This window comes from Schistocerca serialis, chromosome 5 (genome assembly GCF_023864345.2).
Source record: "Schistocerca serialis cubense isolate TAMUIC-IGC-003099 chromosome 5, iqSchSeri2.2, whole genome shotgun sequence".
NCBI classification, from domain to species: Eukaryota; Metazoa; Arthropoda; class Insecta; order Orthoptera; family Acrididae; genus Schistocerca; species Schistocerca serialis.
The window spans coordinates 316184687-316328865 of NC_064642.1; the positions used below are offsets into that span (position 1 = coordinate 316184687).

Genomic DNA, 144179 nt, shown 5'->3' on the forward strand with positions numbered 1-144179 from the left:
AACTCTGTTTTGTCTCTATTCACTTTGAGCCCTACCTTCTGTGCATAATTGTCCATTTTCTGGTACATTTCTTTCAACTCGTGCTTTGATTCACTTAGTACTACTATGTCATCTGCATACGCGAGACAATTGAAGTCACCGTCCATCTCTACTCCAGCCCATTCCTGTTGCCTACACTCTTTTATTACTTTTTATAAGATGACATTGAACAGAACACATGAGAGAGCATCCCCTTGTCTGAGACCTGTCTCAGTCTCGAATGTTTCTGATGTGGCTCCTTGGAAACATACTGCTACCTTTGACCCTTCCATACAAGCTCTCACCATTCTCACTAGCTTCTCAGGGATTCTGAAGTCACGCTTCGGGTGCTGTCATATGCAGATTGAAAATCGACAAACAGGTTGTAGATATCTTTATCATATTCCCAGTGTTTTTCAAACATGAAAATGTGATCTATTGTCGATCGGTTTGGTCGAAAGCCAGCTTGGTACTCCTGTATGTTGTTCTCTATGAATGGTTGCAATTTTCTGAGGATAATGATGGACAGCACTTTATACATTACATTCAACGATTCCTCTGTAGTTACCACATTCCATTTTGCTTGCCTTCTTGTATATTGGGCATATTATAGCCATTTTCCATTCTTCTGACAGTGTATCATTCTCCCATATCAACTGGATCAGTTTATATATCTCTAAGTGTAAGCTCTCGACTCCCTCCTTGATTAATTCTGATGTTATTCTGTCCTCCCCTGGGGCTTTGTTGTTTCTGAGTCCTTTGATTGTGATCTTCACGTCTTCTTCACTAACTTCGCATTCTTCTTCATTTTTCCTTTTGTGCGTAGTGTTTGCAGGTAATATCTCATCTTGGTCTGTGCAATTCAACAGTTCTGAGAAGTATTCTTTCCATCTTTTTAAATTCTTTCCTTGTCATTTATTAAGTTGCCATTCTTATCTCTTATGAAAAAAGTTGGGCTCCGAAATCCACATTTCTGATTTTTTATGTATTGGAAGAATTGCCTTGAGTTCTTGTTTTGGCTCTCTGCCTCAACTTGTTCTAGCAAACTGGTTAGATTATTCTCTTCTCTGCTCTTAGGATTCACTTTGTCTCCCTTCTGATGTTGATAAAATGTTCCCTTTTCTGCTCATTCTCCCTCATATGAACTTACCTACCATATTCCTCCATTGCATTCTCTCTTGTTTACTCTCCACTATCAAACTGATGAGTCCTTGTGTCTTAATGTGTGTGCTATCAACAAATCCCACATTTTATTCAAGTTGTGCCATAAATTTCATTTTCCCAGTTACTGGATCTATCCATCCAGTCTTCAGCAATTTTCTGCAACACATTTTTGTCCCTTCTTGCCTGAACAGCTTATTGTCCTTATTTCACTACTGTGCAAAGCTATGTTAAATGGAATAAATGGCAAAATTATAGAAACAAGTAAATAAATAAAGCCAATAGAGTGGCAAAAGTAAGTTAGAATCCTATATATTCCGTTTGAAACATACAAGATGTGATGCCCTTACTTCAGGTAATGAAAATTGTGCGGATTTTCTCATTTAAGTTAAAGAAATAACATTGTAGCTAAGATTGTGTTATTAACTAATAAGCTTTGGCAGATTCCCAATTAAATAAGCTACTGTGAAAGCAGAACCAATAACCAAGTCCCACTTCCCACTTATGCCTTTAAGTCCTTCACTCGTGCAAAGCTTAAGTCTTTCATCAGTTGAAAAAATTTACAGCACTTGAAAGTAGCTATCATCCATTCAATTTTAAGCTATTTAATTGTTTTGGTTAGCAAAGCTCCTGATGCTCATCTGACGCACACTGTCCACCAATGGTGCTGCCGAATTTCCATACTAAATTCTTTATGTTCACAACTTCTTACAAATTTTTGTTACCACTGTACATATTGGAATGTGTGTCTCATCACACTGGTCACTTTCTGACCTTACAAAACATTATCACATATGTATTACAATAAATATTAGTGGACATGTGACATGGTGCTGTCATGCACAGCTGTGAAAAATAAGATATATGAGTAAATATGTTATGTACGTAATAGCTGTGTATGAAATCAAAGCCTATTAATACATTTAGGAGAAGAGTATTGGACATTACATGCTGACTTTGTACTATGTGTAAATGTGGAGAACTCTTAGTCCAGCTTAATTTTGTCAATTTTAATCAACACATCAATATTCTGGATCCATCTAATTTAGTAAGTCTGTCAGTATGTGTTCACTCTACGTTTCAGCTACTGTTCGATGTATTGTTTATGATTTTAGCAGTTTTGATTTACCAGTAGGATAATTTAAAGTGTTTTTTGTAATCGTTGCATATAGAAATCTTAACAATTAGAAACTACAGTTTGCTTATTGTTGGAAAAGTGCTGCATAGGACTTGGTATTGAAATTCACAATTTAGTATTATCATTTATTGTAAAGGTACATCAGAATTAAGTTCAGCATTTTTCTATGCAATATTTGGTCAATTGCCCTTTGCAGGCATTGTTATCATCCTTTCTCGATATTCCACATCATTAACTTCTGAATGCATGCTAGTGTCTGTCTTGTTCTCGGTGTCCTGTACCAGCCACACTCGGAAAATTTCATTCTGACACCACAACAATGTCAGTGATCCAAGCCAGGGTCCATCCAGGCTTGTCAATTCAGTGTCTTCCTTATTGATATCCCTTTCATTCCACCTTGTACCAGATAACACTGTCCCTAGGAGTGAAACACAATTTTACCAAAATTCATCGACATCACAAAATATTTCATGTGTCTGAGGCTTGTGGAAGAAAAACATCCACAATGACAAACTTTCCCAACTTCTAAATACATAAAATGTTGGTAATCTTTATCTCACTATTATAGGACTGCTTATATTTTAAGGACCACTTGTACCCAACTATCATTAATATATTCATATGCTGCCATATGTCCATATACGTAGCATTAAAAAAAAAAAATTGCTTGAGCAATAAAGTCATAAGGGTAATTGGTAAACATACTTTTATTTGAGGCATTTTAGCAACATTTTTGGAACAAACTGCTTCTGAGAATTAACTGAACATTTATAAATGACCTTTAAAAAACATGTATGTGTTTACAGTTTTCATGCTGCACAGTAACAAGGAAATATTTCAGGTTCACAAAAAACAAACTAATATGGGTCAATGGAGAGAATTATATCACATAAATAAAATAACTTCACTGAGTGCATGCCCAGTGATAATGTTCCCAGAATTACAATGGTATTCACAATTGAAACTCCCCTTTACTTGCCTTCTATTATTCCGGTACTAATTGCATGGTTCAAAATGTTTAAACTTTTAGTGCCTAGGTTTTTATCTAATGCATTATTTTTTTAAATTTGCTTTTGCCTACCAACCTTTTTACCCGTGTTTAAGAAATAAAATGGGTGAGCCCCCCCCCCCCCCCCCCCCCCTTGCATGTGTGTCATTCAGACACCACGAAGTTGTGCTAGCAGGACCTCATTGCGCCGGCACTCTATGGTAAGTTGCCGCACTGCTGCTACATAACGTCTTTGCTGATCTACAAGCCCTAGTAGTGTCTGGCTGAGTCGATCCCTTCGCTGCCGTTCTTCTGCACGCCGTCGCTCGACCTGCGAAGCAAATACTGAACAAACACCATTTCCATTTCTCTTGTCTTAACATTGTTACGTGTCACAAAAGGCAATTATGTGGGACACTTTTATTTTAGATGAGAGTGTGATTATATGTTCATACGAGAAACAATGACTTGTCTAAAGTTAATACCAATTTGGAATCCAGTTGTAGACTTTGAAACAATAGGCACTATTTTAATGGCAGCTTAAAGTACAGTTCAGGATAACTAGAAAAAAATCTGCAGTTGCAATTCACAATTCCTTTTTGCTAAATTTGCTACTTAAAATTGTGAATAGTCTAATCAACATACCTAATTACATCATCTTACTTTGCATGACACAAATAATTTTATGCGCATGCTGAAATGTATCTAGAGTTTGAGAGCTATTGTAACTTCTTTCTTCCTTGGCCAGATACGCACAATGATTGTGTGTGACTGCAAGACACAGTCTATTTTTACATCATCAGACTTGCCCATTATATGCTTGCGGTTTTGCTGTGCTGTGCTGTGCTCAGTAGCTGAGTCAGTGGGGTAAGGAATAGGGAGCAGTTCTTGGACACAGTTTTGCTTGGGGAGCTGACAGCTGACCAGAACCTGGGCATTTCAGTTGCTTTCGAATGACCTACATTCATTACGCAAACAAACAGACAACGTGTTAACACGTTCTGAAAGAGCTAAAGAATTAAGAAGCATTTTGCTTACGAGTACTGTACTCCCTATGTGCACAAAATGGAAACGAGGCATTTAGGAAGATGAGAATGTATCTGTTTCAGCCCAGATGATGAAATCTATAGACAAGGGAATTATGGTGATTTTTACAGCTGCCAGGTAAAGATGGTACGGGATTTCGAAACATCAACAGGGAAGAGACGTGTGGAATATTGCCCACAGCAGAGTATCTTAGAATTTCATTCTGTACGTCGTCGTTGGTTTACAAAACTAATTGCAGGAGTGAAGAGGTTTTGAGGACGTGGGTCAAAGTGACAAAAGAGAGCTACTGGTCACACAAGGGAAAATGCTTCAGTGCTAACATACATGTTTACATGTTTGGATGACAATGGTCACATGCCAGCATGCATGAACATAAACATTGGCATGGAGCTCCTGACAGGAAGCACTGGGACAGCTGACAGAAGAGCACAGTACAGGTGACAGCCTTTGTGAATTTGCTGAAGCTCTTTGGTCATCATCTGACAGGTGATGTAGCTGTCTTTCCTGCTACTCATCAGGAAATCATCATTATTGACCACCAAATTTGGTGCCTTCATGCCTATGCATTTTCTACTTAGACTAGCATAACTTATAGGCCTCAGTCACAGCACAATTGTCACATCCAAAGATGTCTGTCAGTTGCACTGCTGAAATATTGCAGAAATTTCACAATGACGTCCAATGTCTCACCTGAGAACTATTTCTAAAACTAGTCCACTGGGAAAGCCTCAGACAACACATCAATTAATCTGTTGAAGAATGCCTTACTAAGTACTACAAGAGAATCCAGATGCAGTGTATGGTGGACTCATATGAGATCTTGCTGTAGTACAACGTACTTGTTCACAGAACCTTCACAGTACAGACATTTCTTGAGGAGTTCCAGATTGAATTATTTTGTTTCCCACTTATGCTTAAAAGTGAATCATATTTTGCACCTCCAAGCCTATGTAATCTTCCCGAAAACACTTCCATGGAGGCAATTCATGGAACCTAAACTAAGCACTTTGGAAAGATGCATTAACTGGAAGCCCATACTTCCAGAAGATTTGAAGGCAAGTTGTGAGAAAAGAACGAGTCTGCATTGCTTTCTTAAAAAACTGAGCAATCTCATAAATTTTGTAGCATTTTTCTTTGTGGCAGGCAGCTTTGGTTGATTTTGTGACTACTATAACTCACGAACATTTTTATATAGAGGCCCAGATTGTTCATCAATTTAGAACTGAACATGTTATATTGTCAGCAGTCAGTACAGCAGAATCTTTTGAAGCTTCTTTAATCAAAAATGGAAATCATTACCATTGACATCACTCTTGCTCTGCTTCCCATTGTGAATTTAAGGCTACAGAGGAGGAAAGTTACAATGCAATGTGTTGTCTACATTTAGGTAATTATAAATGGAAAATGCACTTGGGCAATGAAAAGAGAGAGAGTTTAGACATGACTTTGTTGAAAAAAAGCATCTCATGTTACACCTGTTATGACAGGAGGTGGTAATATATCTAACAAATACTTGTTACAAATGTAAACCCTACTTTGTCTAAATTTCAATGTTCTGTCGTATGTGATTCATCTTCTGGATTATTACAGTTGCAGTCCTAATCCACCTTTTGGAAACTAAATACTGCATCTCTCCAAAACCAAGACACGGGTTTTTCTCAAAATTTCACGCGCCCAGTAGGGGGTCGTCTTGTATTTGCAGAATACAATGTGGAGACTTTCATTTCTTTACTGAACATAACCTCGAGGTTCCAGTAATCTGTAACTCTACTCTCTGTCATGCCTACCACTTTAACCCTCAGCGTAAGCAAGCACTTTAAGCATTGTTGTATGATAGCAGGAAGTGTTCTTTGTGGCAATTTTTTTATCAGTTGTTGTTTGACTTTGGAGATCCCACTTCTAAATTGTGTGATGTGGAACAGTGTGGTTCAACATTAAACTTTTGAACAGGATGCAGACATACTATGACACAAATTTCAAAATCATGTTTATTTGGCATGCAGAAGCAACAAATAATTGTGCAACTTCGCTGAAGTGTGGAGTCACAGGAGTCAATGTCTGGTGGTGAAAGGACAAAGAATGCCTGAAAAAGCTTTAAGTCACCCATAGAGTGGATTTTTCAAAAATGTTGCAATGGAAATGGTGGCATTTATGCGCAAGAAACATAAAGAAGGAATGGCAGTTTCCTATGATACCAAACAAAATAAAAGTACATAAACTGTCACAGCAACACAGTGTCCAATTTAAAGCCAGCTCTGGGAAGTGTACAAAGATAGCGTGATGCAATGGACTTGTGCTGCAATGTCAAACATCCCTTACTCAGAGAATCGTATGCAGAGAAGCTGGTATCAGCGACACATTATAAGACTGAGACAGGAATGTGCTGATCTCTTAGGGCAAATTGGAAATACTGACGAGACTCCTGTTTGCTTGAACTGTACAACAATTGAAGAGAAAGGTGCCAAAGTGTATTGCTTTGCACTATTGGCAATTGCGAATCACTGTGATGTTCTTTGTGGTTGCTGATGGAACAAAGATGCAACCCTACATCATCCTCAATTGTAAAACTATGCTGAAGGAAAAGCTGCCAACTCTGTTGCAACAGGACGGGATGGGTGCCAAATTAGTTATAGATTGGCTCTCCACAGCCTGGAGTAGGAGGCCAGGTGCTCTTTTAAAGAATCATAGAATGCTAATCGTGATGTTTTCAAGTGGCATCTGACACCAGCAGTGAAGGCATGAATCGTGGTCTTAAATACAGATCGTTTTGTCATTCCAGGAGACAGGACTTTGCAACTACAGGTGCGTCATGTGGTGATGAATAAGCCATTTATTTAAAGGCCACCTGACAAAGCTGGATAGCAATTGAATTGTAGAGAGGATTCAGACTGCTTGGACATACATATCCAGTGCATCATTGTGGATGGCTTTAAAAAGTGCTGTGTAACAAACGAATTAGATGGGAGTGAAGACAATCTACTATAGGATGCACGATAACCATGACAATGGCAGTGACACTGCAGATTCTGTTGACCATTCCAGTGAAGAGGAGAAGTGGCATCTGTATCTGACTAAAGCATGTCTATACCTGACTATTGCCTGTGTACCGGTACTTTTACTGTCTCCTCCATTTATCTGCAATAAGGTAACCATTTATAAGTTTTCAAAATAAACATAATATGTTTATAGATGTTTTTCTATAATCCCTTGTTGAACAGTGGGGAGTTATCTCGCATTTGGAGCTGTCTTGGATGCAGAGGTATATGATATATTGTAAATAAAGGACAATCCTATATGTTCAAAAGAAACTAAAACTGGGATGTGAACCCTGTGGATAAATATTAATCATTCAGTAGCGAACATTTAATGTTCTACAAGCACTTGATGATATACACACAGTGCATGAGGAAATTCTGTAACAGTTACATTACACACAGTAAAAGGTACACAATGCTGTGATCTAAAATAATTTTACGGAAACAGTTTAATGAAAAAGAAGAAATTAGCCAGATTCCAAGTAGTTGCACACAACTGATTCCATGGCTAAAAGAAGCCCATTTTCTTAAGCTAGTCATCTGATAAAAATGACAATTTAATAACAGAATCATGTGACCCACCTTTGCTTTATTCTGCTTAATTCCTTCAACAATTGCATCAAATTGCTTCATGAACTGTTCTTTACCAGCAGGGGATGACATGGCCCTACAAATAAGTTTGTTCAATCAATACACTTTGTTTCTTATGCCTTTGCTATAATGTTGATTGCAACATATTTTAAAATCCCAAGAAATACACAAGGAACAAGTTATTTTTCCTTACAGATAAATTAGCAAAGTCTGTAATAAGCTTTAGATATTTACTTTTGTGTGTACAATGTGTTACTTACTCTGTGTAATTGTCAAGTATTGAATTTAGCAGTGTTAGTTCCTTGCTTGTATATAGTTTAGTGTCATCAAACGTGTTGTAGAGAGTGTAGAACTGCTTTGTCTCTTTATGTTTTGCTGCAACTGGAACATATAATAAACAAATGGCACTTAAATAACACATTTTGTAATGGAGACATTAAAATTACACAGCAAAACATTTCAGGTCTTATAAGGAAGTATTTCCATTTTCTGCAGTGTATTACAGATCAACTACTTCATGATAAAGCACATAAAAACACTGCTTGCACATATACCAACAATGCTAACACCTTCACAATCTCATATGCATTATAATGTCGACTGAACTCTCATCAAAGTAATCAATATAATAAATGAAGCATGTGGTCATAGAAAAACTTATGTGAACCAGGCATCCACTACACAAAAAATACCACAAGTGAAGTTAATGTTGGAAGTAAACATTGCATTCGAATCTAAGTCACCACATAAAATGACTCAAAATTTACCTTAAATTTTTCTCTTCAATCCAATACATAGAAAATGTCTCAATTAAACCACCTGCACAAACAACTCAGTTTTTGTTTTGTGTGGCAATGGAAAGTTCTTCGTGGAATATATATAATGGAAGGTGTAAAGGTGCTCAGAGAAGACTGAAGTCTTGTTTATGTGGCACAAGCATGCACAGCATTCACTAATCAAAAGATACTATTGATGTTACCATTCCACATTAATTTGACTTAATGTGCAACTTGTGATTTAACAAAGAAATTAGAAACCTACTTTCCGGTTATGAACAATTTTTGGTTTAAGACGGAGATTTAGGAACCAGGATTTAAATTATAAGACATTTCCAAGGGCAGATGTGGACTCTGACCACAATCTATTGGTTATGAAATGTAGATTAAAACTGAAGAAACTGCAAAAAGGTGGGAATTTAAGGAGATGGGACCTGGATAAACTGACTAAACCAGAGGTTGTACAGAGTTTCAGGTAGAGCATAAGGGAGCAATTGACAGGAATGGGGGAAAGAAATACAGTAGAAGAAGAATGGGTAGCTCTGAGGGATGAAGTAGTGAAGGCAGCAGAGGATCAAGTAGGTAAAAAGATGAGGGTTAGTAGAAGTCCTAGGGTAACAGAAGAAATATTGAATGTAAATGATGAAAGGAGAAAGTATAAAAATGCAGTAAATGAAGCAGGCAAAAAGGAATACAAACATCTCAAAAATGAGATTGACAGGAAGTGCAAAATGGCTAAGCAGGGATGTCTAGAGGACAAATGTAAGGATGTAGAGGCTTATCTCACTAAGGGTAAGATAGATACTGCCTACAGGAAAATTAAAGAGACCTTTGGAGAAAAGAGAGCCACTTGTATGAATATCAAGAGCTCATATGGAAACCCAGTTCTAAGCAAAGAAAGGAAAGCAGATAGGTGAAAGAGGTATATAGAGGGTCTATACAAGGGCGATGTACTTGAGGACAATATTATGGAAATGGAAGAGGATGTAGATGAAGATCAAATGGGAGATACGATACTGCGTGAAGAGTTTGACAGAGCACTGAAAGATCTAAGTCGAAACAAGGCCCCGGGAGTGGACAACATTCCATTAGAACTACTGACGGCTTTGGGAAAGCCAGTCCTGACAAAACTCTATCATCTGGTGAGGAAGATGTATGAGACAGGCGAAATACCCTCAGACTTCAAGAAGAATATAATAATTCCAATCCCAAAGAAAGCAGGTGTTGACAGATGTGAAAATTACTGAACTATCAGCTTAATAAGTCACAGCTGCAAAATACTAATGCGAATTCTTTACTGACGAATGGAAAAACTGGTAGAAGCCAACCTCGGCGAAGATCAGTTTGGATTCCGCAGAAATGTTGGAACACGTGAGCCAATACTGACCCTACGACTTATCTTAGAAAATAGATTCAGGAAAGGCAAACCTACATTTCTAGCATTTGTAGACTTAGAGAAAGCTTTTGACAATGTTGACTGGAATACTCTCTTTCAAATTCTAAAGGTGGTAGGGGTAAAATACAGGGAGCGAAAGGCTATTTACAATTTGTACAGAAACCAGATGGCAGTTATAAGAGTCGAGGTGTAACATTCCCTGGCCGCACACACACTATTAATAAACTAAAATTTAATTGTACTATATACGCTGCTATGAAGCAATTTGTATATACTGTAATTATTTAACAAAAAATATTATTTAATTTTGTGTAAAGGACATTCGTTATTATTGTAATATTTTCTGTAGTAATATTCTCGATGTATTTATGATTGTAATATTTCTATACTCATAATGTAATTACGAAATGTGTCAATATCTGCGATAAGAAAAATGTAAAATACAGCCGCAGATTGCAAAGAGACAATAATGGTTGAGAGTCGTATAAATAGGAATACATAGTGTGCATTCTTTGTCGTCTTCCTCGAGAGCTGAGAGAGAGGGGAACCTGTGACGTAGCATTTTATAAATGGGTAGACTTATTTTGTCTGTATCTAGAGTTAGCCGCCATTAGAGGAGAAATTACAAACTAATGTAAGTTGAATTATTGTTGTGGTCTAAATACATTATAATTTATCAAAAGTGTGTATTACTAATGTAAATTAGCTTGCCCATGTCATCTATAATATTTCTTTAAGGAATTTTCAGCATTTTTAGCAATTATCGCTATCGCTGGTGTTGCTGGGCTGTGCCGCGTCCGAAAGATTTGCAGCGGTGGCACATTTAAAAAATTGTTCCGCTAAGAAAAATTAACCAAACCCGTAAATCGGGAGCAGATAAAAATTAGCAGTGAATCAAGAAAATGTTTTTCTTTTACAGCGATCCCGAGACTGACGGAATTTATTACTAGTTTCACATTTGTGCATTCATAGGCAGATAGTTAACATTCAAATTTAACAACTTGTTGGTTCTTTCAAATAACTTAAACGTATAGTGAAGTGTGTTTTATCAATGATAATTAAACGTCGGCTTGGCAATATTTAACCATTTTCTGCTAATAGAGACAGTCTTGTGTTCCATAGTTAACGCCGGGAAAGAATTCAGTAAATATATATAAAAAAAAAAGCACTGCATTTAGAAAATGTGTGCCAAGGTCGAATTATGTAAAAGATTTAATTCTCAACTAAATATTCTTAATCAGTTAATATGAATTTATCAGCATGAGAGGGTTGACTAAATCCACGTAATTTTAAATGTACTTAATTCTGCCTAAATGAAATTTTATTACCACACGTAAATAAGGGGTTCTACAATGAAGTTCGTACGTACTGAATGAAAGAAAGAGCAAATAACAAAAACAATTTAAAAAAGGTAACATTTGAAAACAAAATCATTTCATTAACTATTTATTTTTTAATTTAATTTCATTAAAGAGGGGCATGAAAGGGAAGCAGCGGTTGGGAAGGGAGTGAGACAGGGTTGTAGCCTGTCCCCGATGTTATTCAATCTGTATATTGAGCAAGCAGTAAAGGAAACAAAACAAAATTTCGGAGTAGGTATTAAAGTCCATGGAGAAGAAATAAAAACGTCGAGGTTCGCCGATGACATAGTAATTCTGTCAGACAGCAAAGGACTAGGAAGAGTTGTTGAACGGAATGGACAGTGTCTTGAAAGGAGGGTATAAGATGAACATCAACAAAAGCAAAACGAGGATAATGGAATGTAGTTGAATTAAGACGGGTGATGCTGAGGGAATTAGATTAGGAAATGAGACAGTTTAAGTAGTAAAGGAGTTTGGCTATTTGGGGAGCAAAATAACTGATGATGGTCGAAGTAGAGACGATATAAAATGTAGACTGGCAATGGAAAGGAAAGCGTTTCTGAAGAACAGAAATTTGTGAACATCGAGTATAGATTTAAGCGTCAGGAAGTCGTTTCTGAAAGTATTTGTATGGAGTGTAGCCATGTATGGAACTGAAACATGGACGATAAATAGTTTGGACAAGAAGAGAATAGAAGCTTTCAAAATGTGGTGCTACAGAAGAATGCTGAAGATTAGATGGGTAGATCACATAACTAATGAGGAGGTATTGAATAGAATTGGGGAGAAGAGGAGTTTGTGGCACAACTTGACAAGAAGAAGGGACCGGTTGGTAGGACATGTTCTGAGGCATCATGGGATCACAAATTTAGCATTGGAGGGCAGTGTGGAGGGTTAAAATCGTAGAGAGAGACCAAGAGATGAATACACTAAGCAGATTCAGAAGGATGTAGGTTGCAGTAAGTACTGGGAGATGAAGAAGCTTGCACAGGATCGAGTAGCATGGAGAGCTGCATCAAACTAGTCTCAGGACTGAAGACAACAACAACAACAACAAACTAGTTTAGGGCATGAGCCAATCTTCAGATGGTAGTGTTGCCTTCAAATGTAAAACTTGCAAAGAAGTAAATGCTACTGTGTGACGATGGGCTCAAGCTCGAAACTAGTATGGCACAATAAAATAATTTAAAAAAAAACTTGTGGCTGGTTACAATATTTCCTACAGCGTGATTCATGCCAATTACATGAAAGTATGCACATAAAAAACAAATTACATTTAAACTTTGAGGATAAGTATAAAAACTGTTCATTTGTCAATGAACTTGCAGTCCTATATATGAAAGTAGTATCTGTTCCCGAAAGAACAGATACCATTGATGACCGTGCAGCTTCTCTAGAATGAAATGATAATCAAATCGACCCCCTAGCTGCAAACAAGCCCTCAATGGCTCAGATGGATAGAGCATCTGCCATGTAAGCAGGAAGTCCCAGGTTCGAGTCCCAGTTGGGACACACATTTTCAACTGTCCCCAATGATGTATAGCAACACCTATTTGCACCCAGGGTGTTGATTTAATTATCATTTCAACTTGCAGCCTGCACAACATGTGCCAATAAGGCAGAACACTTGCAGATAGCAATACTGATGATAAAAAATTTAAAAGTGGTCTAGCAGATTTAGTACATCACTAACAAAACAGAAGAAACTGGTAAATTTCTAGGCAAGAGTACTACATGCTCAAATGGAAGACTGAAGAGACTCTTAGTTTTAAGTTACAGAATTGTATCACTGTGAGTATAACAGAATTGTATCACTGTGAGTATATAGAGCACACAGATGTACTAATGTTGTGCTGTAGGGAAAATTCAAAATAATGTTCACCATGAAAAAATACAATAAGTAGATGAACTCGCAGTGGAATGGACAGCATTAAGAATAATGCCACGCAAGACTGGCCTACAGCACTGCACCACCTACAGCATGAAGTATTCGTCGTGGCATCAGCTGTTATACGACAATGGTTGTTTATGCAAGAGGAAATTCACATGTCCCCATGTGTGCTCGTTCAACAAAGTTTTACACATAGTCCACAAAAGTCTACTTTGTGTGTCAACTGAGAGTTAGCCATTCCTCTTATGCCTATCTAGTGGTATTTTTTTTTTTTTTTTTTTTTTTTTTTTTTTGGCAATGTTTACTTTACCCCAAATACACAGGTTTCAGTCGCTACAAGCCCTTCACGATGGTAATTAGTCACAATGTGTACAACCTTGTGAATTCATTCTGGGTGTGGAGATGGAAGATAAATTCCTTTCATGTTTAATGTTCAGAGATGAGGCAATGGTCCACTTAAGCGCAAATGTGAACCATCAAAGTGAAGAATATTGGGGACAAAGTAGCCACATAACGTAAGTGAACATGAGAGAGACCCCCTCCCCCCCATCAGCTTCATGTGTTTTGCACCATTTCCTGGGAAGAGATTTATGGCCCACTCCTTCCTCTGGACACCAGACACATACTTACAGATGTTGGATACCTTGCTTAACCCACATGCTGAAAATTTCATGTTTCAATAGGACCAAGTACTGCCACACAGCCATCTGCAGGTAAGAGCATTTCTTAACAATGAACTGCCACAATGATGGGTTGCTCATAAGGAGCATAAAGATGTCACACTGCACCATTGGCCTCCAAGGTCGCCTGATCTCACTGTATGTGATGTTTCTGTGGAGGTTTGCGAAGCACTCCTACATGCCTTCTTTCTGTTTCTAGATGAACTGTAACACTGCATAGCAACAGCAGTAACTGCAATACTTTATCAGACATACTCCCAAATGTATGGGATGAGTCGGAATATCAGCTGGATGTTTGCTGTGCATCTAGATGAGGGCACATTGAACGTTTGTGAAAGGTAAATGAAAAGTATGATTGAAAATGTAATTGTGAGAAGCATCCCATGAGTGTATACACACACAACCCTACTAAAATCAGATGCCTCTTCTGAAAGAAAATGCTTTGTAGCCTGATTCAAAAGTCAAAATTTACCCAAAGTTTCTGTCATTCATGCAGAAGATACAAGTCTTATGAAATCGAATGAATCTTTTTGAAATGCCCTGTATTTGCTGTATGACAATTTAAAAACATCTAAGAGTTTATCTTTAACAATTATGGGCACAAAGAGACACTATTATTATTATTATTATTATTATTATTATTATTCCGGTGGGATGACCTAATGATTACTTATAGTACAATAACAACAATATTTTCAAACCTCTGAAATGTCTTCTGAATTTGGACTTAAAAATGAAAACAATAGGAAGTGTCAATACGCTAAATCAAAACAACTCCAAGAAGAATGTAACGTTTAAAAAGAAACTGTTGTTGGAAGAACAGATTCAGCACAGTAAGAGATGCCAATATGACTTAGAATTTAAAAGCAAAGATATGAACATTAAGATTGCAAATGAAAGTAAACAGTCAAACACAATAGGAGAGAGCAAACAGTTGGAAAGAGTATTTGAGGTCAGCTACAAATAGGATAAACCACCTGCTAACATGACAGATTAAGAAATGAGTGTTGCTTTGTTGGGGATAGGGAATACAGAATTAGCATTTGGCAGAACTGTGAAAGGCTTATGATAATACAAGGCAGTAAGAACAGATAAAATTTCTTTCAAATGTCCATAATCTTTAGGTGGCGTGTGGCATCAATAGATTATTCAGATTAAAGTGTAGAATCAACAAGACTTAAGATATACTACTGGACTTTCCAAGGAACATAGCTACAGCAGATAAATGTGACAACTATCGTACTATCAGCTTCCCATGGCACTTACACACTTACAATCGAGGGAGCATCAGACAAGTTTGGCAAAAGAACAAATTGACTAACAGCTTTTCCAAGTACAAGTAACAGTACACCAAATTAATGAAAGCCAACTGTTACATGTATTCAGCAGATGTAGTTATACTCATTACTGAAAGTGCTTTGTGATTTAAGAACAACAACTTGTGTACATGTGAATATGTTTTTTCTTGTTTATTTAAGTACAACTGAGGCAAGATTAAGGGCGCCACTGCACTGGGATGCCATGGCAGGTCTTCTGGCAGAGATGCCAGACAGAAGCAAGGGACATAAGGGGGCCTCCCGCACTTGGGATTTACCTAAACTTGGCAGCTCTGCTGGCAGGGCAGCTGCTGCGAGGTTCTGCTGGCAGGTATGCCAGACTGGCGGTGCTGCCAGTGAAGTATATGGTGACCCATGGCCGCTCCTACACCAGGTCACCAGCAGAGCTGCCAAGCGCTGCCTGCCACTCACATGTACCTAGTTTCACCTGCTCACGTGAGCGCTGTGGATAGTTTTGACACCAAATCTTTTATCTGTGAGATTCAGATGAGATCAGCAACTTGAGACACCCAATCTCAGAACTTTTCAAAATTTGAGCTGGAAAACAAAGTGTTGGAACTACGAGGGTCATAAATGAAGTTCAGTTCGAAGAATAAGCCTCTCCACATTACAATAAGGTTCAAACAACTTACAATAATGCACTTTCTGTACTCTGGATGGATGGAGATAATGGAAATTATCAATCCTCCTTTTCCTCACAGCCTATTCCTGATGCTGCACTATAACCACAAGAGCTTTACACCACAGACAAAAAACGTTTACTATCCGGGCTATGCGAGTTTTCCTCAAAACCTACTCCCAGACTGAAATAGCATAGCTACACCTGCAGAAGCAAGTTATGCTAACAGACCAAATACAGACATGCAAGAATTATTTTAAGAAAAAAGATATTTAAACAAAGAAGACAAGTTCCTGACATCTTGTCTAAAACATTTGTAAATTTACTTTCAGTTTACAATAACATACTTTTCAAATAAAAATTGAAAAGCTCTTCTGTGTAAATTTTATAGTTGCAACTAACACTGCGACTATCACTGCAGACAACAAACAATTAGCTACCGAGTACACAGGTCACAAAAATCTTTTCCTCTAGTGAGATTGCTTTCCTTAAAACAGTGATCTTTTTGTCAATCTCGGGAGCTCTCCACTGCCTCATCAAATGAACAGAATGACATTCTCAGAACAGTGGAAAATTTAGTGCTGTAGTTTCTTAAATCATTATAAGGTGTATCAAATAACTTGTTAATATCAGATCAGCAATGAAGGGATTTGCTCAGAACTACGTTTTCTACATTCCCTATTTCAAACTTGCACATAAAGCTTGCAGCTCTTCTACTGAGCGAAGACTGAAGGCATTCCTCTGGCGCCTCTGCTAGTGTCTTGTGCTGCCAGACCTGAACGCTGCCAGCAGAGTGGCCAGCAGACCTGCTGTGGTGTCCCAGTACAGCAGGGCCGTAATTCATGAATTTAGTAGTACAAATGTTTGTTGACAGTGAGGGTACATATGTGAAGCAAACACTAGAAACTGTGATAGTAAAAATAAGAAATAACAGATTTTTAAACATGATTCCTGCAAAGTATTTGAAATTGCATTACAGATATTGGAATAGTTTAAATGTTACCATAGGCAAGGAGATAACGAAATCTGATTGCAGACCTTGGTTATATAGTTCCAGGAAACGTCGTTGGTATTGTGCCAACTCAGCACGGCCTGGCACTTCATCCAACTGTCTCTGCAATGCTGCTATGGATCGGTTTCTCTTTGCCAATAAAAGTCGCAGTTTCTGCACACGCTCACGTTCCTCTTCAAGTTTCTGTGCCACTTTTTCACTATCCTCATCAGGAGAGGTGCTTTCCTGAGCTTCTCTTAAAAAACAAGAAATTGAAACTGTCACGAAGAAAATATTCTAGTCTACAGACTAAGAACTGCAATTAATTTTACTTTCTGTATAATCTAACTGCCAATGAATACCATAACGGATAATAGAGGCAAATCAACAACTGTCACTACGAAAATATTCTAGTCTACAGACTAAGAACTGCAATTAATTTTACTTTCTGTATAATCTAACTGCCAATGAATACCATAACGGATAATAGAGGCAAATCAACATATTCTCTGGATATTTGTGCTGTCATTACAAACTTTCTATATTTGTGATAAAAATAAATATTTGGCTTTTTCCACTGGAATTAAACTAAATCTGTTACTGAATGAAGTTCTGTGCTCAATAGATTACAGTATCTTAATGATTCTGTATAATTTTGGCAAGCAATATGATGAATCTTCATGAAGTCACAATAAAATGAGTCACTATAAGAAACTGTGAATAAGTTACGCAATTGTCATAGGACAGAGTAAACAATAGAAACTTAGCTGCTGAATTTGTACATTTAAATCAGAACAGTGACTACGCACAATCAAAATGTACATTATGACACATAAATTCATACTCAAGATGCTACAAGCCCAGATAATTCAGTTTAGGAAGGTAAGCGCACGTGCACACACACACACACACACACACACACACACACACACACACACACACACACGCCAGTGGGATCGCAAATAGAAATACGAAACTGCTTCCATGTACAAACAAAAATCAAACGAATATGAATATCAATTAGTTTGGCCAAGTTTCAAATTTGTATATTCCGTTTTTGAACAGTCTCCTCTGAATTTTAAGCATTTTGTCCAATGTATGTACCATTCCTGGAAGGGATACTGGAACCTATCTTCTCATACTGCCTGCAACATCACCAAGGCCTTTTTCAAAATAGCTTCTGATGATTCAGAATGCTTGCTTTCAAGCAAAAGGAAAAGAAAATGGCCACATATTAAGTGCATTTTCTGTCTAATCACTTTGTTGCATCAAAATCAATGCACAGCTGTCTTTAAACTGTTTATGAATCTTTACATCCAGTAACTGTAATATCTTTACGATTCATAGTCCGTTTGTGAGAATTACAGATATCATATACCTAGACCTTAATGATATTGTTGTCAAGCTCTGTAGACTACACTACTACAAATGTAAAACTAGAGCAATTGTTCTGTAGAATCTCACAATCTCTTCACCAGTTACAAGTCCTAGTTCTGCCTTAAAAAACTTTTGCATGAAAAATGACAACTGCTTTTCACAAATTTCCTCCTCATTTCTTATAGCTCTGGTTTACAAGAGATGTTTGGTTACTTACATCAACTCTGTTTGAAGAATCTGGCTTCTTGATCTGTTTGGTAATGGAGGTGTTTATAGACTCTTATTTTTTTCTGCAGAAGCCAAAATAAAATATTTTTGTATTACAATTATAAAATAATTACGGTCACGAAATGTTGTAAGCTGGAGCTGTCCACATGCTCACTGTACACATTAATAAGGAAATTATTATTTTTTCTTTTATCTTGCGTAACTTTCATAAATGAAATTTTGAACACTTTCAAAACGAATTTTTACAAACTGGTCTGAAGCAGTTTTGAATCCTACTTCTTCCTAACAGCAAAGGTATAGTTGGTTTTCCTGAATGCGAACACATATGAAAATTATTTATCTTATATTTGTACTATATTTTAAATTAATTTTAATGACATGACAACCAAAAGTGTTGTACTTTGGCTTCTATAAAATAAAATATAACATGTCACCTGGCCATGCTGAATGATAACTAGCATCAAATTAGCCAGTATTTAAGCCTTGAGACTCAAAATTGTAGAACTGCTGACACACAATTTTTTAAAATGAAAAAAAAAAAAAGCTTCACCTCTGTTTGCCCTTGTCCTTAAAACAGTTGGGTCCCTCTCATCCTGGATTCTAAGGGAACTGCCCTTCCCTTCTAACCTCGTCCAATCCACCCCTCTTTTCTCCCTGATGAAGCAACTAATATCTTCAAATGCCAGAAACAGTTTTTTCACTTCTAAATATGTATTTTGGCAGTACTGAAATTTCGCCTCCTGAACACTACAAATTCATATTTTCAGCATAATCTCCATTCAATGTGATGGCCTTACGCCACCTTACTGGAGGATCTGTATGACTGTGCGGTATCACTCTAATGGTTGATGTCAGAGCCAACATCTTGATGCATCAATAACCGCCCATTATCCACGTATTGCTTCCCACAGAGTGCATCCTTCATTGGGCTTAACGGATGGAAGGTGCAATATCTGAGCTGTAGGGTGGATGAGAAAGAACAGTCTAATGACGCTTTGTGATCTGCTCTTGGGTGTGCAGACTTGTATGAGGTCCTGTGTTGTCATGGAGAAGAAGTTTGTTTGCATCACCTGACATAAGAGTGTCTGTATGTTTGTGGGCAGCTGGCACACGGGAGATCGGACACTTCTGCGCGACTTTATTGCAATGAGGACAGACACCTTGCTCAACAACTCACCATGCTTTTGTTCATTGTCAGGTCTTGTAGTTATATAGCACTGCCACCTATCAGATCATCATGAAACTTTAGGGGTTGAAGGGGGAATAATCCATGATGTCCCACAATTATTCCACATTTTTTTCCAACCGTAACTGTCTGGGAAAATATGCGTGGCATTACTTATTGGATGGTCCTCATAATAAATGCCTACTTCAGTTTGCCAGTAATTGATTGAGAGCTGAGCAATGTATTTATTATTATCAGGGAAGAAAGAGATTCATATGAAATGTTATTAAACATGGTTCAAAAGTTTTTGAGTTTGCAGCAGAGTTGTCATTTTATATACATAAAATATTTTAACAGCTTATCTAGTTGTCTACATCAGGTGTCAAGCACAGATATAACTGTTCATCATTTTGACACCAACCAAACTATGAATGGTGCAAGCTGTGCACCACCCAAGTGAATGTTTTCCACAGCCGTTAAACAACACAATAGCCAACAGAAATTGAAAAGCAACAAAAAATAGGTAATCTGAAGGCTACAAGACAATATTCTTTGTCCAGAGCAATAGGAATTATCTATGAGCAAAGAGCGAGCGCAGAGGTTTTCTGACACAGTTTAAGCAAACTAAGTGCCAGATTCCACATTTAACTTAAGCTGAAGCCACTGTTGCCTTTGATTACATTGTCTGCAACTAATTTTGGTTGTCTCCTTTACTGCTCTGACCCAGACATTCATCATCTGTACCACAATGATGGTATCTTCATGTTTAATTTTATATTTACAGGAGAAACAATCTTAGTTGACAGCTGATTCAGTAGGCTGCTTGAATTGAGTGTAAAACTTGTGTTCTTTATATCTTTGTTCAACAGTTTTTATAGTTTATCCAGAATCTGACATTCCACATATGCACACAATATTGAACACACCTGGTTTTACATTTACGTGTGATCCACACCTAAAAAGGCAAAACTGAGGGGTTGGGGTTGGGTTGTTTGGGGAAGGAGACCAGACAGTGAGGTCATCGATCTCATCGGGTTAGGGAAGGACGGGGAAGGACGTCGGCCGTGCCCTTTGAAAGGAACCATCCTGGCATTTGCCTGCAGCGATTTAGGGAAATCACAGAAAACCTAAACAGGATGGCTGGATGCGGGATTGAACCGTCCTCCCGAATGTGAGTCCAGTGTCTAACCACTGTGCCACCTCGCTCGGTACAAAATTGAGGAAATACAGAATCAAGGAACACACTAAAACCCCCAAAACACAAGTAAAAACATACATAATTGGCGGATATGTTTAAAAATTGTAATCCTCACCAATACATTATACAAAATCTGTAGAAGTGAAGGAAATGAAATGTACAATGCAATGTTTATATAATAATGAGTGGCAAAAATTGCAGATATTTAACAGCAAGTGAAAACTCACCATAAAATTGAAATTGATATCTGTGTACAAGGTAATCAAGCTACTTTCCAACATGCTATGACTGCAAATTATACATCAAAACATATGTTTTTGGGACATCTTTCCTTTGTGTTAACCTAGAAAAAGCAAAAACTGTTGAACATGGTGAATTAAACCAAAAACTGTGAAGTATGGTGAAAAGGCATTGGAATCTAAAATCTAATGTGTGTGTGTGTGTGTGTGTGTGTGTGTGTGTGTGTGTTTTCCTTCTGTAGCCAATGGCAGTTTAAATGGGTAGAGTAGACTTCAAGCTGTGTACACACTAAGCTTGAAAGGTGTTTTTGTAACATGTTTCTGGCTACTTGATGTGGACACCATTTGGAAACATCTTTTGAAGCACGAAAACATGTATCCCTATCAGTGTCAGTACAGATCAAAAGAAGCAATGTTTCAGGCGCCTCACTGCCGCATGGCATTAGTGTATGTTTATATGTCACATTGTGTCGTCTGTTGTATGCAGTTGTTATATGTTTATGTTTCCTCTTGTTATAGTAAGTTTTTCCAGAAAAAAAAGAAACTCTGTGAATAAAGCAGCAGACTGTTGAGTTGTTTTTGTTGTACCAGGCTGATGGCTGCTTGTGGAATATATGAGGCAAGCAGTAGAAGAACAGCAATAAAGCAAGACGCTCTGCAGAAAACTGCTGCTACATTTGGTAGAATACTAACAAAGACTGTGTAGAAAAGAAAATGAGGTCATATGTCACAATTCATTTCAAAATGTGAAATAAATATTGAAGACTCTGGAATGAATCTCCTGTTGACAAAAAACTAACACTAACTGCAGGTCTGGTTGTAAATGCTTTCCTGAATTTTTTTTTTTAAGAAACGGTGATATCATGTTTGCCAGAAATTCAAAATTGTTAGATGATATCCAAGTGAAATTATGCAAACTATAGCTGTCTTCCATATTCAGTTCCCATATGTAGCAAGTTTTTCCCACCTGTTGTTCTATAGTATGTTTTCACTCGCCAAAGACGATGACTGTAAGCACCAACAAATTGATTTCATACGACAACTAATCCAATTTTATTGACCATTACCAACTACTACATGAACTCTACATAAAACTAATATCATAGTTTTAAAATCAATTATGAAATTCTTTAATAAATGCATCATTATTCTCTACAACTACAAAACATTGAGAGATACTATGGCCTTCAGGTCACACGTCACAATAAATTAATAAAAAAAAGAATGAACATCAACAATGTCTTTCATTTTGTTTGTGTGACCCTTCGAGTACTAATAATGCAGCAGCACATATTACAGTTTCCTTGTCTCTAGACATGACATAATACAGCAGGCAGTACAAAAACAATACAACAAATAGTGTTGCTGACAATGTGAATACACTGAGAAATGTTTGCTGATATTGTGGACAGAAACAGACACAAGAAACAAAGTTCAAAACAGATTTAGGAAACATTTCCAACAGATCCAGGTTTCCAATGGCAGTGTGCAGCTTCACACTACTTTCCACAGTGGTGACATTACTAGTGGGCTTTCAACTGTCAACTTTTGCGAGCGCTTGTGAACAACCACTGTGTGAACTGTGTGAATTTCAATTGTTTATTTCCTTCATAGAGTGTGACATATGCATGTAGTATGCTGTTTATAAGCAACAGTGCATTGGAAGTATATCACAAATACATCACACTTATCATTAAATGTCAATTAATAAAGCATCAATGATGTAAGGCTTGAAGAGATTTTATGATAACTAATGCACAAAACAAAATTCAGAAGAATAAGCTCTAGCAAAATGGATAACATTATGATTAGCTGAGTTCAAGGTTATAGATTTGCAACTCATAGTTTGCGAAAATTTTTCTTCAACTTAGCATTATCATCAAGTTCTTGAACTTTGTTATGATTGTAATACAATATGTTATGCATTATTTGATGTTATTAAACATTTCTGTCTTGTTAGAGGATGAAATAAATATATATTTGCCTGTTTATTTCCTAATGTGTGGTGATATCAGAGTGCGTGGTTAGGCAGAAACCTAAGAGGACAGCTTACATTCCTCTGAGTAATATGAGCAGCAATAAAATTACTAGTGTCTCTTGTTACAAATACTTCACTGTTTACTTCCAAATATGTGGTGATTTCTGAGTGTGTGGTTAGGCAGGAACCTACGAGGACAGATTCAGTTGCTGCAAGTGAAATGATGAGCAATAACATTCACATTCTTCCTTGTCACAAATATTTCCCATGTTGTAAAACCACATATATATTTCTCTAAATAGTTCTTGCTGCAACCGAGATTCTCCCGTCACTAAGAGAGCCATAAATATCAACTTGGTGCTATAGCAAAAAATCGATAGCCGCTTCCTACAAAAAGTAGTGTGAAACGTATTCGACCCATCACTGTGCGGTGTAGTTAAACATTGCAAGCTGTCTTGGCAACACCGATTACGCATTACGTCAGCATTTCCTATCTCACATCTCCATTCTCTGCAAAGGCCTAAAACATTCTCTTAACTCTTATGCCACCACCCATGGTGTGAACCGTCTGCCCTTCGCACCACTTATAACTTGTTCAGTCACATCAAATGTCAACAGGAAGAAAATGAAACGAAGTCAAGCAAGATGTCAAATAGGAGTGTAGAATCGAGTAAACCCTTCTAGAAAGAAACATAAAATGGGGGATTTTTTAGCTCAGATCTTATGGGTTTTTCACAGGGGCTACAAATTTATGGTGCAGAATCATGAAAAACATAAAATCAGAGAACTTAAAATCAAAGTTCCACTGTATTACCTTTTACACAACACAGTAAGTAGACCTATTAGTTTCAGCAGGCGGATCAATATACATAAACTTTCATCAAGAAAGTCTGAACAATCATGGTATTAAACATATTTCTGTACTAGTCTATGCATCAAATCAGCAACAGAAGTTACCCCTCCCCTAGCAGCTGTTTATTTTACATTGCAGGAGCAAGGTAGCATTGCATACAACTATAAAAATTGGGCGTTTAAGAAATTTCAAGCACATTGCTGGCTTTGGCACCTGAACAATGTAAGGATAGCATTGGTCACATTGATAACATTACCTGATGGCCAGGTACCCTTAGAAGATACTGCCATTTTGTTCAGAGCTCTGTTGTAATTATTTTTGTAATTTTAAAAAGAGAAATCGGATCTCCAGGCAGGGACTACTCAAGAGGACGTTGTTATCAGGAGAAAAAAAACTGGCGTTCTTCGGATCGGAGCGTAGAATGTCAGATCCCTTAATCGGGCAGGTAGGTTAGAAAATTTAAAAAGGGAAATGTATAGGTTAAAGTTAGATATAGTGGAAATTAGTGAAGTTCGGTGGCAGGAGGAACAAGACTTCTGGTCAGGTGAATACAGGGTTATAAATACAAAATCAAATAGGGGTAATGCAGGATTAGGTTTAATAATGAATAAAAAAATAGGTGTACGGGTAAGTTACTACAAACAGCATAGTGAACGCATTATTGTGGCCAAGACAGACACAACGCCCACATCTACTACAGTAGTACAAGTTTATATGCCAACTAGCTCTGCAGATGACAAAGAAATTGATGAAATGTATGATGAGATAAAAGAAATTATTCAGATAGTGAAGGGAGATGAAAATTTAATAGTCATGGGTGACTGGAAGTCGTCAGTAGGAAAAGGGAGAGAAGGAAACATAGTAGGTGAATATGGATTGGGGCTAAGAAATGAAAGAGGAAGCCGCCTGGTAGAATTTTGCACAGAGCATAACTTAATCATAGCTAACACTTGGTTTAAGAATCATGAAAGAAGGTTGTATACATGGAAGAACCCTGGAGATACTAAAAGGTATCAGATTGATTATATAATGGTAAGACAGAGATTTAGGAACCAAGTTTTAAATTGTAAGACATTACCAGGGGCAGATGTGGACTCTGACCACAATCTATTGGTTATGAAACGTAGATTAAAACTGAAGAAACTGCAAAAAGGTGGGAATTTAAGGAGATGGGACCTGAATAAACCGAAATAAACAGAGATTGTACAGAGTTTCAGGGAGAGCATAAGGGAACAGTTGACAGGAATGGGGGGAAGAAATACAGTAGAAGAAGAATGGGTAGCTTTGAGGGATGAAATAGTGAAGGCAGCAGAGGATCAAATAAGTAAAAAGACGAGGGCTAGTAGAAACCCTTGGGTAACAGAAGAAATATCGAATTTAATTGATGAAAGGAGAAAATATAAAAATGCCGTAAATGAAGCAGGCAAAAAGGAATACAAACGTCTCAAAAATGAGATTGACAGGAAGTGCAAAATGGCTAAGCAGGGATGTCTAGAGGACAAATGTAAGGATGTAGAGGCTTCTCTCACTAGGGGTAAGATAGATACTGCCTACAGGAAAATTAAAGAGACCTTTGGAGAAAGGAGAACCACTTACATGAATCTCCAGAGCTTTGATGGAAACCCAGTTCTAAGCAAAGAAAGGAAAGCAGAAAGGTGGAAGGAGTATATAGAGGGCCTATACAAGGGCATTGTACTTGAGGACAATATTATGTAAATGGAAGAGGATGTAGATGAAGATGAAATGGGAGATATGATATTGCATGAAGAGTTTGACAGAGCACTGAAAGACCTGAGTCGAAACAAGGCCCCCGGAGTAGACAACATTCCATTAGAACTACTGACAACCTTGGGAGAGCCAGTCCTGACAAAACTCTACCATCTGGTGAGCAAGATGTATGAGACAGACGAAATACTATCAGACTTCAAGAAGAATATAATAATCCCAATCCCAAAGAAAGCAGGTGTTGACAGATGTGAAAATTACCGAACTATCCGTTTAATAAGTCACAGCTGCAAAATACTAACGCGAATTCTTTACAGACGAATGGAAAAACTGATAGAAGCCGACCTCGGGGAAGATCAGTTTGGATTCCGTAGAAATGTTGGAACACGTGAGGCAATACTGACCCTACGACTTATTTTAGAAGAAAGATTAAGAAAAGACAAACCTAGTTTTCTAGCATTTGTAGACTTAGAGAAAGCTTTTGACAATGTTGATTGGAATACTCTCTTTCAAATTCTGAAGGTGGCAGGGGTAAAATACAGAGAGCAAAAGGCTATTTACAATTTGTACAGAAAGCAGATGGCAGTTATAAGAGTCAAGGGGTATGAAAGGGAAGCTGTGGTTGGGAAGGGAGTGAGACAGGGTTGTAGCCTGTCCCCGATGTTATTCAATCTGTATATTGAGCAAGCAGTGAAGGAAACAAAAGAAAAATTCGGAGTAGGTATTAAAATCCACAGAGGAGAAATAACAACGTAGAGGTTCGCCGATGACATTGTAATTCTGTCAGAGACAGCAAAGGACCTGGAAGAGCAGTTGAACGGAATGGACAGTGTCTTGAAAGGAGGGTATAAGATTAACATCCACAAAAGCAAAACGAGGATAATGGAATGTAGTCTAATTAAGTCGGGTGATGCTGACGGAATTAGCTTAGGAAATGAGACGCTTAAAGTAGTAAAGGGGTTTGGCTATTTGGGGAGCAAAATAACTGATGATGGTCGAAGTAGAGAGGATATAAAATGTAGACTGGCAATGGAAAGGAAAGCGTTTCTGAAGAAGAAAAAATTGTTAACATCGAGTATAGATTTAAGTGTCAGGAAGTCGTTTCTGAAAGTATTTGTATGTAGTGTAGCCATGTATGGAAGTGAAACGTGGATGATAAATAGCTTAGACAAGAAGAGAATAGAAGCTTTCAAAATGTGGTGCTACAGAAGAATGCTGAAGATTAGATGTATTGATCACAAAACTAAGGAGGAGGTTCTGAATAGAATTGGTGAGAAGAGGAGTTTGTGGCACAACTTGACTAGAAGAAGGGATCGGTTAGTAGGACATGTTCTGAGACATCGAGGGATCACCAATTTAGTATTGGAGGGCAGCGTGGAGGGCAAAAACCATAGAGGGAGACCAAGAGATGAATACACTAAGCAGATTCAGAAGGATGTAGTCTGCAGTAGGTACTGGGAGATGAAGAAGCTTGCACAGGATAGAGTAGCGTGGAGAGCTGCATCAAACCAGTCTAAGGACTGAAGACCACAAAACAACAACAACAACAACAACAACAAAAAGAGAAATAATATAAACACTTTAAAAATGTCCAGTCTGTATGTTGCACCTCGTAGTGAATGGTTGTCTGTGAAAAAGACTAAATACTGTGACTGTGTTATGACAAACTTCAGTCAGTTGTGATGTTTGGTTATTTTAATTACTTTGAAGTTTCGAAATAAATATTTTGTTGGGGGAGTATTACAATTTAATTATGCTGACAAATTTTATTTTATACACCGTGACCCTGTGTTACTGGAAGCTTTAAAAATGTTTAATGAAGAGAAATATTTCATATAATTATCAAAAGTGAAGGAAGCAGAGATAATACTGTTTATTAATTTGTCATTATACGAACATGCTGGATTTATGCAAGAATTAATGTTTTCAAAATATTAAAACTTTTGTTAACTGAAATACATGAAAGTCCTGAAAATTACACAAACAGTTTAAGAGCTATGTAGTACAAGAGTATTTCACGTCAAGTTGACATTATCGCATATGAATAACATAACCTCTGGCAAATACTATTCTGAAGAGGTTATTTTACGTTATCGAAAATGCAAAAAATGATCTGGATACAAACTATAAATACATTCCCAAAAAAAGCTTGCATCCCAAGTGAAAATGACATCCAACATCTCAATAAACATACATACAGACGAATTACTTCATTTGTGGGGTGCCAGCCAACTGTCACTTAAATTAAGGATACCAGTTCAAAGGTTGTGTGACAGATTTACAAGACTAAAGACTACAACTAAAATAGATTTGTTGCAGACTTGTGCAAAATGTCTGATACTCATTTATGACAATACTTTTGGAGAACAACGAACTCTTATATAGGAATCATCATGCACTTCAGAAGCTGATGCTGTTTGAAGCTAGTTTCACCCTTAGCAAAGACCAGAAGGCTGTAGATAGTGCCATCAGATTTATGTGGTTTGTCTTGACTTCTGGGTAATAACTGATGCACACAAATTTTGTTTACTGAATAGCTATGTGATTTCTTACAGAATACTAGACCAGTACTCCAAACTGAATAACTATGTGCTTACAGACAATGCCTAATAGGTCATTCTAAATGGGGACAAGATGTTAAAAGTGAAAGTGAGTTCTAGTATCTTGAATGTGTTTAGTTAAGACTGTTAATACTCATGATCTATGTTAATAGATTGCTAGATTATGTATCTGGGACTGCTGGTAGATGGGTCAGCTATTCACAGATATGTGCCTTTTTCTTTCCCTCCCTCTGAAAGACACCATTGTCTTTTCAAAACTACTCAGTTACAATATTAGGTTGATTACGTGATGAATTACTATGGTGTGACAAAAATGATTTAGCTCATACATCACATCAAAGTTCCTCAGATATCACCTGTGAATTATTTTGAAAGTAAGTAATTATGCTTCCTAAATGATTAATGGAAAATCTCATATAAAGATGTGAAATAAATACTAACAAAGAGATAGAGGGGCTGGCCAGTACTTAGCTCAGTACAACCGATAGATACACAAAAAACAGAACCAAAAATTTACGTTCCTAGCTTTCGGAACAAATGTTCCTTCATCAGGGAGGAGAGAGGGGAAAGAAAGGGAAGAAGGGAAAGTAGCTTCAGTTACTCACAACCCAGGTTATGAAGCAACAGGGAAAGGAAAACAGGGAGGGTAGCAAGGATGGAGGCATGGTTGTCAGAGGGAAGCCAAAGATATTCTACTTAAAGTACTGTGCCAGCTTCAAACCAAATAGGATGCATACAGAAGTAAAGAGGTATATAGAATAAAGATAAACACAACTATGTATGATGAAAAGATGCGTGAATGGCTAAAGAGGAAAGGGAAAGAGGAGAAGACTGAAGAGTAAATGGGAGTGAGGTGGTTTAACGTAGGTTCAGTCCAGGGGGATGGCAGGATGAAAGGATGTGTTGGAGTGCAAGTTCCCATCTCCGCAGTTCAGAGGGACTGGTGTTGGGTGGAAGAAGCCAAATGGCACATACAGTGTAGCAGGTTCCTAGGTCCCTAGAATTATGCTGGAGGGCATGTTCCGCAACTGGGTATTGGACATCTCCTAGGCGGACAGTTCGCCTGTGTCCGTTCATGCGCTCAGCCAGTTTAGTTGTTGTCATACCGATGTAAAAGGCTGTGGAGTGCAGGCATGTCAGTTGATAAATGACATGTGTAGTTTCACATGTGGCCCTGCCTTGAATTGTATATGTTTTACCAGTAGCGGGGCTGGAGTAGGTGGTTGTGGGGGGATGCATGGGGCAGGTTTTGCAGCGGTGTCGGTTACAGGGGCAGGAACCGCTGGGTAGAGAAGGTAGTCTGGGAATATTGTAGGGTTTAACAAGGACGTTACGGAGGTTAGGGGGGCGACGAAAGGCAACTCTAGGTGATGTGGGGAGAATTTTGTCAAGGATGATCTCATTTCAGGGGTTGACTTGAGAAAGTCATATCCCTGGCGGAGTAACTTGTTGATGTTTTCGAGGCCAGGATAATATTGGGTGACAAGGGAGATGCTTCTGTGTGGTCTGGGGATAGGAACATTGTTGTTGGACGGGGAGGAATGTATTGCTCGGGAGAGCTGTTTGTGGACAAGGTCTGCAGGATAGTTGCGGGAGAGGAAAGCACTTGTTAGGTTATTGGTGTAATTGTTGAGGGATTCGTCACTAGAGCAGATACATTTGCCACGAGTACCTAGGCTGTAGGGAAGGGAGCGTTTGATGTGGAATGGATGGCAGCTATCAAAGTGAAGGTACTGTTGTTTGTTTGTGGGTTTGATATGGACAGAGGTGTGGATGTGAGCTTCAACAAGATGAAGGTCAACATCCAGGAAGGTGGCTTGGGTTTTGGAGAAGGACCAGGTGAAATTCAGATTCGAAAAGGAGTTGAGGTTATGGAGGAAATTAAGGAGTGTTTCTTCACCATGAGTCCAGACCACAAAGATGTCATCTATAAACCTATACCAGGCCAGGGGAAGCAGCTGTTGGGTCTTCAGGAAAGCCTCCCCCATGCGGCCCATGAAGAGGTTGGCATAGGACATTTGTTCCGAAAGCTAGGAACGTAAATTTTTGGTTCTGTTTTTTGTGTATCTATCAGCTGTACTGAGCTGAGGTAAGTACTGGCCAGCCCCTCTATCTCTTTGTTAGTATTTGTTTCACATAATTATGCTTTCTGTATTACAGTCTACTGTAAGATGTGTAAACTTTGCTTGAAAAGTCAAATGAGCAGATTTGAACATAATTTAAGTAGTCCTCTTTCTTTCTCTTGACTTGAGGAAGGAACAGATGAAGAAAATTATATTTCACAATTTTTCTCTAATGTTTACTATTTTAAATGTGAGAGTAAAATGTCACACCAAAATGAATTAATTTAATTACCAAATAGTATGTTTCACTATTGTTGTACTCATTAACAACAGTTTTTCGTTTTACCATTGTTATTTTACATAAATTGTTTATATGATATGTGAAACTGCTGAAGGTAAGCTAAAATTGCAATTTATTTTGTCTTGTATCACATTTACAGAACCTATGTCTATCTCGAAAACATGAATGGGTTCCTTCCATTGATTAACAAAATAAATTAATATTTACAGTGTCCATTTTCATTTATAATCTACCTGACTTTCCACTGCAATATTGTTAAAAGGAGAGATAGCTACTCACTGTAAAGATGACACGCTGAGATGCAGACAGCCACATCGAAAACACTGTTATATGTAAATTTTTTCAGAAAAGAAAAATGTTTACGGTGAATAGCAATCTATCCTTTTCATAATATTGTTGTTACTCCAACCTGGAATTCCCTATGTTTGACTTTCCACTGCTTCAAGAATGATATTCATTGCAGCTTAATTAGCTCTGATGTGCATTATTTTTGTGCAATACTTTCAGGTCACAGCAGTTATGTCCTGTAACTTTTATACCTCGTTTCGCAAGGAAAAAAAGGTCAACAGCTTTCTTAAAATAAGCATCTTCTCTACATGGCCAATAACAACAGTAACAAACAACAAATAATTAATGTTTAAATTATGATCCCGAAACTGTGTCCTATACATTACATTGTATCAGCATTTCCATTTCCAAAATTAGAAATGAACCAAGTATACACAAAAAAAGCCCAGGTAACTATAAATAATGTATTACATTTGTCTACTTAGCAGAAAATAGCAGCACTGGTGCAATAGCTTACCTAACCATTTGTTGTAAGCGAGTGAGCTCAGATTTACACTGTTCACGGAACTGCTGTTCTTGCTGTTTTAAAGTTTCATTTATAACCACAAGGGCTTGCAGCTTTTTCAATATACTGTAAAAGCAAAATCAACTTCTTATCCATGATATAGTTTGAAATAAGAGACTAATCTAATTGCAGAAAATTTACTTTCAGTGCCATCAGTCTGTCAGCAAAATGATAATCATAGACACATGTCTGCATCTGATGAGTACTGTGTTTTGTACATTTTGTAGTGTCTGACAAAGGAACTACTAAATGACATACCACATTGCTACAATAAGGGCTGTCCACGTAACAAATATAACTGTGAGAAACAGAATTACAGGGTGATTTTTTCCATCATGTACAAACTCTAAGGATTAATCGATGAGAGGATATGGAACAAAAAAGGTCTAATGAACTTATGTCCGGAAATGCATTGTTTCCATGCTAGAGAGCATTTATTCAATCACACTTTGTTACAGAGAGTGCGGTCTAATACGTGCTGTACCATGCACCCACAATTACAGTATGCATAGTTTCCTTCTAGAGGGTGGTACTGTTTCTCATATGTCATGACCTAGCATCCTCTCCTGCCATAGTAATTGGTAACGTTGTGCCTGATTCACTTCTCTTGCTGACTCACCTTGTAGTGGATGTGATACAGCATTGTACACAATGGTTCCATATTCGAACTGAGAGCTTGCCGATATGGTTTTTACTTGTAGAAAGGCAAATAGCAATGGGCATTAAATATTTGCAACAGTGTTTCGCCATTTGTCTGAGACAGGGTCATTTCAGGAAGCAGAAAATCATGAAGGACATACCCCAAATGTTTGGATACCAGACTCGGAGAAAAAAGTGATTAACACTGTAGAACGCGACTGCCATGTCAGTACCAAGCAATTGCCCCCCATTACAGGGTAAGCCAGACGACCACATTGCACATTCTATGAGAATTGTTACTAAAATTATCACTTACAGTTTGAGCAGAGCTTACTAGTGACAGACTTTCCACCTCAAGGGCAGTTTTGTCACTGGTTTCTTCATTAGGTAACCATGATTCTAGGATTTGTGTAATCCATCCTATTCACAGATGAGACCAATTTTACATGGAGCCGTGTCTTCAACTTCCATAACAGTCATCTGTAGGATAGTATGCAGAACCCCCATGGTATGGTGACAGCGGATCATCGGCATCGGTGCCATCCCAACGTGAGAGTCGGGATAATTGGTGACCATATTTTGGGACCAGTCCTCCTTCCATGCCACCTGACAGGCCAAAACTATCAGTGTTTCTTGCAGGTGACTTTGCCTCCCCTACTGGAAGAAGTGCCATTGTTGAATCTGAGGGTTATGTGGCTGCTAGATGACGGTGCTACAGCCCTCTTTGCTGTTAATGTCCAGACACATCTCACTTGTGTTTTCCACTTGCATGGCCTGCTTGTTTACTGGATCTCAGCCCATGCGATTTCTGGTTATGGGGCCATCTCAAAAGTATTGTGTATGAAAAGCTCATTCCAGATGTGGAGACACTGAAGCAGTGTATTCATGCTGCCTTTGACACTGTTCCAATGCAGCCTGGCCTATGTGAACATGAGAGACAGAACATGCTATGGCATGCACACGCATACATTGAGCCACACACAAATAGTTTTCAAGACATAGAGAAACTGTGGCTGCATCGTACAGTGAGTATTAGGCTGGAGTCTCTGTAACAATGTATGACTGAATAAATGGTCTCTAACATGGAAACCATGCATTTCCGGACATAAGTTCATTAGATATTTTTTGTTCCGTATCCTCTCATCGACCAATCCCTAGAGTTTGTACACAGTTGGAAAAAATCACCCTATATAACACAAACAATAAATTACAAAATGTTAGTACTCAACCAAAAAACATGACTGACAGATAAGCTCGTGCTTTCTGAAATGTCTGTTTCCTTCTATATGAAATGATTGGGGAGTAAATGCTGGGATGAGGAAAGAGGATTTGTGGGTAGTGTAGAAATCATCTCAACAGAAATCTAGCATAAGTAGAAAGTAGAAAGAGAATGAGATGAATAATGGTAGTGGTGCTGGTGAGGCGCAAAAAAAAAAAAAAATAAAATAAAAAAAAAAATATATATATATATATATATATATATATATATATATATATATATATATATATATATACTAATTGTATATAAAAGGTGTACAACTTTGCTTCTGCCAATTTTTCCCCAACATTTGAGGCTTTAATGAAACAAATTGGTTAACAAGTATCATCCAAAGTATCGCTGGCCACTACTTTCTCCCATCTTTCGGGCAGTGTATGAATACCGGGTCGAAAAAATTCTTTTGAAGCTATCCACGAATTGATCCAATTAGTGACTTCTTCATGAGATCGGAAGTGTTGGTCAGCCAGGCCATGCGCCATTGATCTAAACAGGTGATAGTCAGAGGGAGCAATGTCTGGAGAATAAGGCGGGTGGGGTGCATTTTGACCTCTTTTGCAACGTGGGGTCGAGCCTTGTCATGCTGCGAAATCACTTAATTGTGCCTCTCACTATATTGTGGCTGTTTGTCTTTTAATGCTCTGCTCAAATGCATTAATTGCATTTGACAATGAGCACCTGTGATTGTTTCACTTGGTTTTAACACCTCATAGTACACGACGCTGAGCTGGTCCCACCAAATGCAGAGCATGATCTTGGAGCTGTGAATATTTGGTTTGGCTGTCGATGTGGAAGCATGGCTGGGATATCCCCATGATTTTTTGCATTTAGGATTATCGTAATGAACCCATTTTTCGTCCCCAGTCACAATGCGATGCAGAAATCCCTTCCATTTTTGCCTCTGAAGCAACTGTTCACAAACACACAAACGCCGTTCAATGTCTCTTGGTTCCAGCTCACACAGGACCCCAGTTCCTTCTTTCTGAATCATGCCCATAGGCTTGAGACATTTTGAAATGGCTTGCTGTGTCACTCACACTAATTGTGCCAATTCTTCTTGAGTTTGACGCGAGTCATCACTCAGTAATGTCTCCAATTCTGCATCTTTGAAAACATTCTCTCTTCCACCACTATGCCAGTCTATGATGTTAAAATCACCGTTCTTGAAGCGTTGAAACCACTCACGACATGTTATTTCACTAATAGCGTCTTTACCATACATACTTGAGAGCATTCAATGAGACTCAGCCGCTATTTTCTTCATATTGAAACAAAACAGTAACACCTCCTGCAAATGACAAGAATTAGGCTCGTAAACTGACAGTTTCAATCAAGAACATCTTCATGATGCAGGCACAAATCAACTAATGTTTGAATGAAGTTATGTTGACTGAGGTCCAAGCTAACTGCCCGACATCTGCGATCCGTTTCTTTTGACCACTACTTACCACTGTCGCCACATATCGACAAACGGCGGACGCAAAGTTGCACACGTTGTATATGATTATAACTAGTAAGGTTAGAATCTTTATATATTTAACATTAATTATGATGGAAATTGTAAGAGCAGTGGTAGCAGCAAGAAGAAAGGAAAAAATAATAATATTGGTAAAACAATTATTATTTTGTCACAAGCTGGAGCTGTTCTATGCTTGTTATACACTTTAATTAATAAGTAACTTGTTAATATAATGTTTCTTTTCTCTTTTGTAACAGTCATAAGTGAAATTTTGAACACTTTTGAAACAAAGTTTTATGAACTTGCTTGCTTCTTTCTAATAGCAGAGTTGTAATTGGTTTTCCTGAATTTGGCCACATACAAAAATTATTTATTTTAATTCTGTGGGCCTACTATAATTTACATTCAGTACTACAAAAGATGGCAAATAAATAAAATTAATCTGGTAACCAAACTGGTGCAATACAGTGTCCCGAGAAATATATTGTGGACCATGTCATATAATAATTATTTGATAATAATATCTTACTTATGTAGTAGTCTAAAAAACTGCAAATTTTGCCACTAAAATTTCAGTTCATTCAATTGCCATAGGATATTAGAAATTCATACTGGAGCAGTTGACATAAAGGATTATATTGGATTCTCCTATCAACCACTGTACTCACCTCTGAACACAAGAAAAATGTTAGAGAAAGCCTCACTTCACTAGTACATAAGTCCCAATCAAACTGTAATCATGTAACGAGACTTTCAACATCCAACAAACAAAAGAGATAATGACAGTTTTGTCAATGATGGGTGTAACAAGACATCCTGTGAAACATTCCTACACACCTTCTCTGTAAACTACATAGAATACGTGGTTCAGAACCACACTAATGATAGAAAACCATTAGATTTAATGGCAACAAACACAACTGATCTCTTTGAGGGTGTCCACATTGAAACTGGTATCAGCGACTAAGGAGCAGTAATAGCAACAACAATTACCAAAGTACAATGGGCAACTGAAACAAGTAGAAAATATTTATATGTTCAGTAAGCTAGATAAAGAAGCATCAATGTCATGTCTCAGTGAGGAATTTGAAATCTTTAGCTCAGGACAGTAGCATGTAGAGGAACTATGGCTCAAGTTTTGAAGAATACTTCACCTTGCAATGGATAGACATATATGCAGAACAACAGTTTGTGACATGATGGGCCTTCCATGGTATACAGGGTGTTACAAAAAGGTATGGCCAAACCTTCATCAAACATTCCTCACACACAAAGAAAGAAAATATGTTATGTGGACATGTGTCCAGAAACGCTTACTTTCCATGTTAGAGCTCATTTTATTACTTCTCTTCAAATCACATTAATCATGGAATGGAAGCACACAGCAACAGAACGTACCAGCGTGACTTCAAACACTTTGTTACAGGAAATGTTCAAAATGTCCTCCGATAGCGAGGATACGTGCATCCACCCTCCGTCGCATGGAATCCCTGATGCGCTGATGCAGCCCTGGAGAATGACGTATTGTATCACAGCCGTCCACAATACGAGCACGAAGAGTCTCTACAGTACATTTGGTACCGGGGTTGCGTAGACAAGAGCTTTCAAATGCCCCCATAAATGAAAGTCAAGAGGGTTGAGGTCAGGAGAGCGTGGAGGCCACGGAATTGGTCCACCTCTACCAATCCATCTGTCACCGAATCTGTTGTTGAGAAGTGTACAAACATTTCGACTGAAATGTGCAGGAGCTCCATCATGCATGAACCACTTGTTGTGTCGTACTTGTAAAGGTAGCACAGGTAGAATATCCCGTATGAAATCATGATAACGTGCTCCATTGAACGTAGGTGGAAGAACATGGGGCCCAATCGAGACATCACCAACAATGCCTGCCCAAATGTTCACAGAAAATCTGTGTTGATGACGTGATTGCACAATTGCGTGCGGATTCTCGTCAGCCCACACATGTTGATTGTGAAAATTTACAATTTGATCACGTTGGAATGAAGCCTCATCCGTAAAGAGAACATTTGCACTGAAATGAGGATTGACACATTGTTGGATGAACCATTCGCAGAAGTGTACCCGTGGAGGCGAATCAGCTGCTGATAATGCCTGCACACGCTGTACATGGGACGGAAACAACTGGTTCTCCCGTAGCACTCTCCACACAGTGACGTGGTCAACGTTACCTTGTACAGCAGCAACTTCTCTGACGCTGACATTAGGGTTATCATCAACTGCACTAAGAATTGCCTCGTCCATTGCAGGTGTCCTCGTCGTTCTAGGTCTTCCCCAGTCACGAGTCATAGGCTGGAATGTTCCGTGCTCCCCAAGACGCCGATCAACTGCTTCAAACTTCTTCCTGTCGGGACACCTTCGTTCTGGAAATCTGTCTCGATACAAACGTACTGCGCCACGGCTATTGCCCCGTGCTAATCCATACATCAAATGGGCATCTGCCAACTCCGCATTTGTAAACATTGCACTGACTGCAAAACCACTTTCGTGATGAACACTAACCTGTTGATGCTACGTACTGATGTGCTTGATGTTAGTACTGTAGAGCAATGAGTCGCATGTCAACAGAAGCACCGAAGTCAACATTACCTTCCTTCAATTGGGCCAACTGGTGGTCAATCGAGGAAGTACAGTACATATTGACGAAACTAAAATGAGCTCTAACATGGAAATTAAGCGTTTCCGGACACATGTCCACATAACATCTTTTCTTTATTTGTGTGTCAGGAACGTTTCCTGAAAGTTTGGCCGTGCCTTTTTGTAACACCCTGTACAGTTACTGCAAAGAAACTTCTAAGGAAACAGGGATTACTGCATAACAGATGTAAGACAAAATAGAGGACTACAAAGAGGGAGCTGTTGAATGAAATGTGTTCGGCTGTCAACAGAGCAATGTGTGAAGCCTTCAATGACTACTGCAGCAGAATATTGCAGAAAGATCTTTCACAAAACCCAAAGAAATTCTGGTCATACATAAAGACTGTTAGTAGCACCAAAGTTAGTGTCCAGTGACTCAAGATGACACAGGAACTGAAATTGAGAGTATCAAAGAAAATGCAGAAATATGGTTAACTCTGTTTTCAAATCTTCAAAATCAGGAGTACTGCCCCAATTTAATTCCTGTATTATTGAAAAGAATGAGTGATACAGAATTAATAGGGTGTAGCTTGACACAGTACCTTTGATTAAAAGTGATATCAAATGGAATGAGCATGTCCAACCGGTAGTAGGGAAGACCGACGCTCAACTTTGTTCTGTTGGGAGAATTCTGGGTAAGTGCAGCTCATCCATAAAGGAGATGGCTTACAGAATGCTAGTGTGACACGTTCTTAAGTACTATTTAAGTATTTGGGATCCCCATCAGGTCAGACTGAAGGAAGACCTCCAAGTATAAAACTTCCTGGCAGATTAAAACTGTGTGCCGGACCGAGACTCGAACTCAGGACCTTTGCCTTTCGCAGGCAAGTGCTCTACCACTGAGCTACCCAAGCACGACTCATGCCCCGTCCTCACAGCTTTACTTCTGTCAGTACCTCGTCTCCTACCTTCCAAACTTTACAGAAGCTCTTCTGTAAACTTTGGAAGGTAGGAGACAAGGTACTGGCAGAAGTAAAGCTGTGAGGACGGGGCGTGAGTCATGCTTGGGTAGCTCAGTTGGTAGAGCACTTGCCTGCGAAAGGCAAAGGTCCTGAGTTCGAGTCTCGGTCCGGCACACAGTTTTAATCTGCCAGGAAGTTTCATATCAGCACCACACTCCGCTGCAGAGTGAAAATCTCATTCTGGAAACCTCCAAGTAATTCAGAGGTATGTTGGTAGATTTGTTACCCATAGATTTGATCAGTGTATAAGTATTATGGTGGTCCTTTCTGAACTCAAATGGGGATCCCTGGAGGGAAGGCAATGCTCTTTCTGCAAGGCACTATTGTGCAGACTTAGAGAATCAGCACTTGAGGCAAAATGCAGAACCATTCTACTGCCACCAACACGCATTTCATGTAACAGATATGAAGATAAGATGCGAGAAATTAGGGCTCGTACGAAGGTTTTCAAACAGTTGTTTCTCCTCGCTCTATTTGTGAGTGGAACAACAAAGGACATGACCAGTGATGGTACAAAGTACACTCTGTAATGCACCATACAGTGGTTTGTGGAATATGTAGGTAGATGTAGATATTAGTGTCAGTGGCGTTGAAGAGCAGCTGAAATTATTAAAATTTAACAAAGATCCAGGGCACTACAGAATTCCTATCAGATTCTACATTGAATTTGCAACTGAGTTAGCTCCTCTTAACTATAATCTACCATATATTCCTTGAAAAAACTTGTACCCAATATTTGGAAGAAAGCACAGGATACATCCGTCTATGAGGAGGGTAGCAGAATCGATCCACAAACCTACTGCCCAGTATCGCTGACATCCATTTGTTGTAGAATCTTCGAATATATTCTGAGCTCAAACAGAATGAAGTATCTCCAAGAGAATGACCTCCTTGCCAACCAGCACAGATTTTAAAAACATAGATCACATGAAACCCAACTTACAGTTTTCTCATGAGACATACTGAAAGCCACTGAGCAAAGCAATAACATAGATGCAGTACTCCTTGATTTCTGTAAAGCATCGTTGCTTATTATCGAAAGTACAATTTTATGGGGTATCAAGTGAAATTTGTGACTGGATTGAGAATTTTTGGGTAGGGGCAACACTGCAAGTCATCCTGGAGAGAGAGTAACCAACAGCTATAGAATTAGCTTCACATGTGCTCCGGGGAAGAGTATTGGGACCCTTGCTGTCCATGTTTATGTTAATGAACTAGCGGACAATATTAAAAGTAACCTAAGACTTTCTGCAGATGATACAGTTATATGTAACTAAGTACTCTCTAAAACAACCTGCAAAAATATTCACTTAGATTTTGATAAGATTTCAAATATTGGCAACTTGCTTCAAATATTCAAAAATTTAAAGTTATTCTGTTAATAAAACAATAACATGTAGTATCTTTTGACTATAATATCAGTGAGTTACAGTTGGAATCAGTCAACTCGTACAAATACCTGGGCGGAAAAATTTGAAGGGATAAGAAATGGAATGATTACATAGTCTCAGTCATAAGAAAAACAGGTAGTACACTACAGTTCATTGGTAGAATACTAGAGAAATGCAATCAGTCTACAAAATGACACATTCAAGAATAATGCTCAATGTGTGGAACCCATACCAAACAGGACTAACACGGGATACTGAACAGATACCAAGGTCAGCACGAGTGGTCACCGGTTTGTTCAACCTATGGCAGAGCGTCACGAAGATGCTTAAAGAGGTGAACTGACAGACGCTTGAAGATAGACATGAACTATCCTGTGAAAATTTACTTACAAAATTTCTAGAACCATGTTTAAATGATGAATTTAGGAATATATTTCAACCTCCTATATATCACTCTCCCAGGGATTGTAAGGACAAGGTTAGTCTAATTACAGCAGCAATCATTCTCACTATGATCCATATGTGAATGGAATGGGAGAAAGCTCTAATAACTGGTACAGTGGGACATATCCTCTGCCATGCACTTTACAGTGGTACAGATGTAAATGTAGATGTTGAAGAAACTTCGAGAATGTCCCCTCATCATGAATTTTCCAATATGATAATAGCTGTCACCATGGAGCTTGTGTAGTCAACAATTATCCAAACAAAAGAGTGGCCAGTCATATTTCAGAACCTTAACATTCTGATGCATGTATGAAATGATCTTGACTGACAGCTGGCTGGCTTCATAAAATATTATGAGGCTGTGAGAGTTGCAAAGTGTTTCCTGATACAAAAGACAAACTTACTGACTGACATGGTTTATGTACATATTACCAGCATGTGGCATTACTATTACATTTTCACTGCTGTTCAGATTGAACAAACATTGTTTAATGGCATTAATGCAGCTCATTCCCTACTCTCTGGATTGACATATCTTTTTACAAAATATGCCTTTATTTTATTGTTTTTATTGACGAATTGTATGTGTGCATTGGCTCCATTTAGCTACAAGTCAACCATCTGCGCCATTTTTTTTGCGTTGTTTACTCTGATTTTGATTGGTCTTCAATTTACAGTAAGCAGTGTACTTTGGTTCTTTCCACACACACAGTTAAGAAAACTAATGACAACATAACAGCATCTGGTACAGTTATAGAGGAGGAAGGGGAGAACCAAATACACTGAAACATTTAGTAAATGGGTTCAACATAGTCAGTGACACTTACACTTGGTTCTCCTCTGTTTCTAATTTCTCCTTGTCTGCAAGTGCTGTCTCAACTTCTTCTTTGGACTCTTTCAGCTGCTGCAGATGTTGTACAGCTTTGTTCATAGCCTCTTGTGCTTTCTCTTGTTCAGCAGTCAATTGCATCACTTTTTCCTGCAGTGCTGCTTTCTGGCGATTTACAGCCACCAAGGTTCTTCCACTTGGTACTGGTGGTATTGCTCCAGAAACCTAAGGTAAAAACAGGGACGGCAATTTTAACAACTACAAACTGTAATAACAGAGGCAGTATCAATTATGAAACAAAAATCAACATGTCACATACAAGGCAGGAACAATGTGTAGCAGTTCCAATTTTGTTTTAAAGTAATGCAATGTTAAATCTTCTCTCTAACAAAATACTTGCATTAATAATTTTATCAGTGACTGAATATCTCTTCTTAGACAGCACAGGATGAGCTGTATGTTCCAACATTTGTACACTGTCAACAGACTGTCGACAAATTGTGAACTTAAGGGGGAAAAAAAATGATTAGATTTTAACACCCTACTGACAAGATCATTAGTGACTGAACACGTGCACAGAATTCTGAACAATTCAGGCAAGACTTTTTCGCATTGTGCACTAGTACAAACCATTTCTGTGTGTTTCCCATGACTGATGTACTATTTTGGTATGTAGAAAACGAATTCAAACAGGGAAATAATGTGTTTCTATTCATTTCATTTAATATATTGTCTTCTTCTACATGCGAGAAATGTGTTTTAAAAGTTTGTTTGAGCCTTTTTGTTGTGCTCTGTGTGGTAGTTGCATTACAATCAACTATGGACAGCAAGACCTAATCGGTTCACCAACAAGTACAAGGTTTTAACAAATCTTTATTTGATTATACTTTTACTTAGGAGGTACTTTTCCTTCCACAATACATATTTAGCAGTATTATGCATTGCATACCTCTCGTTCTGCTTGCAGTTCAGCATATCGTTCAGCTGCCTGGGCAATTTCTTGGGCTTGCAGGCTGACTATACTACCAACAACTCCAGCAGTTACACGGCTCTGTCAATTATAAAAATAAAAGAACATATTAAATACCTTTGAAAACTACTTAAATACCCTGAGTTATGAAATAATGACACAAGGAATTCATACCATTCAAACAACAGTGTAGAAAGCAGTTTTGCAGACACACATTTCTGGGCATGAAATGGAAGTTACTAATGAGAGAGATGCTTAAAGAGTACAATCTTGTTCTTTTATGCACCATGGTTAAAAGTCATATTTCAATGTTTTATACAGAAGGCCAAAACTAAACTGAGCTACTAACTGCACATCGTTTTTCGTTGCGGCGAGATCTATTTACGAATTTTCAGTCACCAACTTTCTCTTCTGAATGCGAAAATATTTTGTTGAGCCCAAGCTACATAGGTACGAATGATTATCAAAATAAAATAAGAGAAATCAGAGCTTGAACAGAAAGGTTTAGGTGTTCGTTTTTCCCGTGCGCTGTTCGGGAGTGGAATGGTAGAGAGATAGTATGATTGTGGTTTGATGAACCCTCTGCCAAGCACTTAAATGTGAATTGCAGAGTAGTCATGTAGATGTAGATTCATAGCAGCTGATAAAGCATCCTGTGGGATACCTTATGTATAGTTTTCCTTTCCCTTATTCCGGTACTACTTCTGAGTTTTACTTACAACAAGTTCCTTTTCTTTCATACAAAATCCTTCGAACTATGTATTTCAGTCTTTCATGTTCACCACACCTACCTTCCATATCTGGTCATCCATAATCTCAATGTAGTTGTTATAGCTGTTAGCATGTCAATCAATAATATATCGTAGTGAGAGGTCACACCTACAACCCCCCCCCCCCCCCCCCCTGCCCTCTTTCCCACCCCTCTGCCCTCCCACACTCCCAAAATTCCATCATCCACCTACCAAGACCTTTTGATTCTAGTGACAGACTGGTTTAATATTACCTTAGCCTATGTAGACCTTGTGTGTAGGTGTGTAGCATACACCTTGCAGCTTGCAGATTCATACAACATACACTGACCAAGTAAACCAGACAGTCAAACAACTGTGCAAGGAGTACTAGTGCCATAGTTTTGTTTATAGTAAATGTAAGAGGATAGATGCAAAGGATTACAGCCCAACATTTATACAGCCTCTCTGTTGCAAGATCTTTGAGTACATTCAAAGCTCAGACATAATGACACTAAATGAAGAAAGATACCATCTTCAAACAGTGTGCACAACAAGTCACTGCCCACATGAAAATGTTACAGAGATGTTTAGAGAACTCCAATGGTAATTGTAATATAAATGTGGCAATGTTTACATGAAACCCTGCTCGGTGCTTTAATGGATAGGTACACTGTGATAACAGAACTAATGCTCCTGTCATATGCCTCTTGTAGGGACCAGCAAAATAAGACAAAGAGATTAGGATGAGTATATAAAGACACACTGACAGTCAATTTCTCTCACTCATATGAATCCAGTCGGCCAGTGAATGGCTAATATTGGCATGAAGCACCTTCCACCAAGCATTGTTTAATGGTTTGTGGACTATAATTTTGGATGTCACAACACATACAAACTGTATAACATAGCGTCACTGAAGTAGAAGCTGTTAATTATGAGACATACAATTTCTTACCCAAGCAACAGTTTACTGGGGCTGTGTTCTAAACTCACAGTGCTGACATTTCAATAAATTAAAATAATGGACTCCCATTGAGCAATGCCTCAGAATCTTCCATACAGCTTCTCAAAGCCAACATTTGGGTGAAGCGGGACTTGCTGCTGATAGTGGAATAAATGTGAGCAGAGTTTTAACTAGACCTGGCAAGCAGTTTTTAACTCCCACAAAACTGTAATTTGGCAGGCCTTCAGTACACCTTGTTACCTAATAATGACAGCACAGTACATTAAAGAAATACAATAAGATTTCTACAATTGTAACTGGCTGTGCAACTGAGAATCATTTGTGCCTAAAATCATCTCTTTCTCATTTACGTCAAATGTATGTATGATTCCAAGCCACTGTACACCAATACAACTGGCCCCTTCTTCTGCTGACCATTTTCTTTTCCCGTTTCCCTTTCATTACAGGGCCAAGACACATTCCTTGTCCTCTGATCAGCTACATTTCAACTGTGCTGTTTGAACTTTCCCGATGAAATAATTGCTTCATTGATTCATGGGCATTGTATTGCATAATGTTGTGGAAGCTGCACAATATTTCAACAAGACAGCTGCTCATCAACTTCAGGTGCTTACTGATGTGTTGCTGCAGTGGCTCACCGATATATATGCTGGCTCACTAGAAAATTGCAGGCGCCAAAGAGTGGGGCTATAAGGCCATCATAGATGACATCTCCCATAGTAGCTAACCTTTTTATGGAAGACTTTGAGGTAAAAGCACTTCAGTCAGAAGTGTTGAAACCTAAATGTTTCTGGAGTTATGTGGACAACACCTTTGTAGTATGGCCACATTGGGCAGAAACACTTCCTGCATTTCTGGAACACCTTAACTCTCGCCATCTGTGCATTTGCTTCACCACAGAAGTGGAGAAAAATGGAGATCACCCATTCTTAGATGTCTTGATCTGCAAAAAAGAAGATGGTTCCTTGGGTCACAGGGTCTGCCATCACTCATTCCAGTGCAGTGACTTATTATGAACAGGCGTTCATAGGACTAGAGTTATCTCAGATGCAGGGAGCTTATCAGTCGAATGTGGTCATCTTCACTCTGTGTTTGTGCGAAACAGGTATTCTGATAAATGGATTTGAAATGCATTTCAATCTGCAAGCACTAAACTTCACAAACATCCTGAAGACATGGAGAAATCCACAAGAATGGTTTTTGTACCCCATGTCGGTGGTGTGTCCTTTAAGACCAGCAGGTCGTTCAAGAAGCATCACACAAAATGCGTCTTCCATGCTCCAGCATGAGTTCAAATGATGCTGGGTTCTATTAAAAGACAACCTATGTCTAAGAAGGCCAGGGATATATAAAATCCTGTGCCAGTGCAGAAAATCATAGACTGGCCAGACGTGTTGCATTGTTAAGGACAGATGTGCTGAACACAGACGTCACACCATACTGAGTAAGCCAGAAAAGTCTGCTGTTGCTGAACACTGTCTTGACATGGGACATAGCATGAACTACAGAGACACAAAGATCCTTTTGTCTGCTTCCACATACTGGGACTCCATCATTAAAGAAGGAGTTGAGGTACACATAAGTAAAGACCTGATTAACAGAGACAGAGGATTTCAGCTCAGCAAGGCATGGGAACCAGTATTGGCATTACTAAGGCATCATCAACCCCAGGCAAATGAATCCCCAGTCCCCACACTGAAACTGGTCACCAACACACTGTCCGCATGAGCACTGGGCTGTGATTTGCGGTCGCACTTTTCCCATGTCATGCATGCGGAGACTGTGATCTGTTTCTCCAACTCTATGATTCATCGACAATGACATTATAGCCCCATGCTTTAGTGCCTGCACTTTTCTAGCAAGGCAGTGTATATATTGGTGAGTCACGTGAAGATGAAGAGCAGCTATTTCATTGAAAGATTGTGCAGCTTCCACAACATTATCTGACCAACACCTGAACCAACCAAACATTTAAAATAATAAGCATTTATATGAATTACATGAATGCTTGGTGTCTGTTCTTTTGGACATGTCCAAAGGAACAGGTACCAAGCAGCATCCACAGCTGTGATACATTATATGTAAATAGAAGGTGGAGGGGGGGGGGGGGGGGGGTCGAGAGAAGAGAGAAAGGAAAGGGATTACTTATATCAACAGCATCAGGACATTAAACGGAATCAATGGCAACGAGTAAAAATGTGTGCCAAACTGGCATTCGATCACAGGATCTCCTGCTTACTAAACAGGTGCATTATCGATTGTGCCACCTGGGAAACAGTGTTTATCACAACTATGCAGACTACCTTGACACACCTCTCAGCCGACCCACATTCCCACCTAGTGCCACTTATCTGCAGTCCCTGCCCATTTCCTCCATACCCGCTACTCTGAGGTTCCCGCAGGATGTCAAGACGTGCTTGTGCATCTGCACTGAAGAAGGTCGATCCACTGCCTGTCTAGGTGAAACAATTATACGAATGCGTGATGTTTGTTCTTTTGGACATATCCGATAGAAAAGATACCACGCATTCATATAATTGTTTCTCCTCGATGGGCAGTGCATCAACCTTCTTCAGTGTGGATGCACAAGTACGTCCGACCTCCTGCGGGAATCTCAGAGTAGTGACCATGGGGAAAATAATTGTGTGTGTGTGTGTGTGTGTGTGTGTGTGTGTGTGTGTGTGTGTGTGTGTGGATCTGATGGGCGCCCAACAGCGAGGTCATCAGTGCCCTTACACTTATGAAAACAAACGAATGTGGAGATGAATGAAAAGTGTTTGTACACCCATGCGCTTGAAATGACCACACAGTCACTCTGCATCACATGCGCTAAAACCAATTATGAGAGAAGAGAGCTAATCAAGGAATTAAAGCACAGAGAAAACAAAACACAGTAGAACTAAAAGAAAATCACAGGGAATGTGATTGGCTGACCACTTACAAAAAACTAGGGTGAGTCAGCCACCCTTTGACACATTAAGAACAGCTCCCTAAAATCTTTCAAAAATGTTGGACAATTCACAAAACTTTAAAACCCTAACCAAACTGTTTGATCATTACATAAAATAGACGGCAGATCCGTTAGCAAATCCTCTACAGTCTGCTGGTCAGCAAATAAAATGCAGTCCAATAAAATGTAGTGTACTGTGATCTGCACCCCACAAGCACCACACATTGGAGGGTCCTCTTGCCGGAGTAAGAATCCATGTGTCATAGGGCTGTGGCCTTTGTGAAGATGAGTAAGAATCATCTCGCCAACATGGCTGGAAGGAAGTACTCCACGGCTGAGTTGTGGGCTTTATGACATGGAGCTTTTTATAGGTGACTGTCAGCCACTCGTGTTTCCATCTACACAGTCTTTGCATGTGACGAGATAGCACACCAAAATACCAGAGGACCATGACACGCCTCCTTGGTCGCTCGATCCACCCTTTCATTCCCTGCAATTCCAATGTGCCCACGTACCCAGCAGAAAGACACCTCCTTCCTCAGTCCTTGTAGTTGTAGGAGGGCATCCTGGATATACTGGATTACTGTACCTGCTGGATACAAATGTTGGAGAGAGTAAAGGGCACTCAGACAATCTGAGCAAATGAGAAATCTAACAGCCAGGAGAATGTCTCATCTGCTCCAGTGCTCGCAACATCGCATATAATTCTGTGATGAAGACGGTAAATTCTGGAGGCAATCTGACCTTGACAACACAATCCGAGAAAACGACAGAGCAACCAACAGAGTCCCCCTGATTAGACCCATCCACAAAAACAGAGATCAGAAAATATCAAATAAAATAAAATAAAAACATTAAAAACGGAAGCAGCAGTGCTATCTCTCCTGTACCACACCAAATCTAAAATCACTCTGGGCCTCTCCAGTAACCAGGGCAGCAGGCAGTTAAAACCCTGGATTTGGGGTCGTACTGGCTTCACACCAGGTGACTCCATCGCATGTGACACGCGGATCCCAAATGCCATTGTGGCTCATGGACGGTTGGAAAACAGAGGTTCCAGAGGTGGACGAGCAACAGTATGGTGTGCGAGTGAAGTTTTAACTGCAACGAACTTACACACCTGACGCACCAGGTGACTCCATCGCATGTGACACGCGGATCCCAAATGCCATTGTGGCTCATGGACGGTTGGAAAACAGAGGTTCCAGAGGTGGACGAGCAACAGTATGGTGTGCAAGTGAAGTTTTAACTGCAACGAACTTACACACCTGACGCACCATGAGAAGCTGGTGCTGGACGGTAAGTGGCAGTTCCCCCGCCTCGACATAGATGTTAGGTACGGAGCTGATCCGATAAGCACCCATAGCCAGCCGAATCCCCTCATGACGGACAGTGTCAATGATCCGCAAGAAAGAGGGCCTCACTGACCCATACACCGTACAACCATAGTCCAGCTGCAAATGCACAAAAGCCTGATAAAACTGAAGCAGATGCGCCCTATCCACTCCCCAAGACCTATGGCTAAAGCACTTGACGATGTTCAGTGCCTTCAGGGTTCTGGCTTTCAGGTCTCTCATGAGAGTCAAAAATGAGGCCCAGAAATTGCACTGCACCTCTAAAATGTAGGATGGTGTTTCCCATATTCAAGGCAAGCAAATTAAAAAGATGACGAGAATGATTAAAATGAACACACACAAACACACTTATCTGAAGAAAACTGGAATCCCATCTTTGCAGCCCACTCCTCTAACCTCCATGCTTGAAGTTGCAACTGATGGCTCACTGTTGCAACACTGGAGGAGGAACATAAAACAGATAAACCATCTGCAAATAAGGAGCACTGTACACGACTCCTTACCGTAGATGTGATACTGTTGATGGCTATGGCAAAGAGGGTTCACTTAAAACTCTGTGCTGTGGAACACCATTCTCCTGCTCAAATTGATCAGACAGCGCGTCACCAACTTGGGTCCTAAAAAACCACTGAGACAGGAAAGACCTTATGAAGATAGGGAGGTGGCCACAAAAGCCCCACTGATGCAGCTGTGCGAGAATACAGTCTCTCCAAGTAGTACAAGTAGTATCGTATGCTTTACTTATATTGAAGAATATGCTGATACGGTGATGCTTATGGAGGAAAGCCTGCTGAATATCTGCCTCAAGGAGGGTCAGTTGTCGACAGTGGACCGAAACCTTCGGAATCCACACTGAGAGCGGCTATGGAGTTGCCTGGTCTTTAACAATCACACCAGATGACGGTTAACCATTTGCTCCAGGTTTTTTCCTACACAGCTCGTTAAGGCAACACTCCGATAACCACTGGGACATGTGCAATCCTTTCCTGGTTTGAGGAGAGGGATCAGAATTGCCTCCCTCCACGAGTTGGGGAAGTTTCCTGTCTGCCAAATTAGATTAAAACATTTCAGGAGGATTTCCTTTGATGCCACCGGAAAATGTCGAAGCAGGCAGTACCGGACTTCGTTGTGACCGCGTGCGGTGCCACGAATCTCGGTCAGTGCCAATTTGAGCTCCCACATGGAGAAAGGGGAGTTGTAGGCCTCAGAACTGGTGGAACTGGAGTTGAACTTTTCCCTCTCTACAGTCGCATGATAGGGATAACACGCTGGATTCTGGCTTGCATTGGCAGTAGTTTGTGCACAATGTTTGGCCAGCATCTGAGCAATGTCTCTGGGTGTTGTTTGGAGGCACCCCTGTTTCAGCACTGTTGCTATCAGTAAACAGCTGCGTTTACCAGAAATTCTCCAGATGGTTCCTCATACTTTTATAGAAGTAGTGGAACGATTGATGGAGTCCAGAAACACTTGAAACAACATTTTCTTACTCTTCCTAATGATGTGTCAGGCACTGGCACTCGCAACTCGAAAGACCCTAAGGTTGTCTGCTGACAGTCGGCATTTCAAATGTCAAAGAGCTGCACGCCTTTCCCGGGTCAGAGAATGGCACTCATCTGTCCACCAAGGTACTGGCCGCCTCCTAAGATGACCTGAGGACTGTGAGTTGGAGAAGTCAGCGGCACAATGGATCACTCGTGTAATGTGGTCCACCAATCCTTGGACTATGTCCCACTGTTCGAGCACAACCAGCTGGCTGAAACGCGTCCACTTATCCCTGCTGACCATCCATCTTGGGGGCTTAACTTCAGGTGGTGAGCCACTTAGTAGGCAGATTGGGAAGTGGTCACTGGAATGAAGGTTGTCAATGACCTCCCACTGAACAGAGTCTGCGAGGGTGGGAGAACAGAAAGAGAGGTCGATGGCTGAGAATGATCCAGTAGCAGTACAGATATGTGTGTGAGTACCCATGATAAGGATGCACAGCTCGTGAGTTGTCCTGAGGCCCCTCCAAAACCCGACCCCGAGGGCAAGTATTGGTTGGTTGGTTTGGGGAAGGAGACCAGACAGCGTGGTCATCGGTCTCATCGGATTAGGGAAGGATGGGGAAGGAAGTCAGCCGTGCCCTTTCAGAGGAACCATCCCGGCATTTGCCTGGACTGATTTAGGGAAATCACGGAAAACCTAAATCAGGATGGCCGGACGCGGGATTGAACCATCGTCCTCCCGAATGCGAGTCCAGTGTCTAACCACTGCACCACCTCACTCGTTGGCAAGTATTGGTTAAGCCCCACAGGACATAATAGGGCGCTGAAGTCTCCCAGGAGGAGGAATGGTTGTGGGATTTGTGTGATAAGATCCCCGAGAGTCTCAGAGTCTAGTGCATCTTGCGGAGGTAAATACAGTGAGCAAACAGCGATCCTTCGACAAACATGAATTTGAACTGCAACTGCTTGCAAGTCAGTAGCCAAGGGGAAGGCAGAGGAGTTGTGCACATTAGTGACAAACACTGTGACACCTCCCTTGGCCCCTTCCCTTGACAGGTCATCCTTGCAGTATAGTGTATATCCCTGTAGCACAGGGACATCTGTATCTTTAAAATGAGTTTCTTGTAAACAAAAGCACAAGAGACATGCCTGTGCTAGGAGTTTCAGTTCCTCCACATGGGTCCTGAACCCATTCATGTTCCACTGTAGTATGGAAGCCACGTTATCAGTGAAGTTTTAATTTACCCCCATCTTTGCACTGGGGAGGTGAAACACTTGAAGAGCAAGGGGGGTGGAGGAGCTGCCTGGATTCAAGGCATGTAACTCCATGATATCCTCCTCATCAGTCAGAGAGGGAAGAATGATGTCTGATGGCACTTGGGACAGCTTTTGACCTGAACTTCATAAGCCTTTCCCTGCACCCTGTCCCTTCGAGGATGAGGGAGAAATAGCACACTGAGAGACACTCTGCCTTTCTTGTACCTTCTGGATGCTCCCTGCGGAACTGTTGTTGATCTTTCCTGGTGCAGCTGCCTGGATTTTTTATAGGGGTTTACCCTGTCCTCACGATCTGGGCGGTCAAGCCAAGATCCCCATTCCCTGAGACACATGTTCCACCGACGTTCCACACAGCCCAGAGCTTACAATGACAGAGGATTGGCGGCGCTTACCAGTCCCCAGCTCAGGAACCCCGGGGTCGCCAAGCCCGTACCCCACAAATCAATGCTGAGCCCCATTGAGGAAATAAACAGGGACAGTGGCTAGGTGGCACTCAGTGGGAATGTGGATCGGTTGAGAGGCATGCCGAGATAGTCTGTGCATTTGCAATAAACACTGTGTCCCAGGTGGCGCAGTGGTTAACTCACCTGCTTATTAAGCAGGATATCCTGATGTTTGAATCCCGTTAGGCACAAATTCTCACTCATCACCGTTGATTCCAAATAATATCGTGATGCAGCTGAAATTGGTAAGCCCTTTTTTTTCTTTCTTTCCTTTCTCCCCCTTCACCTTCAATTTACATATAATAAGCATTTAATCATAGATGGGCTACTTACAGATACATCACAAGTGTATAAGCAAGATGGTTGGTTAGTTGGTTGGGTGGGTCTGTTGGCTGGTTGGTTGAGGGGGTTAAGGAAATTAACAGCAAGGTCATAAGTCACTCAAGCCAGGGGCAGTTCATCTGAAATTAATGACGTCTGCAAAGTACTTGTTCTGATGATGAAAGTATACAGGAACAGCAAGACTGAGGCAATGAAGCCAATATTGAAGCTAAAGCTGAAACAGAATTTAGGGAGAATTGTAGAATGGATTGGGATGGCAAGTACATCAGAGCAGATGAGGAGTCTCCCAGGACTCATCCAATGGCGAGAAATGCCCCACCCCATATCCAACCACAGTTGAAGACCCTGAGTAGATGTAACCTATGAGTAACATTGTTGGATCATCTGATTACGAATTGAATCAGGGCCTGGGCCATATCATGAGATGAGGCGAGAGCCTGAAGCAGTTTCCAGTCAATGAAAGGTTCGTTATATGATACGGCTGGGCAAGGCTGAAGCACAGGGGGGTGGCTCTAACTTGTCATTCCTGCAGTACAGAGGTAGCCAGATAAGAAGAGGATGCCAACGCTGTCGTAACATGGGTCGCAAGGTATTCAGCAAAAACCAATTCATCAGTACAAAGATCACCCTGAAGGCCAAGATCCGGAACGTTGTTGATCAGTGGTGGCCCAGAAGGCTACAGAGTTTGGTCCACACCTGCGACAAAGAGGTGTACATTCCTAGAGAGGAGATTTAGTGCTCTCAGCATTCCTTCTTGCTGTTTTAATTAGACACCTGTAGACAGATGAATAGCAGTTCCAGCAGTGTGGATGATTGTGTCAGAGACTTCTTGCACAACCTTGTCCATGCAATCTGACAGAGAGGGGACAAAGGTAACAGCAGAGGCATACAACTGCCAGGTGGCTCTTTGAAGCACCTCACACGGTACTTGGTTCATCTAGCGGTGGCAAGAAAGCAACTGGATCACCAGAAAGTGGCCAGTATCACAAAGATTGTTACGCAGTGACCAATGCAATGAAGCCACAGACTGGGGTAAGAGATTGTTAGCTGCAAAGATTTCATGTTCAGCACTGAACTGGGTAGGAGTATTATTATTGAGGAGAGACAGATCATGGTCAGTAATAAGCTTGTCAAGCAGACGTCCCTATCAGACGAAGTGCCACTCCCCCCACAGGGGGTGGTGCACACTGAAATCCCCAAATAGGAGGAAAAGGGGTGGGGGGACTTGTTGGATTGAGGTGATCAACTCAAGGTAAGTCAGTGGCCTGCGTGTATGAATGAATGTAAACATTGCAAATGGTGATTGCGAGGTTTTTGCCCTCACACCGCTATTGCTTCCAATGTGGCACCAAGGGGAATCCCTCACTGACATCAGTGTAGACGAATGTACAGACCCCTCCAGATGTCCTCTAAGGGCTCTGACAGAATGCATGATAACCATAGTGTGTTGGAGAAATCGCATCGGTGTCATTTATTTCTTGTAAAGTATCGCAAATTGCAGAAGAGGAGGAAATAAGGTTGTGTACTTCTGGCAGGTGACGATAATATCCATTACAATTCCACAGAATGATCATGTCACGGATGTCCAGGCTAGGTGTGAAGGGGTTCCGAGAGCTGGTGATGTCCCAAGATTACTGCCTGTCACTCATAGGGGTGGAACCACATCAAAGGGCACCGGTTCACAATCAGACGGCGTGGCGGTATCTGGTGTGTCAGGGGTTACTAGAGTAGGCTCATTCCGATTCTCCTCCTCCTCCTCCTATTCCTCCATAGCCTTTGGTGTCCATGATTCCTGCAAGGGCCTACATGCAGTTAGCTCAGTGACAGATGAAGAGCACACCTATCTCTCCAGGGTCAGTTCAAGAACATTTTTCCACACAAGTGACATATTGGTGCCCCCCCCCCCCCTTTTTTTCCACCCTCCCTCATACATTAGTTGCCATTCCATGGGTTCTTTGCCAGGCCTTTAAAAATAAGTCCTTATCTAGTAAATTTGTAAACTAATTATGACACACACTGCATACAAATTTTGCTCTTGGAGAACCCCTTGTGGCCCTCTCAGCTTGGTGCTCCAAGTGCCTGCTTGCATCCCTTGGGTCTTAAATTGGCCCAGTAGCTCCCATAAATTCAAAGCTGATGTAAAACTTGGTAGGGGTCATAAATTCCAAAGCTGCTGTTGGTGAGTGCAAGTGAAAAGAAGCATGTAAGTGACAATAAGACAGGTGAATGCCTACATGAAGAAAAGTGGCAGGCCATTTTCAGAGAAGCTTTGAAAATTTCAGGACAGAGGAAAAGTTGATACGTGGCAGAAAATTTGGTGCTTCAGGCCTATCAGGAGTCCAGACAACAATGATGTCTTCTACTAAATTTTAATTATACTAATGCCCCTTGGAATGCAAGAAAGACACCATTCATCACCCTCTGAAAAGTTTCCAAAGGAGAACAACAATTCTGATTCTCTTGCCCTCTCAGGGGGCTCATGCCCCTTCTTGAGAATTTGTGTAGTGAACATAGGTCCCCAAGCTACTGCAGAACTAACTTTCTTTTCTGTGCTGCAATCTCTCATCTCTGACTGCCTTTCCTTCTCTTGCTGTCTTTCTAATGGTAGCAACCTCTGATGTCAACTCTACTATTTTTTTAGGTTCTGCTTGCCTTTCTTGGAATATTCTTTCAATCATTACCTTTTGGCTGAAGTAATTTGTGGCTCCCTTATGGACCTGGCCTTCAGTTTTCAAATTTTTCTGTAGTGTGGACCAACTGGGGGAAACACCTTAAATAACACCTAATGCATGCAGTTTTCAAGATCCTCTCACACAGTACCTGCACAATACTTGCACTTCCATGCCAGCATGGTAGCTTCATTGTGTACACTTTCAGCTGAGCCCCTTGACAACACAGGATTGCACTGCTGATGCCTGAGTCACTAGTCCCCACAAGTGCCAAGGAGTAGATGCCCATCTTTCTTGGGCATCAGTATTCTCAGCAATGTCCATCATGCCAGATGGCCTTTGCTGTGGCTGGGTGGTGTCCATGGGGAGAGCCCTTAATCAGAATAGGTGGCATGTTTTGCACATGAAACATGTTAAATTACATCAAAACAATGGCCATCTCATCAGATGGTAGCTTTCCCTACTGTGGCAACCTCATGGGAAACGGCATAAGCCAGACGTCTAGGAGCGAAACAAATTGCTCAGTATTTAGTACATACTCAAGCTGATGGGAATACTTTTACTGCAACGAATACATTATTTTTTGTTGAACATTTCGAAGATAAATTTGGAGAAGTTGGGTCACTGGGAAAAATGTGCACTGGATTACTATTGATCAAAGTCTCCTCTGCTGCACAATCTACACCTGGGTGAGAAGCCAGTGACCATTGCCTTACACAAGACTGTCGTCGTGTGTGTGTGTGTGTGTGTGTGTGTGTGTGTGTGTGTGAGAGAGAGAGAGAGAGAGAGAGAGAGAGAGAGAGAGAGAGAGAGAGAGAGAGAGAGTTGGCCGAAAGCTTTGTTTGACAGTCTTCTTGTTGTGCCTATCTACAACTCATGATCTCCACTATATGGCGAGTAGCACCTTTTCATAATATTGTCATTTCAAACTCAGACATAAATAAAAATGCCCTGAATGCCATTAATAATTGCAACAAACCAGTTGTGTCTTCCCAGCATAAAATATTTTACTATTAATTCCTGAGCAACAATGCTGCTTTCTTCCTCACAAGATAAGTTCTATTTCTGACAGCTTTATCTTAAATGTCAAGTTAATTTGCAGTAGAGTTGTAATTCTGTTCAACAGACATGCTACTTGATCATTTACTTCAGTCACTTTTCGCTTAACATTTCAAAATAATTTGTTTGTTTCCTGAGATGAAGCAGTGATTCGCACAACCTAACATAACACAACAGAAACTTCCAATTCACAAAATGTAAGACACTGTGTATTAATTCAAACTAGTTTCTCATTCTCAGAGTAGAAACATTTGATTAAAAAAACAGTTGCAAGACCTACTGCAGCTTATTACGTTCCATATTCATGCATGAAGAGATAAGAAACTTCAATATTAGAAACTGATTCTTTAAAATGATTTACTGCTTCAAATAGTACAGTTACAAAGCAACATCACTCTAAACTGTGTATTATACAGTTGTTATATATTACAGTAAGAAATGTGCTGCTCTGAGAATTCTCTACAAGGGGGATAAAAATCAGTGACAAAAGAAAAGCTACTACCACAAGTAAGCAGACCATCTACAATATAGAAAATCCACATGCATCATCTTTTGCCTTTTAAGAAATAAAACTGAAGAAGGAAAGTATACTTTCTTTCAGCTTAGTGATACAATAAAATTACTGCACTATGACAATTTTTAGACAAAAGTGCAGAAACCCCAAGACGAGGGTTAAGTAACAGTTATGCTACACACAGAAACAGATAAAGATAATTTCTTAAGTAATTAAGAAATATGTGGATATTATCTGTGCTTACCTCTTGTTCTCCCATAGATGACAGGTTGTTCATTAATTTCTGGATTTTTTGCTGTCACACCATGCAAAAAGATCAAAAATATCTACAGTGATTGTTAGCAATTAATCACACAGAAGATAAATCACAACTATACAATGTACACTGACAATCATGCCTAACACATATGTTACCTCCTCAAGTTTTCGAGTTTCTTGAACATCAACAGTACGTTCCTGACTGCTGTCATCAGCACTGATACCCTGAAAGAGAAAGATTTTGAAATAGGCATGGAAATACAACATTCCATTTTCTGACAAAAAATTACAAGAGTGGATTAAAGACACCATAAATATGTCCAATATAAACAACACTACTAATAACACTGCTATATATTATTAATCTAATGATACATTTTGCAAAAAATAACTGAATAATTACAACAGCAGCAAATGCCATCATTTCATCTACAAATGCTGTCAAAGTAATGAATACAAATAATGAATTAATGATTTTCGAAAAGTATCAGAACACTTTAATGGTTTTTTTAGGGGATGGGGTGGGGGTGGGGGTGGGGAGTGATATCTTTCTTCATGAATGATTTTGGATACAGTTTAACTTAAATTACAAGAAAGTGTATTTGTAAGAGGGTTGTCCAGAAAGTAATGCACCAGATTTTTTTCTTCAACAATTCTTTACTGAGCATAATGAGAATTTCACACACACGGAAGAATGGTGTTTTATCCACACGCCCCATTTTTCCACGTAATGTCCATCCCTTTCTATGGCCTTCCTCCAGTGTGGAACAAGAGCATGTATGCCCTGTCGGTACCAATCACTGTCCTGGTGGCAGAGGCAGTGCTTCACTGTGTGAATCAGCTCCTCATCATCGTCAAAATGTCTTCCACGAATGCCCTCCTTTAATGGCCCAAACAAGTGGAAGTCCGATGGGGCTAGGACATGGCTGTCAGGTGTAACAGTCTTCCCGACTGCTGCAAATCGTGGAGCTCTGCCGAACCGCCTTCTGATGACCTCACCTTCCATTCCCAGCAATTAACTGTACTTCTGTCAAGAGCAGATACTCAATAGACTTTGCACAAACATTTGTGAATATCCTCCACAGTTTCTTTCTACACAATGAGAAATTCAATGATGGCATGTTGCTTGTAACATACATCACCTACAGACACCATTTTAAAACTGTCCTGCAGCTACGCTATCTGTTGAAAGCGATGGAAACTCGGCGCGCTCACTAAGGAGACTTCAAATAATACATATGTAACGTTTTGCATTCATAGCGTTGTTTTCAGCTGAGAAAAAAATGTGGTGTGTTGCTTTTTGGGCAACCCTCGTATTTAATACTGATCTTTGACTTGAAACATTTTGCAAACAAATAAAAATATATCCTTACATGCCATATCCACTTGAAATTATCTTGAAGGAGAATTTTCCTTTGCTTATCTGGTTTCTCATGTCTACGCAATACTCAGAGTGCAACATAATGTTTCAAAATGTTGCTCCCTAAGTACTGATCAGAAACAACAAGTTTATCAAAGGAAAGGAGATGTTTATGACAGACTGTTGATACAAGCTTGACATTGGAGAAACAAATATGTCCACTTAGTTGTATCACAAGCAAATGAAATTGTGTGGCTTCATTGCAAAACACTGACCATGGATTTTACATTTAACATGAGTGCTGTCAGTTTATTTTTTTAGCACTGTAACAAAAGAAATTCCAGTTATGAGGCTGTGAGCATTATGTATGCGAAATAAATAACTTCTGTCTGAATCACTGAAGAACCTTTTATTCCATCTGGCATGTTTTGGCTATTCGGTACATAGAATTCTCTAAACAAACTTGAAAGTTAGTGAATAGGCAACATTGGTATCTGGTTTGGGGGAATAGTACATCCCATCAGATACACCATGGTGGAGTAGATCACTAAATACAGCAGCACAAACCAACACCACATAATTTATGACCAAATACCATACAAAAAATACAAATGAACTACTCCAGACGAGTCTTACTGCTTCTCATATCCCAAAAGCAAGCTTAGCAGCAAAACTAAATCATTCAGTGTCACAAAAATATGAACTTGGCAGCTGGTTACAGAGGAAATATATGCTGACTTAATAACTCTCAGGTTTTACGGTTATTTCTTGGACTGATTCTCAGTTTGTTTGGGGTAATTTGCATGAGGCAGTAGTTTCATCATGCTCGGTATCCAAAGTCCCAGCTGACAGTAGCAATTGTATGATTTGAGACACAATTATATGGGAAATTTGTTTGTTACAGTAATTTTTTTACACTAGTGGCATCCTTCTATCAAGATAGTATTTAACGATATGGTGCTCTTGGGTCCCACAGTTTTTGTAGCCCTTCTTTAGCATCACTTGTGAAATGCTTTAAGGGTGCCCCAGAAAAGCACAGTAAGAAGCATGTGACAAAGTAGGTTTGCACAATATATATTCAGCTTTATGTGCCCTATTTTTTTCCATAGCTGTTATAAAAGAACAGACTAGTAGTTACTTCAAAATAGAAATGAAAATGAGTAATTGAGAAATATATGCTACTGTCCCCCTACTTCAACCAATGTGCTTGGAAGCAACTCTCAGTTTCCGAGTTCCAGGTCATGTGTATTCTACAGCATCAATTTTACTAACCAAAATGTTTCAAGACTTCACATGTATTTAAATATATCTTTGTTTTCTTTTGCAGTGCATTAATTTCCTGAAGCCAGCAACACTGTATCTCTCTCTAACATCCTTGTTAACAGGGGCCATAAAATGCCAGTATATTTAAAGTACACAAAAGTGGCTAAAGATGATGAAAAATTAAGTATCAGTAGCTGTTCTGTATTCATACCACAAGGAATATGAACAAGGAAACTTAAATTGTTGAAAGCAGCACAGATTCAATGACAATCATTGAGGCCTCGCAACATGAAAATAACAAAATGCCAACTAATCTTCTGATCCTCTGCCAAAGCAACTTACAATTTGGACTGAGAATGACAGTATCACATCAAGGTCAGGTTCAATATAAAAATCAGTTGACAGACCCTACATGTAACATCAGCACAGGAATGAAAAGTGTTGAAAAATCACTCTGTTTGTGTTTGATTTTTTCACGTAGGTGATCCAGATGATCCTTGCACAAACAGTCCACACACACGTGTGTGGATTCTCGTCTTATTGAGTTACCCCAAATTCATCAGTTAGGAATGCCTGCAGGAGTGTGCATTTGTGTGTGTGTGTGTGTGTGTGTGTGTGTGTGTGTGTGTGTGTGTGTGTGTTTTTGTGTTTTTGAATGTATGAACATTTACTCAAGAAAGAGCTAGAGTTCAAAATCTAATGTGAATATGCTCCAAACATCAGTCCAACTTAGGCAAGTGGTTGCCTTTCACTTATTTTACATATTATTTCATATTGTTAAATATTCTTCAATGGACTAAAAGCAGTGATGCTGTAAATATGACTTTAAAGATTTTGCTTTCATGTTTTCCAAAAGTTCATTATAAAGTTTGACTTCCATGAGCAAAGAACCATTTTCATACAGGGATGTGTTGATTTGGGTCAAATGCAAATTTTTGTTTTATCTCATACAGTGATCACAAATTTCACAGGAGTAGTAGTTCAATGCAGTAACAGGAAAGTGGTTAAAGTTAGTGATCACACAGTATGTATATGATGCTTGTAATTCCTTGTTTACAAAGACAGGGCATAACACTCACTGATTCTGTTCCAACAGGTACATCAAACATCTTTATGCTATGACCATATTCCAATAAAGTACTGTAAACAGATGTTTCCTCATCTTCAGGTGGTGGCCCCTTTCTCCGGAACCTTCGTTGTGGGTGGTAGAGTTCCTGGAAGAAACAATATAAAGAAATTTTTAAAAAATCTGAACTGTATGTGGTATAAACATGATCTAATTTAAAGGAGCAACTTATAAAACTAAAAACAAAGGTTTTGATACAGCAAACCTTCACACTCAGAATATTTTGGGTAATACTGGCTCGCTGCTTTAAAGTGGTTTCCTCTTCTGCTCCACCATACTGTTTATCAAATTGACTGACCGCATATGAACGCAAGAAATCTCCAATCTCAGCTCTTGTTTCCATTGATTTTTTCACTAGCCACTAAGGAAAGAAAAACAGATGTTCAGTCTGAGTCTAGAGTGTTTCCTAACAATTTATTTTTGTAGCTGACAGTAGTGAAGTTACCTGAATAACAGGAAATACGTGGATAAAATCCAATCCTTGAATTTGGTGAGGCTCAATCTGGTGAGGACATTTCATCTCTGGTAGCACCGCAACAATTTTTTCTGTCAGTGCACTGTAATGTGATAATTTGGCAAATCTGATGATTGATTGTACTGATACTTTTGTTAGAACTCTTACACTACTTCAGACCCCAAATCTTCAGAAACATTCCAATCAGCACCTTCAACACTAGCCTGTCTATCCTCTCTGCCCATCCTCCCTTTTCTTGGCAAAGTTTGAGTATTCCTTTCTGTCATTAATCATTACCTAGCATCCTTGAGATTAAGTGTACTAATAGCATTAGCTTTCCATGTAATTTTAACTCTGATTTTGGTTCTCTTACAAGAGTTTCTAGAAATTTTATTCCCTTTCAAAGGCACCATCCCTAAGACTGTGGACCCAAAGTAAACACAAAATCAACAGAGCTTAGGAAAAAAAACATGACTAAAACTTATAATATTAACAATACCAGAGAAGGAAAGTTGCTACTCACCATATAGCGGAGATGCTGAGTCGCGATAGGCACAACAAAAAGATTCACACAATTAAAGCTTTCGGCCATTAAGGCCTTTGTCAACAGTAGACACATATACAAATCCCATCCCATTCCAATAATCCAGCAGGATCTCCAGTCACTACTCGAATCCTTACGCCCATCCCAGAACCTCTCCCCAGAGTCCATCTCTATGCTTACCCCAGACCACTCCCCGCACTCCCACCTTCTACATGCTTCCTAAAGTCCATAAACACAACCACCCAGGATGCCCCATTGTGGCCAGTTACTGTGCCCCCACTGAGAGAATCTCTGCTCTCGTAGACCAACACCAACCTATTACCCGGAACCTATCCTCCTATGTAAAATATACCAACCATTTCCTCGACTGACTCTCCACAGATCCTGTCCCTTTACCACACGGTGCCCTACTTGTCACTATTGATGCCACTTCCCTGTACACTAACATTCCTAATGCCCATGGCCTTACTGCTATCGAACACTACCTTTCCAGGTGCCCTATGGATTCCAAACCAACAACCTCCTTCCTAGTCTCCATGACCAACTATATCCTCACCCACAATTACTTCTCCTTAAAAAGGAAGGCATTACCTACAAACAAATCTGCAGTATGGCTATGGGCACCCGTATGGCACCATCTTATGCTAACCTATTCACGGGCCATCTAGAGGAATCCTTCCTAAAAACCCAGAATCCTAAACCCCTCATCTGGTTCAGATTCACTGATGACATCTTTGCTTTCTGGATTGAAGGCGAGGACACCTTATTCACATTCCTCCAGAGCCTCAACAACTTCTCCCCCATTTGCTTCACCTGGTCCTATTCAACCCAACAAGCCACCTTCCTAGATGTTGACCTTCACCTCAGAGATGGCTACATCAGTACCTCCGTCCATATCAAACCTACTAACCACCAGCAATACCTTCACTTCGACAGCTGCCACCCATTCCATACCAAGGAGTCCCTTCCGTACAGCCTAGCCACCCGAGGTCGTCGCATCTGCAGTGACGAGCAGTCCCTCCAAAATATACCAAGGGTCTCACTGAAGCCTTCACTGACTATAATTATCCTCCCATCCTTGTACAAAAACAAATCTCCCATGCCTTATCTTCCCAGTCTCCCACCACCTCCCAAAGTCCCACAGTCCACAGTCCAGCCACAAAGAAGCATTCCCCTCGTAACTCAGTACCATCCGGGACTGGAGCAACTGAATTACATTCTCTGCCAGGGTTTCGATTACCTCTCATCATACCCTGAAATGAGAAATGTCCTGCCCACTATCCTTCCCACCCCTCCTACCGTGGTATTCCACTGTCCACCGAACCTACACAATATACTCGTCCATCCTTACACGACCACTGCTCATACCCCTATAATAGACCTAGATGCAAGACCTGTCCCATACATCCTCCTACCACCACCTACTCCAGTCCAGTCACTAACATCTCCAAACTCATCAAAGGCAGGGCTACCTGTGAAACCAGTCATGTGATTTACAAGCTAAGCTGCAACCACTGAGCTGCATTCTATGTAGGCATGACAACCAACAAGCTGTCTGTCCACATGAATGGCCATTGACAAACTGTGGCCAAAAACAAGTGGACTACCCTGTTGCTGAATGTGCTGCCAAACATGATATCCCTCATCTCAATGACTGCTTCACAGCTTGTGCCATATGGATCCTTCCCACCAACACCAGCTTTTCAGAATTGCGCAGGTGGGAACTTTCCCTGCAATACATCCTACGTTCCCGTAGCCCTTCTGGCCTCAACCTTCGTTAGTCACTGTCCTCACCCATCCAGCCTCCTCCCTGTTCCCATTCCAGCACTACACAGCCATCATTTCACCACCACACTCAGTCTTTTAATTTATTTTTATTTTTATTTCTCTCCTTTCCGCTACTTACCCCCTCCCCCCTCCACACCTTCTCTCCTGCCCTCCGTCTAAACTGCAACACTTCACTGTCCGCCACTCCCACCATACTATCCCTCTCCCTCCCTGCCACAGCCTCCTCCTTACTCCCACCCAGTCACCACTCCCATCATGCACTGGTGCTGCTGTTCGCAGTGTGGTTTCAGCTCTCTGAGACTGCAGATGTGTGTGCAAGTTGCGTTTACGTGTGTGTGTGTGTGTGTGTGTGTGTGTGTGTGTGTGTGTGTGTGTGTGTGTGTGTGTCTACTGCAGACAAAGGCCTTAATGGCCGAAAGCTTTAATTGTTTGAATCTTTTCGTTGTGCCTATCATGACTCAGCATCTCCGCTACATGGTGAGTAGTAATTTTCCTTCTCTGGTGGTGTTACATTCCATCCTGGTTTTTCCATTGTTTGACTTAATATATTAAAATAGAGAAAGATGAACATTTCACAGCAGAATCTGACAATATCAATTAATCTAAAAAACAATGTCAGTACAGGACAGAAAGGCAAAGAAAATGAAAGGAGAGATAAGTGAAGCTAAAAGGAGCAGGACGAGGATAACAGAATCAGATGGAGGAAATTGAGGTTTGAGACTAGCAATTGTTTACTCCAAGGAGCTGCGGAACCTCCTGCATATATACTACTGGCCATTAAAACTGCTACACCAACAAGCTGATACAGACCCAGATCACAAATTAGTATCGATGAAGAGTAGACTGAAGTTTGAGAGAATCGTACAGAAGAATCAGTGTGAGCAGAAGTGGGATAGTAAAGAACTGAGGAATGATGAGATGTGCTTGAAGTTCGTGGTGTGGATGCTACAATAAGGAATACTACAGAAGGAAGTTCAGCTGTAGAGGTGTGGATATCTCGGAAAAGAGCCTTCAAAGATGTTGCAAAGGCAAACATATGTACTAGGAAGGTAATTGTGAGGAAATCTTGGGTTACATATGAAATATTTCAACCGTTCGAGGAAAGAAGGAAGTACAAAAATGTTCAGAAAAGAAACAGGAATGCAGCAACATAAATCACTCAGGAATTAAATAAATAGTAGGTGCAGGGAAGCCAAAGTGAAATGGCTACAGGAAAAATGTGAACCAATCTACACTACTGGCCATTAAAATTGTTACACCAAGAAGAAATGCAGATGATAAATGGGTATTCATTGGACAAATATATTATACTAGAACTGACACGTGATTACATTTTCACGCTATTTGGGTGCATAGATAGTGAGAAATCAGTACCCAGAACAACCACCTCTGGCCGTAATAACGGCCTTGATATGCCTGGGCATTGAGTCAAACAGAGCTTGGATGGCGTGTACAGGTACAGCTGCCCACGCAGCTTCAGCACGATACCACAGTTCATCAAGAGTAGTGACTGGTGTATTGAGACAAGCCAGTTGCTCGGCCACCATTGACCAGACGTTTTCAATTGGTGAGAGATCTGGAGAATGTGCTGGCCAGGGCAGCAATCGAACATTTTCTGTATCCAGAAAGGCCCATAGCCCATAGAGGACCTGTAACATGCGGTTGTGCATTACCCTGCCGAAATGTAGGGTTTTGCAGGGATCGAATGAAGGGTAGAGCCACAGGTCGTAACACATCTGAAATGTAACGTCCACTGTTCAAAGCGCCGTCAATGCGAAAAAGAGATGACCGAGACGTGTAACCAATGGCACCGCATACCATCATGCCAGGTGGTACGCCAGTATGGCGATGACGAATACACGCTTCCAATGTGTGTTCACTGTGATGTCTCCAAGCACGGATGTGACTATCATGATGCTGTAAACAGAACCTGGATTCATCCGAAAAATGACGTTTTGCGATTTGTGCACCCAGGTTCACCGTCGAGTACACCATCGGAGGCGCTCCTGTCTGTGATGCAGCGTCAAGGGTAACTGCAGCCGCGGTCTCCGAGCTGATAGTCCATGCTGCTGCAAATGTCGTCGAACTGTTCGTGCAGATGGTTGTTGTCTTGCAAACGTCCCCATCTGTTGACTGAGGGATCAAGACGTGGCTGCACAATCCGTTACAGCCACACAGATAAGATGCCTGTCATCTCGACTGCTAGTGATACGAGGCCGTTGGGATCCAGCACAGCGTTCCATATTACCCTCCTGAACCCACTGATTCCATATTCTGCCAACAGTCATTGGATCTCGACCAACACAAGCAGCAATGTCACGATATGATAAACCGCAATCGCGATAGGCTACAATTCGACCTTTGTCAAAGTTGGAAACCCCCTTACACGAGGCATCACAACAACGTTTCACCAGGCAATGCCGGTCAACTGCTGTTTGTGTATGAGAAATCGGTTGGAAACTTTCCTCATGTCAGCACGTTGTAGGTGTCGCCACCGGCGCCAATCTTGTGTGAATGCGCATCTTCTTCCTGTTGGTTAAATTTTGCGTCTGTAGCACGTCATCTTCGTGGTGTAGCAATTTTAATGGCCAGTAGTGTACTTCATACCTGTAATCTCTGGGCCTCAACTTTCACTAGTTCCATCTGGGTAGCAACCCAATCTCTTCCTCTCACCCTCAGCTGAGTAGTCATTTTCCATCCTATTCCCCCGACTGCAAGACTTATCTATCTCCCCCTCTATTCCTCCGCCCTTCCCTCCCTCTCCCTTTCTCTACCTCTCCAAAATTATTACCAGAATTAATACAATTTTGCCTTTGCTGCTGAAATCCAACTGTCTCTCCTTTTTCTGCCTTCCAATACTTCTCTACTGTCTCTGTACCCCCCCCCCCCCCCCCCCCATGTACTCACCCACCCTCCCAACCATATCTCTCTCTCTCTCTCTCTCTCTCTCTCTCTCTCTCTCTCTCACACACACACACACACACACACACACTCGCTTCAGTTTAATTTCGTAGGCATCTTCACGTAATTATAATTGGATGGTTGTATAATTATCAACTTACATTTTCTGCCCTATTGTAAAACTGTCTTGAAAAAGCAAGTCAACGTCAACATCAAAATTACATGTCTCAATACACCATGTCATCCCTCCTACAACCTGCAATAATGAAGATTACATATCATTAATAAGTAATTTCACCTTGTCAGTCACAAACAAAATCCTGATATACAGAATTTGCAAAAACAGACCTTATCAAATGGCGAAAGTCCTTTAATTCGAGCTCGGAAATACCCAGCTGCTACAAGAAGATCAATTATTTCCTGAAATTTCAATTTTTGCTCTTCATCATCCCGTACTTCAACCTGTAAAAAATTAAAACATAAGTTTTGAAAGTTCAGCTTCGTTCTCAATACTGCAAGGTAATTATGACAGCTTGATCATAAATCAGAGAGATTCTTATAATATATTAGGTTTGCCATTTTTATGAAGCAGTAACAAAGGAAATGGTTTTCATTTGGAATAATAAGTACAAAACATTACATGTTTGCAGAATATTTCTGCAGTTATTCTCACAATCGGATGTTTTTCTCTTTTTTTTCCTGTTATATACATATTGTACAAATAAGGATCGCACAATATCATGCCAGAGATTAGCAAAAGTGGCTGTTGGAACACTCCCCTTGCAACAACTGCATGACTCCCCTCAATTTTGTAGATTTCAGTCATCAGAGAATGGAAAACTCATGTGGTGCCCACGTGTTTCAAACAAAACTCATCAAACTTTGCCATCGAATGATGCTGTCTGACATATGTATGAGAAGATCGTGTACAGTGCTTTAATAGGTGCTAACTTGAAAGAAACATTTTAGTCAAAATACACCAATGGCACAATGCAGTACAGCGAAAAGCACACAAAGGCTTCTTTCAATCGATATAATATTTATGTGGAACCACATCTCAAAAAGAAAAAAAAATGTATAAAAATACTGCAGTGAAATAGTAGCCATGGTTCCATTCTTGAGCATTGTGATGTATGGAAACCCACTCGACTATGACCTAGACATCTCTGACATCAGTATTCATTGTCGATGAGCAAATATGACACTACAGTACACTATTGGCAAGTGTGGCTGCCAGGGGGAGATACCGTGGCTGTGCATACTTTGCATGACGGCTGCCCAGGCACTTCCCAGCACCACCTGAAACATATACAATCGCCACCCAATGATCACCCTCAATCTTATCTCGCTCATCGTGCTATTTACTAAGTTAGCTAGAACTGTATAGTACCTATCTTGTAACATGACTATACCATACATTGTTTCCACTGTGAACTATCGTCCTGCAAGATCATTAAATACACTGGTTCTGGAGGTGCCGTCTCATCTTTTACGCAGTGAGTTACAACATAAATGATGATGTTCTTGGGCATTTTTCATGTTCATTACATAATCGTGGACCCTGCACAACAAGCTACCTTACCAGTTGTGTCGATGGAATTCATGTTACAGCAGTTTCTTCAACACCAGTTAGAGGGTCAGAAAAGTCAGGAAGCCTTGTTCTCCATGTTGCTCTCCTGGCTTTGTGCTATGACATGGTGGGAGAGTGGGATGTGCATGACTAGCACCTCCGGAGCATTTTGCCGCATTCCAGGTAAAGGATCCAGCAGCTGAAAAATCATTTTTCCTGTCACTGATCTCACCCAGTACGTACCAGCTTTTGTGCAAAAGTCCTCTCTCTTGGAAACAACACAATCTGTTCTCTACTAACTGCATATTTTTATTGACACTGACATGTCATTGCATCCTGTGTGGAATATTTTATCAGTGCCATAAACAGCCTAATCAGTCATACAATTCTGGCAGCTGAAATGCAGGGACTCAATAGGGAAGGCCATTCTGTGACTCCAGTACATAATGAATCGTATGCAGAGAAGATAATTAGGGATGTAAGTACATAATGAATCGTATGCAGAGAAGATAATTAGGGATGTAATTAATCAGACAGCTCCAGATAAGGAGGTGCATCAGAAACTCTACAATCTTAGGGTCCTACTTTGAAAGATAATTTAAAATTGATCCAATCTTTCAAAGTTTTCCTGGGCACAGGCCATTGATTAGAATTCTGAGATGTGAGGATGACTGTCACATCAGACCCTGGAAAGGGATCCAACTTTGCCAACACAGCAAATGCAGCGACAGTAGAGCACAAACAGCGCAGCACTCCATCTCAAAACCAACGTAAAAAGTCTTGGTCCCCTGACCGCTGTCATATCCATTGTACCTAAACACGTGCCAAAGAAGACTTTCCCAACAGGTGGGCACAGTATCAGACATGCTGGAAGGAAGGACATCTCATGTCTGCCTGCCAAACTCTGGAGTGCCTCTGCATCCCTGTTAAACACTTAAATGTATCTCCAGCTGGGAGCACCTCCCTCTCAATCCACAACTCTACATCTACATCATATTCTGTAAGGTACCTAATAGTGTGTGTGGCAGAGATTTCATAAGATGTAGGTGGGACCAAGTAATATTGCCTGACTCTTCCCAGAACGTGCTCTCGTGGAATATCGAACAGCAAACCTCTCAATGACTCACAATGCCTCTCTTATAATTCCTGCCATTGGGGTTTCTTGAACATCTCTCTAATGTACTCAAGCTAACTAAATGATCTGCGACAAAGCACGCTGTTCTTCATTGTATTTTCTCTACTCTTCTATCAGTCCTGACTGGTAAGGATTCCAGGTACAAGAACAGTACTCAAGCATCGGTTGATCAAGTGCCTTTTATGCCACTTTGTACATGGATGAGTTACACTTCCTTAAGATTCTTCCTCGGAATCTCAGTCTGGCATATGCTTTTCCTGCTGTTTTCTTTATGTAGTCATTCCATTTAAGGTACTCGTAGATATTTTACCACATATACTGTTTCCAGCAATTTGACATCGACAGTGGAGTTGTGCAGCAGTGGATTTCTCTGTATATTTATGCGCAATATGTTACATTATTTATGGTAAGGGTCAACTGCTAGAAACTGTACCATTCATCAGTCCTCTGCAGGTCATTCTGCAAAGCAATATTGTCATTTGGCATTGCTACTTTCTTACAAATAACCACGCCATCTGCAAACATATCTCAAATAGTTTCTGGTGCCTTCTACTAGATCATTTCCAGGCAATGTAAACAATAATGGTATTATCACACTTCCTTGGAGTACTCCAGAAATTACACTTACATCTGTCAATTTTGTTCTGTTAAGAGCATTGTGTTGGGTTTTACCTGCAAGGAAGTCTTGAATCCGGTCTGACAATTGGTAAGCCAGCAGTACGGATGGAGTCAAATGCTTTTGGGGCATCATCAACATGGGTACCTTTGTCTACAGTACTATGGATCTCATGGAGGAACAGAGCGAGCTGAGATTCGCAAGATCTCTGTTTACAGAATCCAAGCTGATTTTTGTGGAAGAGTTTTTCATCTCCAAAAATGTCATAAGTCTTGAGCATAAAACATGTTCCATAATTCTACAACCGATTGACATCAACATAGGGCTATAATTATGTGCATCTATCCATGACCCTTCTTGAAAACAGAAGTGACCTGCGCTTTTTTCCAGTGCTAGTTAGCTTTTGTAGCTCCAGCAGTTTATGATAAACTGCTGATGGAAGAGGAGCAAGTTCTTTTGTATAGTCTGTGTAGAATTGTACAGACGTCTCATCTGGTCCTGACACCTTTCCACTACTAAGTGATTCCGTTGCTTTTCTATTCCGCGATCGATTATCTCAATATCTACCATTTTTGCATTTGTACGATGATTCACATGAGAGGGGAAATAATTTTAGAAGAGTGAACTCAGTATTTTAGCCTTCTCTCTGCTTCTTCCATTTTGGTGCCAGCAGGGTCACTGAAGGAATGAATAGAGAATTTCGGCAGATAATTGATTTTGTGTAAAACCAAAATCTCTTGGGGTTTAACTCAGCAGCGTTGTGAAAATTTTACTTTCAGAGTCACCAAAAGGCTCTTTTATTGCATCCCTTGAGCCTGTTTTCACTTTGTACAGCCTTTTATTTTTGGCAGGTAGGTTTTAACTTATCTTGAATCCTGATGAAGCAGTTTCCTAACACAATTATTAAATGACAAAGGGTCTTTCCCATCCCTTAAGATGCTCAGAACATATTTGTCTAAAGCATATTGAATGATGCTTTTGAATTTTTTCCATTTTTGCTCCATATCTTCATCCTCAACACTGAATATGTGATACTGATTGCTTAGATACACAACAATTTGTTCGCTCTCACCTTTATTAAGCAAAAATATTTTCCTACCTTTCTTAACAATCCTTGTAAAACCCATGTTCATAGTTGCTTTGCTACCACTGCCTTATGATCTTCCTCTACATTAATTGATTAAAGAAGTTCAGATGTGTTTGTTGGCAGGAGATCGAAGATGTTACCTAAGCCTGACTTTAGTGGCATATAACAAACAACACAACCTCAGAGCCGAATAACTTGCGTGCGACTAGGTAAGGCACTTTTTCCATTACCCGAATTTCTTGGGCAGCCCACTCATCAAGATACATGGGGCAATCCTGAGAAGTGGCAGCATGGCTGCCATTTCAGTTGATACAGCGGGGAGAAGGGCGCGGTTAATCACCCTTTTGTGTATCCCAATCACACATTACACATTTGGCTGTGTGTCGACAAGAGGTTCTAGTGTGGTTGAAATGATGACACTGGTAGCAGCGCATCAAGTTTGGAATGTACAGCCAGACTGTGATAATTTCATAGCCTGCCTTGATTTTGGATGGAAGCACGACTCTATCAAAGATGAGAAAAAAAGTGCGGGTGGGCACTAAGGAGGAATCTACCTTTTTCATCACCCGATGGATGGCAATGACAACCTGATCAGAGACATCAGATTGGATTTTGGCCTCGATTAGACTGTCGAGCAACCTAGTGTAAATAACACCACAGGAAGAATTCTAAGTTCTACGGGCCTCAACACGAACATCGTAGCTGTGGAGAAGCAAGGAGGCAAGCAATTCTTGTGCTTGAGTATCAGAAGTAGTCTCCAAAAGCAAAGTGCCATTCCATAAACGAAAGTAGGATTTCACAGGGCCAGCAATTCCATCAACACCTTTCTGAATAATAAATAGATTTACTGTGGTGAAGGACTGACGGTCTTCAGTACGTAAGACCACAAAGAACCGCGGTGCAGCAGGAAGGGTCTTTGAATCGTTAGCCTCACTGCAAGGAAATCCCCCATGATTGCCAGCGTCTTCGATGGTGCGCTCCTTTCACAAGGGGTGCACCCACCTTAGGTGATTGTTCACACCTCAGGTCACACCTCCTGAACACCTGAAAGAGGGACCAATCAGCAATTTGGGAAGGTTGAAACTCAGGCAATCACCTTTCCCTGGGCCTGGCCTGTGCCACGTGGTACGTGCGAACCCTACCTGTCGACCCGGGGCTGGGAATTACGCATTGTAAAGTCACCTGTTACATGTCAGACACATGGGCCAGCCTTCAGGAGCACACAGGAAGGAGGAAGAAAGAGAGGAACCTCAAAAGCCAAAGCGGAGGAACGAGAGGAGAAGGGAAAAAAAGAAAGGAAAAGGGAGCAAAAAACAGTGGTGAGACTTTTCTAACGTCAGTAACTGACAATGCACAACTTTCCCAACAACACCCAGTATGTTCCCCAAGGGAGGGGAAAAGAATAGCAACTGGACAGATATGCAGTATGGAAAGGAAAAGATGCTGCAAAGGCTGGGGCCCTGTGGTAGCCAAGTACGAACCTGACAAAGAGTGCCAAGGCCCCTGGGAGGATGTGGAGACTTTGAGGTTACTGTCAATACCCAGTTGGAGATTGATGCATATCCCATTCTGATGGCAGACAAGATTTTCCCTGTACTCATGAAAGGCCAGTATTTTTCAAAGGGCGCTCTTTCTGAAGCTTACTTAAAACTACTACTGAATGAGGAATCACAGAAAGTCCTTGTGGTCAACACACCACAAAAATTATATCATTTCAAATCCTTAGTTTTCAGGGTGGCCAGACCCCAGCAATATTTTGAAGGTACCTCAGGCAACTACTGCTGCATGTTCTGGGCTGCACAAATTACCTATATGACACTGTGCTGATGGGGGCCACAGCATAAGTATGCTTAGGAAACCTGAAGCAGCTGTTGTACACCTCCACTCTATAAGCCTCGAATTCAACCTTAAAAATCTCTCTCTCTCTCTCTCTCTCTCTCTCTCTCAACCATCAAGGGAATACCTAGGACATATCATCTCTAGCGATAGTATTAGGCCCACACATAAGCTGGTGAAGCAATCACTGCACTTCTTTGAGCCACAGATTTAAAAAAGTTCCATTCCTTCTTCGGAAAAGTAATGTGTTACGGACAATTTATCCCAGATGTAGCATAGATTCTGCACACGCTCAACAATCTGTGAAAGAAGGGTGCGCGTTTTGCTTGGTCACAGGCATGTGAACGGGCATTCAAGACCCTGAAGCACACACTTCTACTGGCACCATGTCTCTCCAAATTTCAACCAGGCGAACAACTAGAAGTGCCGATGAATGCCTCTGAATGGAACGTGGGGGCCATCCTGGAACATAGACACTCATGCTCATAAATTAAGGATAATGCTGATACACGGTGAAAGAACACTCTGGTGGGCGGTTTGCGGGTTTAAATCATCTCGGGGTATGACCATGCGGTGCATTTGACCTGCTGTCGTCACACGGTGGCGCTGGCAGCAGTCCACATGTGCAGAGGTGTTTTTGGTGCGTGTCAGAGTACGGTGTAGTGAGTAAGTGTCCAGACATTTCCAGACATGCTAATGGTGACTGCATGTTGAAAATGGCTCAAAGAACATATATTGGTGATGTTATGAGGGGTAGAATATTAGGGCCACTGGAGGCTGGTCAAACACAGTAGGTCGTAGCATGGGCCCTCCGTGTGCCACAAAGTGTGATTCAAGATTATGGCAACAATTCCAGCAGGCAGGAAACGTGTCCAGGCGCTACAGTACGGGATGTCCACAGTGTACAACACCACAAGAAGACCGATATCTCACCATCAGTGCCCGCAGACGGCCATGGAGTACTGCAGGTAGCCTTGCTCGGGACCTTACCACAGCCACTGGAACAGTTGTCTCCAGACTCACAGTCTACAGATGACTGAACAGACATGGTTTATTTGCCCGGAGACCTGCAAGGTGCATTCCACTGACCCCTGGTTGCAGGAGAGCCCATAAAGCCTGGTGTCAAGAACACAGGACATGGTCATTGGAACAGTGGTCCCAGGTTATGTTCACGGACGTGTCCAGGTACAGTCTGAACAGTGATTCTTGCCGGGTTTTCATCTGGCATGAACCAGGAACCAGATACCAACCCCTTAATGTCCTTGAAAGGGACCTGTATGGAGGTCATGGTTTGATCGTGTGGGGTGGGATTGGAGGAGTACCTTGAAAAAGCTGCCATCGTGGAGGAGTACCTTGAAACAGAAGATATAAGGTGAGGGGAGTGGCCTGCCTGTTCTCCAGACCTAAACCCCATCGAGCACGTCTGGGATGCTCTCAGTCAATGTATCGCTGCACATCTGCAAACCCCTACGACACTTCAGGAGCTCCGACAGGCACTGGTGCAAGAATTGGAGGCTATACCCCAGCAGCTGCTCGACCAGTTGATCCTGAGTATGCCAACCCGTTGTGCGGCCTGTGTACATCTGCATGGTGATCATATCCCAAATTGACGTCAGGGTAAATGTGCAGGAAATAGTGGCGTTTTGTAGCACATGTGTTTCGGGATGGTTTTCTCAACTTATCACCAATATCGTGGACTTACAGATTTGTGTCGTGTGTGTTCCCTATGTGCCTATGCTACTAGTGCCAGTTTTGAGTAATGCCATATTGTGTGGCACCACATTCTGCAATTATCCTTAATTTATGAGCATGAATGTAGATGTGGACGGTTCTGAACATCAGATCCCATTTGCATCAAAGACACTAAGTGCTGTGCAGAAGAGAGATTCACAAATAAAAATAGATGCTCTCACAATCTTCTTTGCGCTGAAGAAATTTCATGTATTCCTATAGTGAACAAAGTTTCATCTCATTACAGATCATAAGCCAATGATCTCCCTCTTCCATACTGCAGCAAAGCTACCTGAGAGGACTACCAACTACTCCAGTGCTAGGCACTCTTTCTCAGCAGATACAATTACAACATTCCCTTCTGCAATATCACTCAATGTGCCAACATGGACTCCCTGTCCTGTCTCCTGATGGGCTCTTATCCAGAGTTCAACCAAAACAAGATCTTGTGCTTCCGGTTGGACAAAAAGGCTCAACTGGTGGTGGATATTATTCCCTTCAGGGTGGACCATGTGGTCACGGTCATGGTCAAGAATATCATCTTACAGGAGGTTCGGTGGTAAATACAACATGTCTGGCTAAACTTCATACCCGGTTAGGACTCACCTACTAACTACAGATCACCAGCTTCCTCAAGATAGTCAAGCCGGAACCTTTCCACCTGACAACCTTATGGCTCTTGCACCAATGTCACTGGCATATCTCGTAAACTAAACTGATCACCTGGCACCATTTGCACTGGTCGGGCATGGACAGGCAGGTGAAATATCTTATACACAACTGTCACCAGTGTGAACAACACCAAGATGCTCCCCACCAAACATTCTCACCGTGGTCAATGTCCTCACGCCTGAGGGAGTGGGTTCACATTGACTTCATGGGTCCCTTCCTGGGACCACCTGGCTGATTGTCCTTGATGTGTACTCCAACTTTCTGAAGGTGGTCAACTGGTGGACCATAAGTGCAGAGGCTATGGTCATGGCATTCAGCAGAATTTTCACCTCTAACGCTTGTGTTGAACAATGGACCATAGTTTCGGTTCCAGATTTTTGATGAGTGCACAATCAAATGGTGAGGCTGAAAGACTGATACAAACTTTTAATACACAGATGAAGAAAGATGTGGCTGACGTTCCTCCATCTGAAACTATTTTGAGTTCCTAACAGTTCACACCAACAATGGGGGAAGAGTCCGGGGCAACTTCACTATGGTCATTGTCAGGCCCACATGCTCCTATATCTCAAACTGCCAGCGCCTCCTGGACCATCAGCAACACTGTCTTCATGCTTCTGGTTGAGCAGCCATGTATGAGCACAGGGCTCCTGACATCAAGGCAAGTGGAATCCAGCAGCACTGGGGATGCTGCATGTTCACTCCGGCCACAGGGGACCGGATGGTGACACATCCTCAAAATCAGCTCCACCTGTGTCAGGGGACCCAACCACTGCCACTGCTGCTGCCTCCAGGCCCTCTAGCAGACACACATTACAGCAATGCTAACTTTCATTTGTCTTCTGCCGGACCCTCTGCTATCTCCCCTCATACTCCCACTCTGTTCCTGCTCTCTGGTTCTCTGTTCAATTCACCAATCCCAGCCACAACCTCACCTCCCTCTGTTTATAGTCCACTCAAGGTGGACCAGATGTCAGAAGAAGATTAAACTGTGGTACCGGCCTTGCCCCACAATTGCAGCTCTCCTCTGTGCCAGGTCCTAATGTGAACATGGAGTCCAGCTTTGGAGTCACCAAGATTCTAGCAGTGCTACCAGCCAGGGAACTTCTGGCTGTATGCTTGTATCCACTCCAACTGAGAGCTGGTAAAACTGGAGGGGTCGTCCGATACTTTCAAAGACATTGACCTGGTTCAGAGCACTGCCCGGGTGATCAGCCGGGCACGGGTCAATTTGCTGAGATGTAGCTTGTTGCTTTCCCAAGGAAGAAGGGATGTGGTAACCCCCTGGGATACGATCGAGACATCAGACACTGTTGCACAACTGGCACCATACGGCATTACAGTTATTCTGTGTTCACTATTGCGAACCGTGGCTTCCATGGGGAGACACTTTGGCCAAGTGAACATGCAAGATGGTTGTGCAGACACCTCCCAGTGCCACCTAAGACCCACCGTCTGCATACGAAATCACAGCACAGCAACCATCCTCAGTCTGCTCTCACTCATCGTGCTAGTTACTACGCTAGCAAGAACTGTACTGTACCTGTCTTGCCATGTGCATAATCCATACACTGTATCCATTGTGAATTATTGTCCTGTTACATCATTAAATGTACTTAATCTGGAAGTGTCGTCTCATACTTTTTTACGTTGTGAGTTATATCACCATGTTTAATGTATTTTAGTGCAAATTACTTGATCTACTGGAGCAAAATACACTATTACTGCTTCTCCGTCAAATTACAGTACTATTTTGATTACACGAACATTTAAGCATTCATTAGTTATGCATATTAGTTTAAGCTCTATACAATACAGGAAATACAGGTCACCAGCTCCCTGAAATTAAAATCGATAAACATGCCAGCACAGTGAAATACACCCAGAAGCTGTTCTGTCACATATTGATAGATCACTGGAAATAAAGAGACAGAAAGAGAGCGTAGAAACATGTTATTGCGTGCACTAGTCTTGGCCAAAAGAAGGAACATGGCAGATGACAGTTCATGTAATTGGTATTTCTTAACTGTCCTTCCAAAGAACTAGAGCAGCTGAAAATTCAGTATTCATCAGTAATTTCCAGGAATGCCAGCTTCCTTGGATGTTTTCTTTCAGGAATTTATTATCTTTCAAATTTGCAACATTGCATACACATTTTCCCAGTCTCCCTTAGTACAAAGGGCGTTCAAAAAGTTTTACAGAATCATCTCTAATTTTTTTTATTTTTTGCAGGAGGAGAATGAAATTTTTTGTGAACATACTTGGAACATTTAGCTACAAGTTGGTCTATAGAAGTATTTTCTTTTATTTACAGGCAAGCCATAATGGACAGTGAAGTAGATGTCAGGTTGCAACAACAGTCGGTGATGGAGTTCCTCTTAAAGACCAGCAATGACTCTGCCACATCGATTCACAGGAAGTTGCTCCCTGTTTATGGGGAGGGCACAGTGGATCACAGCAGTATCCAGCGGTGGTTGCAGAGGTTTAAAGAAGGTGATTTCCCTCTATTGGACAAACCATGATGCGCTAGACCATCAATGGCAGTGAGTGATGTGAATAAGGAGACCACTGATTAAATCATCCAAAATGGCAGACGTGTGACAACACAACAGCTTGCTGAAATGACTCATTTGTCACTGGGTAGTGTGGTATCACTGCTACGGTCACTAGGGGACAGAAAAATCTGTGCATATTGGGTGCCTAGATTATTGACAAGAGAAATGAAAACGATGAGGAAGAATGCGTGCAAGAGTCTCATGAAGACCTTTACTGAAGAGTGGAAACAGTGTTTCGACGGAGTCATTACCCAGGATGAAACATGGTTGTTTTTTTCTGAACCTGAAAGCAAAACCCTATCCATGGAGTGGTGTCATTTGTAATCCCCTGGGAAGAAGAAACCAAGACTTTCACGAACAGCAGGCCAAAAGGTGATGGCCTCCTTCTTTGGGGATCAGTGTGGTGTTATTTTCAATGACTTTTTGGAACCTTACTCCAAAATTAACCAGGACCATTGCTGTTTGTATTTAGATAAGCTGTGACGTGCCTCAAGACCCACAGACCACAGCTTCAGGGTCAGCTCATCAGACTACACCATGACAATGCCAAACCCCTTACAGCCCTTATGATGCAGCAGAAAATCAGGAAAATGGGTTGGAAAATTGTTCCTCATCCTCTATACAGTCCGGACTTGGCTCCGTCTTATTTTTACCTCTTTGGTCATCTGAAGGCCCACCTGTGCAGTAAAACATTTGATAGCAAGAAAGACCTTATTTCCTGTGTCAAGCGATGGTGTAAAAGTCAATCCCCAGAATTTTACCAAAGTGCATTTACATCATGTGTCGCAGCTGATGGATGCTACATTGAGCAGGCTCAATGTATAGCTAAATGTTCCACATATGTTCAAAAAATATTTCATTCTCGTCCTACAAAAAATAAAAACATTAGATACGACTGTACAAAACTTTTTGAATGCCCTTTGTAACATTTTCAATGGCTTCCTCATATAAATTCTGCACGTATTCAATTCAGAATGTGCATTATTTGGACATTTCCTTTCATTAGCACCCATATATTTTCTATTTGGTTGTTTTGACAATGGTAAAGAGATCATCACCTCACACCATTGTGGCCTGGTTCTGCTGCTATGCTGTCAAATTCAAGCTACTGTAAGGTCCAATACACACAGAAGTGGCACAGTGTGGGCATATGGCAGTGATGTGGTGGAGACAAGATACTGCTCTAAGCCACCTCCATCTTAACAAATGAAGTAAGGTGGTAAACCTTTCGCAGCCACACCACCACTGTGTCCGTGGCATCATTTCCTTAACATGGAGGCGGCTGGAAACAATGACACTTCCCCGCCAGATGTCTGTGGCACACCACTGTGTGTATAGCACATAAAGATGCTTTTGGCACCTAAGTACTTCTTCCATTTTCTCCACTTTAAAGTAGAAGCCCAATTTGTGCCTGCTCAGCAGCCACATTCGTACCAGTGAAAGTAAGAGAGACTACTGAAATAATTAAGCAGGCCAACAGCTACCAAATGTCATCAAGACATTAAAGAACGCATTTCAAATATACTGGTATCCAAAATTAAAGCATCAAACCACTATTTGCCTGTCATATGTCTACTTCATGATGTAATCATACTAACTGTTTACAAACATGTCCGCACAATTGTGTTCTGCACAGAAGGTGGCATTCTGGTCAGTGACTAACCACACCAACAATGATGTCAGGGCACCTATCAAGTGTGTAGTGCCTGCCGGGTAGTCCAAACCCACAATCTTTGTGTACACAGTCATAGATGGTGCTGTATGTGTACACAGGCATAGATGGTGCTGTATCAGACAGTGAAGATGCCTACCAGACACTCTGCAGTGGAGGGACACAGGAAGAATAGAAGCAGGGCAGTCACAAACTGATGTGGCCCGAAGGCTTAACATGAATTGTTCTGTTGTTTTTGGGATGTGGCAACAGTTCATACAGACCAGAACTGTATTCTGAAGAAAAGAGCAGGGCCGACCACGTGTGACAAGAGAAAGAGAGAACCGTTATTTCACAGTAAGGGGACGTTGGCACTTCTTTAGTATTGCAAGGCATCTGGCATCTGACCTCCCAGCATCCACTGGACTTCTTGTATTGAGTAAAACGGCGTATAGAAGGCTTCTGTGGAATGGCCTTTGTTGTTGGAGACCTGCTGTATGTGTACCTCTGATCCATTTTCACAGAAGGGAATGTCTAGAGTGGAACTGTCAACATGCCACCTGGCCAGTCAAACAGTTCTTTCCACAGATGAGTCCCGATTTGATCTGTAGTGAGAGTCTCGACTGATTCACATATGGAGGGAATGTGGAACACGTTTTCAAACCCAAACATTGTGGAAAGAGACTGATACTGAGAAGGGCCCCTAATAGTGTGAGCAGGGCTTATGTTGACCATTCGAACACTTCTTCATGATAACATATGTTTTTGAGTGGGGTCCGCCTTTAGCAAAACACTATTTTGTTTTTGTCCCAGACATGTATCACTGCAATTGCAGTATCATCAGTGGGTTTTCTTATTGTTATGGCTACTTACCACATGGTGTCATTTTCCAGCTGTATTAAATTTTTATAGTGTCTTTTTTTTCACCTACAAGGTTTTCATTTTTTCGTCATCTTCTTCATTGCCAAGTTCAGTGTTTTGAGTTGTCACTGTCACTGTCTATCAGTATCTATAGTGTTTTGCTAAAGGTGGACCCCACTCAAACACATATGTTATTGTTAAAGCAAACACAGACAAAAGAGCCCCAACATCAAGATGACTTCTTCATGAACTTCTACAGTTGGATCGGCCAGGTTTAACTGCTGTCAGGTATCGTGATGAAATCTTGGGACCTTGTGTGGGGTTGTTGTGAGGTGCCATGGGCCCAGACTTTGTACTGACAGATGATAATGTTAGACTTCAAAGAGCATGGGTGGTTGATATTTTCTTAGAAACGGAAGAATTTGCACACATGGCGTGGCATGCTTGCTCATGATTTGAATCCCATAGAGCAAATCTGGGATGCAGTAGGGACACACCAACAACTCTCCAAGACTTGCGAGCGTCTCTGCAGGAAGAATGGGTGTTATTGCCTCAACATGAGATTGATGACATCATTTACAGCATGCAGCATCACTGTCATGCCTGTATTGGTGCCAGAGGTGGTCACACCCGGTACTGAACACATTAACCAGTTTTCAGAATGTGTGTCTAAATCTGTTAATTTAGAAAAAATTGAGAACATTTTTGTCTATCATTATGCATGTTGCAGTTGAATATGTTCTGTACTCCTTAAATTGCTTTTACTTTACTATCACCTGTTTATATTGTTTTGTGGCAAAATAAATGCAACTTTGCAAAATTTCTGTTTGCTGCTTTAATTTTGGACACCAGTGTAGGTAGCATGCTCCAGCTGGACATATTTCATTAACTGAGCATTCCATCAAAACAAGTTAACATTTTTGAGCTCTTCTAATGGCATATTATATGAGCCAGTGGCATATCTATTTGCAGGTTTTTTAAGTGTCCTCTCTCTTTAATATCAACTGTGTTCACACAGCAATATTTTTCATCACTTTCTTCCTCATCTGCTACACCTGAGCCCTGTTACCTTTTTCAATAAAAAAAAGAGGGTATTTCGGAATCAAATATGTTATTTAAAGTGACAGAATCATAATTTAATCAGTTCAAATGTTCTGTCACTTTATACATTAAACTTTGTGACACTGTCACCAAGAAGCAAACATGTAATTGAAGTGCACTTCATACCACAATACACAAAAGATTATGAGTACATACCTGTACCTGATATCTGACTTACAGTTTATAGTAATTTTAAGGTGTGCAGATCATACAACTCATACCAGGACTGCTGACACATAGTCTACCACGGAACTATCATTTTACTGATTTTCTTTAATGTTTCATCCCTACACAATAGGAATGAACCAGGAGATAGATGATGTGATGATGATGATTTAAGGGTGCTCTATGAAGTAGTTACCAGTTTACACGCTGAATTTGAATGTATGGATGAAATTTCACTTTCCTGCAGCCAGTCTGAAACTTCCTGATAGATTAAAACTATAAGCTGGACTGTGACTCAATGCTGGAACCATTAATTTTCTCAGTCAATTGCCTGAGAGATAAAACAGCACTATTGTTGTTGTGGTCCCAGAGTGGCATCTATCTTTCCCACAGTCATACATGCTGCTACAGATTTGCATTTCTCTTATAGTCATTTCTGCTTTGTCACTTTGTACTTTCAGACAATCTAATTTTTTTTTATGTCTGTATTCCCATTTGCATGCATCATTTCCTACATTTTTGCATCTTTTCCTTCTGTCAATTAGATTCAATATATTGTGTGTTATCCAAGGATTCCTAGTGGACTTTGCCTATTTGACCATCTGCTGCCTGCACTATTTCATCTCACAAAGCTACCCATTTGTCATCTATTCTCCTCCTTAGCACTATTTCAGTCAACTGTTGCCTAATGCTTTCTTTGATTGTCTCAACAACCTCTGACTCTTTCAGTTTATCAAGGTCCCATCTCCTTAATTTCCTACATTTCCGCTATTTCTTCAGTTTTAAACCACTGTCCCCATCTGCCACTGGAAATGTTTTGCAGTTCAAAATCTCTGTCTTACTATCAGAACCACAACACTGATTCTCTGCTCCAGAATATGTATACCCTGTGTGGCAAAGATCTATCCATGCCAAGACTGTGGGCACTGCCTTGAACAAAGCTTGCAGGTTGGTCACTGGATGCTTAAAACCCACACCTGTTAAAAAGTTATTGCAATTCCAAGTATTTTTCAAAACGTCACTGCTGATCAAGAACAACTGACGGCTGAGGTTGTTGAAGCTCAACCACTATTTGGCCAACAACACACTCAGCATGGGCTGAAATCAAGCATAAGTTTCCTCTAGACATCAAGGTCTTTGGAAGTACCTCCAGATAAGGCAAGGCTTGATTGTGGAGCTCCAAACATCATGAGTGGATGGAACCGTGTGAACATCTTCAATCTGGTTACAATGAGGACTGGGGTGTTTGGAGGTCCCTTAAGCAAATAAGAACTAGTGTTGGCAGGGCTAAGTCATCTTTTAAGTCATGGAGCTTCATATCTGGGGATGGGAACTGCAAATGTGGCCAAGAACAAACAGCCATCCATTGTGCCTCTGTTCATTTTCAATCTCAGAAAAAGATTTACAACTTGCAAATGACAATGCCCTAGGTGTGGTTCAGGTTTGAAGAAATGTTATCTGAATGCTGATTTGGTCAACTGTTTTGTCTTGTTAATTTATTTTTTATAATCCATGTACATATAACTATGATTTTATGGGAACAATTATACATTTAATTGTATATATTTAGCACAATTCTGACATGAGGAAAAAAAAATTATGTAATCTATCTGAAACTTTCCATTGTCTCTAGGTCTTCTTCGCACACACAGCATTCTTTCATGATCCTTAAATAAATTGTTAGCAAGTATTAAATTATGTTCTGTGCATAATTCTAACAGGCAGCTTCCTCTTTTACTCCTTTCCCCTAGGCCATGTTCTACTATTTTTCTCAGATTGCAGTACCCATCACAATTTCCTTCCCCTTCAGCTATCTGAATAATGTCTTTTACCTCATGAATATTTTCTTTCAACCTCTTTATCATCTACTGAGCTAGCTGATATATAAACTGGTACTACTGTCGTGGATGCTGACTTTGTACATATGGTGGCTATGATAATGTGGTCAATATGCTGTTCATAACCAATTTGTTGCACCTATAATTTCTATGCATATCAAAATTTTGTCTCAGTATTGTATTAACACAAAAATCCACCCTCCATGAACCATGGATCATACCATTAGTGTGGTGGCTTGTGTGCCTCTGCAATACAGATAGCTGTACTGAAGGTGCAGCCACAACAAATGTGTTTCTGTTGAAACTGTGAACAGCTGAAAGCAAGGGGCAACTCCAGCCATAATTTTTCCCAAGTATATTCAGCTCTGCTATATGGCAACCTCTTGGATAAAATATTCCAGGGGTAAAACAGTCCCTCATTTTAATCTTCAGGTGGGGACTACTCAGGAGAATGTCGTCATAAGAAGAAAAAAAATTGGTGTTCTAGGATTGGAGTGTGAAGATCACTTAACCAGACACATATATTAGAATATTTAAAAAGGGACACTGATACGTTGAAGTTAGATATAGTGGGGATTAGTGAACTTCAGTGGCAGGAGGAACAGGACTTCTGGTCAGACGAATACAGGGTTATAAACACAAAATCAAATAGGGACACTGCAGGATTAGGTTTAATAATGAATAAGAAAATAGGAATGTAGTTAAGCTACTATGAACAGCAGAAGAGATTGAAGAAATGTATGATGAGACAAAAGAAAGTATTCAGACAATTGAGGGAGACAAAAATTTATTTGTGATGGGGGATCAGAATTCGATAAGGAAAAGTTAAGAGAAGGAAAAACTGTAAGATAACGTGGGCTGGGGGGAAAGAATTGAAAGAGGAAGCTGCCTGCTAGAATTTTGCATGGAGCGTAATTCAACCATCACTAACACTTGGTTTAAGAATCATGAAAGAAGGTTCTACATGTGAAAGAGACCTGGAGACACCAGAAGGATTCAGACTGATTATGTAATGGTAAGACAGAGATTTCAGAAGCAGATTATAAAGCAGATTTGAATTAAGAGCAAACTATGCTACAGAAAACTTAGACAGCATTCGGGAAGACAATGTTCAGTTTCTTCAACATCATGTTCCCCATGTAATGTCATAACCTGCCAAATCAATCTCAATCAATCATCTTCACTATTTGAAATAAAATAGGCCTTTAAGGCAGGCCAGCAGTATTTAGGCCTGTGAACTGTAGTAAGTAGCAAGAACCACCCTGAATAAATATGTCATAATATTTCCTTAAAATCTATCTCCACAAACTGAGAAAAATCTCTCTCTGACTGAACACTTGATGCAGAGGAACCAAATTCAACATAGATTTTGAGAAATAATGTCTCTACATCATAATGAAATGTTTAAGACCATATTTTACAGTATTATTTATGACATGTCAGTTGCAATTAGCTATCAAAATGGATGGATATTTGTTTTTTAATAACACAAAAACCAAAATATTTTTGCCATAGTTCACTGGAGGTTTGCCAGCACCGTATGCAGATAATTGAGACTTTTAATTATCTGCAATAAAGACCTGTCAATTCATTATCTTACATCTGCCACTTACAATGAACAAGGCATTTTCATGTCCAGATTTGGTTGTTTGTGGTTTTGTTGTTTGCTGCTAGAGTTCAAACACCACCCAAAAGATGGGTTACTGTAGTATTGAATCTAATGAAAGTAATGACTGCGAAAAATAAGAGCTGCAAAGCATGTCTCACCATGAGAAGATGCTGCCTCGTTGATAGTGGTGGTTTGCCAGGCTCGGTGCACAGGCTGGATATTGAGTTGGTTCTGTAGGCACTGCATGCCAGCCTAATTTCCTCTCTAGATTAGATTAGATTAAGTTTTCGTTCCATAGACCCAAAAAATGAGACTATTCTCGTGGGTGTGGAACATGTGGGAAGCATATATCTTTTGATACACCATATGCAGTGCAACATATTCTAATAGATGCAGGAAAAACTGCAGGAGTCAAGCCATGTCACCTCTCCAGACACATTTGTAATCCTTAATGATGTTCAGTATTTTTTTTTTTTTTTTGCATGAAATTTTCAACTCTGAGATGTGGCAATGCAACCAACTTTTCATCAAAACATAAACCCAATATTTACCAGACTTGTTAAAAATTTTTATGTGGTATTATTCATGCAGAATTCTGGAAGTAGCTCTGTCAATGATTAAAACCTGCACAATGTTTTTTTTTCTTATCCATTGTTCCAATCTCAATACCAACAACTGAAATTGCATAAGGAGTATTTTACTGGTCTCTTCACTTTTGAAGTTAGGCCCTAATGGAATTAGGAATGTTGGGTAGCGATCTGAAAGTGAAGTTAAATTTAGATAAAGATTAATGTTGTGTCGTTTCAACAGCTTCACCATTGAAAATTTCTTAAACAGAAGCACGTAATTCGAATCAAATGTGTTTCATAAATCACAAAGTCCATATTGATATGAATGTTGAATGTAATCTAATTAGAAACAACATAGGCTATGGGAATGTAGTGCTGTGACATGGTACCAGATTTCCACATTATGTCCCCCCGTCAGTAAATAAGTTCACCACCGGTAAATTAATTTAATACATAACAAACTGTGCAAAGTTCTCTTTTACCTCAACTTCATTTCCATCTGCATCAATTCTCGTTGACAGTTTATTTCCTGTTTTTGGCTTAGAAGTAAATACATTTGCGGCGACAGACATCTTCATATAACATTAACAATTAAATAATTCCTAACAATCAACGTTGCGAAATTGATAACACAAATACAAGCTAAATTTCAAATCTTGTAATTTGAAATGTTTTGACAATTAGCTTTGTCGGCTACGCTGTGCACACCGCGTCTTATTGACATTAATAATCGATGTTCATATCGCTGCAATATATCGATGTACAGTCAATCGGTGTAACATTTTTCCTCTTCTTGAAAATACTAGGAACAAAATAAATTACACAGCACAATAGACACATTTGGTTCTCGACACTTTTAACCCCCGTAAAATTACGGGCCCAGTTAGACCGTCAAGCAGTCTGCCGTCTGTAGTCTGTACTTTTCCCGGGAGTGCTATCTCCGTCGTTTATCTTTGTTCATGTGTGTGTTCTTCCAAAGCTGACAACACATTAAGGCCCGTCCACACGCAACGATCTGTCTGCGCAAATGTCTGCGCACATCACATCTGCGCAGACAGATCGTTGCGTGTGAACAGAAGATTTGCACCAACATGAGGTGTGTGCAAACCTGGAAGTTGGAGTTTGAGGTTTGAGCGAAACCTCTCAAATCTGTGGGTTCAAACCACATCTGCGCAGACAAGTTGGAGCGTGTGGACAGGTGATCGCCGCAAATCTGGCGTGAAACAGCTGTTTGCTCAGTCTAGTGTTTGTATTTGTGCGCACAGGGCATTAAAATGGCTGATACTCGTCAGTGTTCTCGAGAGTTTGTGAGTTCATTGAAATATATAGAAACCACCAATGTTTCTGGAAGATTAAAGTAAAGAATATAGTGACAGAGACAAAAAGACAGCAGCATACAATGCTCTAATTGAAAAATTGCGGGTATTATTTCACTCAACTCTTGTTTCGATATTGCAGTTGAAAATTCCAAGTCCTTGTAGCTCCTTCCTGTTGCTAGGAATCTTAATGTTACCGCCAGCCGTTCATATGGAGAAATTGCCCTTCTCTATACAAGTATTTGGTCTCATAATATGAGGGGTTACAAGCTTTAAGAGATAATTTTAAGTTTCGACATCCATCCGCAAATAATTTCGCCAGTCGTTAGGTTCGCCCTGCAACTCTCGCAGTAAATTTACGTGAGAAAACTGCTTTCGCTTTAGCAGCCAATGTCTACACCATTTTGACCGCTTTCTCTGTTTCTTGCGGTTGGTCTGGATGTTTTTTGCAGCACAAGTTGCGAACACAAACCACAAGAGAACTTCCTCCATTTCTATATTTCAAAATAACTGAATTAAATTTTTGACGTTTACGGTGAGCGTAGTTGCTAGCCACTGATATTTCTTTTCTATACCGACAGATGGCGGGCGAGTAGTAGATTGGGGTTTGTGTTGTGTGCACACTCCACATTTGCAGCGATCTTTTGCATGTACAGACATTTGCGCCGATGTCTGCGCAGACAGATCGTTGCGTGCGGACCGGGCTTTAGGCTAGCCCCACATTTACGCTTTTTCAGCTGTCACAAAATCTCAGGAACTGTTCGTGGAGTGTAAATCTAAATCGTATTGGTTGATTACGAAATTTAAACTTGTTTTAACAATTTTTAACTTATTGCTATTATTATCGCAATTAAATTTATTTATTTATTTTATTAATTACTTCTAAGCCAAAAACAGGAAATAAACTGTCAACGAGAATTGATGCAGATGGAAACGAAGTTGAGGTAAAAGAGAATTTTGCACAGTTTGTTTCGTATTAAATTAATTTACCGGTGTTAAACTTATTTAATGACTGGGGGGGCATAATGTGGAAATCTGGTACTGTGTCACAGCACTGCATTCCCATATATTGTTTCTAATTAGATAATTAAATAACATTTTACGACTATGGATTCTGAGCGCTTGGAAAAATGAAAATGTATACTAATTTTGCGCTATTCGAGTAAAATTTTGATTTTAATACTAGTGCAAAGTTACACCCATTAACTTTAGACCAGCCTGGAAAACAATAATTTTCTTATGACTAGTGCTCTGGTAAGTTTAGATCTTGCCGGAAGGAAATAAGGTGTTAATAAGAAATAGAAACAAACAGTGCTATTCCAGTATTGCAGGTTTACTTTGAAATCGACTTGCCATTGTTCAACTCAAATCATTGTCGTAGGTGCTTTTTCACGAGGCCCACGAGACAGACAGGCCGCGGCGCGTAACTCACGAAGGTGGTGTGAACTCGGTCGCACGCTCACTTCAGCAGACAAAATGCGTTACTAAATCTCTTAAATAGCAGCTGCGCATGTATGTACTATCGAGAATTGCATCTTCTACTGGAATTTTCTATTATGAAGTCTTACTGTTCAACAGTACTACAACAAAATTTAAGATCAATACTCGATGTAAACGGTAGAACGGCTTGTTAGTCTCTTCTGGTTAACAGTCCTCTTTTCATATAAGAAGAGGTGCCTTATGCAACTGATAATCATTTTGGCATGCTTTTAATTTTATTATACCCCAGTACAGCTGTATCAAATTGTAAGTAGGCTTATGGGCTTCCGATCATTGTAGCACTAAAAACAGATAGACTCTATAAAGCGGATTCTAGCAGAAGATGCAGTTCTCGTTTGTACGTACACATCCAGTTACGCAGCGCCAGCTTTAGGGTGGGGCGACTCGGGCGGTCGCCCAGGGTGCCGGGGCCCAAGGGGCGCCACGTACTAAACGCATGTAAAAAAAAAATTACAATTTACAATCACCCATTTCGCGAAACTAAAATATTATTCAGTCTCATTCAACATACGTCGCTAATCTCACGAATGCGCGATGAATTCGGGGTAGCAGAAGAGAAATCATGCTGAATGCATTCTTCGTATTGTCTGCAACCATCCATGTTTGACGCGGGCTAGCACGGGCTCTACCAAACCGCCTCTCTTATTTGTTTCAAGAACTGCAACAAGGCAGAGCCCATGCAGCCGCACCATCTCTCGTTTACAACAGCAACTACCGGTCGCTCCAAATAAAAGAAAATACAGACTGTGAAATATACATTACATTATGATTTAATTAATACGAATGTATTTATATCGAATATTTGTGACTTAATGACTCATGTACATTAATTAATAGATCATGCAATGCGTGCACTGCATTCATAGAGAATTCTCCCCTAACTTAATGAAATAATACAGCGCCACACAATGTTTGTTAGACTGCATATGTTGGCAGCGCTACGATTTGCACCCGCATGTCAGTAATTGTCAGTAAGAGTCGGAGGCAGCGGTCATGTTTTCGTAGCTGAATAAATGTGAGTGAAACGAGTGTCGTGACTGTGTCAACATTTTAATTTTTTGGTAGGTGCGAAAAACATTTTTATCTTTCAGTTCAGTTTTTCTTCTAGTTACGTCTACTGATAGGTGAATTTCTTTATTTGTTATAGATCGAATATTGTGGTCGCGAAATAGAGCAGTGTCCAAGCAATAATTTGTCAAATTATTAAATCATGCCAGAAGAGAAGGAAACGATTAAAAAGAAGCTTTCTGGTTCAGAAAATCGGAAAAGAAAAGCTGAAAAAGAAAAAGTTCTTGAAGAAACTAAAAAGCACATGAATATTTATAAGTACCTTAAAGGAAATTCTAAGGCAAATACTTCAGATATTGAATCAAAAGTCCATGTATCAGCAAATATTTCTTCAGACTGTGAACAATTATACACAAAAAATATACAATCACCTATTGAAGGTGATCAAATTGACCAGCGCAGTACATCTTTGCATGAATCCTCTGATATTTCTCCAAGTCAAAATCAACACATGACATCTGTGGTCGATGAAACTATCAACGTTCTTGCAATAAAAGAATACAATGTTTCTGATGTAGGTACGTGGCCAAAAGTTCTTAATGCTAGAGATATAGATCGCATTATAATATGTGGACCCTCACAAGTATGTCTAAATAACTTTCCAAAAGATGAAAATGGGCGTCATTTCTCTTCAACTCATTACTCAAGAAAACTATCAAACGAAGAAACTATCAGACGACGGTGGCTAGTTTATTCTGTATCAAACGACAGTGTCTTTTGCTTTTGTTGTCGACTGTTTGATTTAAAGTCAACTACTAATTTGACTACCACTGTGGGTTTCAGAAATTGGAAACATTTAAGTGAAGCTCTGAAACTGCATGAAAATAGTCCTAACCACCAAAAAGCATTTACTCAATGGACTGAAGCTGAAATCAGGTTTAAAGCTGGATTAACTATTGACAAAGAAGAACAAAAGCTAATTTCTAAAGAAAGTTTACGATGGAGCAATGTGCTTCAAAGATTGATGCACATTACTTTGTATTTGGCTGAAAATAATATGGCATTCAGAGGGTTATCAGATAAATTATTTACCCCAAATAATGGAAAATTCTTAGGTCTTGTACAGTTATTGGCAAAATTTGATCCAATCATGGAAGAGCACGTCAGACTGGCATTGAATGGTGATTTGGCTGACCATTATTGCGGCAAAAATATACAAAATGAATTAATAGAACTCATGGCATCACACGTTATGTCTACAATCGTATCCCGCATAAAGGGTTCAAAGTATTATGCAATCATAGCTGACTGTACTCCAGATATAAGCCACAAAGAACAACTTTCGATAACTTTAAGATGCGCCGACATAACAGAGGATGGCGTAAGTGTAAAAGAACATTTCATCTCATTTCTGCAAATAGATGATACAACCGCTGAAGGCCTGACAGAAAGCATTTTAAAAACATTGAGTGATCTTGACCTTAACATTAATGACTGCAGAGGACAGGGCTACGATAACAGCGCGAACATGAAGGGGAAAAATAAAGGCGTCCAGAACAGAATTAAGAAGTTAAATCCACTAGCTTTTTTTGTGCCATATAGATGCCATAGTTATAATTTGGTATTGTGTGATGCGGCAAAATCATCAGTAAAATCCGTGACACTGTTCGGAATGTTACAAAAAATGTTTAATCTATTTGCTGGATCGTTAAATAGATGGAAAATTTTGACCGACCATTTGAAGATATACACCCTGAAAAATGTAAGTGACACACGCTGGGAAGCTCGAATTGATAGCGTCAAAGCGGTTTGTTATCAATTATGCGAAATGCATGATGCTTTGGTTTCCTTGGCCGATGCTACTGAACAAAGCGATGCTGCGGTGTCACACGAAGCGACAACACTAGGAGGACAATTAAAAGACTTCAGCTTCATTGTTTCCCTCGTGACATGGTATGATGTTCTGTTTCAAATTAACGTTGTGAGTAAAGCAAGTCAGTCACCCACAATCAACTTTGTCGAGTTTATAGGAATCCTTGACAAATGTTGCTCTTATTTGGAAACATATAGACAAACAGGTTTCGAACAAGATATTGTAACAGCAACTGAACTGGCTTCGGATCTTGATACGCAGCCATTATTTAAACCACAAATGCGATTAAGACGTATTAAACGCAGGCCGGGTGAAGAGGCTGTTGATGATCAAATAACTGACCCAAAAAAGAAGTTTAAAGTAGAGTTTTTCAATGCACTGTTGGACACCGTGCACGTATCCATGAAAGAAAGATTTGAACAGATGCAAGAATTTTCTGCGACGTGGAGTTTCTTGTTTGACTTTAAAAAAAATCAAAATAAAGAAGAACTAATACAATGCTGCTCTAAATTACAAGAAAAGTTAACTGTCAACATGAAGTCAGATATTGATGGAAATTTGCTGTGCAACGAAATTTTAGGCCTGCAACACTATCTCGAAGACAGCCAGGCAACGCCTATTGAAGCCTTAAACTTCATAAAAAAGCATAATCTTCAAGAGTTGTATCCCAACATCTGGATAACGTTACGTATTTTTCTAACAATACCAGTGACTGTCGCAAGCGGCGAACGCAGTTTTTCCAAACTGAAGTTGATAAAAACGTACTTGCGGTCTACAATGTCTCAAACAAGACTAACCAGTTTGGCCTCACTGTCCATTGAAAATGGAGCTGCAGAAAACCTGGACTTTGCTAATCTGTTCAGAGACTTTGCCGACAGAAAAGCGAGAAAAGTAAAATTTTGGTCGTTTATAATTGTTTTTCATTAGGCGTAATATGTTTTGTGTTCAGATGACTGACAGAAAATATAGGTTTATGGCTTACAGTTATATTAAATTCAATAAAAATATGGTACCCAATTCAAAATTAGTGTTTTTTCGTTATACATATTACCTCCTATATATAAAAATCAATTGTTGTGTGTTAGTCTCACCAAAACAAAGAAATGGCTTGACCAATTTGAATAATTTTTGTTTTGTTTTGTTCGCTTTAGTACAGGGGTGCTTCAGAAAAGAAAAGAAATATTTGGGATATATGAGCCTGTTTCAACCACATTTTACGCATCTTTTCTTTGTTTGGAACACGCAAAAACAATTTTCTGGAGTTGTTGTAGATGTACAGTGCAGTACTGCGCAATATTTTTAGACAATTTCCCAAAACGTGAATGCCCAAACAATATATCACTGCTATACTGACCGTTACGGCAGCGACAGCAGCATGCTGGACTGACGTCACAGGCTACACAAAACTCACATGGAGCGTCTTAGCGGGCTTTCAGATTATTTGGATTTCATTTCCATTTAAAATAATAAAATACTCAAATTTACGATGGAAAAAAACAAGTTATGATCATAAGATGACGCCATTAACCACTTAAGACGATTTCTAGAAAACAGTCAAATACCGTGTTGCAAAGCACTGCCAGGTTCACTATTTATACAATAAAGGGCGCCAACTGGACGACTTGCCCGGGGCACCTGGATGGCTAAGGCCGGCCCTGCAGTTACGAGTGGTTTGCTGCTGAACGAGCGCAGGCCTACCTTCGTGACGTGCGCGCCGCAGCCTGTCTTTCTCGTAGGCCTCGCTTTTTCCACAGCCAATGCAATAATGACCAATTACAAGACTAAGACCTTGTAAGGCAGAGGGAAAGGCAACTGAAATACTAACTACCAGGTAATAATCTGTTACTTTTGGTACAAAATAATGAAAATAGCCATTTGAAACAAAAGTAGAACCGTTAGTGGAACAAAGATACCCTACCTGGTATAAAGTTACCCTTATTGTCAGTGTCGTCGTAACTGCCGCCTGCTTCACGTCTGCTGTGCAGCGAGCTACCTTAATTTAAGTATTAACTGTATTTTTCTTACTTGTCACTTCTTCTTCCGTGTGTTTTTGCTTTTAGGAAGCTTTAACTGTCGAGTGCTAGTAATATTGTTCCATAGATTTCGCGTTTGTTTTGAATACAGTCAGAGAGAGTCCCTTTAGTCAGCCACAGTGCCAGTAGTGCAAGTGTTTGTTTTGAATACAGTCCAGAGACAGGTAGTGCTATTTTCATTGTTTTCTGCAAGAAGTGGCTAGCAATCACAGTTTAGTCAACAATCAGCCGACTTTAGTGAATTAGCAGTCTAGTTAAAAGTTGATTAACTCCCTACAGTAAACTGATTCCTTAGGATGGATAGGATGTGTGACTGCTGTGTACAGACGCAGGAGGAGCTGGCCACTGGTCGCGAACAGTTGAGCGTGTTGATGGCCGCGGTCAGCCGTCTTCAGGCTGCTGCCTCGGAGTGTAGCGGCAGTGGGGAGTGTGGTGCGTCGCATGGTGTTACACGCTTCACCCACTGTCCCTGCTGTCGAGACATCTTCGCGGGTATCGGGCGCGGTTGGACCACCCTCTCCCCAAGGGGAGTGGCGGGTTCAGCGGCGCACGAGGCGGAGGGTAAATGTGGAGGCTGTCCATGTGGTATCGCCCGCTCTGCCTGTGAGTGGACATGTGGCTGCTCCTTCAGCAAGGTCCAAGCAGGCACGTGGGGGGAGGGGTTATTAATTATTGGGAGCTCCAATGTTAGGCGGGTGATGGAGACCCTTAGGGAAATAGCGGAAAGGTCGGGGAAGAAGGCCAGTGTTCACTCTGTCTGCTTGCCGGGGGGTCTCATCCGAGATGTGGAGGAGGCCCTACCGGCAAATTGTTGCTCATTTCGGCACCAATGACTCCTGCCGTCTGGGTTCAGAGGTCATCCTCAGTTCGTACAGGCGGTTGGCGGAATTGATGAAGGCGGAAAGCCTCGCTCGCAGGGTGGAATCAGAGCTAACTATTTGTAGTATCGATCCCAGAACCGATCGCTGTCCTCTGGTTTGGAGGCGAGTGGAAGGCTTAAACCAGAGGCTCAGACGATTCTGCGGAGATCTGGGGTGCAAATTTCTCGACCTCCGCTATCGGGTGGAGAAATGTAGGGTCCCCCTGAATAGGTCAGGCGTGCACTATACGCCGGAAGCGACTACAAGGGTAGCGGAGTACGTGTGGAGTGCACATGGGGGTTTTTTAGGTTAGAGAATTCCCTCCCTAGGCCCAACAAGACGCCTCCTGAGACGCGGCAAGGTAGGAGTAGGCAAAATGCAACAGGAAATAACAATATTAATGTGCTAATAGTAAACTGCAGGAGCGTCTATAGTAAGGTCCCAGAACTGCTCTCATTAATAAACGGTCACAACGCCCATATAGTACTAGGGACAGAAAGTTGGCTGAAATCAGAAGTAAACAGTAATGAAATCCTAAACTCAGATTGGAATGTATACCGCAGACAGGCTGGACAGCGAAGGGGGAGGCGTGTTTATAGCGATAAGAAGTGCAATAGTATCGAAGGAAATTGACGGAGATCCGAAATGTGAAATGATTTGGGTGAAGGTCACGGTTAAAACAGGCTGAGACATGGTAATTGGATGTCTCTATAGGCCCCGGCTCAGCAGCTGTTGTGGCTGAGCACCTGGAGGATAATTTGGAAAATATTTCGAGTAGATTGCCCCACCATATTATAGTTCTGGGTGGAGGTTTTAATTTGCCGGATATAGACTGGGAGACTCAAATGTTCATAACGGGTGGCAGGGACAAAGAATCCAGTGAAATTTTTAAGTGCTTTATCTGAAAAGTACCTTGAGCAGTTGAACAGAGAACCGACTCGTGGCGATAACATATTAGACCTTCTGGTGACAAACAGACCCGAACTATTTGAAACAGTTAACGCAGAACAGGGAATCAGCGATCATAAAGCGGTTACGGCATCGATGATTTCAGCCATAAATAGAAAAATTAAAAAAGGTAGGAAGATTTTTCTGTTTAGCAAAAGTGACAAAAAGCAGACTACAGGACACCTGATGGCTCAACACAAAAGTTTTGTCTCAAGTACAGATAGTGTTGAGGATCAGTGGACAAAGTTCAAAACCATCGTACAATATGTGTTAGATGAGTATGTGCCAAGCAAGATCATAAGAGATGGAAAAGAGCCACCGTGGTACAACAACCGAGTTAGAAAACTGCTGCGGAAGCAAAGGGAACTTCACAGCAAACATAAACATAGCCAAAGCCTTGCAGACAAACAAAAATTACGCGAAGCGAAATGTAGTGTGAGGAGGGCTATGCGAGAGGCGTTCAATGAATTCGAAAGTAAAGTTCTATGTGCTGACTTGGCAGAAAATCCTAAGAAATTTTGGTCCTATGTCAAAACAATAGGTGGATCAAAACAAAATGTCCAGACACTCTGTGACCAAAATGGTACTGAAACAGAGGATGACAGCCTAAAGGCCGAAATATTAAATGTCTTTTTCCAAAGCTGTTTCACAGAGGAAGACTGCACTGTAGTTCCTTCTCTAGATTGTCGTACAGGTGACAAAATGGTAGATATCGAAATAGACGACAGAGGGATAGAGAAACAATTAAAATCGCTCAAAAGAGGAAAGGCCGCTGGACCTGATGGGATACCAGTTCGATTTTACACAGAGTACGCGAAGGAACTTGCCCCCCTTCCTGCAGCGGTGTACCGTAGGTCTCTAGAAGAGCGCAGCGTTCCAAAGGATTGGAAAAGGGCACAGGTCATCCCCGTTTTCAAGAAGGGACGTCGAACCGATGTGCAGAACTATAGACCTATATCTCTAACGTCGATCAGTTGTAGAATTTTGGAACACGTATTATGTTCGAGTATAATGACTTTTCTGGAGACTAGAAATCTACTCTGTAGGAATCAGCATGGGTTTCGAAAAAGACTGTCGTGTGAAACCCAGCTCGCGCTATTAGTCCACGAAACTCAGAGGGCCATAGACACGGGTTCACAGGTAGATGCCGTGTTTCTTGACTTCTGCAAGGCGTTAGATACAGTTCCCCACAGTCGTTTGATGAACAAAGTAAGAGCATATGGACTATCAGACCAATTGTGTGATTGGATTGAAGAGTTCCTAGATAACAGAACGCAGCATGTCATTCTCAATGGAGAGAAGTCTTCCGAAGTAAGAATGATTTCAGGTGTGCCGCAGGGGAGTGTCATAGGACCGTTGCTATTCACGATATACATAAATGACCTTGTGGATGGCATCGGAAGTTCACTGAGGCTTTTTGCAGATGATGCTGTGGTGTATCGAGAGGTTGTAACAATGGAAAATTGTACTGAAATGCAGGAGATCTGCAGTGAATTGATGCATGGCGCAGGGAATGGCAATTGAATCTCAATGTAGACAAGTGTAATGTGCTGCAAATACATAAAAAGATAGATCCCTTATCATTTGGCTACAAAATAGCAGGTCAGCAGCTGGAAGCAGTTAATTCCATAAATTATCTGGGAGTATGCATTAGGAGTGATTTAAAATGGAATGATCATATAAAGTTGATCGTCGGTAAAGCAGATCCCAGACTGAGATTCATTGGAAGAATCCTAAGGAAATGCAATCCGAAAACAAAGGAAGTAGGTTACAGTACACGTGTTCGCCCACTGCTTGAATACTGCTCAGCAGTGTGGGATCCGTACCAGATAGGGTTAATAGAAGAGATAGAGAAGATCCAACGGAGAGCAGCGCGCTTCGTTACAGGATCATTTAGTAATCGCGAAAGCATTACGGGGATGATAGATAAACTCCAGTGGAAGACTCTGCAGGAGAGACGCTCAGTAGCTTGGTACGGGCTTTTGTTAAAGTTTCGAGAACATACCTTCACTGAAGAGTCAAGCAGTATATAGCTCCCTCCTATGTATATCTCGCGAAGAGACCATGAGGATAAAATCAGAGAGATTAGAGCCCACACAGAAGCATACCGACAATCCTTCTTTCCACGGACAATACGAGACTGGAATAGAAGGGAGAACCGATAGAGGTACTCAGGGTACCCTCCGCCACACACCGTCAGGTGGCTTGCGGAGTATGGATGTAGATGTAGATGTTATTACTGGAAGTTACGATAATAATAGCAATAAGTTAAAAATTGTTAAAACAACTTTAAATTTTGTAATCAGCCAATACGATTTAGATTTATGCACCATGAACAGTTCCTGAGATTTTGTGAAAACATAAAGCGTAAATGTGGGGTGACCCTAATGTGATGTCAACTTTGGAAGAACACACACATGAACGAATATAAACGACGGAGACAGCACGCCCAAGAAAACTACAGATGGCAGATTTCTTGACAGGCCAACTGGGCCCCGTAATTTACTGGGGGTTAAAAGCGTCAAGAACCGGTTTTAAATTATGACTCCAGAAATGTGCTACAGCCCCCCCCCTCCCACCCACCCACAAGTATCGCTTCTGTAGTAATCATGACGCCCAAAATCAGATTGATCATAGCGCACACAGAAGCATTTGAATACCTAGTCAATTTTCTTTCGCAAATAGAACAGGAAGAAGTTCTAATTGTTGGTATAGTGGGAGGTACCCTCAGCCATGGACTTCTCACTGGTTTGCAGAGTATGAATCTATCAATAAGTAGTATTTCTATGGAAACTGGTCCACCTTAAGTATATCTTAGAACTTAATCGTCCTTAATTTACATCCTTGTGATATTACATGCTCCGGTTGTGTACATGTAGAGACCTGATCTACCTCAAAAGCTCAAGCTGATTCTACTTAAGAGGAGGCTTGTTAGTTAACAAAAAATCCAATTTTTTGTACTGTAAGGCACCTTATTTCTTAGTAATGGTACTCAGTCAGGTACCGAACTCTGGATCCCACGTCTTACTTAGAAGCTCACGTTGAGATCAGAGGTGATGGGGGATTTTAGGTCATCCGTTTCTTGGTACATGAGTGGCTACATATGAGAGGGAAACGGCAATGGGGTCAAGCTGAGATTTTTCGGGTCTCTATGGTTGGAGACAGTATAGAATGACTTGGATGAAAAGGAAATGAGACTCTGATTGGCTTACTGGTCTGTGTTTTATTGTTTCTTCATGTGTTTACAATGAACATGCAGAAGAGAACAGACACTAGTTTATAGCTTCAGTAAGTGTAAAACACCAGCTTCTATTACTCTGATCGAACCTTTAGGTTCAAGTACTCATTACAATGAAAGTGACATTCAATCTGTAGACAAAGGTACGATGGAAACCAAGAACCATCATCCAGAGGTACATACAGGCAAGCTTTGCAAGTCCTTCTCGGTGTACAAGCTAACTGGGTATAATGCGAACTCATGTATTACCTGCTGGAGGCTGTTGATCATGTAAGGCTCCTATGTGAAACTCTTCTCAGTCTGGAACTTTCCTCTGCCTGTAACATTGCCTTGCTTGACGTTTGAAGCCTTGTGCATACGGCACCTGGGGCTATTTGCTTACAGATGATAGGTACCTGCATTGTTTTTACTCGCGATTCCCAATCAGTGAGCCCGAAATCGGCAGTTTCGCCATTTGGACTGTCGAAAGCGGCTTGCACTATGCATCTCAACCTAAGGTACCAGGCTTACTACTATTAGTCATACTTAGACGATTTTTCCTTTTTCCCTAGCAATGCCTTGTAGGTGGATCATTAGAACATCAACACTTCTCTCTCTCTCTCTCTCTCTCTCTCTCTCTCTCTCTCTCTCTCTCTCTGTCTCCAACTGAATAGGCATCAAACGGCCCAGCGGTATCGACGAACCACTGTGTTTTTCCCAGCCAAGCATCACAGTATGTGGATACAGAGGGGCATATGATCAACACATTGCTCTCCTGGCTGTTGTCAGTTTTCTTGACTGGAGCTGCTACCTCTCAGGCAAGTAGCTCCTCAATTGGGCTCACAAGGTCTGAGTGCACCCCACTTACCAAAACTCTTGGCAGACCCAGACAGTTACCCATACAAGTGGTAGGCAAGCCCAACAGCGCTCAACTTCGTTGATCTGACAGGAATTGGTGTCACCATGGCAAAGTCGTTGGCAATGCTTCTCTACTAGACTTAATTGAACATGCTAAGTTTGCACTATACAAATCACATTACGTATTCACCATAATTAGACAGCCCATCTAGCCCTAATTTTAACCTGATCCTTACTCACTTACTCTAACATCAGAAAACTCTGTCTACTTTATACTTCTACATAAGCCTCTCGCATGAATGCAAGATCTTCTATGATTTAAATCTTGGCACTCCTTAATGCATTCAAGCAGAGACATACCCATAACGTGTATACATGCACATGTTCAGAAGATATATTCGATATAATACATATAATACTATTATGTGCGTGTGCACTGTGTATCAGCAGACCTGGAGTGGTTTAATTGATGAAGTCAGGGCCAATGACCTGTATCGCATCCCTGCAGTGCTTTCAGTGTATTACTGTTTTGAGTCAGCGCTACATGATGCTAAAACAAAAATCCAAACCATAAGATACTGCTGCCACATTACTTTTCATTTAATCTTGTCAATGTTGTCCCGTGGTTTACAACTACCATACTATAAACCCCCCCATGAACCACGGACCTTGGCGTTGGTGGGGAGGCTTGTGTGCCTCATCGATACAGATAGCCATACCGTAGGTGCAACCACAATGGAAGGGTATCTGTTGAGAGGCCAGACCAACGTGTGGTTCCTGAAGAGGAGCACCAGCCTTTTCAGTAGTTGCAGGGGCAACAGCGGGGTGATTGACTGATATGGCCTTGTAACGCTAACCAAAATAACCTTGCTGTTCTGATACTGCGAATGGCTGAAAGCAAGGGGAAACTACAGCTGTAATATTTCCCGAGGGCATGCAGTTTTACTGTATGATTAAATGACGATGGCGTCCTCTTAGGTAAAATATTCCGGAGGTAAAATAGTCCTCTATTCGGATCTCCGGGCGGGGACTACTCAGGAGGACGTTGTTATCAGGAGAAAGAAAACTGGCGTTCTATGGATCGGAACGTGGAATGTCAGATCCCATAATCGGGCAGGTAGGTTAGAAAATTTAAAAAGGGAAATGGATAGGCTAAAGTTAGATGTAGTGAGAATTCGTGAAGTTTGGTGGCAGGAGGAACAAGACTTTTGGTCAGGTGAATACAGGGCTATAAATACAAAATCAAATAGGGGTAATGCAGGAGAAGGTTTAATAATGAATAAAAAAAATAGGAGTACAGGTAAGCTACTACAAACAGCATAGTGAACGCATTATTGTGGCCAAGATAGACACGAAGCCCACGCCTACTACAGTAGTACAAGTTTATATGCCAACTAGCTCTGCAGATGACGAAGAAATTGATGAAATGTATGAGAAGATAAAGGAAATTATTCAAATAGTGAAGGGAGACGAAAATTTAATAGTCATGGGTGACTGGAAGTCGTCAGTAGGAAAAGGGAGAGAAGGAAACATAGTAGGTGAATATGGATGGGGGCTAAGAAATGAAAGAGGAAGCCGTCTGGTAGAATTTTGTGCAGAGCATAACTTAATCATAGCTAACACTTGGTTTAAGAATCATGAAAGAAGGTTGCATACATGGAAGAACCCTGGAGATACTAAAAAGGTATCAGATAAATTATATAATGGTAAGACAGAGATTTAGGAACCAGGTTTTAAATTTTAAGACATTTCCAGGGGCAGATGTGGACTCTGACCACAATCTATTGGTTATGAACTGTAGATTAAAACTGAAGAAACTGCAAAAAGGTGGGAATTAAAGGAGATGGGACCTGGATAAACTGACTAAACCAGAGGTTGTACAGAGTTTCAGGGAGAGCATAAGGGAATAGTTGACAGGAATGGGGGAAAGAAATACAGTAGAAGAAGAATGGGTAGCTTTGAGGGATGAAGTAGTGAAGGCAGCAGAGGAACAAGTAGGTAAAAAGACGAGGGCTAGTAGAAATCCCTGGGTAACAGAAGATATATTGAATTTAATTGATGAAAGGAGAAAATATAAAAATGCAGTAAATGAAGCAGGCAAAAAGGAATACAAATGTCTCAAAAATGAGATTGACGGGAAGTGCAAAATGGCTAAGCAGGGATGGCTAGAGGACAAATGTAAGGATGTAGAGGATTAACTCACTAGGGGTAAGATAGATACTGCGTATAGGAAAATTAAAGAGACCTTTGGAGAAAAGAGAACGACTTGTATGAATATCAAGAGCTCAGATAGAAACCCAGTTCTAAGCAAAGAAAGGAAAGCAGAAAGGTGGAAGGAGTATATAGAGGGTCTATACAAGGGCGATGTACTTGAGGACAATATTATGGAAATGGAAGAGGATGTAGATGAAGATCAAATGGGAGATACGATACTGCGTGAAGAGTTTGACAGACCACTGAAGGACCTGAGTCGAAACAAGGCCCCCGAAGTAGACAACATTCCATTAGAACTACTGACAACCTTGGGAGAGCCAGTCCCGACAAAACTCTACCATCTGGTGAGCAAGATGTATGAGACAGGCGAAATACCCTCAGACTTCAAGAAGAATATAATAATTCCAATCCCAAAGAAAGCAGGTGTTGACAGATGTGAAAATTACCGAACTATCCGTTTAATAAGTCACAGCTGCAAAATACTAACGCGAATTCTTTACAGACGAATAGAAAAACTGATAGAAGCCGACCTCGGGGAAGATCAGTTTGGATTCCGTAGAAATGTTGGAACACATGAGGCAATACTGACCCTACGACTTATCTTAGAAGAAAGATTAAGGAAAGGCAAACCTACGTTTCTAGCATTTGTAGACTTAGAGAAAGCTTTTGACAATGTTGATTGGAATACTCTCTTTCAAATTCTGAAGGTGGCAGGGGTAAAATACAGGGAGCGAAAGGCTAGTTACAATTTGTACAGAAAGCAGATGGCAGTTATAAGAGTCGAGGGGTATGAAGGGGAAGCAGTGGTTGGGAAGGGAGTGAGACAGGGTTATAGCCTATCCCCGATGTTATTCAATCTGTATATTGAGCAAGCAATAAAGGAAACAAAAGAAAAGTTTGGAGTAGGAATTAAAATCCATGGAGAAGAAATAAAAACTTTGAGGTTCGCCGATAACATTGTAATTCTGTCAGAGACAGCAAAGGACTTGGAAGGGCAGTTGAACGGAATGGACAGTTTCTTGAAAGGAGGGTATAAGATGAACATCAACAAAAGCAATACTTGAATAATGGAATGTAGTTGAATTAAGTCGGGTGATGCTGAGGGAATTAGATAAGGAAATGAGACACTTAAAGTAGTAAAGGAGTTTGGCTATTTGGGGAGCAAAATAACTGATAATGGTCGAAGTAGAGAGGATATAAAATGTAGACTGGCAATGGCAAGGAAAGCGTTTCTGAAGAAGAAAAATTTGTTAACCTAGAGTGTAGATTTAAGTGTCAGGAAGTCGTTTCTGAAAGTATTTGTATGGAGTGTAGCCATGTATGGATGTGGAACATGGACGATAAATAGTTTGGACAAGAAGAGAATAGAAGCTTTCGAAATGTGGTGCTACAGAAGAATGCTGAAGATTAGATGGGTAGATCACATAATGAGGAGGTATTGAATAGAATTGAGGAGAAGAGGAGCTTGTGGCACAACTTGACTAGAAGAAGGGATCGGTTGGCAGGACATGTTCTGAGACATCGAGGGATTACCAATTTAGTATTGGAGGGCAGCGTGGAGGGTAAAAATCGTAGAGGGAGACCAAGACATGAATACACTAAGCAGATTCAGAAGGATGTAGGCTGCAGTACGTACTGGGAGATGAAGAAGCTTGCACAGGATAGAGTAGAATGGAGAGCTGCATCAAACCAGTCTCAGGACTGAAGACCACAACAACAACAACATACTATAGACATAGACTAAGCAGTAGGACTGTGCACAGAAACGGAAAAATAAATGAAAGCTCCACCCACAACTCAGTCACTCTGTAGACGTCAAACCAGATATCTGTTAGTAAAGACACTTGGAGAACACTTAATCTTATAACCTGTATGTTGTACCAGAGCCAAGGTTGCCCCTCAGGGCCGGCAACCATATAACACCACAAAGGACGAGGTTGTCTACGCTCAAGGCATACCCAAAAGCACCATGGTAAACACCGGCTATTTATGCTGTTTGAGGCTTTCCCGGCGCTGCATCTGCTTGATAGGTTCTCGGGACTTACGCCGGATAATATTGTAGAAGCCGCACAATATTTCAGCGAGACAACTGCCCGCCATCTTCAGGTGCTACTGTCGCGTCGCTGAGAAATGCGCCAATTTATATGCTGGCTTTCTAGAACAGCGCAGGCGCCAGCGGGGCATAACGTCATCGAAGACCAATCGTAGACAGCGTCGAATACCAGAGTCCTCTGCTGGAGAAACGGGTCGTGGTCTGCGGAAGCCCGCCGCGGCGCGGGAAATGCGGCCGGGAGCGACGGACCCCGTTCGCGCGTGCGAGGTGTTGGCGCGCGATTGAAGCATCTGCGCTAAGGCTTCCCATCTGCGTTGACTCGGTGCGGTTGCTAATCTGTGGCTGACGGTTCCTTAGTGCCGCCAAGGCTGGTTCCCAGGCTTTGCTCAGGTGAAACCCCGTGTCTCCGTTTATTAGCTCACTGTTTATACGTATTTCGACCGCCTCTTTGATGATGGAGTCCCAGTATGTGGAAGCATGCGAGAGGATCTTGTTTTCTTCATAATTCATGCCGTGTCCCGTGTCAAGGCAATGTTCAGCAACCGCAGATTTCTCTGGCTGACCCAACCTCGTGTGACGTTTATGTTCGTCGCATCTGTCTTTGACCGTACGACACGTCTGGCCAATATAAGATTTCCCACACTGGCACGGGATTTTGTATATTCCTGGTCTCCTCAGGCCGAGGTTGTCTTTAACTGAGCCCAGCATCGATTTCACTTTTGCTGGAGGCCGGAAAACACATTTAATACGGTGTTTCTTGAAAATTCTGCCCACCTTAAAAGACACGCCACCGACATACGGTAGAAAAACCAACCCTGTGGTGTTATCTGCTTCTTCAGGTTGTTCTTGAGGTTTGGAGCGTGCTGGTCGAAACGCGTTCCGGATCTGCTTCTCGGAGTACCCGTTCTGGTGCGCGCGAACGGGGTCTGTCGCTCCCGGCCGCATTTCCCGCACCGCGGCGCGCTTCCGCAGACCGCGACCCGTTTCTCCAGCAGAGGACTCTGGTATTCGACGCTGTCTACGATTGGTCTTCGATGACGTTATGCCCCGCTGGCGCCTGCGCTGTTCTAGAAAGCCAGCATATAAATTGGCGCGTTTCTCAGTGACGCGACAGTAGCACCTGAAGATGGCGGGCAGTTGTCTAGCTGAAATATTGTGCGGCTTCTACAATATTATCCGGCGTAAGTCCCGAGAACCTATCAAGCACCGGCTATTTACATACAAGATAATGGAAACTGACATGCCGAGCAGTACTTACTGCAGGGGGAGCTCGAGCCACGGCCTGCAGAAAGTATCACTACGCCAAAACCTGATTGGCTGGAAACTGCTACTTAGGGGCTCGAACCAGGCCCGAAGTTCAATTCACGCCAGATGTCGACCTCGTGTACTGCGACCATTGAAGTTTACCTCTTCGTCTCGGAATTGGACTGTTACTAGTGTGTGAGAGTGTTATCACGAAACTTTGTGGAAAATTAGAAGTGAACTTTTGTTTGCCTCAATTAGGAGACTTTTTTCGTTATTGTTACCTTTCGTTTAAATGTTCAGTCATCAACCTTGTGAACTTACATCAATAAAAGTTGTGTTTGTGAAAAGTTGCGAATTGTCAGTCACAACACTACATTGCTGATGATCATAGCACCTTTGCCAATCCAACTGCTGTCACCCAAAAATGTAGTGCTGCAGCAAGGTGAACAGTTTCTTGTGCCCCATATTGGGTGCCAAAATATGGTAGGTCACTGGGTGAAATGGTCACTATGGAGGGGTGGAGGAGCCATTCATCTACTGGTCAAGATGACGATGGCTTTCTTACCCTGGGAATTATGAATTTGATTGATTGGCAAGGGCTACAGAAGTTTGTCAGGGGTGAGAATCGCTACAGCAAGATAGAAGACCTGCATGTCAACTCTTTATTACTCCTACAAGCTACAGCAGTTACTGGCGTGCACTCTTGTCCAATGGCATAGCCCAGCATTGACCATTCTGTCCATGTTCCACAGGTGTGGTCAGATACCGTTCTCATGTCCCAAGGTGGCAAGAAATTGTGTCACAAGGATGGCGGTAGTTGCTGCCCTAGTAGTGCCAAAGCCTTGCATGGATGGCATACTTTGGCAGTGGTGCATCAGATGTGGCAACATTATGTTGTTGTTATGTTGCTGGTTGGGTAGCTGTGTCCCGCCCAGCTGTAGCGAGTGTTGTGTGCTGTCTGGTTTCCCACATTTTGGTGAGTCGGAGGGTACTGGCTCCACCTTCTCGTCATCCTGTGGTGGCCTGCAGTGGCAAGAGCGTTGGTGGCAGCATGGCGGAAACCAACACACAGAGGACGCCAATATGAAGCCCATCGGTGTCGACATCCCAGCCTGGCCAGATGGCCAACTTTACAAGACAAAGTGGACCTCGTTTCAGTTGAAGTCATCTACGCAGCCCACCATGTGCTGCCAAAATGTCTCAAAATGCTGGTTCATGCACCAACAATGGACAGCGCTGCCAGCATGGCGTAAGTGTTAAACTTATGGATGATGGCCAGCGTTTGGATTTCAGGATTGGGCCTGTTCTACTATATAAGCTTGAGAAATGTAGCTTTTTATTGTACAGCACTGTTCTGCCTCCTTATGGACAACAAGCCATTCATCTTGCAGTTTTAAGCACAGTCCAAGCTCCCAGATGGAATGGCACTGTGTTTATAGCACTCATTCTTGTTCCTGAGTAATTTTTCCTATGAAATCCACTACAGACCCATCTCACACTGTATGAATGCAGATGCCATGTTTTGGCTATTTGTGGATCCTAGCATCGATTTTGATAGGCAGGAGATAATCCGTTTTGTGCTGGACTAGAACCTCCAGGATAACATCAGCGAATGTCCTTCGACAGTATGTGTAGTCGCAGCAGCTATGAGTGAGGATCCTCTCTTGTGCAGAGTGGTTCAGGCAGTCTAGCGAAGACAGACGGAACATTATCCTGTTTGGTCAGAGTGGCACTCTGATTGTTTCTCAAGTTTCGTGATAGGTTCTACATTGTAGAAGATGTCCTACTGTCAGTTGCAAAGATCAGAATTGACAAATTGTTGTCCCACCATTACTGAACAACACAGTCTCCACTTGTTGCATGTGTCCCATTGGAGGAGATCCCAAATGAAAGCACTGTCCCCAGGGGTGTATATTAGCCAATAACTGATTCTGATTTCAAGCAAATGGAACATGCCTGTTCAGCATGCACACAGAACCAGGTGCCCCTATCACAAAAAATGTCTCCATGAATTACCCAGAGCAATCATGGCACTGGGTGTATGTGGACTTTGCTGATTCCTTCTTGGAGGGACCATGTTGCTGTTGATGATAGACACATGTCAGATTTACCATATGTTGCTCAATTGTCCTCCAAGACTACGCTTGTTATAATTCGGGCTTCATCTGCCATTTTAGCTATCAAGGGTGTGCTGCTCACCTTGGTCTTACACAACAGTTGCTAGTTCGTGTTGGAGGATTCTGAAGCATTCTGCCACTGAAACAGAATTCAGTGCCTAACTATCACACCATTCCATCTGGCATAAAATTCAGAGGTCAATCTGATCGTCAGGATCTACACTATGTGATCAAAAGTATCCGGACACCTGGCTGAAAATGACTTACAAGTTCATGGCGTCCACCATCGGTAATGCTGGAATACAATATGGTGTTGGCCCATCCTTAGCCTTGATAACAGCCTCCACTCTAGCAGGCATATGTTCAGTCAGGTGCTGCAAAGTTTCTTGCGGAATGGCAGTCCATTCTTCACGGAGTGCTGCACTGAGGAGAGGTATCGGTGACGGTCGGTGAGGCCTGGCACGAAGGTGGCGTTTCAGTACATCGCAAAGGTGTTCTGTAGGATTCAGGTCAGGACTCCGTGCAGGCCAGTCCATTACAGGGATGTTACTGTCGTGTAACCACTCCGCCACATTATGAATAGGTGCTCGATCATGTTGAAAGATGCAATCGCCATCCCCGAGTTGCTTTCCAACAGTGGGGAGCAAGAAAGTGCTTAAAACATCAATGTAGGCCTATGCTGTGATACTGCTACGCAAAACGACGAGGGGTGGAAGCCCCCTTCATGAAAAACACGACCACACCATAACACAACCACATCCGAATTTTACTGTTGGACTACACACGTTGACAGATGACGTTCACCGGTCATTCACCATACCCACACCCTGCCATCGGATCGCCACATTGTGTACCGTGATTCATCACTACACACAGCATTTTTCCACTGTTCAATCGTCCAATGTTTACGCTTCTTACACCAAGCGAGGCGTAGTTTGGCGTTTGCCTACGTAATGTGTGGCTTATGAGCAGCCGCTTGACAATGAAATCCAAGTTATCTCACTTCCCACCTAACTGTCACAGTACTTATAGTGGATCCTGACGCAGTTTGGAATTTATGTGTGATGGTCTGGATAGATGTCTGCCTATCACACATTACGACCCTCTTCAACTGTCTGCAGTCTCTCTCAGTCAACAGAAGAGGTCGACCAGTACGCTTTTATGCTGTACGTGTCCCTTCACGTTTCCACTTCACTATCACATCGGTAACAGTGGACCTAGGGATGTTTAGGAGTGTGGAAACCACGCGTACAGACGTATGACACAAGTGACACCCAATCACTTGATCAAGTTCGAAGTCCATGATTTCTGCAGAGCGCCCCATTCTGCTCTCTCACTATGTCTAATGACTATTGAGGTCACTGATATGGAGTACCTGGCAGTAGGAAAAACATATGTTTTAGGGGATGCCTGGATACTTTCGATCACATAGTGTATGAAACACAGTTACAGAATACAGTTTTGACAGTACCCAGTTGTCCAGTTTTTTCATACCTTAGCCAGAAATTCCAGTCAGTCGGTGCAGTCCAGTAGAGGTTCTGTATGGATATCTGTCACATGGTCTTTTCAACCCACTGTGACAAGTGCCATGGGTCCTGGTCTACTGGCCATGCATGACATCAGCAAGGTTCCCCCATCTGGGTACATATGCTCAGATGGATACATGGATGGACGCAAGGCATAGTGGTTGGACACAAGGGGTGACAACTTTATAAAATTGTGGTGAGTCAGCAATGTCTGACATGCCATGTGAAGCAGCTATGCCCCCCAGCAAACTGAGCAGGGGATGCCATAAATGAGGCACACAGGATTCCTTAGAACAGGTGGGAGGGACCAACCAAATCTCGTTCCCAGCACAGAGTGGCACCTTGATTCATTCCCACCACCTGTGCCCTGCTCGTCGGATAATTTATGTCCTTGCCCAGAGAAACCTGCCACACAGGAGGCCTCTTCGCCATGGAGCGTCTGATGGAGTCAGAATACCTCCCTCTATCTTCGGCACAGCTGGTAGAGAGTGCGGCCCCCCCTATCTTTTCTTTGTTACCTTCTGGTCGATTGTTGGCCTGTCACTACACTAAAACTCGCTCCTGATGTCCCACTGGATTGCTCCCAGATGGAGCCTCTGCCAAATATCTCTGTTATCACTCATTCCTTAGCTCAGCGACTCTAGCAAAGGTCAGGGCTTTTACAGTGCTACAGACCTCTTAAATAGGGAGGAATCAAGTGTCCCTGCTAGACTATTTTATATCACGTGACAAGTTGTCTGCAGTCAAGAGTCAGAGGGATCCATGACTCCACCAAACCAGCGTCAGTGTGATATACACTGGACATCCTTTTGGTGTCTCAGCTTTCTGGTGTGACATTGTGAACTTCAAAGCCAGTCACTTGCTAGCTCTCAGCGACATTTTTGTTTTCTTTGGCATACGCTCACTATTACCAATATTCATGTCAAGAGTCAGCACTGTGTTTCTGTTAGGAGGACAACACTTCTTCAAGACCGCTTGGAGATCCACTACTTGCGTGTGCATTTTCTTTTACTGCTGAGACTTTGTGCATAAAACTGCCATAGACTACAACTCTGGTAAATGATTAGGACTGTCTTTAGGGACTGTGAGGACAATTTTTGCTTTTGACCAACAGTGCATTAATAATTGTGTGCTTTTGATCTATTTGATATTGTTAATATAAAAAATTTTAACAAATTGATCCTGGCCACTGCCCAAAATAATTAGTAAAATTTTTGTGGGGAACAGGGGGGCTATGTAAGTGGGCTGTTTCTGTGTTGGCAGCGCTGTGTAGCGCTTTGCATTGGATCTCTGACTGCACTTTCTTTGTAAGAGACTCTGTGGCTGGTTGGACTCATTGTTGGAAGTTAATTACCAGTAATGTTGGGCAGTTGGAAGTTAGTCGCCAGCAGTGATGGAAGTACTATTGGGCCATTGGAGGTGAACAGCCAGCAGTGATGGATGTTAGATGTGAGAAGTTAGCATTGATGGAGGGTAGAGGTCTGAAGTGTTAGCGTAGGCTAATGATCTGTACATGTTCAACTTGGAGACTGAATATTATTTATGACTATATACCTTTCTACTAGATGTCAATGACGATTTATAATCGTGTTTGAACTGGATGTCACATTATTAAGGTAAAAAAATACATTATTTGCTTTGTAACAAAATCTTTCCTTTCTAACCACATGCCTATTAGTAGTTAGTGGCTTTAGTAGTTAGAATCATTTATTTAGCTGGCAGTATTGACGCTTGCTGTATTGCTGTAGTTCGTGTAATGAAGATTTTTGTGAGGTAAATGCATAATGAAATGTATAGGTTATTGTTAAGATTTCTTTTTAGTCAGGGCCATTCTCTTGAATTAATTATTTGAAGTCAGGTTGTAATTTTTTAAGCAGTCAGATTGCGTTGTGCTAGGATATTGTGGGCCCCAGTCATTCAGCACTTTGCGCACAGGCCCACTCATTTAAAGAAAGATGTTTCACTTGTTGCTCTGGACATAACGGTAAGTCGCTTGTCATTTCATGCATACTAACAGGGTATATGAGGTCTGCCTTCACCACATACCCAACATCAGAATCAGCCTCCAGACCCAGTGTTTTTCCACCTAATGCCTCTAATTCGTTTTCGAGTACCCACTGAAACTCGCCATCCAGCAGTGGTTTGCATCAAGGCGTGCCCACATAACTTATTCACATCCATATATAGAATATAACTTGAATTGTGTGTTGAGCCCACACCCATACGTGGATTATTTGCCTTGTCGTGTCTATGGAGACACTGGCAAAGCCCCCATGGATCCTGCACTCAAAGTAAAGAATCTTATCAGCAGCAGTCAAAAGTTCCATGCTGCGCCCCGTTTTCTTGAGCACTGCATCTCAGGACAACACAGGTGCCATGTAATAAAAGGCAGAGTCCAGAGAGTATGTGGCCATGCATACACTCCGGAACCTTTCAAAAACATCTGAAAGCAAGTGCACGCCAGTGTCCATGTATAATCTTATGTATTCACCCAAATTGGGAATACTGAATTTCTGCAAGACATTCACACCTTGTTCATAATATGCACTAGTTATCGCCGTGAGAATACTTTTAAATGCAGGAATACCTGATAGCCTGGTTTCGTTAAGTTTCGTCTTGCTATACAGATACTCATAAGAAAAAATTTCTTTCCTAATCACAAGCTGAAACTTTTCCTCATCAGGGTATGCAGATCGAGTCATATGCATATCCCCCCGAGGTAGAGTTTCAACAAGCCAGAGTGGCACCTGCATAAAACGTAGTGTGTCAAAGAAGCAGGGTATACTTCTCAGACAGGTCTCTGACCTGATTTTTCTCCCATCTGAAGTTAAAAATTGCTCAACAAAAAGTGAGTGTCATACCCACTTAAGTCGTAGAAGAAGACAGGTATGTGTCATGTGAGCTCCACCACAAAACTTCCCTGTAAGATGACAGTGAACCCTACAGGGAGTTGCAGCTGTTCTACCTAATGGCAGCCCACAAATATGATAGTTAAGCGCATCATTGTACAGAGTGGCACACATAAAACTGGCCCCTGTGCTGAAAGGAATATGAATGAAGAAAATCAACGTACATCATCGCTTTCCTACATTTTTATTGTGCAGTTTCATTATTAACTATTTAATTACCAGTTTAAGTAACAGATTTACTTTGATTAGTTTAATAAGCATATTTTAGAAAGGAATATAAAGTCCGTGTTCAAAATGTTCTCCGCCAACATCCAAGCAAAGTTGTGCATGTCGAAGCATGTTAAGGAAAACACTTTTTAGTACTCTTTGAGGAATGTTCGAAATTTCTTCACATATGTTGTTTTTTAATGTGTCAAGTGTTCTGGGATTGTTGTGGTAGACTCTAGCCTTTAGAAATCCCCAGAGGTAAATGTCACATGGTGACAACTCGGGAAGCTGGGCTGGCAACAAGCCCTTACTATTGGTCCTCTCTTCTGTAAAATCAGTATGTATACAAGCTAAGGACAAATCCGATGTATGAGAAGTTGCCTCATCTTGCTGGAAATATGTACATTTTTCGTTTGGAGTTAAGATAGCCCAAAATTCATTTTAGAGTCGTAAGTAAACATGTGTGTTGACAGTTTCATTGAAGAATAATGGCCCAATAAATCTGTTACCCGGTACGCCACACCATACATCAATTTTTAAATTATGTAACGGCTTTTGCAGTATGCCATGGGGATTCTCGGTAGCCCAGTGTCTTGTGTTTTGTGAATCAACGTAACCCAACAGATGAAACCAAGTTTCATCTGTCGAAAAAAAAGACTTTTTCCAGCAACCAATTACAGTAATGTGTACACTTACCCTTGTCCACTTCTTTTATTTGCTGAACAACACCCACACAGTAAGGGTTCATTTTTAAGCCATGAAGGATGCGTTGACATTACCTGCGAGATATTCCACATTGCTGGGATAGTTGTCGTGTTGACTTGTAGGGACTTGTTTCAATGTGTGCCATCACGTTTGCCACAACTTCAGGTGTACGTACAGTTGGTGCCTTGTTTCTCTTTGAATTATCAACACTGCCTGTCGAACGCCATTTTCTCACTAGTTCCTGAATCGTTAATTTTGCAGGAATATTACTTTCAGGAAACTTTTCATGAAAAGTGTCACAAACAACTTTAATGGATTCGGACTGCACATATTCATCAACAATGAACACACGTTCTGCAATGGAGTAAGGCATGACAATGAAGTACACAGTTTATAACAGCTACTTTCCGTATGAACTGCACACGCTACTGCTGTTGGAAGGTGGCAAAGAAACTGACAAGCTAGTACTGTTACTCATGCGCATTTGCATTCCGGTTCGGGCCGGTTTTATGTGCGCCACTCTGTATAATTTCTTACCCTCCTCCGATTCGATCATGGGGGTGTTGGTGCTATAAAGAATATCAACATTCCATGACAGTTTTTCAGTCTCATGGAGCAGCCAAACTGCAGGATTATCCCTGACATAAGATTCATAGCGGTTAAGACTTGAATCATATGAACATGCAATTTGGTATGCTGCTGTGTATGGTACGTGTTCTAGTGTGAAGGTGGTATGTGAAGCTAAGGGGTTCCCTTCACAATGGGTGATAGGGGCAAGGAGACATTCGAAGTCTGCATGTACAACAAACAGACATTATTCCTGGTGGTGAGCAATCTTGAATTTAATGAACTCGTTTTTTTCTGTAGGCATAACAATACATACCGCTTCCTTGGATTCACAGCCCTCCAGATGATTTTTTAAATAATTTGATTCTGAAAATGCGTTTAGACACCTGAAGCGAATGTGTTTATTATCTTTATGTTTCGACAATTGGCTATAAAGGAGGCAAGACATGGCTTTGATCCAAACTCAATGCTGATTATCACGTTCAGAGAAGAGCAGCATGTTTGCATGAAGATCACGTTCACCCACAAATTTTGAGAAACGGAAAGTGCCGATGACAATATGCTTCGCCTGCTCATCTGACTTGCTTTTCTGCTCCTTCTTCAGATCATAAACGTTAACCAATATTCCGGAATTTTGTGCCTCCAGTTTTGGTATCTCCTGAATCTTTACAGGGAACTTGCTACAGCTAAAATTATAACATCCACGAATGTTAAGACCTATTCCATATCGAGATGTGCACTCTGGATTCTGTTTAATTTTTCTTTCACAAACCAAGACTGAGCATGCAAAACAAGCATAATCCTTTTCATTTTGGACATTAAAACACGCTTTCTTATCAGCTATATCCTTGGGGACTTTGATATAATTTGATTCTCCATTTAATGGATCATAGACATGAATACGGACGTCGAGGTGTGGTATTTGGCTGAGGGCTTTAGCTGACGTTTGAAAAACCGGACTAGTATAGCACACAAGACGGATTCACGATACAACTCGGTGATTGCTGTATTCCAAGATATGACGCCATTATCACCCCAGATGTAGTGCAGGCTAGTAGTAGGGCAAGGCTGGCATCATGCCACGTTGTGGGTTGCCTACATCAGGGCAGAAATGCTCTCAGGGGCAAACCTATTGTTCTTCTTTTATTGACAGGTAATTAACCTATTGTTCTGCTATGTGGATTAAGACCCCTGTGGATATCCTTCCATTTGATTGACAGGTCCTTACCCTATTGTCACCTACCCTTCCCCCTCCTTCTCCCAACCCCTAAGTAAACCCCAAACTCATCCCCCTCCACCTCGCTGATACAGGCACATTTTCAGGTCTGAGTTATTCAAATAGCCCCCTGTCACTCTTATTAATTTGATTGACTACTTAATTAAATTGATCAATTAATCAACCCCTCTCCCTTGGGTAACCCCCATCCCCTCACCCCCTTCCTCTCCCCAAGAAAATGGTGGGAAAATTTTGGAAGGAAAAAAGGTCACTTGGGCTACCACCACTAACCTAAGTTATCCAGTCACCATCTCTTCCTTGGAATTGGAGGAAAAAGGACTCAGTCTGTGCTGGGCTGCTGGATAGGAAGGATGTAAGTCTCTATTTTGCATGCATTGTTTATTTAAACAATTTGAGTTGTCATAGGCAGTAGCTCCACCCACTGTGTTCACCATGAGGTCCAGAGTCCAACTGACCTAGTACACAGTACCGCCACCAAAGGGCGCTTTCGTCCCTCCCTGTCTCTCCTAATCCAAGAAAGTGGTCCAGGAAAAAGAGGTGGGAAAAGGACTCAATCTGAGTACAGCAGCTGGAGAGGAAAAGGTGTACTTTATTTATTTTTAGTGGGAAGTTGGAAATACTTATTTACAGATGGATTTCGTGCGGTTTATTTATTATACTGATACAAAACACTCGCTCTGACGTGTTTGGGGTCACAATACATAGCCTACAGACTTGCAAAATGCTTTTAAATTACCGAAATAACGCAGTAAACTGATGTACACACGCAAAAAACTCGTAAATTGTCAAAATAATTCATGTGAAACGCTCTGCAAACGCGCTCACTAATAGTAAACTGTCAGAATAATCCACTGCACAGCCTACAGACATGTTCTCAAAATAATGCAGTACACTGATGTACAGACACATTCACCACGCATAAAATTAGCAAAATAATGCATGTATAACGCTCTGTAAACACTCTCACAACGCTTAAACAGCTAAAATAAAGCAGTGCACAACACTCATTGCATGTAAAAACGCTTTCGAACTATCATTAAGAAATTCGACTGCAACACATCAGCGAACTGTTCCCTGCAGAGGTCCATGCTGGAATGATGAGCGAATGTGTCGGGCGCAACCGCCGGTCCAGCCTGTCTCCACATGCGCACGCACGTGTGTACCTGCCCAATGTGGCTGCTATGCTGACGCATAGCCTTCGCACCTGTGGGTCCGGCACACGCCTAATTGCTGAGCGAGATGTTTGCCTAGCGACTCACTCTCGCAGGCGCAGCTAAAATGTTGTTAGTGTTGTACTGGCATCTCATGTCTATGTAAATAACAGCCAAGTCTCCCTCTGGACACGCTATAGAAATCTTTACAATGCTTTCAGAAACTGTTTACGAAAATAATCCAGAATAACACAGGATGCGTGATCCTAGTGTGACAGCCCATCCATTCGGTGTCAACCCTTCCCGGAAATCGTAAAGTGCCACAGAAATAGTTAACGGTTGCTTTTGTTGCACGAGCTTTCAAAATGATGTCTCAGCTTCTCTGCACGGAAATACTTGACCTAACAGGACCTGTTTACGAAAATATCCCAGAATAACACCGAATGCATTCTTCCTAAAGGTCCTAATGAGGCACTCCAACCATCACGTCCTTCCCTTCCCAGAAATCGTAACGTCCTGCTTTCAACATATGTCTCAGAAACGGTAAACGTTAGCTCATGTTATCACCGCTAAAAGCCTTCATCATGTATATGCATGCTTGCAAAAGCTCCGTTAATCATAAAAGCATTCTCGCTGTTTGGAAAGAGAGCACTGTCTAAGCACAGACGAGAAAATCAGAACAATTACGCAAACAGAACTCGAAGCACTGTCTTACATAAGAGAAAAATAGCTGGAATTTTCTGTGTCCTACAGCTGCTGGTCTGGAGATGTCCTAACGCCAAAATGCTGGATGAGGACAGCATCACGCCAGATATGGAGAGTCTGCTTCAACTTGTCTTTGAACACTCGAACAAAGAAGACATCACGTTACTCTCAAAACTTTCTGTAGATACCTTGCCCCCATTTTGTTCAAACCAGTCTGTAGAGACCCCTATGTCCCAGTACAAAGTATGTCTTGTGAACAAATGGGATATCTAATTGGCTCTTACTGAATTTACCTGCCAAACTGCTGCTGCTGCTGCCAGTGTGGGAGCACTGTCTGCCATTTTGTGCAGACGAGACTTTCAGTGGCAAAACTATTTTGTACAGACGAGACTTTCAGTGGCAAAACTATTTTGTACAGATCGCCCTATCACACTGACAGTTCAACCCTGCAAAAGTCATCTACATATCATGAAATACGAAAAGACACTTCCTCAATTACACAGCTATGCCACTGACGATGAAAGCTTGAATAGTTCAACGTGAAACCAATCTCCAACCCAGCTGCCACATACCGATGTAGTAAACGCACAGTTCGCAACATGCGCCATACAAAATCACCACTTCTGCATCCTGCATATAGTTATCGACCACCAGACACTAGTACATACAGTACAGAGACAACATAAGCACATGCACTGTGTGTGGTCATTGCAGCACTAATATTTCCTGCGAGCTTGGTAGGTTATCCACTGCAGCTGACAGTCACAAGTCATCTGCCCATGCACACACACTAGCCCGACACGTGACCATAGCGCCATCAGAGGTATGAGGTTGTACAAAGTCTGGGTCGGTTCCCCTCGGCACAAAAGACTAACTGTTTCTACCCTGACCTGCTTGCTTTCTTGCTTTCTACACCAATCTCCAGACTCTGGGATTACAAGAACATATGAATTTTTATATGGGTTACCAAAGTATCATACCATTTACGCGATACTTATCGATATCAAGCACATAGAAATATCGCTTTCATAACAGAGTGGCTTGCACAGTATAATTTCGAAGATATAGACTGGAAATTAATTTTTTAGAAACCTGAAACCTTAGCGAGTTGCAGCGAGGCAGAACGTGCTGTAAGCCACTGAGAACAGATTCAGAAAATATCGTTCTTGTGAAACAAAATGGTTCAAATGGCTCTGAGCACTATGGGACTTAACTTCTGAGGTCATCAGTCCCTAGAACTTAGGACTACTTAAACCTAACCAACCTAAGGACAACACACACATCCATGTCCGAGGCAGGATTCTAACCTGCGACCGTAGCGGTCGCGCGGTTCCAGACTGTAGCGCCTAGAACCGCTTGGCCACCCCGGCCGGCCTCTTGTGAAACACAACTAGCTCTTTAGACTCATGAAGTAATGAGTGCTATCGACAGGGGAAGTCAAATTGATTCCAAATTTTTAGATTTCCAGAAGGCTTTCGACACAGATCCTCACAAGCGTCTTCTAACCAAACTGCGTGCCTGTGGAATATCGCCTCAGTTGTACGACAAGATTCGTGATTTCCTGTTAGAAAGGTCACAGTTCATAGAAACAGAGGGAAAGTCATTGAGTAAAACAGAAGTAATATCCGGTGTTCCCCAAGGAAGTGTTATAGGCCCTCTATTGTTCCTGATCTATATTAACGACATAGGAGACAATCCGAGTAGCCCTCTTAGGCTATTTGCAGATGATGTTGTCATTAACCGTCTGCGAAGTTATCAGATGACAAAAACGAATTGCAAAATAATTTAGATAAGATATGTGTATGGTGCGAAAAGTGGCAATTGACCCTGAATAAAGAAAAGTGTGAAATTATTCACATGAGTACTAAAAGAAATCCACTAAATTTCGATTACGGGATAAGTCACACAAATCTGAAGGCTGTAAATTCAACTAAATACTTAGGGGTTACAATTACAAATAACCTAAATTGGAACGATCAGATAGATAATGTCGTGTGTAGAACCAAAGACTGCAATTCATTGGCAGAACACTTAGAAGGCGCAACAGGTCTACTAAAGAGACTGTTTGCACCACACTTGTCCGCTCTGTTCTGGAGTACTGCTGTGCGGTGTGGGATTCGCATCAGGTGGGACTGACGTATGACGTCGAAAAAGAGCAGCTCGTTTTATATTATCACGGAATAGGGGAGATAGTGCCACAGACAGGATACGTGAATTGGAGTGGCAATCATTAAAACAAAGGCGTTTTTCGTTGCGATGGGACCTTCTCATGAAATTTCAATCACCAGTTTCTTCCTCCAATTGCGAAAACATTATGTTGGCACCCACCTACATAGAGAGATATGATCATCACGATAAAATAGTAGAAATCAGGGCTCGCACAGAAAAATTTAAGTGCTCGTTTTTCCCGCGCGCCGTTCGAGAGTGGTACTGTAGAGACAGCTTGAAGGTGGTTCATTGAACCCTCGGCCAGGCGCTTTATTGTGGATAGCAGAGTAATCACGTAGATGTAGATGTAAATGCAGACAGCTAGAAAGTTATCCTGTCTGCGAAGATCTTTACGTGAAAACTCGAAAAAAATAGAGGAAACTGATAATTCCACTCGCGAATACCGATTTCAGTTATATAACAGATTCAAAATCTTGCTTATAATTTACAAACTAAGGTGTTTCTCATTCCTGGAGAACCAACAAACGCGTCTTTCAGCTGTCTCACCTGCTAAATGCACACAACACACACCACAATCGATGTTCTGTCTACCAAATAAAGACAGGAAATGTGCAGGAGCAGTCAACCGGACAATTTACATGGGAGGGAATAATACTGCAGCGCAAACACACGTCCATATTGAATCTTCTCAAATTTCCACTGAAAACTCACGTGATCACGAAGGCTGTCCAACTCATACTGAGTATTAGTTCACTTAGTTCACTATTCAGCCATCTAGAAGGCGACACGGTTAGGTCAGTTACATTCCCGTCCCCCAGCAGGCCTTCACATTCGGACGGCTCGCACCGTTAGCCGAAAACGTCAAATATTCCTGCCACAGGCCACAGCCGCAACGTACTCCCCGCAAGCCAGGGAGAATTGTCGTAGGAAACCGGCCACATATATTTTATTGCTATACTTACAATTACATATTGCTATTGCGGTCTCAATTGGAAGACATTCGACAGTGAACGAAGTATCGGAAATACCCCGTGCTGATGGCTGTGGCTCTGGAAATAGAAATATTTGCACATTCTTACGATTGGACATAATTTTCCAAGCAAAAAAATCTTTCATTCCCTTTGCAGCTATCGCAAAAAAGTGGTTCAAATGGCTCTGAGCACTATGGGACTCAACATCTGAGGTCATTAGTCCCCTAGAACTTAGAACTGCTTAAACCTAATCAACCTAAGGACATCACACACATCCATGGCCGATGCAGGATTCGAGCCGGTCGCGCGGTTCCAGACTGTAGCGCCTAGAACCCCTCGGCCACTCTGGCCGGCGCAGCTATCACAATTACCCTTATGACAGGACATATCCATTGTCCTTGCACATGCCGGAACACACACACATACTTTATAAGCCTGCCGCTAAAGGCGAATCTGTCACGCATTCCTTGCTACTAACAAGGGAACCTCCCCATCGCACCCCCCTCAGATTTAGTTATAAGTTGGCATAGTCGATAGGCCTTGAAAAACTGAACACAGATCAATCGAGAAAACAGGAAGAAGTTGTGTGTAACTATGAAAAAAAATAAGCAAAACATACAAACTGAGTAGTCCATAAGCAACATATGTAACATCAAGGTTACTGTTACATTAGGAGCGCCGTGCTCCCGTGGTTAGTGTGAGCAGCTGCGGAACGAGAGGTCCGTGGTTCAAGTCTTCCCTCGAGTGAAAAGTTTAATTTTTTTTATTTTCAGACAATTATTATCTGTCCGTCCGTCCGTCCGATGCGAGGTAACTGCGCCTTAGTATGGGGACGCTACACCTAAACAAACATCGAAGCAAAACACATGTTTTGACAGAGCACAGCGACTGTGCGACTGTGAAACTGTTGCATTCATTTGTTGCAGTTTATGTGACAGACTCTTATGTTTTCATCACTTTTTTGGGAGTGATTATCACATCCACAAGAAAGCCTAAATCGGGCAAGGTAGAAGAATGTTTTTATCCATTCGCCAAGTGTACAAGTTAGGTGGGTCGACAACATATTCCTGTCATTTGACGCACATGCTGTCACCAGTGTCGTATGGAATATATCAGACGTGTTTTCCTGTGGAGGAATCGGTTGACCTATGACCTTACCATCAAATGTTTTCGGTTCCCATTGGAGGGGCACGTCCTTTCGTCTACTAATCGCACGGTTTTGCGGTGCGGTCGCAAAACGCAGACACTAAACTTATTACAGTGAACAGAGACGTCAATGAACGAACGGACAGATCATAACTTTGCGAAAATAAAGAAAGAAACTTTTCACACGAGGGAAGACTTGAACCAAGGACCTCTCACTCCGCAGCTGCTCACGCTATCCACGGGACCACGGCGCTCCTGAGCTCCTATTGTCCTTGATGTAGAGATGTACACGTTCCGCTTTTAACCCGCCCATGCTTGCCCCGTGGCCAGGCGGGCAGGCCGCCGCGCGTTGTCAACAGAACGGGCAGGCTGCTTCACTCCCAGCCAAGCCAAGCAGAACCCAACCCGGACAGGCTGCGGGAAACTTGCTTGCCTGCCCATATTACTGCCGAGCTGCGCTACGCAGCCGTTTAGTCTGCGCGCTTCATTGTCGTACTATGAACGTTAATTAAAAGTTTTTATTTTACCTGAGCACCAAAAGACAAACCCTAACATTATATATATATTAATTTCAGGTCAAAAAATATTGGGTTTTATTTGTACATTCTTCCTTTACGCGTATATTTCCAGCTTATTATCTATATAAATAAAAATGAATTGCCAAATGCGTTGATAAGCGTAAAACTCGAGAACGGCTGGACCAATTCGGCAATTTTTTTTTTTTTTGCTGTGTTCGTAATTCTCAGGACAAGGTTTTTATGAAATAAAATTTTTCGAAAATCGACCGAAAAATTAGAAAATTTCAGAAAAACTGAAAGTGTGTTTTCATTGTGTCCGTGTGTTTGTATTGCATACAATCTTGATGAAATTTTGCACACTATACCTTGAAACCAAGAGGAAGGTCACAGTCTACTTAAAATTTCGTAGGGTGCATGGCAGAGGTTACTTTACCTAACGGAATTCGACAAATTGTACGTTTTTATTCCGATCTTGATGAAATTTGGCATACTTGATATTCAAAGCAGGATGAAGGGCGCTGTCTGCTTAAAATTCTGAATGGTACATGGCGGAGGGTACTTTACTTACACACTTCTACATCAACCTACAGTTTTATTCCGATCTTGAAGAAATTTTGCCCACTTGACCATCAAGAGGAACATTACTGTCTACATAATATTTCGGACAGAGCATGGAAAAGAGTACCTTACACAAAAGATTTTGACATCGTTTCCGGGTTACCATGTAATCCTACTCCCTCTATACTGCTAAATGGTCTCAGGTCCTTAGCACACATTTCGACCCCATTTTCGGCCACTAAATCTTTGTCCTCTTTCAAGAAATTTACGGAGTGAGGGAACTGCTTGTCAAATTTGCACACATGTCGTAACATACTCGAGGCTCCTAAATAAGTACTTAAGAGCTTTTTACATAGTTTGCGTCTCGCGGTTCTAGGCGCGCAGTCCGGAACCGTGCGACTGCTACGGTCGCAGGTTCGAATCCTGCCTCGGGCATGGATGTGTGTGATGTCCTTAGGATAGTTAGGATTAAGTAGTTCTAAGTTCTAGGGGACTGATGACCACACTAGTTGAGTCCCATAGTGCTCAGAGCCATTTGAACCATAGTTTGCATTGAGACACACCTACCGATTTATTTGAAGCGGCCTCATAAACACACGAAAATGTTTCCTATGGGGCACTTGTGCTCTGTTTCGTTACCAGCATGTATTCGCCAGTTGTCAATTTTTTTTCAATCTCACTAAAGTCCGACCTATTCATTGTGCTGCCCCCACCGTTGCGATGAATGTACTGCGGGCTAACTACCTGGCTACTCTAGTCACGGTAGCTTGACAGCGCAACCTGTTGTCAGGCGTAGCAAGCTGAGCGGGTCCCGTGAAGCTTGGCAGGCTTGCGGGAACCCAGGTAGCCCGGGCTTGCGGGAGCCCGTATCGCCCGCATTGCCCACTATGCCTCAGTACATGCGTACTCTTGTGTTTACGTCGCGGCAGGCTGACCTGCATGAATGGTTGCAGAGGAGCTAGGGGCAAGCAGGCTGCAATGGGAATTTGTACACCTCTGCCTTGATGTTGCTTATGTTGCACATGGACTACTCAGTTTGTATATTTTGCTTATTTTTTATATAGTTACACACAACTTCTTCCTGTTTTCTCGATTGATCTGTGTTCAGTTTTTCAAGGCCTATCCACTGTGCCAACTTATAACTAAATCTGAGGTGGGTGCGATGGGGAGGTTCCCTTGTAAGTATAATACTTCATCAGTATGTGAATGCTGGCGATACGAAACAATACTGGGCGAAAATCAGCGATGGGTGGACATGATTCATAAGTGGTAACACTGTGTCTTAGAAGGAGAGGCGTAATCGTCTTGCAAGCCACCAAATGTTAGAAACACGATCGCAATGGCTTTGTTACTGTTAAAGTGGTCTTGGTTCTACAGGTGCTCACAAGCAACGCTAACGGTATCCATGTTAAAAACTCTACATGCATTATAAATCGCGGATTGAAGTGGATTTTCCACACAAATACCGCGACATTGAATATAGATGGTGTTCGCGAGAGTGTGTATTAACAGACCGACAGTGCGGTTACACGTCGCTGACGGTGTAATTTCGTAATAAAATCACTGAATTTAGAAAGTGATTCCTCTAAGGAACGTGGTATGAAGCTGGTATTTGCAACTCCATGTCGCCGTTAGATGCTTCTCCAGTATTTGTAGCGCATTCTATACTGATGCCACGTCAGAGGTCGTGCAAGATATCCGATTGGTCATAGGTGATATTTGATTGAGAATGATCACATACAGTAGATGGTGTACTGATTGAGGTCGTAAGAAATGTACACAGGCTTTTCAGATCTCTAGTGTTACGATTTCCAGTAGAAATGCTGTCTGCAATTTAGAATGAAGTTTTTCCATTCAGCCACATACCTGTGTTGGGTCCTATGGAGAAGTCTTTTAATGATTAGAGCCACTAGCGAATCATATTTGAGCCACTCTCATATCTCAAAATGAGTCACCTTTCTCGTGCCTATCTGTTGTAGTAAAATTCCAAGGTGGTTTTAGATACTCCCTATGAATCTTGTAACTGCTCCTCAGACTCTACCCTGCCATTCCTGCAGCTTTGCGCATGCGATCGTTCCAGTTTAAGTCGAACTGAGCAGAAGTTGGAGAGAGCTATACTACCACATTCTGCAACCCGTGTAGAAACAGAGTGAGCTGAGTTAATGTGACAGGATCATGTTTTCACCACTCGGAGGAAATGGAAACATTTTGTAGCGCCGATGTGCAAGGTCAGCGCTAAATGTAGCCCGCTCCTGCAAGATGAGGTAGTATAAAGACAGTACGAACAGTTACGGTGGTGTTTTTTATCAGAAAAATTGGGAAGACTCAATATTATACAGGTACTGCAGTCCGAAGCATATCCACGTCCCTCAGGGTCCAGTCACGTCTGTCACCCCAACATTCTATCATCGTTATTCTGTACCATCCAATAGAGAAAATTATGAACTATAAAAGCTCCGCTAACTTCATCCGATAGGAACTACAAAAGATTTTTCTGCCTCTCTCTCGTCGGATATATCGAAAACAAACACCATATGCATGCTGGCATCGAGCATATGTGGTGATCCTGTTAAATATACAGGTACTGATCCATTGCACAGACCAATGTACAATGCCAACGCCCGTACTGTAGGAGGAGGATCATATCACACAGGTTATCAGTCGCAAGAAAGGGTCCCTTTTTATTATTTTATACATTGTTTTTTTCTGCTGTAACACACTTTGCACACTGCCATACTTTTGTTTTTTCTGCCACGACTTAGAGGTCTGTGTCAGGTTCTAAACTGACATTAACACATTCTGATCCATTGCTTCTCACAGAAAACTAGACGTCGCACGGTGTAAATCATGTTGTTGTTGCTACTACCATAACACACACACACACACACACACACACACACACACACACACACACACACACACACACACACATACACACATGACGATTTTAAATAAAAGACAGTCACAACATAATGAAACTGGAAGGTGACTGATGGTCTCTACATTTAAAGTCATCTGTCAGAGTGACAGAATAGGTGATGGCTCAGTGTTCCATTTCGATTGTTTCCTCATGTTGCAGTCATGTACACGATCACTGTTTCGGTGCTAGCCATTCCCAGAAGGTGTTGCCCCTCCACCAAGACTCTTCATCCATCTCAAACAAGCGACCTCAGGCAGTCATTATGAGGTAATCAACAGTGTACCGGTGAATGGATGGGATGGAAAAGACACCGTCGATATAGTGTAATAATAAGCATCACAGTTGATAGTGCGAAGAATTTTAGAAATTTTATCGTAATTTCAACACCGACCAATGATATGGAAGCATGCTTCCCAGATTCTGCATCATCGCTAAATCATCCCTCTTCTACTTTGTGAGTACCAGAGCGAATGCAAATACATAAGCATGTCCATTCATCGTTAATTGTCGAACATATAAATCAAAGTATACCAGACAGCGATCTACATATTTCTAGCACTTCGAGCGTAGTGCGTAATTTACGATCTTTCTCTGTGCGGATGGGAGTCACAGGACATTCATACACTTTTGGATAAAGTTGGAGACTGAAAGATCTCACACTGTCTTTGACCAACCTGTCCTGCAGCACTGTCACCGATTTTATCTGCAACTGACCAGAAGTAGACCGCCATGTTCCGCGTCTCGTGAAAGAATGGAGCATACCCAGTCCATAATTGTTGTTCCGCACCCACCCAAGTGACAACATTTCTCCAGATGCGCGCATGTTGAGGAGGTTAGCACCCCTTATCAGTGTATATTAGTAGATATGAAAGAGTTGTGATGTAATAGCAGTAGAAGGCAAAAACTGTAGAGAAAGACAGAGATTGGAATACATCCAGCAAATAATTGAGGACGTTGCAAATGCTACTCTAGGATGAAGAGGTTATCGAAGGACAGGAATTCATGGCAGGCCGCATCAAACCAGTCAGAAGAATGATGACAAAAGAAAAAGCAATCGATTAAGAAGAAAAAGAAACGGGTGGTTCTTATGATGGAGCTTCAGACGGACGGAGTTTGAGGCATTTTACGTAAATCATCTACACTATCAATTGTAGAGTATTGTTCTAGTGTCTGAGATCAGTACCAAGAAGGTACTGGTAATAGAGAACATAAACACATGCACCCCTGAGGCTACACTATCTGCACTTAAAATAGGCTATAATGTTAGATCATTGCAGTTGCCAATCTATTTGTCGTGTGGAATGCAACGCTGTTAATATTTCAGTGTAAGAAATATTCTTCCAGCGCAAGATACATCTTTCTTGCAGGTTTCTCTACGATAGACTATGGTGACACACTGTAAAATGAAACAACTACTTCCTTAAAACGTCGATTCTGTGTGACACGTGCACAGTACAGCTTTCCAGATGTGTATAGTATCCACTGTTCGCATCCGATCACCGTCCAGAAATTATACTTTGCAATGAAATTTTATAACTGTCGCAATTTGGACTCATAATTTTTTGTAAATGCTTACATGGCAATTGTCCAAAGTTTGGCCGATTCCCATCACCACTGCCGCTGGCACCACTGCTGGCTGACAGTTTCATATTGTGCAAATCACACGGATACAATTGGGCACTGTCAAAGACGGATCAGGATTGTGTTGTGATTTGGGCTTTATATACCTTCAGACTCCACTCTCTATTTTGCAGTGGACCAATAGGAACTCAGAATGTCATACCAGCAAGTTATAACTTACCTTCTTTTTATAATTATATGGATATGGTGTCTGTTCTTTCGGAAATGTCCGAAAGAACAGACACCATATCCATATAAGTATATAGTTCTGGCAATACCGGCCATGACCTTCTTCTTCTTCTGTGCGGATGCACACATATTCCTCGAACTCATACGGGACTTGGTAAGAATGTCTTCCACGAGTAATGAGTATGTTGGGCTGGGACACCACGAATATAGTGTATGGACATAAAAAGTGAGAATGTGGGTCTCGCGGGAGGCGTGCGTGAGATAGTCCCTGCAGTCGCGCTATCCTCTGTGCCCCAGGAGCCGGCACGGCAGCTCAGCGTGTTTAGTCAGAGGGTTAGCAACCCTCTGTAATAAAAAAAATCGATCAACAACGGACTTAAACGGATGCCTTACGACGTCCGCCCCGAGCAGATGCAACGAAAGAAAGCGAACAAAATGAGATTTAAAAAAAAAAAAAAAAAAAAAAAAAAAAGGTGGATAGAGCGTCTGCATGTATGCCGGAGATCCCAGGTTCGAGTCCCCAGTTGGAGCACACATTTTCACCTGTCCCTGCTGATATGTGTCAACGCCCGTTAACAGCTGAAGGTATTAATATAATTCTAATTTACCTTCTTTTTCGTCGAGTAGGCTTGGTGTAGGTGTCTGAGGAACAGAACGCAGCTCTAAGGGAGGAAAAAAAAATTCTGAAACGAGCAGCCTTTGTTTGCTGGCAAGTGGCTGGAAAATTGAACGTAGCTGTTAGCCTTAGAAAAACACTCTTAGTTCAGTCTAAGGTAAACAGATATCTTGACGCTTCTGACATCAGCTGCATCCTTCGAAATATATGTTGATGCCAGTTAGGGTACAGTTTTGGCAGGAAGATGATAACCTTCGAAAACAAATCTATTGTTCATGATACATCCTACCGCTGCGCGCCTTGGGAACGGCGTTGTACATTACAATCATCTACCAATTTCTCTCTTTTGCTACTAGCTGCCACCCTCCGCTGTGGCGTGGGAGCTGAGGGCGGAGGAACTACTAGTGTGGGCGAGGGAGGCGGACCGCCAGACACGAACCCAAGCGACGCACAAGGCGTGGGGTGTTCACCTACCTTTCATCTCAAGCCGCCAGAGCAGAGCAGAAGCTGGTAGTAAAGCCATGTTGAAGCGAGGCAGTTGCAGCAGTCATCATGAATGCAGCAGTCTGGTGGGGACGTACTGAGCCCCAAGGCAGCTGCAGACTGGTGGGGTGAAGGGACGAGGCCAGGCACACCGCTAGCGCAGTCGTGCCCAGCAGTACACCACAGAGCATCTTAATGACTTTGCAGTCACAGTATACGAAGTGAACAGAAGTTAAAGAAGAGTATCCCTGGCTTACAAAATGCAAATGATGTCCTCTGCATAGCATAATTCACCTATTCCCATCCTCTGATTCTTTCGATTTCTACCATCTATTTCCGTTTTATAAACAATTTCCATCAACAATGACTCTTTGATCTTTCCCGGCGTACGTGTTGTAAATAGTCTTCATGGGTTTGCTGCCAGATGATATTGTGCAAATTCCACAATATTTCCACAGAGCAACTGTCCGGCATGTTCAGGTGGTTGAACCTTGCTGGTGGCTAGGTCACGTAATATACTGTGCTTCTAATGATGAGGGCTAGGGAATGTATATACATTATTTACTATAAAAAACAGTCTTCATCACAATTTATTTATTACGGTGACCGCTTTCGACCACTACTGTGGTCATCTTCAGACGTACAAGTCGTATACAAAGCTTTAATTAGAGGGCTACATACGTTAAAGAAAATACATAAAGTTACAAAGCTATAAAACGATGAATTACCAATGAGTAAGAGCCCTCTAATTAAAGCTTTGTATATCAGTTGTAGGTTTGAAGATGACCACAGTAGTGGTCGAAACCGGTCACCGTAATAAATAAATTGTGATCAAGACTGTTTTTGATAGTAAATATTTCTAACACATTGCTCACTGTTCACCCCCTCAATGTATTCAAAAGTATATACATTAATTTTTTAATTTTTCGTAACATGATGCATTCAGTTGTCTGAGACATATTCTTTGCTTTTCTAGGTGTTTCTGTGGATAAGGAAGGAGACGTAGGGGTACGTGTCGTGGGTGAGACCTAAGAGCAATCGAGTCAGTCTTGTAAGAGTACGATTTTCAAATTCAGTGTGTTTTATGTATAAGTAATTTCAGGGAACTAGAGGATAAGATTTTCGTTTATATTTCAGTGAGTTAACAAAATCGACTTTCAGTACGATTTTCTGTGTGTATGTCTCTAACATTTTCAAGAAATAATTACATTTGATATCTTATTGTTGTAGGTAGCATCAGTGAGCACGATAAATGGCCCCAAGGCGAGGGCGAAGCACAAGGGTTGGCAGCATCATCTGCAGCCACTCCAGCAACTGACCTCGCACCATCCCATACCCCCTGGCGTCCATGGGTGCTTCAGTCGGAAGAAAAAGAAGAAGAAGAGGAAGAAGAAGAAGAAGAGGAGGAACGATCCCCCATCCCCATGCTGGCGGTGCTGAGGTCTCCATTATGCAGCGTGGTTGGACATCATTGCCGCAACCACGGTGTTCCCACTGGCCCTCATTGCCACCACCTCATCCTACTCTGGCTCTGAATATTCACCCTCGCCAGCAGTGGAAGATAAGTGTGCCTCGGTGCATACCCCTGTGTACGTCGCTGACTCCATCATCGGCTGGATTAACCTCATCGCCCTGAAATAGTGGTAGTAGTATTATTAGTAATAGAGGTGATCCTGTGGCTAGCGACAGTTCCCTTTCCCGTCCTTTTAGTGAAGGACATCAGGTCAGTGACACCATACCACAGTTAGACTAGTCAGTGATTGCAGATGCATTTGAGGAGCAAATCTCGTTCACAAGGATCGAGAATCTGACACGAACCTACCGCATCCCTGTTGGGTTTCTAAGGGTGTGCCTTGTTGCCACGGAAACGGAGCTCCTCAGAGTAGTCAGCGATCCGCGGTATCTTGCTATTAAATGCAGTGCTGTGTTCTACGCCGAACTATTGCATTCCACCAAAATTTTCACTGCGATTGAAGAGACGAGCCTTCATTACGTTTGGGGGAAAATGACGTGATAATGTAGAGCACATCAATCGCCGAGTGGTTTTGCGAATACACCTCGAGTGCTATACTGGCCCTGTTTTCTGAGATGGAAGTGAGACAGTCAATCAAATACTACACCTGGACATCCATACATATGTCAGTCATCCGCTAATTTGAGGATCTAGCTGTATCGAGCTCCCTATGAATATACCTAATACGTATGCATGCATTAATGTGAAAAATAGAAAGGATCAGGCTCGTTTTGCATGGTCACTCCTGGCTTGTGACAAAAATTACTATTGCAGAGATCATCCTGACCATCCCAGTACATACCACGTAGGTGATAATACTCGTGTGTGTGTCGAGTTCCCCACCAAGATTCAGGACATACCTAAATTTGAGGCACAGAATACCGGAATAATGGTTCATGTTTATGGGCTGGAGAAGGAAAGCAAGTCAGGTGAGCAGGACGAGCATATTATCATCAGCCCCCTTCATTTTTCAAAAGTTTCCCGGAAGCGTGAGATGCAGGAAAACATGCTGCTCTTCTCTGAAGGCAATGATTATCATTATGTTCGGATCAAAGACATATCCCGATGCCTTTCCGCCCAACTGAGTAAACATCTTGGTAAACGGCATATTTGCTTAAGATGCCTCAGTGCCTTTTTCTCTCTCAAGTTATTAGCAGAGCATGTAGTAGATTGCACTTTCAAGAATACGGTAAGTGCTATGACGCCTCCTGGGGAAAACAAAATTCATAAAGTTTTAAAATGCTCACTACCAGGAATGATGTGCGTTTGTAGTGTACATTGAGTTTGAGTGCCTCTTTGCTCCTGTGACCCACTGTGAAGGTGACCTCACGACCTCACATATCACCTTTACAGTAAGTCACCTACCATATGCGTCGGCAAACCAAATTGTATCGTCCTATAATTCAAGTCTTAACCGCTACAAATCTTATGTCGGGATAATCCTGTGGTTTGAGTGCTCTCTGAGCTCGAAAAACTTTCATGGGAGGTTGTAAAGCTTTACAAGACAACGTTTCCATGATCAAATCGAAGGAGAATGAAGATTTGTACAATAACGTGGTTGCCTGTCATAGTTGTGGTCTGGCGTCAGAAAGAAAAGCAGGAACTTCTCGTAGGAACTGCTGTCATCTTACGGGGAAGTTCCACGGTGTACGAGGTGCATTCAAGTTCAAAGGCCTCCGATTTGTTTTCTAATTAACTACTCACCCGAAATCGATGAAACTGGCGTTACTTCTCGACGTAATCGCACTGCAGACGTACACATTTTTCACAACGTTGACGCCATGATTCCATGGCAGCGGCGAAGGCTTCTTTAGGAGTCTGTTTTGACCACTGGAAAATCGCTGAGGCAATAGCAGCACGGCTGGTGAATGTGCGGCCACGGAGAGTGTCTTTCAATGTTGGAAAAAGCCAAAAGTTACTAGGAGCCAGGTCAAGTGAGTAGCGAGCATGAGGAATAACTTCAAAGTTGTTATTACGAAGAAACTGTTGCGTAACGTTAGCTCGATGTGCGGGCGCGTTGTCTTGGTGAAACAGCACATGCGCAGCCCTTCCCGGACGTTTTTGTTGCAGTGCAGAAATGAATTTGTTCTTCAAAACATTTTCGTAGGATGCACCTGTTACCGTAGTGCCCTTTGGAACGCAATGGGTAAGGATTACGCCCTCGCTGCCCCAGAACATGGACACCATCATTTTTTCAGCACTGGCGATTACCCGAAATTTTTTTGGTGGCGGTGAATCTGAGTGCTTCCATTGAGCTGACTGGCGCTTTGTTTCTGGATTGAAAAATGGCATCCACGTCTCATCCATTGTCACAACCGACGAAACGAAAGTCCCATTCATGCTGTCGTTGCGCGTCAACATTGCTTGGCAACATGCCACCCGGGCAGCCATGTAGTTGTCTGTCAGCATTCGTGGCACCCACCTGGATGACACTTTTCGCATTTTCAGGTCGTCATGCAGGATTGTGTGCACAGAACCCACAGAAATGCCAACTCTGGGGGCGATCTGTTCAACAGTCATTCGGCGATCCCCCAAAACAATTCTCTCCACTTTCTCGATCATGTCGTCAGACCGGCTTGTGCGAGCCCGAGGTTGTTTCGGTTTGTTGTCACACGATGTTCTGCCTTCATTAAACTGTCGCACCCACAAACACACTTTCGACACATCCATAACTCCATCACCACACGTCTCCTTCAACTGTCGATGAATTTCAATTGGTTTCACACCACGCAAATTCAGAAAACGAATGATTGCACGCTGTTCAAGTAAGGAAAACGTCGCCATTTTAAGTATTTAAAACAGTTCTCATTCTGGCCGCTGGCGGTAAAATTCCATCTGCCGTACGGTGCTGCCATCTCTGGGACATATTGACAATGAACACGGCCTCATTTTAAAACAATGCGCATGTTTCTATCTCTTTCCAGTCCGGAGAAAAAAAATCGGAGGCCTTAGAACTTGAATGCACCTCGTAGCTCAGAATACATGCAATTTGAAGTATCGACTATCAAGGCACTTATCTGTTCGCTTCCATAATTTAAGTGGGTATGACACTCACTTCCTAGCTGAGCACTTGGCTGATTTCAGCATGCGGAAAGATCAGGTCTCTGTCCTGCCTGAGAGCATCGAAAAACACATTTAATTCACCAAACGAATGACGCCATGAATTACGCACTGCGTCCTTGATACGCAACGTTTTATGCAGGCATCATTCCAGAAACTCGTTGAAACTCTACCTCAGGGGGATATGCACATCACTCGAGCTGTATTTCCCGATGAGGAATAGTTTCTGTTTGTGACTAGGAAGGAGGTTTTCCCATACGAGTATGTGGATAGTATGACAAAACTCAAAGAAACCAGGCTGACTGACATGTCTGCATTCCCCAGCAACCTCACAGGTGCTGCCATAATGGATGCAGAATAGGAGGATACTGTGAATCTCTGGCAGGAATTCAGCATCTCCTCTTTAGGAGAGTACACATGGCTTTACACGGACACAGACGTGCGCTTCCTTGCGAACGTTTTCGAGAAATTCCAGAGTATGTGCACGACCACATATTCTCTGGATACCGCCTTTTATTACGCGGTAGCTGGTTTGTCTTAGGACGCAATGCTCAAGAAAACGAAGTGCAGCATAGAATTATTGACCGATGCTGACAAGCTTCTTTCCTTTGAATGAGGGGTCCATGGAAAACTTTGCCAATGTGTCCATAGGCACATGAAGGCAAATAACCCACGAATGGGTGATTCGAGTTACATATTGTGCTTGGACGGAAACAACTTATATGGACATGTCATGAAGCAGTTACAGCCGATTGGTGAGTTTCGATGGGTGCCCAAAGATAAACGCAAGGGATTAGGTGGAAAAATCATGGGGAGTATAGCAGCCGATTCTGATATAGGGTATGTGGTGGAAGCAGTCCCCCTAGTTGAAGAAGTATATTGATTTCAATACGAGATAGAGAGCTTCCTCGACGTGTGACTTCGAGAAAATTTTTATAATTTAATGAATAATTTGGGCAACGGCATTGCCGCAGTGGATACACCGGTTCCCGTCAGATCACCGAAGTTAAGCGCTGTCGGGCGTGGCCGGCACTTGGATGGGTGACCATCCGAGTCGCCATGCGCTGTTGTCATTTTTCGGGGTGCACTTAGCCTCGTGATGCCAATTGAGGAGCTACTCGACTGAATAGTAGCGGCTCCGGTCAAAGAAAACCATCATAACGACTGGGAGAGCGGTGTGCTGGCCACACGCCCCTCCTATCCGCATCCTCAGCTGAGGATGACACGGCTGTCGGATGGTCCCGGTGGGCCAATTGTGGCCTGAAGACGGAGTTTTTTATAATGAATAATTCAATTTTCGGCCAATCAATGGAGAATTTGAGGGAAGGACGTGAAATTTTGATTAGAACCGAATGAGACGGGCGTTATGGCATAAGAAAATGCACTGCCAGACCAAATTTTAGGCAGGTCACCATATTCAATAACAACTTTGTTGCTGTGGAGATGGTGAAGACTGCAGTAGAGCTTACGAAACCTATTTATGTGCGTATGTGTATACTAGTCTTATCCTACTCCATATTATTGCTTTCGTTATGAGTTTGCGGAAACTCGTTTCACAGTTCGTAAATTACTTTATATGTATATAGATAGCTTTATCTATTGGGTGAAGAACTGCAATCCATTTGAAGTAATAAGGTACCATGGTAATGAGTTCGATACATCCTCATACACAGCTGATAATCCTTATGGTATTGTTCCAAAGAACAAGAAGGTTATCGGCCTAATGAAAGACATAGCGAATGGATTGCTGATTGTGAAGTTTGTAGCTCTGTGATCAAAAATGTATGCATATCACACATTGGAAGGTGGCACCCAGAGGTGGGCTAAGGGTGTGTTTTGTAAGGCATCGAGAGCCATCTCTATCGAAGACTACTTGTGGTGCCTGTACAGTGGTGTTCATGGTGCTGCACTGCAGCCACTGCATGTGGTATGGAAAACTAGTATTCGATCGAGAGGACACAAGGTTACACTGTGTTACAGTCAAAAATCGGCCTGTCGCCTCATGGCAATAAGAGGGTCATTTGTGATGACAGGATTGGAATCCTTCCATACTCACTCTAACTGCTTGTAGTGAGAGAAGGGGTGGGGACTGTGAGTGAAAGTGAGAGAATGAGTGAGAGAGGAAGAGAGAGTGTCTGTAGAGTAGTAGCTGACCCTTTTACCATAGTGTAAGTAATTTTTGTGTATGTGTGTTTGTTGTGTATGTGTGTGTGTGTTTGTGTGTGTGTGTGGACTATATGTGTGACAAAACAAGTAAAAAAATTTAAAAAGCATAAACAAAAAATATTTATATTTATTAAAAAAGCATAAACAAAAAAAATTATTTTTATATTTATTTATTCATATGCAGTGTATTAAAGTTTTCGCCTGCAGCTAGCCAACCATGTCAGATTAACTTTTAAGTGTATATATCCATATAGCTCACAGTCCAGCAGAATTATTGTAAAAATCTTTCATACTGGGACTGTGAAAATTAGTTTCTAACTGTACGCAGTCCATCAGAATTATTGTAAAAGCTATGCTGCTTGGACTGTCGAATTTAGTAGTAGTAGTAGTAGTAGTAGTAGTAAAAAAAGTGTCTCCACATTAGTTTATAGGGTAGATTTATATAACTGGAAATATTCTAAACATTCTCATCCACTGCTAGCGGGAAAAAAATTGTGAAAAAAAGATTCTTGGCCAGTGTTACTGTTGTAATATGTAAGTTAAAAGTATCACTGCATTGGAATAGCAGCATCAAACTGTACCTCAAGAACTATATTGTACCTCAAGAACTATATTGTACCTCATGAACTGAATTGTAATCTCAAGAAATCTATTTTAATTGTGTAAACAGAATGAACGAAAAAATCGTTACCATACGTCTTTGTTGTTGTTGTTTTTGTTTACCTAAAACCTATCCTCCTATCGCATTATGTATGTATATGCAAAGGCTGTGCATGATACAAATGACATTAATTTTTCTGAAGATAAGTGCTATTCAGGAGGTGAAGTTTAGGACAGAGAATGACAAAATATATAGAATGGTTGCATGGAATTATGACTATTGTGCAGCACGAATTGGGTTATGGGAGCAGAAGGCACGTTACCGCGTCCACTTCCAAAGACATAAAGCAAACATATCTCAAACTGTATCTCCTATGTTTGAAGAAAACCACAGACATAGTATCTGGACGAAACTGTATACTATCAAAGCGGGAACAGGATGAAGAGAAATCATACTCATATTATGAAGTAAAATTTCATTTATTTCTCATCCAGCCTAAAAGCAATTTTATATTTTCATAAGCAGCCACAGCAAAACTATTTCCACGCATCTTCTTCTTGAGTCGATGGAGAGCAGGATACCTGAAGAGTTCCAGGTCTCGAATAGCAGCAAACTTGAAGAGTCTACGCATACATGAAATATTCTTCTTCCCCTTCAAGAATGGTATTCATGTGGTCGAATAATCGAAGCGACGTCACCATATCTTTCCCGTGTGGGGTTGCTAGTCCCCCATCGGGCGCCTCCCCAGGAGGCAGATAGGGGAACACTCACCAGATATGATGGGTACCAGGGAAATAAAATACTTGGGGTGGACCAAAACTAACGTGGCTTGGACAAGTCATTGTGCCATAGAGAAGGCAATATTCCTAGGGCTAGACCCCCAAAATACAAGGTCTCTGATCTTCCACGTTGGGGGTTGTGCAGAGGGCTACCTCCCCTCTCAAGGAAAACCAAGATCTGGTCAGGATACTCTACACGTGCCTCGGAAACAGGACTGTCTTAATTGGGACAGAACTCGGAAACGAAAACCGGACTTAAGATTTGGAACATGGAATGCAAGAAGTTTGTTCAGGTCGGGAAGCATGCAAACTCTAGTCAGCCAACCAGAAAAATACACACTAGAAATAGTACCGCTGCAGGAAATCAGATGGCCAGGAACAGGGTCTGTAAGAACAAGTATAGGAAGTATTCTACATGGACATCGTGATGACCACCGAGAATTTGGAACAGCCTTTTATGCTAGTAGCACAGTGCTAAACTTGATAATTTCATCGTTCTTGTTAAATGTGCTTGAACCATCACCTTTATGCGAGAAGTATTCCTGACGTATAATCCGCTCATAATACTCTATTGAACCGGTTATATTGAGTGAGGACGTCATTGCGAGGTTTCCAACCAACAGATTTAAGAAACTCGTAGTTCGCACGTGTTATCGCTTTGCGGTTCTGTAGGGAAGTGACGTGCTCTGGATTGCGTGCATTGATTTTATGTTGTACGCCCATCTTGCCTTAGATGTCATCCTACAATGATTTCCTCACCACGATTATCTTGGTCCACAATGCGCAACTCCAAATAGTCCAGTGTCTGAACTGTAATTGGAAGATACATTGCAATGGTGGGAGTCTCAACAGTCATATACCCTGTTGTAACTGACGAGAAGCATCCATAAACAGTATGAATCACACTGATGTTGAGACAGGAGTTCGTTGCAATGTTACACTCGGCTGGCTGGTGTGGCCGTGCGGTTCTAGGCGCTTCAGTCTGGAACCGCGTGACCGCTACGGTCGCAGGTTCGAATCCTGCCTCGGGCATGGATGTGTGAAATGTCCTTAGGTTAGTTAGGTTTAAGTAGTTCTAAGTTCTAGGGGACTGATGACCATAGATGTTAAGTCCCATTGTGCTCAGAGCCATTTTGAAATGTTACACTCGACTCGGACTGTGCTAACAGGCAGTATGTCCACAGTCTGATCTGACTTGTAAAATTTACTAGGATCCCTCTTCAAAACCTGTCCTTTTGATAAACCTAGTAGGCACCTTATTGAATGTTTCTAGTTAAAGTCAATCGTTGCATTTACAATCCTTGTTTCAGATTTAAGTGCATTGATGTTTACACATAGCTCAATATCTTTTCCAGAGTGTTTCAAGACTTCATTTAAATCATAGATACCATATGCACCAGGTTCTATTTCGACAATGCCTTTTCCACCGTTAATATCCAAATGCAGTTTAGTGCTAGCCTTGGTAGTACGTCTCCATTCCAATCAATGCAATGATGCACTCACCAATGCTCAAATCAACTGGCGGGCGGGAAGTAATTTGCACTTAATGCAGATGTTCAATCTTTTAAACTCAAAAGGTACGACATAGAATCTGAACTTCAACTGATGAAAGAATGTTTGAAGCTCTTCCTGATATATTTTGTTTCTTCTTTGTAAACCTCAAGAAAAACATGACGCATAGATGTCCGCAGAGGTGTGTATTAAGTCCTGATAGCGCCGAAAATTGTAGAATACACGTCCTCTGCGAGAGAAGTATCGTTGTAATTCTTCTGGCGGTTGCAGGTCACCAAATGAGCCGAAATAGCAGAAGGTATTTGCATTTGTCATAACATATGACACCCAATGGGTGCCGGGACCTCCAGCAACATCTAAATTCACAGTACCACATTCACCACTTTTCCATACAGTCTTCAGTGATGTATCTCGCACGAACACACACGGGACCTTGGAGTGTTGATTTTTTTTTTTTTTTTTTTTTGACAAACTTAAGAAGATCAGTATTTGCGAGTGGCCGATCTGGTAAGACTGCTTATTGACTTATTTTTATTTGTGAATAGACCAAGCCTTTCCTGTACAGTTTCAAATTTACTCCTTTTCCGATGGCCGTGGCTTCCATCACGCGGTTATGTCTTCTTGCTTCTTCTAACTACGCTTCGGAGTGTGGCGCATTCGTGACTGTAGTTGCAGCACCACCAGCGAGGGATATAACCGCCGAGAGAGCGGAGAGGGCTGGAATGAGGAATGGAAGAAAACCACCAGACGTTGTGGGTATTGGTAGAAATCGAGGTGCTTTAACCGACCCTCTTTTTCTTCCCGCATCTTTCTGCTTCAGAGCGTTTTTAACTGCATACATCGCTGTCAGGATACAGGTGTTCAAACACCTTCGCTGCTCACCCTTCTTCTTCTTCTTTAGTGCACATTCATAACTGGCTTGAAATTCATCACTCCCAAACCCAAATAATTTTTCCACGTATGGTTTTATCAACTGCAAATGCTGCAGTGCGGTGGCGTATACCGATATCCTTTCTTCTGCTTATCGCTTTAGCCTTATCAGCTTAAATCCTGTGCGAAATGTGACGACTTGCGAGACTTTTATTTGCACCATATGCAATGTCGTGTTCCATACACGCTTCGTCGATCAGATTAATCCCCTTATCTCCTCGTGCGAAGCGTTTTTGAAGCTTTGTTCCAGGCCCACAGTAGTTATAGCCTGGAATGTGTAATTCCACTAGCAGTTTGTCTAGAATACCACCACCTAATCTAATACGTCTTTTAGCATTCATATTATGCTACTGTGGCGGTTGAGAATTGCGCACCCTATTATATAGCACATCTTAAGCATCAGTCCAACTGCTTTGTGTGGCAGAGATACAAGCTATTTGACTAGCGCTATATTTCCCCGACGTCTTATGACTATCTCCACGAGATACATAGTTTTGAGCTTTTCTGCAACTACACGGTGTAGAAGCAACCTGCAATTTCTTCACCTTTACTATCCTTCAAGATATAAGTTCTAGGATTCGTTCTTTGTACCTTTGAAACTGTAAGTATCTGTGTTGACAAGATTGGTAGTTATGATTTGTCGAACGCTGTCTTGTGTTTTGAGATACATGCCAGGTCACCTACATTAAATTTCTGTTTGCGTGTATCGAGAACTTTAATGCTATAGTACACCGTGTCCATGAGTCTATTATCATGAACCTGGTCTCGTTTTTATTGTGCTATGTTCTATTCGATTATACTGAGCAATTGTTTCTGGGAAGATATCTAAAGTTGAGTAGTGATGTATTCCATAACGCTGCACCACTGTCTTGAAATACCTATTGCAAAACTCTCCACCGTGATCGGTTTGGAGGTTGTCCAGGCATCGAATTGTCCCTGTCTGCAGTAAACACTCGAGGACATCCGCAACATTTCACTCCGTTTTTGTTCTAACAGGTAATGCCCAAGCAAATTCGGAGCATGTATCAATAACTATTAAAATATATTTGAATCCATTATTCTTATGTGAATATTCCATCATATCTACAAGACCAGCCTGCCATAACTCATCCAAACCTTTAATCATAACATGCCTATGAGGGTATGTTTTTCATGTTGGTTTGTGTAGTTCCCGAACTATTGTCTCTGTACTTATTAGATGATAACTCTCTCTCTAAGATCAGAGATTATTGAAACAGCCTCACTCGAATGAGCTGTTTTACCTGCAGCAGCTGATGCCATGAGCAGACGTTGTCGATCTATTAGCTCGATGGGGTCGTCATAATATATTTACTGCGAGATTCGATTGTTCACTGCTTTATGCTCAGTGTCATTACCAAAAGCGCTGGTGCTGCTGTTTTTGTTGTTGTTTTCACCGTCAAGTATTTGTTTTATGATGGTTTCATATTTCTTGTTGCTCTAGCTTTTCGCGATCTACGTACATCACTCATATGCAGTATTTCATAGTACATTTCCTTATCATTAACTGAATAATTTATGAGTTTTTCCGTAGGCCTTAGGAAAATAAGATTAATTATGCCAGGTGTTCTCTCAAACCACCTATCACCAATCTGTATTGTGTTTTCAGTTACATTTATAAGATGTGTACCCAGCACGTACTGTCTTTCCCTGATGACGGCGAATGTCCTATCTATCTGTCCAGGGGAGTGCAGATAATGAATTCATCAATGGCAACATCATCGTTATCACGTGGGCTGTGGGCTTTTTTTCTAAGAGATTCAGTAGCCGGCTTAAAGGCCTCTCTTAATGGTTGCTGTTGATCCACATGCCCTAACCTTAGCAACCGTAATTTCTCTCGAATGGCTTTCCGCGCCTGAATGATTTTCTCCTTCGTTGACATCTCTGCAGCGTGAGGCTTTATATATACGCTCTTCTTCCTCTTATTTTGTGCCTGCCAAGAGCCTCTACATCTATTTTCTCCTCAATATACTCAACCTTTTCAGCTAAGTCGGTTACTTTCTTACCGATTTCATTAACTATCTCATTTGATCATTTTCACAAGAGTCTGATAATACGTCTCTCACTCCATGCGTAGACCTCCAACTTAATGTACGATAGCCTGAATGTTCGCATCCATGTATAAGCGAATGTTCTGTCTATGTAGACCCATTCTCTCGGGTTGAGAGATAGACATGCGTCCTAATTTGTCCCTGGTGCGGCATATACTGATGTACTCAGCTCTCTTACCGCGCTATATATACGGAAACTCTTGGAAGTTTTGCCTGTATCTGCCATTATTCATTTTTCTTGTTTTATCATTAACGAGAAACCCATACTACGAACGATTCCAGCAATCGGCACATATCTTTACAAAATCATTGAACGACAGGTTAGTTCCTACACGTGCATGGTAAACGTGTTTTAAATTCAGATTGTCTTGCGTGAAGGCTGTAATGAGGTTTGCATTATAACCAACTGTTTCAGGATTCTGGAATATGTTTGGCTTAGATAAAATGCATCAGCACCATATGACGACCAAAACAGAAATATTTTCGAATTTGGTCTTGATTTTCCACAACAACATCGTCAAGTATGAACACTGTGTTTGGCTTCACTTTCTTAGGTGGGGGTGGGGGATATCACTTAAACTGAATGTCGTGTATGTAACGCCTCTTACACCGCACAATGTCTCCTGTAATAGCTTACACTTGTGTTGAAACAGTGTTCTTGAAAATACATAAACATGTTCCAATTGGACTTCATTTATATGTGTTAGGAGCATCATGAGGGCATTAGTCTTGTTACAATTGGATGGACCTACAATAATTGCTCGTATATTATCAGGGAGGAGTACTCCATTCTTCTTCTTCTCCTGGTCTTCCTTTGCATCTTCACGGGACCAGTCATCAACAATCAAGTCCAGTCCTTGTGGCGACGATGTTTCATCTATCATCGTCCCGTAATTTCTCTTGTACCCAGTGGCAGAACTGTACACGACGTTCAAAGTCGTCGCCATGCAATTCCTGGTGCATAGAAATATGGCACGAGTGCAATCGATGTTGATGTAGCATTCTCAACACCGACGTTTTTGAGATTCCCGATTCTAGCGCAATTTGTCTGCTACTGATGTGCGGATTAGCCGCGACAGCAGCTAAAACACCTACTTGGGCATCATCATTTGTTGCAGGTCGTGGTTGACGTTTCACACGTGTCTGAACACTTACTGTTTCCTTAAATAACGCAACTATCCGGCGAACGGTCCGGACACTTGGATGATGTCGTCCAGAATACCGAGCAGCATACATAGCACACGCCTGTTGGGCATTTTGATCACATCAACACGATAACGACCTTTTCCGCAATTGGTAAACGGTCCATTTTAACACGGGTAATGTATCATGAAGCAAAAACCGTCCGCACTGGAGGAATGTTGCGTGATACCACGTACTCATATGTTTGCGACTATTACAGCGCCATCGATCACAAAGCGAAAAAAGTGGTCCAACTAAAACATTCATATTTCTTTACGTAGTACACGAATATGTAATAAAAATGGAGGTTCCTATTTTAAAAAACGCAGTTGACATCCGTTTGACCTATATATATATATATATATATATATATATATATATATATATATATATATATATTCATTTTGACTATGACTGGTGAGGAGGTGTTTGAGGCAATTGTCTTCTTCTGCATGATTGTAGGTGCAGCATCGAAAATAATGATATTAATAACTGTAATACTTTGACTATAATGACTATAAGGAGTGAGGTATGAAATGAAACGCAAACACAGTTTGAGATTGTATATATACATACTTCTATTTAAATATCGTACATTGGATTCAGTATTTCAGAAAAATCATCAGACGCTTTCTTTACCTTATTTGCACCTGTACAATATTTCCCAAATAAAGCTTTTTGATATGCAATAAATTCCACGCATATCTCCTTCAAACTGATGGGTACCTCACAATACTCTGGTATTTCACAACCACATTTAACCTGTTTCTCTTTTGACTCTGGCTTCATGTACAAACAAAGGTAATGCTCCAAATCATCAACATGTACACTATGCACATTCAGAAAGTTTACAACATCATTGTATATGGAGTGTATGCTAGGTAACCAACGGTTCAGTCTCTCCAATGCAAGGTGTAGCACAGTATCCACATTGTAAAAGTTCACAATTTAAGCATGCCATAGATAAATGCACTTGTCATCCGATTTCACTCATTGTGCAGAGTCACCATACCTTACAACAGTAAGGTGAATGTCCAGGGGGTACGAGTTCGATAACACTCTGTGGTCATCTGCTGATTGATGTAGCGCTCTGCATGACGTATTTCGTCCCAGTCAAGCTCAAAAATATGCACTTTAACTCCCTTCGATGCATTTTCAATTTCTATCCTCACATGCAAACCCCAGTCATGATGTGCTTCCATACCAACACATTTCGTTCCACTAGGAATTAAATTGTATGTAGGACTGAAAAGCATGTGTATACTTGATACGTTCTTATACACAGCATCTGTACTCTGTCACTGAGCTAGCACAGGGATGTTCTGATGGGAGGGGCTGTATGTTCGTGACCTGCACTGTCGTCCATCTTGTTGTTGTTTAGGACCACCAACAGCATTCGAGGCCCTGGGAGCAGATCACGCATCCTCATCACACAAATCGATGGCTGGGACAGACAATAACAGCTCTGTGACCTGCTCCAGCAAGTGGGCTATGTGTGGAACCTTCCTATCTGCAGGCTTTCCATTCCTTCCCTGGACTACCACAGGGATGTTCTGACGGGCTGGGTCATATGTCAGTGACCAGTACTGACCTCCATCTTGCTGTTTTTTAGGACCACCAGAAGCTTTTGAAACGACAGACTGGGTGTTCTCATAACCCAAATCAATGGGTAGGACAGACAATAACTGCTTCTTGTCTTTGTCTAGCAAGTGGGCTGTGTACGCTACAGGATCCCATGTGGTTGCTATAAGCTTGGACACGCTGAAGTTTGTTGATGCCACAGGCCCAGAGGTCAATGCAGGTCTTGACAAGATGGCAGCTGAGGTATCTGCAAGTCCAGATGTGGCAGAGGTCGACATGTTGGTGCTCGCCTGTGAAGGCGGGAGGAGGAAGCATTATATACAGACCAAGACAGAAAAACAACCAATAATAATAATAATAATAATAATAATAATAATAATGCTAACTACAGACAAAGATGTGATATGGGATACTTACTTTATCGTTCTGTTCTGTTTTGTGGGGCCTATGAGATCTTGACTGCTGCTGCTGACACTTCACGGTTCTTCTTCTTCTTCTTCTTCTTCTGCTGCTGCTGCTAGCAGACTGAGTGAGATTGATGTTATGGAGCTGCTGAGCCTACCCTATATCTCCTCCAATGATGTCAGCAGATACAGCCCTCTTATTGGCTGAAGCCTATCACATGAGCTGATTCGTGGTTCCTGTTGGTTCCCACACTCTTTTTTCTGGACTGCGATCTTGGATTACATCATAGGAGTGGAGTGAGGGAGGGCTGACAGTGAACTCTGGTGGTGGTGTTTCGAACTAGGCCAGTTGGTGTCCAAGTCTCATGGTGAACACCTGTGGTTCATTGTTGAATAGAGCAAAGTTGATGTGGGGGTTATGCAATTTCAAAAAAAGTAGGTAGTTCCAGCTTGTATCTATCTGCATGAGTACTGAAACACATCTCACGTCATCCTGCTGCATTGTCACCCATTATCTTTTTTTCCATTCATTGTGTAGGAGACTATGGATATAGTCCTCAGCTGTGTGCTTGCATGTAGTACACTTATTAAATTCATCCCTGTTCATCACCAGCATTTCCTAAATTTTACTCTTAGATGCTTGCACCTGAGTCAGTGAACGTGTTGCCTCTTGCACTTCAAAAGCCTGACTGAACTTTTATCGAATGATCTACAGTCACAGCACATGAGTTTATAGCATGAGTTGTGAAGTGTAACGTAGCTCCATCCTGCTGCATCTTCATTATTTGATGAAGCATATTCGTCTTCTCCAAAAATTAACTAAATATCTTTGCTTTCCAAACATCATGCAGTTGGCTCTAGACAAGTCTGCAGTTGTGTGGTTACAGCTAATATACCCATTAAACTCCTCCTTCTCCAGCACAGAGATCTCATCCATTGAACAAATAGTACACACAGTAAACAAATACATCCATCCTTCCAGTCCAGCAGCTACACACAGAATGAGTGAATTTCCCACCATTTCTCCCCAGGATTATATCACAGGAGGGTAGAGTGGGAGAGCTGACAGTGGCCTCTGGTGGCGGTGTTTGAACTAGGGCAAGTGGACTCCGGACATCAGGATGAACATACTGGATGGAGCCATTGCCTATGGCAACTCAAATTGTTTAAATAGACAATGAAAACAAAATAAAAACATATGTCCATCCTATCAAGCAACCCAGCACAGAGTAGGTCCTTTTCTCACTAATTTACAGATGGAGGGGGAAGGAAAGGGGAGGGGGTGGGTTAGGTTAGTGGAGGTAACCTAGCTGACTTATTTTCCCATCAAAATTTGAACTTCCCACCATGATGTCAGTGTGACATTGCCACGTCTATGGTCGCCATTTTGGATCCGCCATCTTCATTAAATATGGCAACAACGAAGAATGAGGTAGCACTATCTTTGTCGCACTACTTGTACATATTTCAGAAACAATAAAAAGAACAGTGTGGATGCCACATCTGCAGTGAAACATACTTGGTATTTTAAAAAAAAAATTGTGCTCTTGCAAGAAGGCAGACCCTCTTTAATTCATTATTATTTTCTGCAAGTATTGGAACAGAGCTTAAAATTCCACTTTGATAACGTGGTTGAAGAACTTGCTTAGTTTTTAAATCTCAACAAAGGACAAAGGAAGGTTCAAATGGTTCAAATGGCTCTGAGCACTATGGGACTTAACATCTGAGATCATCAGTCCCCTAGAACTTAGAACTACTTAAACCTAACTAACCTAAGGACATCACACACATCTATGCCCGGGGCAGGATTCGAACCTGCGATCGTAGTGGTCGTGCAGTTCCAGACTGAAGCGCCTAGAACAGCTCGGCCACACTGGCCGGCGAAAAGGAAGGGAAGATGTTCATAGCAACCATTCTAGCGCTCACTTACATTGATTTGGCAAAACTGTAGGAATTCCATGTCATGCTACTTGAATCTGGTAAATAAGTTTATATTCCCTTTACATGAAGAATTTGTGTACTTTCCAATGCACTGTAGTGATTTGCATTCAGAATAACATAATCACGTTTGGCTGCAATACTCCTGTATTAACAGCACTGCCTACTGTTCTACATATTTCAGTGAATTAATTTCCCATGGTAAAACTAAATAGACTTAAACTATTTATGAAGGAAGCAGACCATGTTTTCCTGGAGAAAAGTCTCTAATTTGGATTTCAAAACCCTGTGCATGACACTAACTGCTTTTAACTCTCGTGAAATC

The 144179-nt window shown here is 41.4% G+C and overlaps 1 protein-coding gene and 1 pseudogene across 2 annotated transcripts; one reads left to right on the plus strand and one right to left on the minus strand.

Annotated features, from left to right (window-relative positions):
* Positions 1 to 2428: 2428 nt before the first annotated feature.
* Positions 2429 to 85415, minus strand: LOC126480824 (coiled-coil domain-containing protein 93). Of its 2 annotated transcripts, XM_050104162.1 has the most exons (15): positions 85163 to 85414; positions 66033 to 66146; positions 65846 to 65940; positions 60443 to 60554; positions 60203 to 60358; positions 59951 to 60085; positions 56405 to 56473; positions 56235 to 56285; positions 42181 to 42282; positions 41230 to 41456; positions 31523 to 31636; positions 17077 to 17285; positions 8239 to 8359; positions 7970 to 8054; positions 2429 to 3636 (listed from the first exon to the last, which is right to left on the minus strand). In XM_050104162.1, exons 1-15 carry the CDS (start codon positions 85256 to 85258, stop codon positions 3475 to 3477), a joined length of 1848 nt encoding a protein of 615 aa, XP_049960119.1. In that variant the 5' UTR covers positions 85259 to 85414; the 3' UTR covers positions 2429 to 3474. The 2 variants fall into 2 exon arrangements, with proteins under 2 accessions (XP_049960119.1, XP_049960120.1); XM_050104163.1 differs by lacking the exon at positions 56235 to 56285 and having other exon boundaries at positions 85163 to 85415.
* A 46232-nt stretch (positions 85416 to 131647) lies between these two features.
* LOC126482602 (5S ribosomal RNA) lies at positions 131648 to 131765 on the plus strand (annotated as a pseudogene).
* Positions 131766 to 144179: the final 12414 nt, after the last annotated feature.

Excerpts from the sequence above, each read along its gene's own strand:
- LOC126480824 (XM_050104162.1), bottom strand. The coding sequence starts at position 85,258 with ATGAAGATGTCTGTCGCCGCAAATGTATTTACTTCTAAGCCAAAAACA. Across the intron at positions 66,147-85,162 it reads CAGATGGAAATGAAGTTGAG|GTTGAAGTACGGGATGATGA; the intron begins GTAAAAGAGAAC and ends AATTTTTTACAG. Across the intron at positions 60,359-60,442 it reads ACGTATTTCCTGTTATTCAG|TGGCTAGTGAAAAAATCAAT; the intron begins GTAACTTCACTA and ends TTCTTTCCTTAG.